General features: G+C 40.5%; 1 protein-coding gene across 1 annotated transcript; it reads right to left on the bottom strand.

Annotated features, from left to right (window-relative positions):
• Nucleotides 1-17,878: 17,878 nt before the first annotated feature.
• Nucleotides 17,879-102,912, bottom strand: SLC1A3 (solute carrier family 1 member 3). Its single transcript, XM_032772035.2, has 10 exons — nucleotides 102,744-102,912; nucleotides 100,717-100,996; nucleotides 77,464-77,601; nucleotides 39,403-39,607; nucleotides 37,551-37,593; nucleotides 28,585-28,880; nucleotides 25,669-25,902; nucleotides 25,095-25,289; nucleotides 23,829-23,963; nucleotides 17,879-20,529 (listed from the first exon to the last, which is right to left on the bottom strand). Exons 2-10 carry the CDS (start codon nucleotides 100,895-100,897, stop codon nucleotides 20,325-20,327), a joined length of 1,632 nt encoding a protein of 543 aa, XP_032627926.1. The 5' UTR covers nucleotides 100,898-100,996; nucleotides 102,744-102,912; the 3' UTR covers nucleotides 17,879-20,324.
• Between the last annotated feature and the right edge of the window lie 29,894 nt (nucleotides 102,913-132,806).

Here is a 132,806-nt window from a genome sequence, read left to right as displayed (position 1 = left end):
TGGGGTCTCAACCCAGAATTCCAATGGGCGAGGGAGACTGCGGGAACTATGGGATAGCTACGGGATAGCTACCCACAGTGTAACGCTCCAGAAATCGACGCTAGCCTGGACCATGGACGCACACCACTGAATTAATGTGCTTAGTGTGGCCGCGTGCACTCGACTTTATACAATCTGTTTTACAAAACCAGTTTATGCAAAATCGGAATAAACCCGTAGTGTAGACATACCCCTCCTCTCCGGTTCCACCTAGTTAGTTCCCTGTGAGCAGTGCAGATCTATCCATAAAAGAGATACTTGCCTGGAAAACAAACATGGATTAAAGTGCAAACTGGGCTCCCCATTATACCTGTACAATCCTATTACAGTCAACGTGGCCACACAGGTGTAACCGAGAGTAGAATTTGGCACTAATTGACATTAATCAAACATGATTAAAATAGCAATTAAATTCAATAAAATCATGAATGAATAAAACCAGGCCAGAACTGGGTCCTGAGCTGGAAATAAGACATTTTCAAGCAGGACTCATCTCATAACAAAAAGGAGGGGATTTCACAGCCCTTTAGCTGCAGAGGCAAAGATAGAGAAAGTATCCCTCCTGCAGCCCCATTCCCTCGAGATATCATATAGCAGATTAGCATAAAGCATCATATAGCAAGGAGCCAGAAATTCAGAAAGGTATCTTTGACTGAATGCATCCACTGTGTAGTCTGTGATTGCCACTGGACGCAGACTAGGTGCATGCAACACGTGCTTTTCCAGCATATTATTTTGCTGTACCATGCAGCAGAAGGAAGATAAGATTATAACAGGTCAATGAAAATATTAGTGCCAAACTCAGAATAATGTGTATCCTGAAGAGACTGCAGCATGCTCTGCTACAAACAGGTTTGCACTAAAACATGGTGAATCAACTTGATCAGCCACTAGAGGACTAAGCTCTTGCATCAGATAGTTAGGCTCTTTCATCACACTGTTCTGACAATAAGATTGGAGTCCAAGCTTGCAAACTGATGCAATAGTACTTATGGAGCTGGTAGCAAGGGAGTTAGTTAGTTATCCCTGTGTCAGAAAGGACCGAAAGGAAAATTTATAAACAAAATATCCTTTAGGCTCTGAAATAAAAAATGAAGAAGCAGACCTCCTGATATAAATCAGCTAATACTTCAAAGTAAATGTGAGCTAAAATGACAGAATTGTGCAATGTCTGCTGTCAAAATGATACACTAATTGATCTTTAAAATGAGTACAATAATATCTAGAGAGTCTGGCTGCTTTATTAAAGCATCTACACGGGAAAAGCCTGTACATGGATCTTTAGTTAAACAACAAGTGAGATACTGGAATAGGGCACAAGTTCCCATGAAAAGTTTTAGTGGGTCTGTATACTCAGAAATATCTATATGTATTTCTGTGTTCTGAATCTGGTTGAAAATGCTGGGACAAGGACTTGGGGTTAGCTATCTTGTAGGTCAGTGGTTCTCAAACTAGGGCTGCTGCTTGTTCAGGGAAAGCCCCTGGCAGGTTGGGCTGGGCCGGTTTGTTTACCTGCTGAGTCTGCAGGTTTGGCCGATCCTGGCTCCCACTGGCCGCGGTTCACTGCTCCAGGCCAATGGAGGCTGCAGGAAGCGACGCAGGCCAAGGGATGTGCTGGCCGCCCTTCCTGCAGCCCTCATTGTCTTGGAGCAGTAAACTGCGGCCAGTGGAAGCCACGATCAGCTGAACCTGCGGATGCCACAGGTAAACAAACCGGCCTGGCCCGCCAGGGGATTTCCCTGAACAAGCGACGGCCCTACTTTGAGAACCACTGTTGTAGAGATAGGGGAATGCCTTGCGAGTTAAGTTCGGGATCTAGAAACATGTTATAATTTTGTTTTATATTTAAACGTTTGTTTCCAATATTCTTACTTTCTATTACTTGAATCTCTGTTCTTTGATAATAAACATATTCTTGTTTTCACTTGATAGATAAGTACTTGTGTTAAGTAGAATGGTGTTTCTGAGCTGACTTTGATAAACCGGTGTGTAAGATTCCTTTAGGAGTAGTGAATCTGAAAGGTCTGTAAGTGTTCAGGGGAACAGGGACTGGGTACTCCAGAGGGATGCTCGGAGGACTTGGAGGTTGATGCATGCTTATCTGTAACCTGTACAGAGAGAGCAAGGCCTGCAGAGGCCTGGAAAGTAGTGCTTGTGTTGCCAGAGGCTGGTGGAATCAGGGAGCTAATCTGTAGCAGGCACAGACAAGACTTTCTCACAGTAAGGGCAGGTGGTAGGTAGCGAGGTGCCTCACAACCCTGGGTACTCCTGGGAAGTGTCACAGCCACCAAAGCTAGGGAGAGCCTGCTTGAGGCCAAGAGGCCAGCTCAAGTGACAGGGATGACCAGCAGGGAGACTGGCATCTCAGCACCAGAGGCATGAATCTGCCACCATCAAAATACTCCAGAAGATCTCAGGAAGGAGAGAGGGGTTTGTCTCCTGGGGAAAGATCAGCCCAAAGAATTGGGCCAGACTCTGTTCTCATCCACCATCTGCTTTTCAGGGGGCACCCTAATCATCTTTGCGGAGACTATCCATACCTGGAATCTCATATCTTATCTTATCCCTCCAATCATACTCAAAGTACAACACAGTGTGGGAAACGGGGGTGAAGCTGACATCTGCTGACAGTACCCTGGGTACTGTCTTGAGGGGGAGGGTGCATGATGGGGTATGCAAACCCCACACTGTCCAGGAAAGTGTTAATGAGCTGATGTAGGCTCAATCAGCCCGGCTCTGCTAAACCTGCAGTTGGTATCAGGCTTGGAGGGATGGCTTATAAAGAGAGAGTCCAGCTTCATTGGGTCTGACTGAGAAGGGGGCCATATTTCTAACTCTCACTTGTGAAGGAGGCCTGGCTGTGGCTTAGAACAACCTGAGAGGCTGCTTATTGCCATAGCCTCCCTGAGGAAAAGTAGGCCTAAGTGGGATTACAGCTTGATTTGTTACCAGTGACCTATCCGCTCATGCTGAGTAACTCTGCTGCATGGAGGTGGTACCCTGCCTGAAGGGGGCAACCCCTAGCTAAAATATCTTTTTCTTAAACCCGACCGGGGGCCTGGTGGTGGTTTGTGTTGAGCCCATAAGTGCTCACGCTCTCCTTTTGCTGACATCTGTGCAACTCCTCAGAAATTATCTTCCTTTCCCTAAGAAAAGGGAGTTGCTTCCACTGTATGTAGGGTGACCACCTTTGCTGTATTTTAAGGGACATTTGGTGCCTACTGTATTGCAACCAGTTCCCAACTGGCAGTTATTAAGAGATATTAAATCAAATGAAAATATATTTTCAAATATTAATCATGCAAAGGACAATATTATCAACTCCCAAGCACTTAAAAATCATGGATCTGATCTCAAAAAATCATGATATTTCCTTAAAAATCTTGAAGTTTTTTTAAAAAAAATAAATTATAAACGTGAGGTTCTTTTTATTGGCTTTCTGCATCTTTAGGTGCACTCTGGTCACATCTTCAAATTTTTTATTTGCAGCCATGAGGTCTAGAAACTTTTTTAAAATGAAAGCTGAGATTCTCACTTGATGCCAGGAGCTGGGACTGTATTTAAAAAAAAAGCTAATGTCACGTTCAAAAAAGCTAACAATGTTAGGAACCATTAGGAAAGGGATAGATAATAGAGTAAATATCATAATACCACTATATAAATCCATGGTATGCACCCACGTGGAGTACAGTGTGCAGTTCTGATCACCCCATCTCAACAAAGAAATATTAGAATTGGAAAAGGTACAGACAAGGGCAACAAAAATGATTAGGGGTATGAAATAGCTTCCATATGAAGAGAAATTAAAAAGAACTGGGACTGTTCACTTTGGAAAAGAGAAGACTTAAGGGGGATATGACAGAGGTCTATAAATGATGCATATTGAATTCTCAAAAAAACCCAACAACAACAAAATGCAAACCTTCTAGTGAACAGTTATGCACAGTTTATTGGCTGGAATTTTTTCACATAAACATTCACTGAACAATTCTAAACAGTGAATATATTGGTAAAAAATTCAGCCCATTCATTGACAAATGTGGAAGAGGATAAAATGCTAAATTTACTTAATAAATGATTTGGCCAGCTCCATATATTCCTTTTTCCAGTACAGATTTATGCATGTGAATAACTTTATTCACCTGGGTGGTCTCAGGGAATTCAAATAGTCTACTTATGTGAGTAAAGTTGCTCATGTGCTCAGTAGGATCAGAGCTTTAGATACTACAGTGATATGAACATTATAAATATCTCAAGTAGGCAGAGTGTGTGTGTATTCCTCAATGAAACAATGGCTATATGGGGTACCACGGAATTATTCGTGCTTTTAACAGGAATAACAGGACTGTCAAGAATATACTGTAAATAATAATAATTAATAGGTTAGGACAAACAGCTTAAATATTTTAAAAGTTGCCATTAAAATGTAACTTGATACATAATTGCACAGGTGCATTTGAGATGAATGCAGTGTGCATTCATATTTTCTGTTCCTTAGCACTCTTTTATATGCAGCTGGGGATCTTAGGAACATAGGCATTACCAGACTGGATCAGATCAGTGATCCATTTAGTTCTGTGTCTTGTCTCTGGCCGGTACCAGAGTAGGCAGCAGGGAAGAACACACCCAAAAGGAAAGTTTCTTCCAACCTTCTTCAGTTAGAGGTTGGCTTATGCTCTGAGACACAAGGATTTATACCTTTTTCCAAGTCCTTTTTGTAAATAAACCTATCTAATGTACCTATGGATGTTTTTATTATCCATATAAACATCCAGTCTTTGTTTTTAAATCTGCTGAACTTAATGATACTGTGGCAATGATTTCCACAGGCTAATTATGCATTATGGAAATGTGATGACTTTCTGTTTCATCGAATGCACCCTTGTGTTCGTATTGTCAGGGGGTAAATAGGAGTGCCCAATTTGCCTTCTCCTTACCGTTTACTGTCTATACCTGTATCACATTTCTTATTTATCTCCTTTATAAACAGTCTTTTAAATCTCTTTTCATGCCTCTAATCACTTTTGTTATCTCTCTTTGAATGTCCCTATGTCCTGTATGGGTGACCAGATACGAACACAATATTGCAGGTGATGGGATACCATTTAGCTGTTTAACAGCTTTTCACTATTTTCTCTGGCATCATCCATCTATTACTTATGTATCTTGACCTGTTTGCCTTTTTGACTGATCTGGCACATTCAGCAACCGTTTTTGGAATCCGCGATGATGCCTCTGTCTCTTTTTTGAGGTAGTTAGACACATAAAAGCCAGGAAATGCCAAGATAAAAAGTTGTACATTTTATGTGTGTTAAAATGGTATAAGATAGTATTGCTATACAAGAAAATCAGTATCCTGACTTGCTTTTAAATACGGGTTCTGTGACAATGCATCTCTTTCATCATGTCCAGACTCAGCTTTTCTTCCATGGGTGTTGAGGAGGTCTGGGGTAAATCAGTCCCACTCCAGAGGTTTAGTATTTCATATTGGTTTATTTACAGTGTTTTACAGGGTAAGCCTTAGGGGTGGCTCGAGGGCTTCTTTAAACAAAAAACAAGAAATTACATTTCCTAACTCCCACTAGAGTACTGCCTCTGCTTATGCTGGCTACCAGTCCCCAGCCATTCTCTCTAACTCATGCTGGGCCTCTCCCCAAAGAGAAATAAACACAATATTTCTCCTTACAGGGGAGAACAGCTCTTTAGCTAGAAGCAGCCTTTTCTCTCACTTCGCACAGCCCTTCTACACTTGCTTCCCATCCCTCCTCTCTTTTCTCTCTCACTGAAGAGGTTTTTAAAGGTTACAGGCTGCACTTGATTAGACACGGGTGTCCATAGTTAACTTGAAGTAACCTCTTTCAGTTCATAGGAAAAAGAGCTTTAACCATTCTAAGACTGATATATAGGCAAGTCTCATCTTACGCGGGGGTTCTGTTCCGCGGTTAGCGCGTAAAGCGAAAAACACATATAGTGAAACACTCATTGAGTTGAATGGCAGGCAGAATCACCCGCACTACAGATAGAGTTTTTATATTGTTATTTTTCTTTTTTTCCCGTTTTTGCCTACTGCGCAAAGCTGAATTCGTGCATGTTCAATGCACCTAAGATGCGACTTGCCTATACCGTTTCAACCAGCCTTCCAGAGCTGTCACGTCTGACTTTGTCACAATACAGTATGGATAGATATTATTTCACTTTTCATGTATCCAGAGCTGCTTTGGTTTTCATTCATGTGCATGTGTACCTTGTGTTTCTGTTTTGCATGGATTTGCATTCCCCTGAGTTTTAGTTTAAGTTTTTGGCTTCCTTTGAATTCTAAGTGAAATTCAGACCAAAATGCTGTTGTGCCTGAGTGGGGGGCAAAAATCTAAAAAACCACCAAGTTTCACATGGTTTCAGACTAAAACTATAAATCAACACAGGTTTATGTGAAACTCAGTGCAAGTCCAGTGTCTCCTGATTTCTAAGTTTAATTATGAAGGTTTTGCACAGAGCTGCATCCATTCACCACATCACTGAATTTCCTCACTTGATTAATCCTTATTCCCTATGTACAATTTAATGAAATCTGTAGGAAACGTTCCTATAAACCTATACTTTAAAAATGGGTAAAACCTGGAACAAAAATAATTTGATTTGTTTAAAACAGCTTTCTATTCATGTCCACTAGATGTCAGTGGAAACAAAGAATTCACACTTCGTGAGTTAGGGTGGACTTAATCCCTACCTACTGGGTTGGTGCAAGGCCTGTGAACCCTCTTAAATATAAAGAGGGAGATAAGGGCATGGTCTGCACTTAAAAGTTAGGTCAACATAACTCTAGTGCTCAGGGGTGCGTGGACCTAATTCCCGGTGTAGACATAGCTAGATAGATGGAAGAATGTTTCTGCTGAGCTAGCTCCCATTGCTTGGGGAGATGCAGTTCCTACAGTGATGGAGAAACCCTTTCTATCACTGTAGGAAATAATTGTCTATACTATACCACTACAGTGGCATAGCTATAGAGCTGTAGTTGTGCTACTGTAGCACTCACAGTATAGACCTTAAATCATTCGATTGGCTTTCTGCACAGGGATCCAATTCACTCATAAGGCACAAGTGCCACATCTCCCCCAAACACATCCAATATTTCAGTGGTCGATATGGAATTCTACTTTATTATTAATGATAATAGTAATAATTTTTATATTTGTTTTACAGGTAATCTTAGGAACCTCTATCAAAGATCAGAATCCCATTGTACCCGGTAGTGAGTCTTTCTAATCTGCACCCTATCAAATGATGCCATGTCTGAGTCAAAAAATCATGAGACTGTTTGGGCGGGGTGTGGGGGGGAAGATTTGTGGTTCTTTCTTTCTTTCCAGACTGTCCTCTAAGCCATTGGGGTTCATTTGGGTCAAATTCTGAAGCTTTTCTCTGTAACCAGGAGAGTTAGAAACCTATTTTTTTAAATGAAAACTGAGAGTCTCATGTTCACAGGACTCCAGGAGCAGAGGCTTTCAGAACATCACTAAATATTGAGAGACTTGGGATAGATCACAAGAGTTGATAACACTACAAATGATAGTGTAAAATCTTCATCACAGGGCAGAATTATTTTGTGACCATAGAAAACAGGAGGTTCAACTATATCTTGACTTACACTGGTGTCATACTTTACATGTCATACAGCCTACCCTCAGAATTTTTCACATCCTGTCACATTTATTACAAACACTTCAAAAGTATTTTGGAAAGAAATCACTGTAACAAGTCTAAATTAACAACAAAAATATCTCGTGCTTCTGGATATAAACAAGTCATGGAGACTGGTCACAGCAGGAGCTGTAAGGGAATCTCCTCCTTCCCCCACGTACAGTATTGGCTAGGTGCAGCATGAAAATGTTTCATTTTCTATTCAACCATCAGAACAGACAAGTCCTGTCCATCCCTCCAAGAGCACAGATGGCTTTATAGGCAGCAAAATCAACATGTGTTCACTGTGTACGGGCAAGAAGGAGATGAGGGGAGCCCCTGCAGCAGGTCCAAAATCCCTCTATATGTCAGAGTTTTGCTTTACAGGAGTTCATCTATATTACTATAGGATGGTTTTAGGATGGGTTAGAGCAGGCTGGTCAGGATAGCATGGAGCTAGGGCAGGCATGATCACTGAGGGATATGTTTCTACACTCACAGAAGCAGCAGTCTATCATGGAGGCTATTGCAACCCTGAGGCTGTACTATTGTCCTCAGAGAGGCTTAGAAGAAGGATTCCATTCTCCCAGTTGAACACAGAACCTTCCTGCACCAACCCTCTTTACTCAGGCTTGGTGTAGGGACTAGGAAATTAGCCACAGGTGTGATGTTGGTGAGGGACTAATGGTCTGATGTAGTGTGGGAAATGCTATGTTTCTAATCTAATTTATTCTAGGAATTCATTGAAGGGAATAGAGAGTCTATTTTCTCCTTGATACTCGAGGGACTTATATATATAACTTCTGTTAATGCAAAAGGGAGTTCTCTACATAAATCTTCCGCAGCTGTCCCCACAGCTCATGAGTGATATAATGAATGAATTAATTCCTTAGCTTTAAACACACTTGGTTGCTACCCTTTACAATTTGCAGTATATACATTATTCTGTTCGGCCAGCCAAAAGAATGCTTGTGGGTGAAATAATAGCCACTGGAGTCATTGCATGTTGATCTCTGCCTTGTAACCAGAGTATTAGCCTTTTGTAACCCACATAAGGTGAGTGGGTGCTCATGTATGTCATAGCCTTATTTGATTGTGATTGTGATGGGGTGAGCACTCTCACACCAGCCCTGAAAGGGTTAAGGAAGCTGAGAAAGGGCCAGTTAGTGAGACAGTTATACATGAGGGGTTTAGGCTGGGGAAGCAAGCCTGATTGGAAGATGGAGCTCAGCTGAGCAGGTTTTGGTATAGTATAAAGCCAGAGAGTTGGCAACAGAAATGGCTGTAGTGAAGAAGTCTGCAGCTATCGTCTGTGTATTAGAGAGGGAAAGAGGGAGCTTAGGAAAAGAATAGGACCCCAGGAGCCTGGCCCTGAGGAAAGGCAGTACCCTGAAGAGACAAGGGTAGAGAAGAGAGTTTGTGGGGAGGTGAGTAGGAAGCAGGCCAGGGAGAGAGCAGCAAGGCTGGGGACTGAGCAGCATGTTATAGGGTCCCTAGGGTTGAACCCAGGATAGTGCATGGATCTGGGTTCCTTTTCCAGCCACTTGGCATTGCCTTGACATTAGCTCCAGTGAGACTCTATAGCCTGAAGGGGAAACCACTTAGTGATCTGGGTGGAGGGCTGAGTCATGAAGAAGAAACTGCAGCTCCTAGAGTGAGAGAAGGGCTGCAGAGTGAGTGAGAGAGAGAGAGTGATACCGAGTGCAACTGCAGGAAGGGGTGTTGGCCTGGCAGAGCTAATTCCTAGAACAGTCAGAAGGTGGTGCTGCCTAATGGTGAAAACACATAACCCTGTCACAGGGGTACTCTAATCTGTAGTATCCAGAGCTTTACTGCTCAAGATCTTTATTGCCATCATGTATTTCCCCAAAATACATATAGATTCAAATCAAACTTATAGGCCTGATTTGCAATTTAGCATTCAACTTCCACAGAAGTCGATGGTAGTGCAGAGCACTCAGCACCTTGTAGGAGATAGTTTTGGTCAGAGGGTATTTAGAGATCTTAGTGTACCACTTACTTTAATATGACCCACCACTTAGTTTTCTAGGTAACTAGTTTTAGAATAATGTTTCCTTTAATTTGGCTGCATTAACAACCAAAGGTGGTAAAATCAGTTTAAAAATTGCCATAAGCACAGATTTTGTGCAAACATTTCAATTATTTTTAACGGTTCTTTTAAAATTAATATAGTTTGATGGTTTTAAAGGAGCAGTCACCACACTTTAAGTGCATATCTATGGCATGACAGAAGGGGTCGTTGAAGAACTGTTGGGAGCACATGCCTCTTTCACAGCTAGAGGGGGGTCTCTGCAGAACTGGTGAACCTGTAGCCCACAAAAACTTATGCTGAAATAAATTTGTTAGTTTCTAAGGTGCCACAAATACTCCTGTTCTTTTTGTGGATACAGACTAATACGGCTGCTACTCTGAAACCTGTCCAAATGCAGTAGTATTTCCTCAGAAACATTAAAGAGTTTTTTGTTTGCTTGAGCAGGTTTTGATGGGCTATCTACTATGGTTCAGTATCACCAGCCACAAGTGTTCAAAACTCATAAGTCAGGCCTCCAGAATCCTGAGACTTGCTTAAAAATAGTAAATTTGAGCTGTTGTTTCTTTACCTTGTGATTTCTGAGCCTTTAGCTTACACTTGAGTTATATTTTCAGGCTCTTCTTTGCAACTATAAGGGCTAGAAACTAACTTTAAAAAAAACAAACAGATTCTCATGCAGTCACTTTAGTCTGAGAGTTTGAATTACAAACACCTACTTCCATAAGAGTTGGGAGCACTGAAAGAAGAGGCAACACAGGCCTTGATCCTGTACTATGCAGTAGCCACTTTGCACCAGCACAAAGCTATAGGCAGTGGATCTAGCACTAGAACAGCTCCCCTGTCCAGGGGAATTCTCAGGTGGGCCCAAGTTTCTTTGCCACCTCTCTCCTGGCTGCCAGCATGAGGGATGCAGATGGAGAGAAGCGGTGGTGATCAGGGCCTTCTCTATGCCCTGGGGATACCTGGCTGCCTTCAGGCGCCCTTGGCAGCTGGTGGAGGCTAGAGCAGCTGTGTTTGGGGACAGAGCTGATTGAAAGGAGTCGAAGACTGAGCAAATAACATGTCTACAGCTGAAGCCAGGTAGGTGAGGGAAGCAGATTTCAGCCCCTCTGATTGCCTGCTTCCCTTTTTCCCACCTGTTGGGGTTATAAGCAGGCAGTGTTCTCCCCCACTTCCCTTCCCTCAGGAGAACGACTCTCATGAGGTGCGGGGGGAGGGCTGTGGGAGCTAGAGAGCTCAGCAGTGTAGGGCAGTACTGTTCCCTCTTCCCTCCTCTCCTGAAAGCAAAGGACTGCTCCTCCTTCCCTGCAACACTCAGCCTGGGAAGGGGGAGAAGAGGACCCTATAGCTTCAGGAATGGAGTTGAGAGTAGAGGGCAGAACTGTGTTTGTGTAGGGGGGGGCGCAACAGATGTGGTGATGTTTTCATTTCTGTGTTTTAAAAAAACAAACCTCCATTTTTTTTCAGACTACTTTAGGCACTGGGGCCCAGGACTGGGGGAATGAAAAAGGCCTTTGTACTTCTCTTCCTCAGATGCACTAAGTGGTCTTTGGCCACAGCTAAAGAACTGAATCTTAGTCTATTGATTCATTACTAATGTGAGGATTTCTGTGAAAAATCTTTAGAGTTGGTCAAGCACAAGCCTCTGCTTGTTTGCTCCTGCTCCTTGTGGAGGCAGTGTGTAATTGTTACACCTTGTTTTCAGTGTTCTGCCCCTTTCCATCTGTTAGGACTGTGCTGCCTCCCACAAACTTCTGCTTTGTGTATTTCAACCTGTTCCGGAAGAACGATGCACTGTATGCTTGCTAATGGAGACATCACCCTCGTTCAGTCTTATCTTGTTCTCTTTATATAAATAAAGTTTGTTCTGTCTAAAAGTATATGGAAACACTTGTGTTTTTAAAAGCAAAGCAAATGGTGTTTTTTCCATTCTATAGGAATAGGATTGGGCCCAGTCTCTAAAATACCAGGATTCCAAATGCAGAAAGTTTCCAGTGCTAAAATTTTCATTTAGGATCTTCAGTAACAATTGACTGACAAAAGCAAGCTTGTTTGATCATTCTAAAGTAAAACTGAGACTTTGAATGATGCTTCCATAGGTGCTGTTGCATCTCCTAGCTTGAAGTGGTTTCCATCATATACAGGGCTTACAGTTCCGCCCCCGCCCCCATACAAATTGTTCCAGCACCTCTTTCTCTGTGTATGTACATGTGTGTCCATTTTAGTTTTCTTTGAGCCTCTCTCAGAAGTGAACAAGGCCTTCAGGTGATAGTCTGAGAAACACTGAGTCAGATACTCCTGAAGAAAGATTGCATATGAGAGGTTTGCTATATGTAATAGCATTGAAAGCCAACACAGAGAAAGAAAATGTTTTTGTTTATGTTTTAACAAAACCAGAATGTGTTTCCACATAGTATATCACAACACATCCTGATCACGGGTTCTGAGAACTACACCAGAATTAATAATTAATAGTAATGCAAATTAAGTGCTCTCCCTTGATTTTGCGATATTTGAAGCTAGCACATTAAAGGGTATGCAAAGTTGTTCATTTGATTGTTTAGTTTTGCAAATGGGGGTGGAGAGAAAGGAACATGTTTACTGTAAAAATAATTGTTGCCACATGATGGCAGCAGAATCCACACTGACCAAATTTGGCTGTCATTGCTGGGAAACATTTACAGCTTTTAGCAAGCTGATTGATAAAGAGCCACAGTACATCAAAAAATGAAGCACTGGCAGCATTTGAATAGCTTTTTCTCATTGTGGGGGCTAAGTGGCACAGTGGGTTAGTGCCATAGTCTTTTTCTTCTGGAGACTTGGGCTTACATCCTGACTTAGCTCATAAATGAAAGCAAGTTGGGTGGTCTCATCCTAGTTCCCATGTGCGCATATCACAAAATCTGCCACAAAGTTTGGCACGACTGCCAGTCTCTGCTTGGGAGAGGAATAGGATTAGAATAGCCAGGGTGCCACAGCTCAAGAGCAAGGTGAACTGGCATAATTGCATGTGGAAACTTGTACAGCACCTGTTTACACTGAGCTAATGATAGGCACATTTTGTCATTGGTCCTAAGTTCATACTCAGTTTTAGAAACATTTTCATTTTGGTTTATCTTCTACGAGCCAACTCCAATGGTCTTGGGTTTGTTGTCATCCCAGTTGACATTAATACGAGTTTTATCTGAGTAAGGAATGCAGGATTTGGCTCTGTTTTCATGCATAGCAGCAAGGAACAAATTAATTTAAAATTTATTTTAAAGTGAACTTAGTTTAGCTGTTCATACATAGATAACCAATAGCACAGTCAATGGCAGGTCAGCCCACCTAAGCATCTGCACTGGAGGCACCACCTCTCTGGAGGGTTTAGAGAGTAGTCAAGCCTTGAAGTAGGTATTTATATCTCCTTCATTACCATAGTAGCTGAGTACCACACAAGCTTTAGTGTATTTATACTCACAACATCCCTGTGAGACAGGGCACTGCTATTATCCTCATTTTACAGATGGGATACTGAGCCACAGAGAGGCTAAGTGACTTGCTCAAGGTCACACAGGCAATTTGTGGTGAAGAGAATTGAACATGGGTTTACCAAGTCACACTCGAGTGGCATAACCAGTGGATCATCTTGCTTCCATGTCACAATCAACCTCTGGCTACTCAATCCAGGACATTAATTACACTAATTTGTATGTCATTAAAAAGTTATAAGTCAGACTCTGTCTTGTATGGTATTGTACAATGAAGAGTTACATATGTAATCCAGAATTTGCCATAGAAAAAATGAATGCTCTCCAGGAACAGTATTCTTCTTCCTGTCTCCATCTTACTGCATCTTCTTCTAGGACTGTTATGTCTCTCTCCGGACAGCCATAAATCAGCAGAACTTGTCATTCCTGAAGAGGATTTATGTTACCAGTGTATGAGAACGCATGCCCTTACCTAGAGATGTTCCCTGCACACTTTACAGGGTCTTTGTACATTTGTAAGTTCATATCTTTAAAGAAGGAAGAATTGCATTTTGTATCTTTCTCCAATTTCACAAAGAAACACAATATGGCCAAACTTTTTAAAATCAGAAGTAGCTCTGGTATCATGCATGTAAATTCAGAGTAACTTCATTTTTTTTGGATATCAGAGGAATTATGAGAATTAAGGGAGAATTAAGGGAGAATTAATGAATTCTGTACCATTATGTACCACAACTCCCAAATAAAAGAGCTATTGAAAAACTGTAGAATGTCAGGGCCTTTGCAGTGAACGGGACACTGTTTAACAGGTAGAGCAATTGTGTGGGTAGGATCACCAAGTGATAAACTAAACCCTTATCTTTAGTTGTGCCAATGGTGGTAGTAATGCCAGAAATAACAGGCCCTTTAATCAATCTGTAAGTATGAATATAATGGTTTATTACATAAAGTGGGAGAAATCTCACTGGTTCAGTTTACGTACATGATCGCTCTGCAAAATTTCATACAAACATTTTGCGCTTCCTAACACCTTTCAGCCAAATTGAACATATTTTACAGTCAAATTAAGTTCTACACCCCTCCATGAGGTAATTATTATTTATTACTATTAACGCTACCTATTTTACCAATGGATAAACTTCAGTAAGTACAGAGAGAGTAAGTGATTTGGACAGTGTCACGCAATGAGTCAGTGGCAGGGCTGGGAATAGAAATTGGATGATCCCAGATTCTCAATCCTTATTCTAATAGCATTCCAACAGGAAAGGCATTCCCATGAGTAATGTATCCAGAATATCTATGTGCATATGATTCCTTCATTAACAGAAAAAGTTCTTAGCAAAAAAGGGAAGAGGCACAATTATAGTTCTAGGTAGAAAATCCTCTAGTTCCCCCTCTGTTGGAATTCAGGCATGCAGTCCTCAAGGGGTCTTCTGGAGGAGTAAGCTATATTTGGGATGAATACAGTGTGCTCTACCACAGCAGTTCTGAACTTTTTTGGGCTCAGGACCATTTGTAAATGTTTATGGCCTGTTGCACCCCAGTAAATAGTCTGGGGGTGAGGGCCCAGCTGTGGTTTTGGTCAGATCCTGCCCCCCTGGAGGGGATTGGATCCTGCCTGGTACTCACCCCACAGTGATGGCTCCTGTGCTGTGGGGCTGGCTGGGCTTGGCTCTCTGCTCCAGGCATTGCAACCTCTGGGGTTGCAGCGCCACTCAGATTTGGCCCTGCCCCTCTGACTAGACCAAGTTTGTGTGGGTGGAGTTGTGACCTGGCTCATGGGGTTGCAGTGTCACTCACTCAAATCTGGCTTACTCAGACTCCCATCATCATGACAGCTGTGCCAAACCTGAGTGGTGTTGGGACCCCAGAGGTTGCAGTGCCTGGAGCAGGGAGGTGAGCCCAGTCAGCCCCGTGGGACAGGAGCTGCCACATGACCCTTTGAAACATTCTAGTGACCCAATTTTTTGTCCTGACCCACAGGTTGAGAAACCCCGCACTAACATAGTCTGAGAAACTTTGTTTTCTAGCCCCACTGCGTGTGCTTTGGTCAGCATCATTGGGTCAGATCCCTGGCCCTGCAACAGCTTCTTTGTGATGTTCCAGAGCTACAAACAGCCTCAAACTTAAGTTAGACGGCTTGCTGAGAATCCACCCTACGTAGGGGAGTACCTACATGGCACAGCAACTCTTATACCAATCTATTCCTGGCTCCTTAAGCAGGGGGTGTGACTAGGGGCATAGGCAGGGCTACATTGTTAGACAGTAATATGCTAATACCAGTGGGATCTGGGGAAAAGTTTGCAGCAGAGTATGAAAGCTGGGAAAAGTTGGGAGAGTTTGACTACGGTGTTTTTTTCACTAGCAAATCATACAGCTGCACTGGTGCAAACTTCTAGTGTACACTTGCTGCAATGGTATAAAAAGTTGCTTGCATTGGTGCAGTTTACCTCTGTCCATTGGGGACTGTTTTGAGCTGGTGTAGTTGGAGCAGCCTCGGTGCTGCTCTAACCTGTGGTGAGGCCAACACATGTGCACCAGGAGAATGAGAAAGCTGTTACCAGCTCCTTAATGCCCCCACCTCCTCTCCTGTACCAGTGGATCTCTGCACAGGAGACAACCTGAGCCACTGCATTTATTGCCACTACAAACTAGGCATCAGTGTTTGAAATGTCTGAAGCAGTTTTTCAAGTCCACATGCAAGAATTCACCTTATATCTGTTAAACAGCATGAGAGGAGTATGGATGTTGGTTTTCAGTCTTGTCTATTAGATACTCTACAGCTAATAATGTCAGATGCTATGTTACTTTTCATCAAGACTGTCTTCCCCAGAAGCAAACACAGAAGTTAAAATTTTAATTAAAATTTCAAACCCATTTTACAGCTTATCGTAGTGACAAGTGCATCTCACCATGTTAACATTCAGTGTAGCATACTAAGAAAATGAGAACAAACATCATTGTAAAAGGAAATTCTGACAATTGTGGGACTGCAAAGATAACCTACAGTAATATTCTTCTGGGTTCTGTTGGGTTTAAATTACCAAACAAAAGTCAATTGAAGGAAAACGATTTTGAGGACCTTTTATTATGGCCTACAGCTTAAGAGGTCATTGTGGAATATTTGTTTTAGGACCCAGAGGCAAGATGGGGTGGGGGAACATCAGACCCAAACAAATTTCATGGAGAAGGAGTGGTGTTCAGCCTCTCATCACTCCTAAAGAGGCATAAAGGAGGAATTATCTAAAATTTGATATCTGGGTGGAAGGACAAGAGCATCCCAAAGCCCACTCAGTGGTGTCAAAGACCCTCATCCTGCATTATTAAAGTCAATGGGAGCCTTGTTATGGACAAAGTGCAGAGTGGACTTTTTTTCTCTTTTACTCTCGCCTGTTGTAGTCATTTAGACTGTGTTAGGGATATGTTTGCAGTTTTGCGTATTAAATATTAGTTTCATTTTTTTCTTGTTAATGAGTTGTTGCTTGTTCAGTTCTGCAAATAAGTAGCTAAATTTGATCTACCCTTGACATCTGGTCATGTTTCAACCAATACATGAGAGACTAGGGAGTTTCCATTCTGCTCTAAACAGTTATAAGTTAAAAAAGTGGATGATGGAAGCTCCTTGGCTGTGGATGAATTTACCAGTTAAGAAAATGTCTTTGAAAGCCACAAGCTAGAGGTAATCTAATTAGGGAAACACTTTCCATGCACAATTCTAGTTATAGTTCTAATGACCAGTCATGTGGCATTACATCTAGAAAAACTCCCTACTTTGACCCACCAAAAGAAGTAACTATTTTTTTATTTTAGGGCATGAAAACTAAACTCAATCACTAGACAGTAGAATTGTTGAAATAAAGCTAATGCACCCATCAGTGAAAATTTAATTAAGCCACTTCTCAATTATATTGTAATTTGATGGGATTGTAAGGCAGAACTGAGTTCTAACCATCACATCATACTCTTTTTCTTCAGATTTTATTTTTCTTTGCTCAGTTGTGGTGATACCCTAATTAAACCTGTAGGCTGCAGTGGAATCAGCTCTCATTTTTGTGTTGCTGAACTGCAGGGCAGGGGAAAGCTCTGCACAAAGTTCCTAGAAGGTGGCTTCCGCATTCAAAAGTTCTGCAGTCACTACTCATCATCCCATACCTGCAAAATGATGCAGTCCCACCAATCAGTGTTTGTTTCACAGGACCAGAAACAGTGCTCAGAGTGCAGCTGCTCTGTGACTACCAATGATTGACTAAATGATTTCCCTGCATTGATATATGTAATTTACAAGTTCTATGAAAGCTCTTATTATATTGTATCTTCAGATTCAAATATCTATATGAATTTGAACCAAAATAAATTTAACTTGAATTAACATTTCTTTCTGGGTTTTTTTACATATTTTTTTCCCTTTGTCACATTTTTCTTCCTTTAATCACCTTTTCATTCTATTATTCACCTTTTATTCATGTGAGAGTTTAAGAAATGGGTATTTGAATTCTTGAGAAGTACTGATGCATTAATAAACTCCTGCTGGGTAAGAAGTACAGGATTTTCCGAAACCCTACAATACGAGTTCAGATATTTGGAATGCGTTTGAAGATTTCCCCATTACAAAAAATTTGAAAGAAATCACACAATACGAAAATAATGTAAAACTATTTTTACTGAAAATACATCTACAAAGTAATGTTTCTCAATCCACATTGGGTGCAATCAAATGCAGAGCCAATGAGAGATGGGAAATGGAATCTTTCTATAGTAATTGATTTCCATAAGAAACAAAGTTAGTAAAAAAAAAAATCACAGACTTTATGACGCAATTCATTTTTCTCAACTTGTGTCATAGAAAGACAACCATTTACATTAAGTCTTTGCAGGGTATTTCCAAATAGAGTCTCAACAAAAATTAAACTGTTACTCCAGACATTCTAAAGTTAACTTTTATAAACTCACATTGAATACAGGATCTATATAAAAATATCTCTAATTACATATCCGAAGATGCCTGTCTGCATTCTAGGTTTTCATTCTGTTAGCAAAAAAGTTCACACTTTATCACTTTCAGTCAGAGATTCATCTAGAGCTTTGAGGTGATTAAAGCACCGACTGCTGAATACTCTTGGCTAAATTCTGCTCACTTCACTCATGACTTGTTCCTGCTCACATTGACTGGGCTGCTAAAAATGAGTAGTATTTGTCACTCTTGGAAAAAGAAGCCTGCCTTGTTGCTTTAAAAATGGGAAAAGACTGCCTTCAAAAATCACACTCATATTTTCACCAGTTACATTGACATTTACACATCAATTCTTATGCTCTTCTAGAGCCAAAAGCTACAGATGTTCTTGAATGTTTGGCAAGTGGCAGTTGTGGTATGACATGGGAATGTCTCAGTTCTCTGTCTGTCTGTCTGTCTCTCTCTTTTTAGTTCAGAACAAAACCAAACATTTTCAAATAAAATAGACCACTCAACCAGTTTTGTGCTTGTGAATTCATATTCCTCAGCTACCTATCTCTAACTGCACCATAAATCTTTCCAGTTTGTCTCCTACAGTAATACAAGGAGTGGAAAAGGAAAATATGTACAAGTAATATTTTTCATAAAAGGGTTTCTTCAGGGAATAATCTTGAAATGAACAAAAAAAAGCCTTAGGATTCGGAGTGTATCTCGCCCCCCTTTTTTTCCTTTCCTTCTCTGTGACTTGAAGGAGATCTACAATATTACTCTTAAAAATCTTTTCTTATTATCTTTTTAACATTTATTAAATGTATTTGCTATTCTTCAGTTTATATATATTTTTTCCTAGTAAGTAATAGAGCACCCATTAGTTTTGCTTTCTAAAAAATTATTTTTTATATTTGAGATGCTCACAAAGATATTGGAACCTCCCAGTGGGATGAGGAGTTCTCTCACCTATGTAAAACAAGGTACATTTGGCTAATAGTTTTACTACTTAATCATGGAATGACACCAGGCTAATTGATGACAAGATTTCCATTTTTTGAAAGTGACCTCTTGGTCACAGGACTTCCAGCAGTGCAATTTTAGCAACACAAAGACAGATTTAGAGCCCCATCCAGTTAGGTTCTGAGCATCTCTTGCCAGGTATGAAGTATCTCTTGGAAAGTACTGGCCCTCTCTGCTATTTTTATTACAGATTATTTAGATTGTGAATACACTCACAGTGTGTTATGTGCCTTCTGAGCACAGATGAAGTACACCTCCCACCCCAAAGAGCATAAAATCTAGGGACTTGATTCTAAGCACGTCTCTGCATATGTGTAACATTGCTCATGTGAGTAGTGGCATTGAAGTTAAGGGGACTACTCAGGTGAGTGAAAATACACATATGTATAAGCGTGTGCTGGTCAGTGGGAGCTGAAAGTGCTAAGAACTTATCAAGAACTGGCCCTCACTGACCTTAAAGTGTCCTATTAAGATGAAATCACCTCCTCAGAAATGACATTTCAGCTCAGCTGGCAAAAGTGCTGATCGTGGGTATTTTTTTTACCTGAACATCTCTACTTTTTTTTAAAATTTAAAAGTCCTCCTTTTTATTGTCCTGCTAGTAATAGGATAAAGAAATAACATATCACCAGAAGGGAAAAAAAGCAATCCTGTTAATTTCCTTGTTTGGGTGCAGTTGTCAAGTTAAAAATGTTGATTTGTGTGCTTACTAATGTTAAGAAATGGGCAATAGGTATTTAAAAAAATAAAACCCTTTTCAGGCTGTATTATCTATTGTGACTTTCCAGCTTATAAAAACAAGATCACATTTACAGGATTGAGTAACATATACACTGGTATGTTTTTTAATGATTTAATAGACACTCTCTCTCTTCCTTTCCCCGTCTCCTCACAGTTAGCATATCTCTAGCAGGACCAGTATGATAACTCGTTAATTTTTTTTTTAAGTGGGATGCAAACACATACCTTGGTCACTGCTAATTCAGAATTTTTTTGATTAACTCTGTTCCAATGCTGTCATATGGGAGAAAGCAAGATATAAATGGACTTCTTGAAAACAAGATATAAATGGTTGTAGAAAGTATATTTCTCACACTTCTAGTGTTGGACTCATGCCTGGTCTATCCTACATCTTGGTTTCACTGTCTAATGGTTTTACGCTCTCATTTTCCTGTGAGATCAATTGGTATGGTTTTTTCATTTCATTCTCCTCTATCACAGAATTACCCATCTCAGCATCCCTGTTCTTCAGCTCATTCCGTGACAAATGTTCAACTATCCCTGCACCAATGGAGTCACCCAAGACATTTGTAGTGGTACGGAGACGGTCCCTGTGAAAAATAGTTGAGTTAGTCTTATTTTCCCCACTTGTTTAAGTGAAACATTCAGAGTCTCTGTGTTAAAATAGCTTTTGGAAATAACCATGCAATGATCCAATACTTCTATGTGTATTAATTTATCAGAAATGCTAATGGAATTATTTCATCTTTGCAGAAACTAACAATTGTACCAGAATTCTAAGTCTAATGTAGTGACCTGAGACATAATGGTACTAGCCATTTCACAGGAGGATATGATTGCTGTGTTATGAGGTGATCCGAGCAGAGTGGGCTTGTGGCAGTTCATATTTGGAGGCTTGTGAGTATGTTACAATAAGTCAGCTGTAATGACCTCCTAATATCTGAATTGACTGAATGTTGCCTTCTTAGCTGTCATTCCCAGAATGAAAATAAACTATTGTAAATAATCTAGGGTGAGATTCATGCGTGGTGCAAAGGCCCAGAACAAGGGCCTTTGTACCACTTAAGTCTCCAAAATGGCTGCGCATGGAGACTGCAGGCAAGCAGCCTGTCACTGGGTGACTAGCCCCTTTAAGGACAGATGGGCCCAGCCCTGCCTGTGACTGATCAGTAGCATCCCAGGGTATGGCTACACTTGAAATTTCAAAGCGCTGCCATGGCAGCGCTTTGAAGTGTGAGTGTGGTCGGAGCACCAGAGCTGGGAGAGAGCTCTCCCAGCACTGCACGTACTCCACATCCTCTACGGGTGTAGCATGCAGCGCTCCTAGCGCTGCCGCACTGATTACACTGAGGCTTTACAGCGCTGCATCTTGCAGTGCTCAGGGGGGTGTTTTTTCACACCCCTGAGCGCAAAAGTTGCAGCGCTGTAAAGTGCCAGTGTAGCCATACCACCAGTTGAGGTTTTTGAGGAGCTGGATGCTTGTCCATATGAAGGTCAGCAAGAGATCAGTTGAGCTGTAAGTTGGCAGGAATGCTCCTGTATGAGTCCCTGTGTTAGGAGAAACATCTGGAGTGGCTGAGATGTGAAGGAAAAGCATCTGGGAGTTGTAGTCCATAGTGGGCACAGGAAATAATTTTTGAAATTTTTGCTTAAGGTTTGGTTCAACCAATAGTCTGTTGTGACATTACTTCTTCTTGGGCTAGTGGACAGCCCAGCAGGTTACCCAGCGCTGCAGGGGTGTAAATATAACCCCTACATGCTGTAAAAGAGTTGCACAGAAGGACCCAATGGCAAAGGACTGGAGGAAGGTCCACAGAGGAGCAACTGAGACATATTTATGTAAACTTCTCCCAACACAGTCCATAGGCTGGAATAACAGCTGGAGAGGAAGAATGCACAACAATCCTGGAGCCAGACTGGAGCTGGATTTCACCTTCTCATCACATCCACCTGCCTAGACCTTAAACGTTTGGGATCTACGCACATGGTGAGTGTAAGGGACTGCGGAAGATTTTGTTACGGTTTAGCTAAGGCTGTTCGCCTTCTCAAGGACAGGTTATTAAAGGTTGCTGTATATTAGCCTATGCTGTTTGTAGCCGGTTGGAACCGCTTAGCCTGGGAAGCCCGGCGTGTTTAGAAAAGCCTGGCCCTTTGCCATAAGAGATAGCCCAGTTGTGGGAAAGCTCCCACATACCTGTGTATGAGCTGCTTTACATGCTATTAGCATAAAGTTATATTTATCAGAATTTGTTTTGCTGCCTTGGACTCGCTCCCCGCTTTGAGTTAGCAACGTGCAGAGTCCCCGTTGCGGGTGTGTTTTCTTTACCTTCATTAAAAGCCATATCACTCACTGTGTGTGTGTGTGTGTGTCTCATCCCTGCAGAGCACTTAGGCACGTAACAGTGAGAATTTCACAGAGTTTGTGATACCCTTAAAAACTGAACATTGTTGCCATAAGTAACACTACTGTTGGGGTAAAGCACATTTTTCTTTCTGGTACGCATTGAATCACAACATGAGCCATGGTGCTGTTGTATTTTCAGTCCTAGAAGTAGCACCATCCATAGGTAACCCTGTGAGGAACAGTGTAACGCACAGGGACGGGCAAATGACCCTAGTATAGAGGAACTGTTTAAACCCCCATCTATCTCATCTGAATTCCCTTGTACTCCCTCTCAATGGGCTCAAACACTTCGCTACACTTACTTTCAGCTGTTATAAGGAAATGGGGTGGTGGTAGGAACAAACAGCTAGGTGATCTCTCATCCCTGTCTGAATGTCTTCCATGGGATAACAACAGCCATTTCATCTCTCCTCTGCCTTCTCACTTTTAGCAGCATCCCCCTTTACCCTACTCAGACAAGACGCAGGACTGTGAAAAGGACATAACAGTATATAAGAATGGCCATACTCGGTCAGACCAAAGGTCCGTCTAGCCCAGTATCCTGTCGTCCAACAGTGGCCAATATCCGGTGCCCCAGAGGGAATGAACAGAAAAGGTAAACATCAAGTGATCCAAACAAATACTCTCTGAAGAGTTGGGATGGAGAAAAGGGGAAAATGGCTGCTATCCTTCCTTGACAGATATTGACATGGACTGGAGGAACACCTACCTCTTCAGTTACCCCAGCCCCACAAAGGCATCTCCAGGTAAGTGGAGCAGCCTGTCTGTCACCCTTATTTGCACTGGAAGACATGGAAAGGTTCCTGGCTTCTGCTGCTGACAGTGATGCTGTTCTATCCCTATAACCGTGCACAGAGAAATGCAGCTGGGCCTAAGGAGATTTCACAAGTACTTACAGATGTAGGAATGCTGCTCAGTGTTCTCCTCCTCTAGCACAGTGGTTCTCAACTCAGAGTCCATGGCAGCTGAAGCCTGAAGCCCTGAGCCAGCCCCCCACTCCCTTTCTCTGGCCCTTTCTCTTGGCATATTGGGAGAACCTCAGAAAGAAAATGTTGAGAGCCCCTGCTCTAGCAGACACAGAGGTGGGGAAACAAATGAGTCAGCCACATTAGCCAAATGTCTGGCCATATTCAGATGGCTGATAAGGCTAATATGCATATTATTCAGAAGACTAATTATTCAATTCACCCATCCTTAGGGAAAGCACACAAACCTTCACTAGTCTGTACAGCCAGAAGGGTTGGAATAAATCAACTCTGAACTGAACCACTGAATATTCAGACTTTGAGCCTCCTTCATGGTAGGGTAAAACTTTATTCTTCAAAGTAACCACAATTTTCAACTATTTTTAGTAAAGGAATAAGCTAACTGATCACATGACTTGCAGGTTCAGAAATTATCAGAATGTTTCTGTCCAATGTATTTTACAATATGCTATAGCCCTTTAAGGAAATAGAGCCCTATAGCTCTGTAAGAAATACTCACAAGAACCAGTCCACTGCAATGATAAGAGTGATGTCCTCTGTAGGCAAACCAACAGATGTCAACACAATGACCATAGTGACCAGTCCAGCCTGAGGAATCCCTGCAGCGCCAATACTGGCAGCTGTAGCTGTGATGCTATGCAGAGAGATGACAGTGAAGAAATAAGTCAATTTCCAAAAATAATACTCCTTATTATTTAGTAAACATTTTAAAAGTTATGAAGAAAATTACTGATTTTAGGATGAATACATGTTATAATTGTGATACCAACTAGCAGTCCCAGGGATGGAGCAGCACACCATTGTATTAGGCACTGTACAAACAAAAGAGGAAAAGACAATTGTCCCAGTTGTATAAAGGCTCTAGAGAAAAATCTGAATCAAGGTAGGCATTCGAGTGGGTAGTTTTCCTGCTGATTTTTCATACGATTTCACATTGATGGAGAAACACGTGATGCAGAGACCTAAGGGTTCTTTAAGTAGAAATGCCTATATTTGAGATGGGTCTGATCTAAATTGCCAGTCTGAACACATACAAACTTTATGAAAGTGTGGATCTGGATCCATAGTTTGGATGAATCAAGATTTAAAGCACAGCTCTAATGATAACACATCATTTATCATCCCTATGTAATACTGGAGAACTTAATCTAAAAGACAGTATCCATATAATCCATATACGTCATGGCAAATTTCATATATGTACTAGAGAGCGGATATCCAGAATCAAAATGAGTTATGAGGCTTTTGAATTTTGAAAAGCAGATTTTTCCCTTGTCTTGATTGAATATTGAACTAGGATGACTGTTTTTAAAACTAAAAATGCTTCTTACAGCACAAAGTTCATAATGAACAAAATTTGAGATGTCTCCAATTAATTTGTATTCCGTTAGCATTAATATTGTAGCATGTTACTGTGCTGATTGTTTATGGTGCATAATTCACATGCAGAGGAATCACAAATAGAAACTGACAATTAGACAACATCAGGTGCTTTGCTATGTCTCAATAACACTATTTCTGTTCCTAGCGTTCTTCATAGCAATAACTTACGCTAACATAAGTTGCAACTGGAGTATGCACTCACTGGACAGCAGAATATAAATCTACAGCTCTTAAATTCTGCATAGATACTCGAGCTATCTAAAGTAAAATACTTTTAAAATGATGGCTGTTGCTGACCTTCTTATATGCAACGAGCAGTCGTTCACATCATTGTTATTTAAAGACATCTTGAATCAAAGTATATAGATAATGGCTTCTGTACCTGATTGTGATAATCTGCCCAAAGTTCAGTTCAAAGTTGTTAACCTGTGCAATGAAAATTGCAGCCAAAGCCTCATATAAAGCAGTCCCATCCATGTTAATTGTAGCACCCACTGGGAGCACAAATCTTGTAATACGCTTGTCCACTCCATTAATGTCTTCTAGACATTTAAACGTTATGGGTAGGGTGGCAGAACTAAAACAAGAAAAAAGACAATATAGTTACATACTCATTTATATAATAATCTTCTATATAAGAGAGGAGTAGGCCTGAAATAGTGTCCAAAAGCATAAAAAATTAGTCTATGACAATGAATTTATTCAGTTATATCAGCCTATGTTGCTTATCATACCAATTATATTACAGCATAGATTTCAGGTTTAGGTATTGTTTTAAATTTTTGGACATAGTAATTACTTCATGGCAGAAAACCACCTTTTCTAATGCTTCATGTATTTGCGTAGACTAAGGCCCTCTCATTGACATCTGTTGGAAATTTGCATATGGACTGCAGGACTGGAAATATTCTGGTCAGATTTTATTTATAATTGGGACTTAAAATTTCATAGCCTACCTTGAAGATGTTCCCAAAGCTGTGATCAGTGCCTGCAGAAGTCCTCCAATAAATACCCAAGGGTTCTTACGAACAACCAGGAAGTAGAGTAGTGGTAGAACAATAATAGCATGAATGAGCAAACCAATGATAACTGTTATAGTGTACATGGCAAGCTGTCCACCAATCACACCCATATCTTCCATCTCAACAATTTTCCCAGCAATCAAGAACATGATACCAAGTGGGGCATACCTACAAAAAAGTAAGCAAATCAATATGTGCTGAACAAATAGATGTTTGTTTACAAAGTTATACTGATATAATGACCATAAACATCCTGGACCCATTTCAAGATCCTGGGCAGTGGCAAGTCAACCTAGTGGAGGCTGCAGCAGTGAAAGTGGCTGCAACACTTACGTGGCTCTGCTCGGGTCAGGGTCAGCAAAAAGGAGGTCAGGAACCGAATGCAGCCAGTCCATCTCCCAGCCATCTACAGCTGATGGACTCCTGTGGACTCCTGACTGCCCTTTAAAAGCCACTTTAAACAATTACCTGAGGACTACCCCTGTGTAGGGGAATGCCTGGGTTGTGTAGGGCTGGCATAGTGGCTCCTTTTCCACCTGCATCCTGGTTCCCAGTGCTGAAAATGGTTGGGGAAAGGGGTACAACCAGAAAGCTATTAGGTTTGGCTGATGCCAGGCTGCTTCAGGCCATAGGCAGATGGGCATAGGATAGGCAGAGCCTAGACTACTTTTATGATGGAGACTGTGCACAGGGTTGGGGCTTTGCAAAAGTAGCTTAAACCATTTTCCTCAGCTGTGCCAAATACTACTCAGACAGAGCTAAGATCGGGGTCTAGCGCTCAATACGCCAACCTGTTAGTTAAGGTATATAAAAGAGAATCTTAATTGCAGCTGGACTTTTCACAGGGTCTTATTTACAAAGTTGTTACCTGTCATTTTACTACATTCATGTAAAATAACATAACTTGATTATTACATTGATTGTAACATTACACTCAGCAGCCATCAAACCCATCTTGAAGTTTCCCAATGTAATAATTCTCATTCCATATTTTAAATTCTCAAACATTTCCAGTATAATAATAATTAATAATTAATAATGTTTAGAAATGTGATTGTAAAGGACAAAATGTTTGAAAAAATATTAGAAATTATTAGAAAAAATAAACTTCTTTACAGCTTTTCATCCATTACTTAAGGAGTTTCCATGACATTGGAGATGTATATATGTTTGTGTAAAATGATCAGCTGTAGCGTGGGGGGGAAGACGTCATTTCATAAATGAATTGTTGTATTTGGCCTCTGACTGAGAAATGTTGCATCTTAGACTTTGTAATCCCTTCTGAGCAGGGATTTCATTGATATTTATCTGTAGAATACCATATAAAAACTAACAACAATTCATAGGAGAATGAACATTTGTGAACAGCAGGACATATTAATATGCTATGCACATTGCAAAAGCAAATAGTGTTCTGAACTAATGAAAATAGCGGGCATATTGTTGATAAATGGGACATTGACATGGTACCTATCTCTCCCTCTCTATAGAGTTAGAGGGAAGGAGTGATAAGAGTTAGCGTATGATAAGAGGATCTTTATATGTCAAGCAAACTTTGTCATGGACTCTAAAGAGTATATTTACCTCTTAATGGTAATGACAATAGGAATTACTCACATACATCAAGCGATGAATATACATTAAAATATTTAGATCCTTTTCAGATTATCACTGTGCAGAACTCAATTTTAAAACATCATGTTTAGTTATAAATAGCTAAATGGATATTATATTCAGGACTGGATCCTCAGCAGCTGTAAATTGGGATAGGTCTAGTGAAGTCAATGGAGCTATACCAATTTTCGGCAGCAAAAGATTCTTAGATTCATAGATTTTTAAGGCCAGAAGAAACCATGATGACCTCACTGTACATTATGCTATGGGGGCATTATCTGGCTTGAAGGAAAAGTTGTGTGGCCCTTTTTAGGATGGAAAGGCTGCCTCCCTGGAAAGACCTCTGAGTGTGACAGTGACTGGCTGACACAGCTTCAGACCAGGTCTATCCCCCACTCCTGGTGACTGGAATTGGGGAGACTATTTAGGTCTGCACTGGTGCAGGAAAAGCCCTCTTTTTACCTGGATCAGGCAGAGCATCACCAATTCTCCCACCCACAAGAAATAATTAAATACCAAGTTTTTCATGATCTGCTGTGGCAATTATGCTAGTTGCTCCTTTCTCAGGCGTCTGGGAAGGCATTTTCCCCATATCACCAGATTGGCCAAGGCAAGGTGGGTTTTTTCACCTTCCCTACAGTGGGTTGGGGGCTTAGTTGGGGCAAACATGAAATGACAGTTAGGTTACTATGTTGCGACTCATTATGTCAATGTGGGTGGATGTCTAGTGCAGGTACTCCATAGGGAATGGATACAGTGATCACATAAAATGGATTGGTAAAGGATTTAAAGGAGATATTCTTTAAATGAAGAGAAAGGGGGCTTCAGGGCTCCTGTGACTGGCACAGCAGTGAGCCAACCCCACCTCTTGTATAGCCCCCTTAACCCACATTTGAAGGAGGGAGGTAGTGAGATCCTAGCAGCAGGTGCTGGAGACCAGGATGAGTAAGGGGTGGGGGCTTCTATCAGCTCCCCCCACAGGTATATGTGAAGGATTATGGAATTACCTGCATTGTACACTTTTATCTGCCAGGTACTCACTGACATTTAGGAATAAACTTGTGTCCTAACTAAATCACAGCCAGTCTTTCCTGTCCTCCTTCCAGCAAAGCTGAACAATCAACTTCTAATCTGACCTACAAAACACAGATCCTCAGTAGTATCCAGCACATACTGGTGCTGAATGTTCAAAACATTTTGACATAATTTAACATAGCATTTAACAGAGGCACTTACCACATGATTAGAGCTACCAATCTCATGATAGCTTCATTAAGGCTATCAAAGAAGTGTCTTAATGGCTGCCCTTGCTCCTTCATGTTCCCAATCACCAATCCGAAGCTTATTGAGAAGACCACCAGTCCCAATGCATTCACTCCATTGACGGCACCTGGAACAGGGATCACCTCCTCTTTCATTCGAGTTAGGGTTTCCATTGCCTCTGATACATTGTTTATTACGGAAGCCACCATCGATGTTTCATTGGGTGGAATTGGTACTCTAAACATTCTCTTGTCATAGTTCGTTTTGAACTTAAATAAAAGAAGAAAAGACAGAAAATGGAGTGCCTTACTACAAAAACAAACAAGTACACTCATCATTTATCACTCCTGTGATTCTAGCTGTGATTATTACTTCCCCATTTTAAAATGTCTTTTGAGTTATTAGTTTGTGTCACATTTAGGGGTAAATAAAGTTTTAGGGTGAAATTCTGGATCCCCTGAAGTAAATGGAAAACCTTGCATTGGCTCAATGGGGCCAGCATTTCATCTTTATTTTCAAGAATACATGTGCTCAGATTAATATTTCTCATAGTCATGATCAAAGCTGTATGTTTGTCAGATATATGATTTTTGTGACAAAACTGTGTCTTTTAGTTTGTGTTTTTATAATGAGTCATGATTTTTTCACTGAGTTTGGCTACTACTCAGCAAGACTTTTCCATGAATTGGCCTTTTTTGGCTCTTTATATGCTTTAAAACTATTGATTACAGATATTTCACACTTTTCTATTGGAAAAATAAATGTAAGGATAATATAAGTATCATGTATAATGACTTTTCCATTTTTAAATACTGAAATTAGGACTTTTACATATTTTTCCATGACAAAGCCAAGAATTTTTCTCTTTTAACCATTTGTTATTGATTTTCCTCTTTGTTTACAAAAGAATTCTGTCTCTTGTGACCACTATCAAGTGGACAAATCAGATTCAAGTTCTCAGCATTTTCCAAATCTTTGCTTTGAAAACAATATTCCACAATGCATTCATTTCTATTTTTCCCATGATAATTTCATATCCTGCATATTTACATCTGTACCAGAAACCAAATCACAGCCTATCCTGTCTAAACACAAGGAACCTAATTCTTATTTACATAATAGCAACCTTTACACCTTGGGTAAAATTTTTTAAAAGCACCTAAGTGACTCAGGAACTTTTTTCTCATTGCACCCAATGGTACTTAGGCATCTAAGTCACTTAGGTGATGCTGATAATTTTACCCCATTACACCTACCCACTGATAATGAGGATCAGGCCCAAGGAGCTCAGTACTATTACTAAAAGTTCAAAACTATTGCAAGACTTTGGAAGTTTTTAGGTGAAAAGAATGCACAGTTGGCATTCCTGTGACTAAGAATAGCAACCTGAGTATAGGAGAAGAAAAAAGTTCAGCTGGTCTGAGGTGTGGTTAGATTCCATACATCAGACACACAGTCTTGATTCACTGCTCAAGAGTATTTGCTTAACCATTAAAGGCATAAAGCTGGATTCAGTCCTTAACTCTCAGTGAAAGTATCATTTCTCAAATTCCATTTCAATATAGGGAAACATTTGATCATTTATTAGTTAATATTATCTTTAAGGGCATGAAATAGAGTATCAAGTTCAAGGACCTTACAGAGAGGTTCAGAACTTTTCTGCTCATTCATCCTGATGTCAGGCAATAGAACTCTGCACAGATGTAGAGCTTTTCTGCTGACTCACCCTGTTGACAGATTATGGTATCCTTTTAATGCCAAACCAGGATATTAAAGGGACTGAGTTGATAATGGGTGTCATTCCGAGGCATAGCAAACTAAACTAGGGTCTAGGGCACAGTATTAGTGCGGGGAAGAATTCTAGTTAGTCTCAGGAGAAAATATAGGCGGAGGCTTATATTTTGTTTTTGCTTTTTAGGTTGCAATAAAGGAAATCCCAAGAAGGAGGTAAGTTTGGCCTGCAGCCAGTGAGTGTATTGTGTTAGGAGCAGGGTGGGAACTCCACCTGCTTACCGGGGAAGCTTCTTCACAAAGGGAGTAAATGTAGGAGGTCTTGAAATTGATGATTGAATTGCTGAGTCAACAACATCAAACCCAGGTTGCTGTTCAACAAGTCTTGCTGCCATTTATGAAGGAGTACCAACAGCAGAAACATTTCCAGGAGCAACTGCCTTGAAGTCTCTGTGATGGACAGTGTTAGTTGGTGGCATCACCTAGTGGTTGGGGGCTAGGCCTCTGCTTGCCCCCCCTCCAATATTTCCCCTTGGCTACTGTTCTGATCCTCCAGTCAAGTCACCCATCAGTTTTATCTATCTGCAGGGTGACAGACTCCTAAGGAAGATATGGTGTCCCCAACCCTCAGGATTGGGGTGGTGGTGGGGAACCTTTAGTCTGTCTGTTGATTCCTGTGGGTGTCCAGTCCCTGCTGCAGGATTTTAAAGGTCTTCACCCTCTGTTTCCTTCCCCAAAGGACAGTTTGGAAGTGAGAATTTTCATGCCCTTCTTAACAAGTGGGATTAGTAAGGGAATCCAGGACCCCCACTCCACTAGTCTGTGGCCCAGGGTCTTGTAAGAGGCACCAATGTCCAACACCAGAACTGCCTTAAAGCTGTTTCCCCAGACCACTTCCTACCACCAACTCTCTCACCAAAGTCTTACAGTTTGCCTCAAAGTAGTGAAAGAAGAAGAGAATAATTGAACCTTCAGCCCCTCTGGGCTCAGTAGGTAGGCTCTTTCCCTCAGAGAAAAGGCTTCTGCAGCACCCTTCTTCAGGAGCTCTCAAGATAGCTCTGTCTCCCTGCCCTAAAGGGTCCCTTCTGCTCCACCTTCAGCTGGCCCATGCTTTGCAGGTGGGGCTGGGTAAGGTCACCTAGGCCCTGAGTTGCTCCTTAACCCCTTTAGTTCCAGTGTGGAGTTTATACACCGAATCACAGTCTGAGATGCAGTGCCTGAACTGCTAATAAATCCCGGCCCTTATCAGTCCAAGATGGGAACCAGAAGACAGTCACTTTTAAGTAGGCAACTACAGCATCTCAGTGGGAGGAGAGCTAGGTTATCTGTGTGGGCTCTTATGTGAAGGGAAAGGCACATGTATATATTGCGGGCTAGGTGAGGATATTTCTATGAATTATGGGGTTAAACTGAACTTTAGTAGAGTTCAGTTAGATCAAAGCAACATTTTAATATCTTACTTCCTGATACTGCAAGTCTGTATTCTTTTGACTATTTCTTCAATGGGACTACTCATGAGAGTTAAGAAAGGCATTGCAGGACTGGGGGATCAGGAAAACTAGGTTGTTATATTTTTGGCAGTAATACACCATGTCCAAGTTACCAATACATGATGGGCTAGAGATCCTCACAAGTCAATGGAGCTATGCTGATTTATACCAGCTGAGGATATGGCCCCTTCATTTCAAGGCAGAGCCTTTTTTTCCTTGATTGAATTATAGAATTTAAAAGAATGGCATTATTGGACTTTTGTAAGCTGTGGTGTTATTTCAGTAATCAATAATATATTTCAAGATGAATTTTAATTAAATTATCCTAGTATGAAAACAAACAGTATTGATTGTCTTACATACTAAAATGAATTATCACTGTATTTGGTGATACAAACCATTGAAAGCAATTGGATTTTAATTTACTGCATGACATTTAAATTAGCAACCTCATACTAGTGTAGCTGAACACTTCAGTAATTAATTTGCAAAAAAGATAGTGACATAAAATGGTTACTATTAAAATTCAGTATTTACCAACAGAGATAACACCATGGTATGTGAGACAATGCAATTAGAATATAATGTAAATTTGGTGACTCAGATACTGTGGTGTAACTTTTGGTGAAATATTTTTTAATGTTGATCATTATACCAGCTCAAACCTCCCAACCTGCCACTGCCAATGTGAAATACACCATAAGAGCAAAAATGAGGAACATAAGAAAAATGGTACCTCAGATTCGTGATTCAGCATTTCTCTTAATTTCATGCAAAAGTGTGATGCACATTTTAATCATACTAAATTATTTATGGAAGCATTAATGAATCAAGCATCTTAACAGTAGCTGCAATATATCTCAACCAGCTATTATAAGTGCAAGCAATAGCTAGCATTGTGTTGATATACTTAATGTGTCTTCTTGTATGCTTAACACTTCTGTTCTATTGTGCAGGGACTTGCAGAAAAGAATAATAGTGAATGGATGAACAGGTTCAGAAAAAAATACAGTTAGCAGGATGAACCTTGCCATTCTCTTATGTCAGACCTTCTTAATTTCCAACATTAGGTGCCGCAAATTCCATTTTGTGATACTTCAATAGGCTTCAGGTTCCACTTATTTTCAAGTGAAAACTGCCAAAATGCTGACCATTCCACAGGATCTTGTGCTGCCTTTCCTTCCCCAGGGCTGTCCAGTTCATCCTGAGCTCTCTCGCCCCTGTGACATAGCCTCAGAAAATGAAGAATTAGAACTGAATAGCAATTGCAGGTTACTAGACAGGTTGCTAATTCTTCTGGGCCATACCATAGACTCTTCAAATTTAGGGGAGGCAAAGAAATGAAGGGATCAGGGTCAGAGATAGAAGGCTGTGTCAGGGATCTATTAGAATGTCATGAGTGAGAGAGAATACGGGGATTATGAAGAGAGAAGTGTTTGAATAAATTTATCTAAGCGTCAGATAGGCACCGGAGTTATCTGGATACTTACTGGCACTGAATCATTTGGTTTCATCCACTGCTAATAGAAACCACAAAAACAATTGTCAATGTACAGTGGAGTGAAGACTTTGACACTTATCACATGGATGGACACAACTGGTGTAAAGACTCACACAATTTAGTTTAAGGCTCTTAAGCTAGCAGTGATCCGAACCTGTTACTGATGCACTGGAAGAGATCTCAGGGAGACAGGAGGTAGTAATATATGTGTTCTTCCATAGTGGGAGAAGAGAGTAACACAAAAATTCCCAGGCAATTCCCAAACATCTAGGGAAGTGTATTGCCTAGATTAGAATAGGACGTTGGTAGTGATGGCCTGAGGAAAAGCAGGGGACTAGAAGTGGTAAAACTGATTTATTGGGGTGGAAGCACTTCAACTTTCCTGGCAAAATCTATGTGTCAGCACCTTTCTTTCCAGCTTGACACACCGTGGCAGTGTGGGTCTTTGTCTCTCTCTAGTGCCTGGTCCAAATAAAAGTCCACTATAGGGGCTAGACCCCAGTTGTGGGGGCCTAACAACCCTGTGCTACTTTTTTGCTGGGAATTTATTGGCAGGGTTTTCCTAGCTCTGACAAACATCCCTCGCATGCACCCAGTGGGGACTGAGCAGGGCCTTTTTACCTTGTAGTGACACCCCCTTCCCACCAGTGGCTGCTGTTGTTGAGTGTGGAGAGACCGTCTGCTCCACCACTCTCAGTGCTCCTCTTGCTGGTGCAGCCTTTGTGGAGATTCCTCCTACCTGCCAGCAGAGAGACAGAGGGCAGGGAGAGGAGGGACCAGCGTGTTGCCTCAGGGTTTTGCTGATAGAGGATGGAGGGGGACAGAACAGGAGGTGGGGGTGTCAAAGGACTGAAAGGGAAGTGGAAGCAAGGGAAGAATGGGGAAGAATGCTCCAAGATCCTGCCTCAACAATCCCTAGGCTTCCAGGCTCTCTCTTCTCCCCCAGTAACCCACTCCAGGCTATCCCAGGGTCTCCCTCCTGCCCCCAGTCTGCCCTGACTCCTTCCACTACCTTACTACCCACAGTTACTCCTGCTCCCCCAACTCTGCTGGCTCCCTCAGTCATGCAAATAGAAAACAAGTGTCCACCTCAAGGAAACGACTCATGGTAAGGACAATATAATGTCATAAACCTCAGTACTGTAGCATACCATCAATAGCTGATATATATGAGCATGGGCTGTAGCGCATGGGAGGATGGAGTACAAAATTTGGAAATAACTGGTCTGCTCTAGCTGCTGCTTAATAGAGCTACTTTTTTAATTCAAAGGTAAAGGCTCACATTTCCAGTGCTGAAGGTCACAGATTCAAACCCCAATGATTCAAACAGAATCATTATACTTGTATGTAAGGGGAGGAGAATAAAACCTCAATATATTTCACTACATTATTTCCTGTGTGGGCTAGCAGAATAAAGAAAGAAAAGGCTGGAGTGCATATTCCGCCAATCTCTTCAAGCAAATACATTCGTTTTTGAAGGAGACAACAGAGCAGAGAACCATGCCACCGCAGAACTCACCACATAATCTTGTTTTTCAAAAGATTATCAGAACTGCTTGATTTTGATGCAGAGTTGATGGCAATTTGGATATAGAGCTGATGGCAATTGTGATTTCCATCTTTCTGCAGCCACACATCGTTGTAATCTCTTGGGAACAAAGGATTATGAAATATGTGTGTGTCATAAGGTATAATTCCCAAATCTGAACCTTAGCGTCCAAAATTTGGGTACCTGCATGAATTCCTCTAAGCTTAATTACCAGCTTAGATCTGATATGCTGCCACCAATCAAACTCTGAGTGTTTGATAAACTCTGGTCTCCCCAAAACCTTCCCTGGGGACCCCCAAGACCCAGATCCCCTGGATCTTAACACAGGGAAAGTAAACTCTTTCCCTCACTAGTGCCACTCCTAGGCTTCCCCTCCCTGGGTTCCCCTGAGAAGATCCTGTGCTTCAAACTCCATGAAACACACCGAGCAGGTTTTTTCCTCCCCCTTCCCTTCCCCAGAGGCAGTACAGATTCACGCTCCGTAAATCTAACACAAAGAGATCTCCCCTCCCTTCGTTCCTCAGCCTTAACCAGAGAAAAAATCAATCAGGACTTAAAAAAGAAATCTTTTAATAAAAAGAAAGGAAAAAGTAAAGAATTATCTCTGTAACTTCAAGATGGTAAATATACAGGGTCCTATAGCTACAGACACCAGAAAGAAACTTTTTCCCCCAGTACCAATACAAATCAAAATATTCCCAGGAACTACACATATAAAAGTTACCCAGCCAGATCCACAACTGCAAATAGAGTAAAACAATTATAATGATTAAAATCGCCTGTTCTTACTTACTATTTAAACAGAAACTTAGAGAGCCTGTAGTAATGTCTGGTCTCTCTCAGATCCCCCGAGAGAAGAACACACACCACGGACAAAGAACACACACAAAAACTTCCCTCCACCCAGGTTTAAAAGTATCTTGTCTCCTGATTGGTCTTCTGGTCAGCTGTTCCAGTTCCCTGCTTGTAACCCTTTACAGGTAGAAGAGACATTAACCCTTAACAATCTGTTTATGACAGTGTGTCAGAATTTTCAGTCTTTATGCTAATACTTAGAATGTTAGTGAACCAGACTATGCCAGTTAAATAATATCTTCTTCACAAGTCTTCTGAGAAACACACTGAAAACCTTAAAGTAAGTTTTTGAAAAGAAGGCTACAGGGCCAGGGTATTTTGATGTCTAAATACCTTTGTAAATCTCGCCCCTAATGACTTCTGCTGTGAAATGGATTAATATTTTATATTACAGATCTGATGATAAAATAATTTCTAGTTTTTAAAAATTCCATTGTATTTTATTTATCTTACTTAATTCTAAGTTCATGGTATGATTTAAACATTAATAATGCTGAAATGGACAGATTTAAAGAGATGCTTTCTCAGTAAGCACAGTCTAATGATGAAAAGGACCAGCAAGAAACAATTGTCCTTAAATATCTCCTATTTTTTCAGCTACTTCTGGCAATTCTTCTGTACTGTAAGGTAAATTGAGAAGCACAGTATGTTTGTCAACAAAACCTACAGTACATTTTTATTTGCATAACAGTTCTTGCATTGTATAGAGTGGAAATTGTACATTTAAATAAAAATTTAACTCTCTTAGTAAGGTAAAATCTCCTTGTATATACTGGGTTGAAAACAACTAGTATGAACTACTTTGCTGTTCGCTACTATCAGTCATTTAAACTGGCCTCATTCAGGTGTTTGTTCAGAACTCTTTTCCATGGTAGCTTGGAGTGTTACTGAGACTATTTAAAAGACTAGAACCCCTGAGTACTGAGCATATGAAGGTGAGACATTTTAAAGATACTGTAAGGCGTAGAGAAGCCTCAAGATACAGTTATGGCCTCAGGCACAGTTTCTGATACAGACACTAATTAATGGTGTATAGCATCAGTTAAAGATGAGAAACTATAGTATCAGAAAGAAATAACCATATTCATACTAACATACATATAGGTAAAAGGCTCACTATATTCATGTACTGCCCTCCAAAATTTTTTAGGGCAATTTAAAAATCTCATTAGTGTCTTTTGTTTTTCCCTTTTAACAGGAATGTTGGTTAGGCTAGAATACAGGTGGAGGAACACCATAAATAACAATTAAGTGGCATTCCTGCCTTATCATCAGGCAGTAAGTGAGAAATGAAAGCAATGCTTTATATTAATTTGATCTATACGCTTTGCCTTTGACGTGTGCAGAGTTGGCTTCTCTACTTCCAACTTATGTTCTTTGCAGACTTCCCATGTGATATTCCTGGATGTTTTCCAGCCTTTGTACCAATAGTACATTGATTATTCACCATCTCCTCGTCCCCCTGAGCCCAATATTGTCTTTGAAAAGAAAATTCTTCATTGATTTTCATTAAGCTTGCCTTAGGCTCATGAATCAGGGAATCTGGAGAAGTTTTAATTTTTGAACTTGCTGGCCTAAGTGGGTTTTCCCAAGTTCTCATAGCAAGTACTGCTGTACAAATGAATGAATGAATGAAAACATTCATTTTCTTTAGCTGAAAAATAACAATACATGTAAGATCCATGATTGCTGTAAGGACAAGCAAAATCATTGGCTGTTCCTTAAAAAAACATTAATAACATTTCAGTCTTTAATTTACTACATGAAAGATACCATATTGGAGTTTCAGTTAGAAATAACAGCACAGTTTTACCTGTTTAAAGCAGGCTTCCACCAAGTTTGGAGGGAACATGTTTCTGTGAAAAAGAGATAAAATGTCAGAAATATTAATCACATTCTAGCAACATATTAACCAGTAGCTCAGCTGATGGGGATAAACTGATTACTAAAGGATCACTAAGATGAAAAAATACATGTGTATATGTTTCAGTGAATAGGACCTCACTTATAGTATGACCTTATTATCTTTTCAGGACAAAATTTAAGAGGGAGGGAGTAAAGAACTGTGTTTCAAATCCTGTATAACAGGTATGGCCATGAAACAGAATGTTGGTTGGTTTGCCAAATGAACATGATTAGAAGGTCTGTACTGACTTTTTTTTGGTATAGGTATTTATTAAAATGATCTGGATACAGATTAACTTTGCTCAATATGTAATGCAGCACCACTTTTTTTCAAATGAAAACTGCTGACATTTTGACAGTCACACAATCTAGTGTATCTTATTGTGATTACTAAAAGGGAATAGTCAGTAAGTTTTCCTAATTAGAGCTGGATGAAATTCTTCAACCAAAATATTTTTTCAGCAAATGATGCAGATTCAGAGACACTTAAACATTTCACACACTCATGTCAATTTTGCCAAATTGTTTCAGTTAAAAATTTTTTTCCCCCAAAATATCAAAACATTTTGTTTTGACATTTTCAAATCAAAGTGTTTCAATTTTTAGATTTGAAATGACTTTTTGTTTTGAAGGTTCCTTTTATTTTACTTTTTTTAAATTAAAAAACATTAATGCTCAAAATTGAACAAAAATGTTTCATTTTGTTTGACCCAAAGCAAAATTTTTTTGATTGATCAGTTTGCCTAAAATTTTGAAAAAAATATTTTTCTTTTGATCCAAAACAATTTTTTTATTTTTTTTGAAATTGCCATCAAATTGAAAAAATCTGTTCATCCAGCTCTCTTTCTAATGTTTAAAGTACATTTTACATAGCGTAAAGTATTTTAGAGTAATATTTTATATGTATTACAAGTGTTTTTTCCACAATGCTGAAATTCTACAAGGAATAAATGCCAGTCTGCACCTAGCTTATCTTGAAGAATTATCTTGAGTGAAAGCCTCTTCTTACTCCATTCTGGAGACCACCTTCCTGGCAGCATGGCTCTTGGAGGCCTCCCTCCATGTCTGTGCTCTGTGACCCCCTCCGCTGGAGTTAACAAAGCATGAACTTCTTCTGAATTTCTTGGTGGTAAAGCCATTGGGTTCACATTCATTATCTGCTTCCCCACTTCCTGGCACACCCCTGTGGAACATCAGTTGGATAGAAATGGCACTGCAGAGTTTCTTTTAGCTTGGAGGAAACAGGCTACATTGCTTCTTCTCCATGCTGCTTATCTACTTTTCCCTGGTTTCTCTCTCTTCTCCATGCAAATTGAGCAAAGGTAACCATATGGCCCCAAAGCAGGGGCTGCCATGTAAAATAAGATGAATGACTAACTGAATGGATTCAGGTGGAATGAGATTCTTGTTGGAGTAGGGGGTAAAGGAGAAGAGAGGAAGTTGATGTTAGATGTTGTAGTATTGGGAGGAGGAGAGGAACATGTGGAGGCAGTAAAGCAGGTTTCTGAACACAACATTCCTTTGAATTTTAAAAGCAGTTTCTTTCCTTGCCATTTTGTTCAGCTGCTTATTTGAAAGTACTTACTGTGCTAGTTCTGTATTTTGTAACGACACTGTTGGCATCACCAGCTTCAAGTGAAGTTTGGCTAGTTTAGCTAGTCACTGTCCCAGATTTTCTATGTTAATTTTCCTTGTGATGTACATCTAAATATTGCTGCTGTTGCCATTGTTACAGAAGATGTACAATATAATAGCCATACCTGATTAAATCAAGAAAGGCATCTGCTGCTGTCACTTTCATAATTTTGCCTTCTCTGTGCATATTTTCCTTTGTACCTTTCCCAGGGTGGATGATGACCACAACGATTATACCAATAATTACAGCAATGATCGTAGTACTCATGTAGTAGACTATTGCTCGTATTCCCATTTTCCCTGATGCTTTACTATCCAGGGCAGCCGTTCCTAATAAATTTAAGCACAAGGACATTCACCTCATAAAACTGTGAGTAAAGATTGTAAACTCAGCAACCTGAGTATGGCTTTGTGAGAGGAGTTCTGATAAGTACATTTAAAATAACCCAAGTTATATTGGCCTAGTAAAACTACTCTGTTCCTCTTCACAGGTAGTGCTGCTATTGTTGCATCCCTGCCCCCCATGCTTGTTATTACATAATTGTCTGTCAGGAGGCTTAACTCTCCTCTGAATTATCTGGTGTTAGCAACTGTTGGAATCCGGATACGGAACTAGAGTGACCATTGGTTTGATCCGATGTGGCAATTCCTTTGTATCACAGAGATAATACATTGAGTTTTAGTTGACAGATTAAGCATAATCCAAAAATGCTTCATAGAAATCTGCTGCATTTAATCTGGAATGTTAGGGAAGAAATCACAGAGTACCTTCAGACAATACTGACTACCTGATGTGTTTATAGAAGTGTATGTGCATGGAATGCCTTTCTTAAAAGTTTAATACAATGACCTGGGTTTACCTCTGGCCCAAGCCATGGGAGATTCAACTAGATTAAGTGACATTAGTTTAATTCAGAAAATACTTGAGATTGTACAAATTAAACATTTGGAATCTTTTGTAGACGTCCTAAAGTTTGAGACATTAATCCTAACACTTGGTTGATCTTAGTGCAATTCTGAATTAATGTGGATACCAGGGTGCCCAATGTGGCATCTACTTAATCATTTGTTCACTAAGTTGCACAAACAGGGTCAGATTATGGTTTTCAAGTGGAGGAGCCTTTCTGTAGTAGCAGACCCAAGAGGAACTCTGGCTCCCTAAGTAAGAATTTCCCAAGGATCCTAGGAAATGCACAGTTGGGGTGGTTGATCCATCACTATTTAAACAGATACGGTTAGTGTTCCTCTTGTTACCATCTTAAGGGGTGAAACACCCTCCCAGCATGCATTTGGGATGCTAACACAGCTATTTAAAATAAGTAATAATGCTCCCACTGAAACTGTACCTACCACCTGTGGAATGATGCAAGGGATGGGCAAGGATCCCTATACTCTCTTCATCTTCTCTGTGTGGACTCACATAGTGTTGGGCACTGTCTAGCCTAGGGTATCTCCTGTTTCTGTCTGTCTGTCTTGCTAGGTTCTTACATTGATACCAATCACTATAGTATCTAAGCATTGTCTTTTCATTTATAGCTGTCTTTGAATTTATGAAGTACAGTGAAAGGCACCCATTTTGAGAACCTATCTCATAGGTAAAACATGCAACATATAAAAAGGGACTGTCATGAATATAAAGTGAACATAAATAATATGCAAACCTAAAACAAGAACCATGGCCTAGTTAAACTGATTTGTTTTTGTAAAATTTATTATACATGGTAATTGCTGTAAAATATGCACTGTTTGGAGTTACAAGGGTGTTACCCTAGATGTACACTGATGTAACTAAGCTCAAAAGAGACACCTGGGTTCCATTCCTGGCTCTGCCACAGACTTCTGGTGTTAATGTGATCATGCCACTTAGGCCTAACCTTTCATTTGCACTCCCTTTTTGTGTAAAAATTGCACCCACAAAATGATGCAGAAGGAGATTGCTATACTGACATCTTTAACTGCCTGTTTTAAACGTCTACTTCTAATGCAAGGGCAAAATTTTACAGGCACAAATTGTATTGTCAAATGGGAATCCAACCTTTGGAATATATGGCCTGTAACTCCTCTGTGCCTCAGATCATTCATCTGTAAAATGAGGTAATAATACTTGCATACGGTAGCTCACTGTGATGTTGTGAAATCTAATTCCATGTTTGTTATGTGCTTTGAGATCCTTGAATGTTATATACTAATGAGTGCAAAGTAGTAATATATTTTAAACAGGAAGTAAATCATAAAAACCCTTTTATCTTTTTTTTTCAAAGTTTCACAAAAGAACTCAAATATTCACCCTACTTTACTAATACGTCTAAACACAAATTTAGTAATTGTTGGCCCTTTCTGGTTCCATAATGAACATGTTCAATTTTTATACCAGATGGGATTTGTTAGGATTATGTTATTTTTAGTTCTTCAGCATGATAAAAAAATGTATAATTAACAAAGATAGAAAGAACATGTGAGATTAACAAAATCAAGACTAAATTTATATTCACTTTTCAAGTCAATTTGCTTATGAATTTTGAGTTTAAATGATCATATGTTCTTATTCCCCTTGTACTATATTGCTAAACAAGTAGCAATATGCTGTGTATTTTTTCCTCTGCATTTTAACTAAGATCAGATATAGTCTCTGTTATGTCCTCTGTCAGGAGACACTGTCCTGCTCTTGCCAGGTGACTTGGGGGCTAACGTTGAGTGCTCTCAACTCCCGGAGATTTTGTTGGTTTGGCCTCTTGATGCTTTTATAGGTTTTACCATCTCCTTGTACCACTGGCCAGATAGGCAGAGATGGAATGGCCACAGCTCCCAAAGTCTGTGGGAACTGGACTGCTCAGCACCTCTCTGGAGGTGATCAGCACTTTTGCAGAATCAGACCCTCTGATCCTATTTCATTGTTGGACTGGCATGGGGTAGCGTGAGGAGCTGGATTTGTTGTCTTACGTACAATATTGTACTTCTGCACTGAACAATAAGAGACCTGCAGCTCAGCTGCAGCTTGACCAGGTCAGCTGACTCTGGCTCATGGCATTTGGGCTGCTGGGCTATAAAATTGCAGTGTAGACATTTGGGCTTGGGCTGGAGCCTGAGTTCTGGAATGTTCCCCTTGCAGGTACTCAGATCCTGGGTTCCAACTCAAGCCTGAATGTCTACATTGCAATTTTATAGCCCTATAGTCCAAGCCCTGTGAACCTGAGTCAGCTGACCTAGGTCAGTCCTGGGTCTTTTATTAGTATAAACATATCCTAAGGGGCTGATCCAGAACTCAGTGAAGTCAATGGGAGTTTTTTTCCACTGGCTTCAGTGGGTTTTGGATGAGACCCTGAGTAGGTACCAGGAGTCATACTCTTTTCTTACTAAGCTGCTTTCCAACTTGGCTTCCTATTCTGCGATCACGCTGTGATGTTGCCATGTATTTCAGTTGTTCTGGTCTTGTTCCTGCTCTTCTTCAGACAAAGGATTTTCTAGTTTGAGGCAAGGAGGGACTGACTGCTCTGCCCTTGTTCTTGACCGTTAAGAGTGCTAAAATAAATATTCAAGATGGGGTGTTGAGAGCCAAATATTAACAAAGGATCATGTATAGCTATATGAGGAGGTAAGTTTCCACCTCACAGAGACTGCTCCTGGGAGGTACTGAGTATCCTCACCTCCTACTGAAGTCATTGGGATCAAAGGGCACTTAGCGCCTCACGAGGAGCTGTTGGCACTATGCAGGATTGAGCCCAAAGCTTTCAACAGCTTTCATCGTGTCAACACTAAAAAAATAATCCAAAAAAATCCAGATTTTTTAAAACAAGAAGGAATGAAAGATTTTATTTTCGTAATTATTTTTAAGGGTTGATGAGGCTTCTTAGGCTGAATGGGTCTCTGGCAAAGTCCTTAATGGAGAAGCAATAAAGTTAGCTCCGAGGCTTTTATGTGTCACAGGCCATTGTGTACACATTCTTTTCCTCCATAGAAAGCCAGCAAAAGCTCCCATTGTTCTGTGGAGATGTATGTGCTCCTTTAATCCTGCTTGCAGCTTGCTTTCCCACATGGCTGCTGGCTCTCAACTACTCTGCCATCTCATTCATCTCTGCTCCATCTTCTTCTTCTCCATATGCCCTCCCCTTCCCCATGGGCCTGGGAAACTTGCAGGCCCGCTGGTCACCATAAGCAAGACTGCCTTGCTGTTGTCAAGGCAACCGTGAGCAGAGTGCCTGTAATTTTTGTATCCATACACACACAGGCTGAATGGGAATCATGTTTGGGGGAAAAGAGGTTTCTAAGATTCAAAACAAACCCAAATTCCGCCCCCCTCTTCATATAGTCTCTGCCCCTCTTCTCCTGAAATGAGTGTTAATCAGTCATACTGTGGCTGAAATAAAGACATAACAAGCAGTTCTCCAAAGTGCTTGGGACAAAGGGCAAATCAGTACATCGCTCTCTAACAAAGGTGCTAGAGAGGAAATTGAACAAAATGTTTTGAGAACTAGGAAAGGTAGCAACAAATAGGGTAATTGAGAGAGAGTGCAAAGAGTTGTAGTTAATTATGGGCATACAGTAATTACAGACTGCATCTTACCAAAAATGATTGACTACCAGCCACTATTTTATTCCTTCCCAACCAGAGCATAGCCATACAAATTAGCCTAGGGCTGTGATATGGTGATTTTCTTGAACCCAGTTGGATTATTATTAATTATTATTAATTATTATTATTACTATTATATTTTATTTTCTTAATGATTCCAAACAGGGCTCAGTAAAGTTGTTCTGAGATGGGTGTAAGCTAATCTGTAGTTTTGTTTTGTGATAAGGTAAAGAACTAACCAGAGACTGATGATAAAATATGTGATTTTTTTGGGGCTCCTCACTAACGCCAAAAATATACTACATAGACATTTTCATCATAGCACTTAAAGTGAGTGGCTTTGGAGCTGCTGACTGCTCCAGGGTATAATCTTAAGAGGCAAGCCTTCTCCATCCAGTCCTGCAACTTTGGAATGCGCTTCCCTTTGATTAGAGTTGGGGTCAAGCTGAAAAATGGGCATCCTGATCAAATGATGGGTTTTAAACACCCCAAAGTCAGGGGTAGTGAACTTTTCAAATCTGGTTCAAGCCCACATCTACCTTTAATATGCCAGTACATCATAGTCCATCAAGGATATATTTCTGCCCTTGAGCTTTTAGCTTTTCTACATACATGAGCAGAATTTACTAAAACAGCTGAACAGAAAAGATTACACAGCTAATGGCACATTGCTGATCAGCTGCTAGAGACCAGGATCAGCAAACAGCGGGGTATTGTGAGGGAGTTTTCCAGGTGAAGGAGGAGCAACTAGATGACCCTTGGGGGTGTAGGGGAGGGAGTTTGTTGTCTATTTGTATTCTTGCTGCTTGACTGTAGTATATAGTGTGGTCTGTTTGGGGGACTGTGTGCTGAACCTAGTGACCTGCTAGCCAAAGCTAAGAGCTTCTTAACAATGCTTTGATCCCTAATCTCTTTAGGAACCATTAACCAGGAGTGGGGGCTAACTTAGGGAAAACAGGGGTTTAAAAGCCAGTTCCTAACTGACCAGCTAGGGACAGGGAGCAGCAAACAGAAGTTTTATGAGGTAGTTTAGAGAGGGAGCGAGAGAGCCAGATACACCTAACAGTCTCTAAACTTAGGCCAATAAACACTGCCTTGAAGTCTACCCCATGCCCTCCCCCCCCAAAAAACCTGCAGGAGTTAAAAATAATGCAGGCAGAAGTCCAGCAGCGGAGTGGGGGTTATTTGGTTTATTGCACTGAATGCAGCTTGTACGATTACCTGCCTTGTGAGCAGGTGGCATATGTGTTGTATTTGATGCAAGGAGAAAAGGCCCTCAGAGACCGAATATGGGCTCTTGAGAACAGAGTGGCTGAACCAGAGAAGCTAAGGAGACAGAGAGATACACAGATGAGACTTTCTGGGACACAGTAGAGCAGTCCTACCCCAGTATGACAGCCTCTGTGCCGCTGAGGAGGATGAAATCTCGGGCAAGGAAAACATCAAACTGGAGTGGAGGGAAATGATCGCATAGCTGAGACCCTCCTTTCAGATGATGTCGTGGTATTGTCTCACACTGAGGATACTTCACCAGGCGAGGGAACCCAGTTATTAGGAAGCAACAGGTAATAGTAATGGGGGATTTGACTATTAAAAATATAGATAGCTGGGTTTGTGATGACTGGGAGAGCCGCATGGTGAATTGCCTGCCATGTGCAAAGGTTGCAGATCTCTTGAGAAATCTTGACAGACTTATGTGCAGTGATGGGAAGGAGGTGGTCATAGTATATGTGGATAACATAGGTAAAGGTAGGAGAGAGGTTCTGGAGGCCAAATTCATGCTGCTAGATAAGAGATTAAGGTCCAGGACCTCCATGGTAGCATTCTCTGAAATGCTTCCAGTTCCATGCACAGGGCCAATTAGACTTGCAGAACTGTATGATCTCAATGTGTGGATGAGACAATGGTGTAGAGAGGAGGCTCTTAGGTTTATTAGGAACTATGGACACCATCCCTGGCCACCCTGGCTAATAGCCATTGATGGACCTATCTTCCATGAATATATCTAGTTCTTTTTTGAACTCTGTTATAGAAAACTCAATAATAATGGTGGATTTCAACTATCTCCATATTGACTGGATACACGTCACCTCAGGACAGGATGCAGAATAAAGTTTCTAGACATCAACAATGATTGCTTTTTGGAGCAGCTAGTCCTGGAATGCACAGGGGGACAGGGAATTCTTGATTTAGTCCTAAGTGAACCAAGGGATCTGGTCCAAGAGATGAATATCAGTAATAGCGACCATAATGTAATTAAATTAGCATTCCTTTGGGTGGGAAAATACCAAAGAAACAAACCACAGCAGCATTTAACTTCAGAAAGATGAACTACACAAAAAAGGAAAAGCTAGTTAAATGGAAATTAATAGGAACAGCCACAAGAATGAAATGCCTGCAAGCTGCATGGAAACTTTTAAAAAATATCGTAATAGAGGATCAAATTAAATGTACACCCCAAATTTAAAAAAATAGAAGAGGGCAAAAAAAAATCCACTTCTGTTAAACAGAGTAAAAGAAGCGGTTAGACACAAAAAAAATCATCCTTTAAAAATTGGAAGTCAGATCCTACTGAGGAGGGGAAAGGAGCATACACTGAGGCGAGTCAAATGTAATGGTATAATTAGGCAGATCAAAAAAGAATTTGAAGGGCAACTAGCAAAAGACTCAAAAACTAACAGATTTTTTTTTAAGTACTTGAGAATTAGGAAGCCTTTCAAACAAAGGATGATTGAGGTGCTCAAGGAGCACCGAAAGAAGATAAGGCTATTACAGAGAAGTTAAATTAATGTTTTGCTTTGGTCTTCACTGCAGAGGATGTGAGGGAGATAGCCACACTTGATCCATTCTTCTTAGATGACAAAACTGAGGAACAATCCCAGATTGAGGTGTCAGTAGAGGACGTTTTGAGGAACTCAGATATGAAATTGCAGAACTAGTACGTGTAGTATATAACCTATCACTTAAATCAGTTTCTGTACCACATGACTGGAGGATAGCCAATGTGACACCGATTTTAAATAAAAAGACTGGCGAGGCAATCCTATCAATTACGGCTGATAAGCCTAACTTCAGTATCAGGCAAATTGGTTAAAACTATACTAAAGAATAGAATTATTAGACATATAGATTCAAATGATTTATTGGAAGAGTCAACACAACTTTTGTAAAGGGAAATCATGCCCCGCCAATCCATCAGAATTTTTTGAGGTAGTTAACAAGCATGTGGAGAAGGGTGATCCTGTAGATGTAGTGTATCTGGATTTGCAGAAAGCCTTTGATAAGGTCCCTCTTAAGGCTCAAAGCAGTCCAAAGGCTCTTAAGCAAAGTAAGCAGTCATGGGATAAGAGGGAAGGTCCCTTTGTGGATTAGTATAATTGGTTAAAAGACAGGAAACAAAGGGTAGGAATAAATGGTCAGATTTCAGAATGAAGAAAGGTAAATAGTGGTGTCCCCCAGGGATCTGTATTGGGACAAGTGCTCTTCAACATATTCATAAACGATCTGGGAAAAAGGGGTAAAGTTTGCAGATGATACTAAATTACTCAAAATAGTAAGCTCTAAAGCAGACTACAGAGAGTTGGGGATCTCACAAAACTAGGTGACTGGGCAACAAAATGGCAGATAAAATTCAGTGTTGATAAATGCAAAGTAATGCACATTTGAAAACATAATCCCAACTATACGTACAAAATGATGAGGTCTAAATTAGCTGTTACCTCTTAAGAAAGAGATCTTGGAGTCATTGTGGATTGTTCTCTGAAAACATCCGGTCAATGTGCAGCAGCAGCCAAAAAGCTATCAGAAAGTTAAGAACCCTTAGGAAAGGGAAAGATTGTAAGACAGAAAATTTTGTAATGCCACTATATAAATCCTTGATATGCCCGCATCTGAATACGTCATGCAATTCTGGTCACCCCATCTTAAAATATATATTAGAAATGGAAGAGGTACAGAGAAGGGAAACAAAAATGATTGAGGTTATGAAACAGCTTCCATATGAGGAGAGATTAAAAAGATGGGGACTATTAAACTTGGAAAAGAGACGAGTAAGGGGGATATGGTAGAGGTCTATAAAATCATGAATAGTGTATAGAAAGTGAACAAGGAAGTGTTATCTACCCTTTCACGTAATACAAGAACCAGAGGTCATCTGATGAAATTAATAGGCATCAAGTTTAAAACAAATAGAAGGAAGTACTTTTTCACACAATGCACAGTCAACCTGTGCAACTCATTGCTGGGATGTAGCAGGATGGTCACCCTGCTCTGGTCCTGAAGGGCTTAAAACTTCTGTGGGAGAGGTCTGTGGCAGGGGAAAAGCTAGGCTGATTGGGGGAAGCAGCCACAGGTGGGGCCACACCCCAATCAGACCACAGCTGACCCTATAAGAGGGCTGAGAGCTAGAGACTGAGAACACACACTTTCTCTAGCTTATAAAGAGAGAAGGACCTGCCTGTCTAGGAAGCTGAGGAGGGTACCTAGGGTGGAACAGTGCTGGGGCACGGTAGAGGGAGCTGGGGAGCTCCAGCTTAGCAAAGCCTCAGGCTGCAGGCTGAGTTAAGGGCCCACAAAAGGGTATGAAGGCTGCAGAGGGGCAGCCCAGGAATAGGCAGAGGCAGCTGGTCCAGCCCCCCCTTGCCAATGATTAGTGGTTTACAGACTGCCGTCTGCCCCAGTGAGCAGGGGCTAAATGAAGACTGGCAGTAGCCACTGAGGCAAGGTAAGAATAGGGAGTTGGAGGTTCCCCTGGGAGGGGAGACCCAGAGTGAGGGGGTACTGCAGTGGGCAGGACCCCTGGGCAAAGGGAACCAGGATCTGGGAAGGACATGGGGCCAGCGGCAGGTGAGACACCAGCCCACAGACGGCGCTCTGGGCTGGAAGAGCTAATTCCCTGGATGATCAGCAGGAGGTGCTGCAATGGTGAGTCATTGCCCCATCACACAGGGATATTGTGAAGACCAAAACTATAACTGGATTAAATAAAATAATTAGATAAGTTCATTTAGGATAGGTCCATCAGTGGCTCTCAGCCAAGATGGTCAGAGATGCAAGCCCATGCTCTGGGTGTCCTTACGCCTTTGACTGCCTCGTTGTAATTGGACAACAGGGGACAGATTACTTGATAACTGTCCTGTTCTGTTCATTCCCTGTGATGCATCTGGCATTGGCCACTATCAGAATACAGGATACTGGGCTAGATGGACCATTGGTCTGGCCCAGGATGACCAGTCTTATGTTCTTATGTAGGTAGCTTCCCTACTTGAGGTTTGCCATATGATGTTAGTGAAAGCAGCATTGTGTCTTTGATATCATTACTTTTCTTCTTTAATTTGGGAATTTGGGGTAATCCTTAGCTCCTGATTTCACCTGTTAAATCACACTTTCAGGGTTTTTCTGCCTCTCTCTAACAGTACCTATTGGTGAAAATAGGAGACTTACTTCTTTGCTCTTCTACAATAAATAAATATTATCTGAGACAAAACACAGCAAAGATTTTGCCCCAAACTCTTTAAAACTTTTTGCTGCTTTAAAAAAACAAAGCTATTGTAATAACATAGTTTTGAAGTATAATTGTAAAGCACTTGATAGGATCTGTGTTTAATTTTTTAAATTATAAACTAATATCCAACTGATGAGTGGTTATAGAGCAAAGTGATTTATGTTTTCATGAATATGTAATATGGTGGATAAACAGAAAGTGATGTCTAGGAGCTATTTTAAATTAATACTAGCTCCACATTTTGGCAACAAAATTGGCAACAAGTTCTTTCCAAAATACTTTTTACATACACTTCCCATGAAGGTTTCAGCCTCAGTTTTTCAAAGCATGACATAGAAAACAGAACCTTTGTTGCTAATTATTTTCCTATTTATCTTTTTACAGACTCTTCATTATGAAGCTGTACTTGCTAGGTAAAGTGTCCTATGGTAGAACAGTGGTAATGCTAACTGTTGATTCAAGAATGTGGCCTTAATTTAGTAAGCTTTTTTTTTTAAAGTTGTCTTTCACTCCTTAAAGAAACAGTCTTAGGCTTCGTCTACTGTGCAGGGACTGTATCAGCAAAGCTGTAGCACCATAGCTATGCCAGCTTAACCCCCTAATGTAGACATAGTAGACAGTGACAGAAGGGGTTTTTCACACTTCAAGGCAACTGCTCCTATATTTCCCCTGAGTGGTCTAGCAAGGGCACCCACTCATAGGCTTCCAGCTCCCCAGAAAGGAGACATGTATGTCTCTCCCTTGTGACTGGGTTATTTCCAGGCTGCACAATTCCCTGCCTTCACTATGTTATTCACAGCACAGACAGGTTGCTGAAGGGCACCTGCTTGCTTCCTCTTCAGAAATGGGTGTGACTGCCCACAATTATAGTTACCACACAGGTCTTTCTGAGCAAGCGTACTTTAGTCTTGAGGTAAAAAGAGAAAAGATACTAAACATTAACAGAGAAAACATACCAAAAGGAATGAAAGAACCTACACACATGCTCATGCACTTACCAGAGAAATTCTCCCCCACACCTCAATTCTAAGATGGATTCTGGGAGGAGCAGTCCTTCAAATCCCCACCCCAGATGATTCCTTGTGGTTACAAGTTCATCACAGCACCCTCATAATAGGTTTAGTTTTCCCTTTATACAGTTTGGCGGCGGGGATGCGGGGGAGATCTGAAGTTGTCAGGAGCAGGTCATTAGAAGATAATACATTTTCCTTCCCAGAGGATAGCTTCTAAGGGTGGATTCAAAATGGGTCATTTGCATTCCCCACGTACTTCCTAGGAAATCCACATCACAGATACTAAGTATCAGAGGGGTAGCCGTGTTAGTCTGGATCTGTAAAAGCAGCAAAGAATCCTGTGGCACCTTATAGACTAACAGACGTTTTGGAGCATGAGCTTTCATGGGTGAATACCCACTTTGTCAGATGCATGTATCTGACGAAGTGGGTATTCACCCATGAAAGCTCATGTTCCAAAACATCTGTTAGTCTATAAGATGCCACAGGATTCTTTGCTGCTATCACAGATACTGTTCCAAAGTCTTTTGAAATTCCTAATACCCTCCAGAAATTGCATTAGTCAGTCTCTTACAGAAGGTGCATACATACAACCCTACAATAACACACACACAACTACGTGTTTATCAGCAGGAATGATAACATATAAAAGTCAGTAGGAGAACATGTCAATCTCCCTGGACATTCAATAACAGATTTAAAAGTAGCCATCCTTCAACAAAAAAACTTCAAAAACAGACCCCAAATAGAAACTGCAGAGCTACAATTAATTTGCAAATTTAAGACCATTAATTTGGGTTTGAATAGGGACTAGGCATGGCTGGTTCACTACAAAAGCAATTTTCCCTTTCTTGGTATTGACACCTCCTCATCAATTATTGGGAGTGAACCACATCCACCCTGACTGAACTGGCTCTGTCAACACTAGTTCTCCACTTGTAAGGTAACTCCTTTCTCTTCATGTGCCAGTATATTTATGCCTATATCTGTAATTTTCACTCCATGCATCTGAAGAAGTGGGTTTTTCTACCCGTGAAAGCTTATGCTCAAATAAATCTGTTAGTCTTTCAGGTGCTGCTGGACTCCTCTATGTTAATACAATATACCCCAAAAGTATTAACCCTAATTCAATAAGATTTAATTTAGTTCAGTAAAGGTTATCTGAATTCTGTATGGTTTGTTCAGGTTATTACAGGATATTGTCAGTGTCATCTAGTTTTCCTGTTGTTGTAGGAACACAACCTCTTGAGTGGCAGAAGGTAGATTGACAGAAACATTTCTCATGTTGACCTAGTTGCCTCTACACTAGGGGTTAGTTTGTCATAGGTAGAGCACTGAGGGGTGTGGATTTTTCACACTCCTAAACGCCATAGCTATGTCAGCTTAAATTTTACATGTAGACCACTCCCTCCCCCCAGATCCTTTTGAGCACTACAGGATGAATAAACTGACATCTTCAGACTATAAGAATGATTCCCACTGTGGGTGACGATGATATGTGGAATGAATAACAAGATCAGAGCAAGTATCTGCCTGGAAAAGTTCTAAAGAAAAGTCATTAGTTAGCTGAAACCAGTGGGAATTTTTGTCTGACTGTAGTCAACATGCTTGGGCTCAGAAACCCTGATCCTCAGGGGCACTGAGTGTCTCCTGGGAGGTACTGACCACCGTCCACTGCCTCTGATGCCAATGGGAGTGGAGGGTGCTGAGCACCTTGCAGGATCAGGCCCTAAATTAATACAGACTTAGACACAACTAAACTCTAGACTTAAAAAAATTAATTAATCAACATAGAAGAGATAATGCAATAGCAAAGAAGTACAACATTGTTAACATTTGCAGATACTTAATACTGTAGCTTCACGTTAACTCAGCAATGCGAAAATTAATACAGTTGATGACAACCTGAATTTCACATAAAAGATGTGTCTAAAATGCAGCATTGTGTGATGTTTTGCTGTGTGGATCTACTTCATGATGAGAGATGAAGACAGGACCCTTGAATTCAATTCCCCTTATTTTTACGTAGCTAGAAGTTTTAATAATCAGATTACATATTTTAATAGGTTTTTGCCAGCTTTATGCACACACTGGACAAGAAAAAAACCTCACGAAAAAATAGTATTAAAGTAACGTAAGTAAGTTCAATCCACACTTACATGGTTGTGACTAATTCAGCTGCTCATCTAATAACTGTGTGCAGGGTTGCCAGTGAAAACCTCACTGCATGTAAGACGAAGTTTCATTGCATGAGACAAAGAAAGAAAAGACCATAAGAAAACCATGGGAATTGACAAGGCATGGAAAAGCCCAGATGAGCAGCCGAGTAAAGTGATGTGCTCTAACATGGTCTAAGTGACTCTCTGAGACCTTTGTTAACCTTCCACCACCAAACTAAAGGGATCATAGGGATGATTCCCTGCGTATGATGGAGTGACCCCCTCTCCGGAGGCTGCTAAATCATCCCTCCCAGAGATGACTAATCCCTGATGATTGTACAAGTTGTGATAGACCCAGGCCAATTGGGTACAACAAAGTAGTAGAAGGCAGATATACTGGCCACTGGATTAGCAGTTTTCTGTTCCCTGAGTGACCAGAGCAGGGGCTGCTCCAGATTAATGAGAACACCTGATTCCAATTAACCTGCAAAGAGTCAGGTGAGTCCATTAGAGTAATGTGAACACCTGACTCTAATTAAGGCCCTTTGATACTATAAAAGGGCTCACTCCAGTCAGGCAGGGGAGAGGAAGTGCAGCTGAAGGGCTGGGTTAATAAAGACGCCATTGGTAAGGGAGCCCTAAGATAAGGGAGATGCAGGAGAGTTGTGGGGAAGTGGCCCAGAGAAATGTAGCAACTCTGGAAGTGAATGGTTGGCTGCCAACAGCTGCTACCATTAGGGTCCCTGGGCTGGAACCCAGAGTAGGAGGCGGCCCAAGTTCCACCCACAACCTGCCACTACAGAAACACCTCCTGGGAAGGGAAGACAGGCCCCTGTCAGGACAGGAGGCTAACCTGTTCTGAAATAAGCCCCCAGGGACAACAGAGACTGTGGGAGTTTTCTCACCAAACTCCTTGCTGGCTTATGATAAAAAGGGCTCAGTAGACTGTAACCCTGGCCCTAGAAAGAGAAGTGGAGGGTCGCAGTGAGCCACCGAGGCTAGCATAAACCGCCTATAAGTGCGGGACCCACAGGGACAAGGTTGGAGCTCTGCCACAAAATACTTTTGAATAATTCGTTTCAAATGCACCAGATTGCACTAAATCCCAGATACTTTTGCCAGCAATGGATACCTCTGGATATTTCTGCAAAGCGTATGCACGCATGTGCACACACCATTTCACATGACACAAGTAGGAAGAATATTTTCTTTGCTATCAAGAGGTTCAGTATTTTTTGTCTGAAAGTAAAAGTACTGCTACAGTAGCAAGTATGCCTAATATAGGCTAGTTTGCCAAGTGGTGTTTCATCCATCCCTCCTTGGTTATTGCTATGAGAAAATGTTTAAATGGATAAACATCTGAATAGATTTCCCAGTCCTCCATTCCTCCTGTCTGCAAACACTTGCACTCCTGGTTACACAGAATTTTATCATGGGAAGGAACACTTTTGCGGTAGCCTCTTAAAATATTGAGACATCAGTGACTGAATGGACACTGTAGGCACTAATAAAAATCTCAAGTGGTTTTATGCTGCTTTTTACATTTTGATACTTTTATAGCATTTAACTTTGGTGCGGTATAAAGTATCTTTTATTGTTGTTGGCCATTAACATTTAACATCGTTATTGCTTTCTTTTTAGACTGTAAATCTTATAAAACCATGTTTGGTGCCAATGCAATAAAACCACCAATTTGTCATGTAATATAGTAATTTACAATGACAGTAGTGCGTGATTTGCTTGAAAATGGTTTCGGTTTGAATATTGCAGCTTCTTAATTATTCTGTTTTCCCTGCATGAGTTGTGCATGCCTTACATAAAATAAATAAGGAACTATTTTTTGAAGTCCTTTGTTATAAGTTCATCAGGACAGAGTCTATTAATGAAGGCAGGGGAAAATTAAATAAACTCTCCAAGGTATGACAGGTATTACTAAGTAATTAATCTGAAACTAGAGTACTGTACTTCACAGTTAAATGAAAGGTATACTGTATATACAGTGCTCTCAAATGCTGCATCTCATTGTATGTAACTGATGTTCCTGTTACTGCAGGAAATTGCAGTGCAACTGTTGCAGGAATATATTGTAGTGTTCTGCAGACCATAAATGATTTACTTTGAAGTGCTGCAAGGTAACAGGAAACTTTTGGATAACCAAATGCCAAAGTAAATTTCCTGAAACCCACATCTGCCAGAGCAGGGCCCTGCTGTGGGGCTGTTTAGATACCCATTTAACTCTTCGCATTATTCCATCCTTTCCTCACAGTATTGGAATGTGCTAAACAATATGGTTTTTGAAGGGAAACTAGGGAGTAATTTATCTTCTTTATGTGTGCTAAGCAGAGCAGGAGGGAGAAGCAAGCAGGGATTCACAGCAAGCCATGAAGCAGTGATTAGTAACAGCTGACAATCTCAGACCGAGACTCTTTTTTTCTTTGGTTACTTCATTGTAATAGCAGAGTACAAAGGACTGACTGTCCCAATGCCAAGAATTAGAAACCCAGGAACACAGAAAATAGCTGCTCAAAATGTTTGTTAACAAAACACTGCTGCTACCTGTGTAGTGCAGTTCTAAAAAGCATTAAAGATAAGACTAGCATGTTCTCCTAGAAATGTGATTTTTCTGTTTAGGTTTAAAGCTTCCCATTCACTAGAACAGTGGCAAAAAATCAACCAGAGAACATTTCCTTAAGAAAAAGGATTGCCAGTTGATGGTTTGGTTGACTCTACTAATGTTAAATAAGCATGATGTAACATGGTAAATTACTTCAGTTTAATTAGAAGTAAGTTCATAGTAGTAACTGGCAAGGCAAAGCACATTAACATAATCTGAAACCCACAAAGTTTGTAGTTATAAGACAAAAATAAATATCCCAGTATCTAAAGTATGAAAAATAACCAAATGCAAAATATTGCCTTTCATTTATTCTGTAAATCATTTCCAAAAATTATGCATTGATATTCTGGAAAGATACTACTGTTCAAGAAGAGGTAGGCAACTTGCTTTCCCAGCTGTGTTAAAAATATTCCACCTGTGTTCCACAGGCTCCACTGGCTTCTAAATGCAGTTCCAGGTATTGGATTTAATCTATTAAGACTTTGATCTGGATTCTGACAAATTAAGGCCCTGTCCTTCGAAGACATATGCATGAGCTTAACTTTAAACATGCATGTAGTTCCACTGAATTTGAGTTTCAACAGCTGAACCTGAAAGTATGAAGAAAAAACTTACGTTGCAAGGAAAATTAAACACTTATGATACAACAATACAGTCTGTACATATGAAGCATGATATTCTAGGAATAGACAGTGCATATGTTATCTGACTGGATAACTCATGATGAAAATCACAAAATGTGACATATTTTGAATACAATTGTGAGTTTAACGTATTCCTAATTTAATAGTACTTACTGTATGTTTATAATATAAAAGTATATTTGCTTTTAGATCTTTATTTTGTGATACATATATTAGCATGCATTTATGTTAAATTACTTTAAAAATGAAACAAATTCAATGCTTCTCAGAAAGGTGCTGGTTGAAAGGAAACTCAGATTCTCTTTCTAAAGAAAAAATATATGGTGTACAGGTATACAAGATTTCCTATACTCTACCCTAATTTGCCTCAGCTCTGACCTGAGGGACCACTTTAGGGTTGAGAAGGTAGTTCAGTGTCTTGGTCAAGTCAGTCTTAGTCTTCTTTGCTGAATCTTCCAGCTGTAGTGATAGTTTCCTTGGTGAAGGTGCTTGTCCACTGGGAACTGGATTGACACCACTAAAACTCATTTTACATAGTTCACGGAACAGCCATAGATTGGATCTTTAGCTCAGTCATAAGTGACTTAATCAGGATTTGAACAAGGAAAGCAGGAAGGTTCTGTATATCATCAAATGCAGAGCCATTTTAAGCTAATTAATGTCAATCATGAAATTAGTTCTTAGTTACACAAAGGACAATTTTAGCATCCAAAAAGTAGACACTTCACCCAGAAGCTAAGTAATTCTGGATCTTCTATATACGATCAGATTCTGATGTCACTTATCCTGCTGTAAATCAGGCATAAATCCACAAATGATCTAATATGTGTTGATGTAACTGTGATTACAATTTGACCATAGGATTTCTACTTCCAGAGTTTAATTCTTGACACAACTAATAAAGCTCTGAGATGTCACCTTTCTTCTGTAATTTAACAATATTAAGATGACCTGAAAAAAGAAGTGTGCTCCAATTAGATTTTCTCCCAAGGATGTGTTTAATTATTGTGTAGTGAATCCTTAACCCATGTTTTCTTGTGAAAATGTCTTTATTAAATCCAAAAGCCTTGAGTCTTGGATTCTAGTAATTGCTTCTCAGAGAGGAATCAAATATAATATAAAGATTTTTAATAGTGTAATTATAGTTTCTCATCAGTACAGGATTTGTTAATATATGAACGTATGCTATACCATTCCTTGGGTTTTGTTAACTTGACCTCATGTTTATGTTATGTAAATTCTTAGGAATATATTAGTCTCCTCTTTCATTCTGTCCTCAGCCCTAGGCTTTCACGAAGTCTTGTTGCCTCTCCCTCTCTAACTTTAAAAATCCACCTCTTCCTCATCAGGCCCTCTTCTGAAACCCTGGTTTATGACCTGGTTCTCTCTCTCTTGGACATTTATAACTCTCTGATCTGGCTAACTTTCTACTCCTCAACATTCAGCAATCAGAATAAAGTTCCTTTTGTGCTGCTCTGAGCATGTCATCCTGCCCACCTGAAGTCTCTGCGCTGACTTTCTGTGATTTTTTTTAAATTCTATACAAATTCCTTATCCTTATTAAGTCTATGCACAGCTCAGCATCTGAGTACATCTCAACTCTCATATGCTGTTACCTCCTGTACTCTGCCCACTCCTTATATCATGTTATTCCCTTTGTTTCCTCCTCCCATTCTGCTTTTCAAATCTTTCTATCTTAAGAGGTCCAGCACAGAACTTGTGGCTCTAGAGGAGGGGAGGCTAAGGTGGGTTTGTGCCCTAACCTTTGTGTCCTCTTGATCCTGGGCTACTCCGGAGGCTGGAGAGGCCCCTAGCATAACTTAGACAGCTCTGGGGTCCTGAGTTACAGCAGTCTCCCTGCACTGTTCTATGGGCTGCCTGATGTAGCCCTAAGTCGACATGCCCTTCCCATCCTGGCACAGCCCTTACATCAGCCCTGACCTCAAGAGTCAGCCTTAATGGAGTCTTTCCCTTGGCTTCAGTGAGCTTTGGAACAGGTCCATAATGAAAAAGGGGAATATATCACATTTACAAATGTTCTAGATGACATGACTGTTAAAATGACTGCTGCTGCCTTGTCTGCACTAGGATACATTGTTGCCGCCAGTTGAGCTACTCCAGTAGTAGTAGTAGGCATCCTGTATCTCGAGAGACCATGGATATGTGGCCTCTGAGAGGAAAATAATGTATTCAGTTGGTTTTATGGCAACAATAGCTGTGGCTGAAGAGACCCGCTCAAGAGAGACAATCTCTGCCACGTCTGTCACATTTAAAGGTGGTGTTTTGACCCTTTGGGCTCTGCCTTCTGCAAGCTCTTTTCTCCTCTGCTAAGCTGGACAGCTTCCTCTTGTAACTCCAGAGACCTTTGTTAAGCTCTTGTTTCCAAAGGCTCTGGACTTGAGTGTGATCTTGCCAGTTAACCACATCCACATCCATTTCTTTGAGGTCTCACTTGCACACATCCTTGAAACGCAATTTTGGATGTCCTTTGGGTCTTCTTCCAGATGCCAGTTCACTGTATCCTTTGGGATGCACCCATCATTCATTTGGCACACATGCCCAAACCAGCGAAGGCATCTCTGTTTGAGGAGTGTTTGCATGCTAGATATACTGGCCCGCTTGAGCACCTCAGTATTTGGTGACACACATGAAAGCTGTTGAGCCTGTTTTCCTGATGAGAGTATACAGTCCATGACTCACTCCCATACAAAAGCGTGCTGATAACATGCATGATACACACAGATCTTTGTGTGTTCTGTCAGTTGGTTGTTTGGCCATACCCTCTTGCTCAGTTTAGATATTGTTGTGGCAGCTTTTCTGATGCGGATGTTGAGTTCCATTTTAAGTGAGAGGTTGACTATGATAGTTGACCCCAGGTATGTGAACTTGTTCATCACTTCAAGTTCATAGGTGTTGATCCTGATGGAGAGTGGTTCTTCATCTCCTTAGCACATTATGTTTAACCTTTTTTAGGGTTATGATAAGCCCGAAGTCTTGGCAGGCTTTGGAAAAACTGTCCATGAGGTTTTGAAGATGGGCTTCTGTGTGGGTTGTCACTGCTGCATCATCAGCGAAGAGGAGGTGTTAGATGAGGGCCTCCTGAGTCTTGGTTTTAGATTTCAGTCTTCAGATTGAACAGTTTTTTCCATCAGATCTTGTGTGCAAGTAGATTCTCGCAGCTGAGAAACCAAGAGCTTGTTTCAGAAGCAAGGAGAAGATCCCAAATAGAGTTGGGGCAAGTACACCCCCTTACTTGACCCTGCTACGAGTCTGGAGAGACTGAGACATTGTATTGGACTGTGTCATACATGTTTTCATGGAAAGACTGAATCATGCTTAAAAGCATGGTGGGACATCCAGTCTTTTCTAGAAGTGCAAATAGTCCACTTCTACTGACAAGGTGAAAAGCTTTTGAGAGATCGATGAAGGCTACGTAAAGGGGCTTTTTTTGAACTCTGCATTTCTCTTGTAGTTGTCTCAGCAAGAAAATCCTGTCGATAGTAGACCTTTCGGCTCTGAAGCTGCGCTGTTATTTAGGGTAGATTCTGTCTGCAGGGGCCTGAAGTCTGTTCAGCATGACTTGGGCAAAGGCTTTTCCCATGATACTAAGAAGGGAAATGCCATGATAGTTGTTACAATTGCTCCTATCACTTTTTTTTTTAATAGAGTGTCTCCCATTTCTTGTGACACTTCATCTTCTTTCTAGCACAGGTAGAACAACTCATGAAGGTGCTGCAGCAGGATAGGTTTTCTGCATTTTATGACCTCTGATGGTATGCAGTCTTTTCTTGGGGTTCTTTCCATTGGAGAGACCATCTATGGTAAGGTTAAGCTCCTTGACTGTTGGTTCATCATGAAGTTGGTTCATAACAGGCAGGCTTTCGATGGTGTCGATGTCTGCATCTGTAATGATATTTTCATGAGAGTAAAGCTCACAGTAGTGTTCTATTCAGTGATCCATCTGCTTGGTGCAGTCATTGTTTCCCCTGTTTTTGATTGCAATGTGGCTGTCTTCTTTGAAGTGGACCCAAGGTTTTCTTGATCCCAGCATATATGTTTCTGATGTTGCCTGTATCAGTTGCTACTTGGATGCTTTTGCATAAGTGCAGCCAACAGTCATTTGTGCAACGTCAAGCCATTTGTTGTACCTTGGTTCTTGCCACTCTCAATGGTTGTAAGGTTTTTTCATTTGGGTCTCTCTTGGAGTTGGTTTGGGCAGTGTGTTTGGCCTCTATGACTGGTGTCATCTCACTCGAATATGCATCAAACCAATCATTAGTATTGTTTTCCTTCTTTCCAAGAGCTGCATCTTAGATCGTGTTTTTTTTTGTTGCTCCCATTTCTGCTGGGCACTTGTGGCACAATCACTGGAATCAAGGGCTTGTTGTAGTATGTTCTTATACTGCTATGACTTTTCTTGGTCTGCTATGTTACTGATATTAATATGAGGACATCCTTTTGCTTTAGATCTGTGTATTTTCTTTGGTTTAAGTCTAACCTTGCTGCATACCAGAGAGTGGTCTTTGTTGCAATCGGCATTTTGATAACTGTGGGTAATGAGGATGCTGTTAAGGTTATTATGTCTTGTGATGATAAGATCCAGTTGATGCCAGTGGCCAGATCTGGGATATTTCCAAGACACTTTGTGTTGTGGCTTTGTCTGGAAGAATGAGTTTGTTACACAGAGGTCATAATAAGAAATTCTAGCAGTCTGATTACATTCATCTTACCAGTTCTGTGTTGACCAAGATGGTTAGTCCATGCTTCTTGATCAGCTCCCACCCTTGCATTGAAGTCCCTTAGCAGGAAAACATATTTATGTTTTGGAATCATGCTGATGGTGGTATTCAACTGGTTGTAAAACTGGTCCTTGATGTCAGAAGACGAGGAGAGTGTTGGGGGATATACAGTCACAAGGTTGACTGGGCCCTCAGATGTAAACAAGCATAGTGCCAAAATTCTCTCTGATCCATTTGTAGGTGGCTAAGTCATCCCCAGAAGTGAGTTCTTGATGGCAAATCTGACTCCATGCTCTTGTGTGTTTTCAGCAATTTTCTCCTGCCGGAAAAATATGTAGTCTTTTCCCCTGAGAGATCCAATTGATACTAGTCACATTTCTTGGAGGGATGCGATATCCACATTGAGTCATTTCAGCTCATCATTGATCACGCAGTTTTACATGCATCATTATTTCTTGGAGGTCCTCAGATAATCCAATTGTCATGATAAAAACATTCCAGCACCCTATCTTTAAGGGTTCCAGCTTTTCTTTTGCTTCATTTGCCTGGTGCATTGGTTAAAGTCCACATGTCAAGTTATAAAACTCTAAGGTTCAAGTTGACCTAGTACTCAGTGAAATGGTGTGAAATTTGAAGAAAAATGTACTATAGAGAAGACTTATGTACTTTAAAGTTTATTACCAAAGACAGTCGGATAACTAAACACTAGTTCAGTTCCCTGAGTGGCTGTTTTTAGTAGTAAATAACCAAGATGTCCTGCACCTAACTCATTTTTTCTTTTTCCCTTCCCCCGCAAGCTCACAAGTAAATTACAAATACAACCCCACGGTATTTTCAACTGATAATGATCAAATGGGATTTAGAAGAAAATTGTTTCTTATTTCAGTGGCTAGGATCCTCTGACAATGTGCCACAGTAACACTAAGGTATCACATTGTTTTAGCTGCAATTAACTCATTATTTTTCTAACAGAACTTGTATTTCAGTTATTTTGTAACTCAGTAAAGTTTATACTGTTAGCAGAACTCATTACAAAAGTGCACGCTTGACATTTCTGTGAATGGGCTTTTGTTTTCATTTTCCCCCTATTGATTGTTCTAGTGACCCTTGAACTTCAGGTCACTAATGCAGTCAAAGCCTTACATGATCAAAGACCTACATTTTTGCTTTATCTTTCTGCACATCCTTGTAGGAGGCAATGGAAAGAAATGAGACTTCCACCAGAATGCATGACAGTAGCATTCAGTGCTTTTTAATGGTATCATTCAGCTCCTTTCCAGGTCCGGATGTTGCTAAATAAGGCTGAAAAATATGTTTTGGCTTACACAGTTCATGTGGTACACAGTTGCCATGTGTGCAGGACCCAGTTAAGGCAGGGCTAAAGGATCAGTTCTAGGAGGTCTGAGGTCCTCACAAAAAGTTGGTGATTTTTGAGGAAAACAGATGAAAGAAGATATTTTTAGAATATATTATTATTAGATTCTGAAGTTATGCAGAGCATAATGCATTTCACATATTTCAAGCTGTTGAACATTAAAAAGCAATATTTATATATCCTATCTTGATTTTGAGGGCCTGATTTTCTCCCCAAATCCACCCCCCTTTGTATCACTTGAATAGTGCAAAGGGGCAGACATGGGGTACATTTAGTCAGTTTAGACCTCTCCAAATCAGTCATTTTGAGTAATTTAAGGGTTAAACTCACTGCAGTTGTTAATATGAAATAAAGTAGACTACTGGAGTAAGAACATTTTGTTAATAAAATGGCCATTCATTAAGTGAACTTTTGACCTAAACCTACTTTATTCTAGCTCTGAAAAGAGTCTCTTTTCATTGGAGTATTCCTGATACTATCAAAATATTTGCATGTACACCAGGAGTGGGTGGGTGAAATGGCCTTAATGTAATTATTGAATTTTGCTTTATTTTTGTGGTGTTTCGATAGGGGAAAGATAAGTATTGGTGCCCAATGTGATGGCATCACAGCCTTTTTTTAAACTACCACCAGTGAAAAGTGGTGATATAGATAACCAACTATTACCTCCCACTCTGCAGAAATCTGACTACTGGTTAAGTGTGACCACAGCTGTCTGCGGGATTACTATAAAATAGGGCCCTGAACCTGCAAATGTTTACTCACATGCTTCAATTTAACATGCTTGTAAGGCCTGGTCTACACTGGGGGGGGGGGGGAATTGATCTAAATTACACAATTTCAGCTACGTGAATAATGTAGCTGAAGTCTACGTACTTAGATCTATTTACCGTGGTGTCTTCACTACAGTGAGTCAACTGCTGCCGCTCCCGTCGACTCTGCCTGCGCCTCTCACTGAGCTGGAGTACAGGAGTTGACGGGAGAGCACTCGGATCGATTTATCGTGTCTAGACTATCCCTGCTGAATCGATCACTGCCACCCATCCGGACATGACCTGGGATAGTCCATAAAATAAAAAAAAAAATACAAACATATATAGTACACTATAAACAGACACCCTGTTTCGTATATCAATGAGAACAGACCTTTGAAATTATCTTTACTGTTGCTGAATTCAAGTGTCCAAAAAAAATCACTGGAACACTTTTTTCCCAGATAATTAGCATTTAGTTTGGTGACTCTTTAAGTATTTATTTAACCAGTGATCCTCCTAGAGGCTCGTATGTGGCTTTTTCATGTACCACATGCAGTTCTTGTCAAATCCACATTTGTTTGGGCTTCTTTCACTCTGCTTGAGATCAAGCAGAATAAGAAACATACTGAGCCTCCTCTTGTACTCAGTCACAATCATTTAGCTGAAGAATAACTCTACTGAAGTAAATGGGGTAATGGTGGTGCAAAACTGGCATGCTTTTTCTTCTAGCATTTGCAATGCTTGCAAAGTCACCTGATAGTACCTTCATCAGCAGAATGAAGGGCCCTTAGGCCACCATGACATCTAATCAGTTGACACTTGTTGATAACATGCAACATTGACTAATGGAGCCTGCATTGATAAAGTGGGTTTTGCACGGACCATATACATAGAGGTTAGCTGTGCATATTCCTTGGCCAGTTCGGAACCTATTCAGCAGAGTCCAAAGGTGACGTGGCAGGTCAAATCCTGGCGGTTAAATGGTTGGATCAGTGACAAGGAAACATTCCAAAGGTTTTTAGCTGACCACTTATCATGCCATAGGGTTGCTGCTGACAGATTCATGTTTGGCAGTTGAGACCACAATGGACCCCTTAATGTCAGTCATGCTCAGGGGTGACTGAAAATGTCCATGTACGGTGAGAGACCTGGATTGGCACATAACTTTTCTACCACTCTGGCTGTAGACACTCTGTGATGAATGTGTGGAGGTGCTTTGTTACTCAGAATTGGTAGCCATGGGACAGGAGTGGGGCGTGGGTGCCTTCAATAACATGCATGATCAAGTTCAATTCAACATCTACCAATTTAGTGTAAGGTGAATGATGCCACACAGGGGCACAGTCTTCCACTGAGGAACAGCACAGTGCTAGAGCTGCTATGTGAAGTGTCTATGTGCTTGCACCCCATGTTGAACTGGCTAATTTGCTGATTAGATTATTCCTGGTCCTGACTTTGGTAACAGCCTTTTTTAGATGATAGTGGAAAGTCAAAGAGCAGTCCAATGTGACACCAAGGTAGACCGGTTTTGCCTTATGTTTCAGGCATTTTCTGTTGAGGAAGATGTCTAACTCATGCTAGTATTGTGGAGGTGGATGATGCCTGAAACTGTCTTGGTCCCACTTGGTTAAAGGTGCCAACGGCTATAGTAGGTTGCCACCTTGGTCAGGTTGGCATTCAAGATGTTCTCCAATTTGGTGAAAGAGTGCCACTGGATATTGTAGCAGATGTCATCTGCATAGATAAACTTGCATGACTGAGTCAGTGGCAGGTCATTTGTGAACAGATTGAACAGATGGGCACAAGCACAGAGCATTGGGGTAAGGAATTGGATTGTGTTCTCCATGCACTTGTTCTAGCACCCATATATACATGAAAATGCCTGTCATGAAGTAGAAGTTCAACTATGTTTATCACGTATGCTGGGAGAGCTCTTGACACTTTTACCAGAAGACCAGTGTGTCATACTGTATCATAGGCCACTGTCAGATCCAAGAAAACAGCTCCTGTCTTCAAGTTCTGTTGAAACCCATTTTCTATATATGTAGTGAGGGCTAGGACTTGGTCACATACACTTTGACCCTTCTGGAAGCCAGCTTGATTGACACTGAGAATTGTCCCCACCTCTGGAGATATAAGGACTTTAAAGATGACAGACAGCAGAGAGACTGATCGGTAGCTTACCGCATTGTGTGGGGACTCGCCGAGTTTTAGAAGAGCGTTCACTTTTGACATCCTCCAGAGGCTTGGAAGCATGGGCAGCGGGTATAAGAGGCCAGGAGAGGCTCCCCAAACAGCTGGCCCACCACCTTTGGAATGCACTGCTGGTGAAAGGGAGCTCTGGCTGTAGTCTTGCCTGGGCTCTGTCCTGAGGCCCTGTTCCCACTTGTCCTCTTTCCACTCAGGGGCGGCTCTAGGCATTTTGCCGCCCCAAGCACGGCAGGCAGGCTGCCTTCGGAGGTCCCCAAGCACGCCTGCAGGAGGTCCTGGGAAGCCGCGGGACCAGCAGACCCTCAGCAGACAAGCTGCCAAAGGCAGCCTCCCTACCGCCCTCGCGGCGACTGGCAGAGCACCCCCAGTGGCTTGCCGCCCCAAGCACGCGCTTGGCGTGCTGGGTCCTGGAGCCACCCCTGTACACTGAGACCCTGCCCTCTTTGCCTCTTCCCGTCCCCACTCCACCCACATGGGGGCCTTGTAGGAGCAGGCGAAGAGGCGCATATGAATGGTGAGCGGCCGCTGACTGGCAGGCAGGCAGGAGCTTAGAGGAGGGAGCAAAGAGGGAGGGGATGAAGAGGGATGAGCAGTGGACCAAGGGACCTCAGAGGAAGGGGCCAAACAGGGCTGGGGATGGAGCATGGGTGCAGCTTTGGCAGGAGGAGGCAGAGCATGGGCAGGGCCATGTTCAGGAACACGCAGCCTCCCCAAATGGAGTCACACACCGCCCAGGCTTGGCAGGCTACCCACATTAACAACCCGTGTCAGGAATTTGGATAACCATTGATGGGCATTGGTGCCAAGATGTTTCAGAAATTCTGGCAAAATATTGTCAAATCCCTCCACCATTCTGGGGTTTGAAGTTCCTCAGTAGAATTCTTACACATAATTCTAGTCATAGCTAAAGTTATGCCCTATTCTACTCCTCCCTGCCCATTTTGGAAGTCTTTCAAATCCCAAATGCTGCTGGCCCTAGAGTACATTTCAAATCCCATCAAATCTCATCCCTTCTTCTTTTTTTTTTTTTTTTTGAAGTTCAGGTGTCCCTGACCTGATCATCTCCTTTTCTCCTTCCTTTCTTCTCCACTCATCACCAGGACACAATGATTTCTGTAATATGGCTTTCAGTGGTATATACTTTTTCTACCTTCATCAATTTTGCCACCTAAACATATTCCAGAAACTGCCCACAAGCAAATAAATTTCCAGTATTTCTTTCAATCTGCCTACAATTCTGTTTGTATTTAAAGTCAGTGCTTTGGAAGTATATGGCCACTGAGTGATGGGACAGCACCCCCACTCATGCCAGCTTGCTTTGACTGAGATCTTGGGCCGTTTGTTAATTTCCAAATATTTCAGTACTAGTGCTTTTTGGACTCCTTTTTTAATTCCCCAAAGCTTTTATCTTGCCATTTTCTACCATTGTCAAGCACCGCTCTGAGTGAAACACTTGTGACAAATTAGGGTCATCCTGGGATTTTCATTACATCATCATTAAAGTTCAGCACCCTCACACCATGCACAGTACTGCACAAGTCAAGAGGTGCATTGTAGAATTTTGGGGGTTTTGCCTGTCTCTGCTGAAGACAGATTACCAGACTTGATGCAACTATTGATCTGAACAGGTATTGCAAACCTTGTGTTCTCATGTAATTTTGCCCATGGAGTTTCATCCTTCTGACTTCTGTTTCCATCGAAATGAGGTCGAAAGGGTTGCTTATACCCAGCAGGCAGTCTAGCAGCTGAGTGTAAGAAGTCATCTTGGTAGATTTCAGCTGCTGATTGTCAACTCAAAGCTGCTGTAGAAGTGCTAGTTTGCAAAGAAATTGCTACAGAGCATGGACCCAGTCTTAGCAACCTTACTTCACATGGGTTGTTCTTAATCTGACAAATAGTCCCATTTAAACACAGATTGGGAGTGGGTCCTTTACTAACAGAAAGATTTGTATTGCCAGACTTCTACCTGGCTTCAATTTTGTGCAAATGCAGGCATTTCTCTGTGTGCACAAATGAGCATTTGGCTAGTCAGATCAAGTAGTAGAATTGTCCAGTTATGCAAACTGCATGAGTAAACGCTTGTGCACATACAGAAATGTATATGCCCCTAAAATATACAAGAGCACAAAACAGAAGCTGCCTGACAACTTGGTTTTTACAACTGTGGAATACTTGGGAATATACTGATATTGCAGAGGTGGGGTAGGTGGAAGTTAAAAGTATAAATAGCCTATGTTTGTTTTCTTAACACATTTTAAAACAATTATATTAATTTACAATGTGTTTAAAAAATGTATCTCCTCTAAGTTGGACAATTTTTGTGGAAACTGACATCTAGTGTTGTATTGGGGGAGATCTAGTGTGGCTGAATAGACTGTAGGCTTGGGTGTCTGCTATAGTCTCGGACCTTCTGTCATTGATTACTTGTGGTGTCAATGGGCTGATTAAGCTTACTTTATAAAGTAGGCAGAAAACACAAAACATATTGGGACACCCAAAGGAAGGGTTAGTTGCAGGGTCAGATCCTGCTCTTAGAGCTGGGTTAAAAACCCTGCAGAAAGCCTATGAGTTTCAGGCCCTAAGACACCACTGTAAATCTGGAGTAGATCTGGTAAAGGCATTAATTAAAATCAGAATTTGACTCATAAAGGGATTTTGTTCTGCTCTCACTCCCTTCTTAGCAATAGTGGGTCACAAGATTAGCATTAAGGGGCTTTGTGGAAAGATGTTAAAGAAGATTGGAAGAGCACCAGGATGGCATGCTAAAATACCAAAGTTAAGAGTGAAACGACGAAACAGTGAGGAGTGAGGCAGGATTCACTACTGGAATGACTGTAATTGAGACTTCTGAGGCAGCAGTTTGGCAGCTGGGGTTGCTGATGAATGAGAGTAGCGATGTAGGCAGAGGTTGAGTTTTGAAGGGCTTTGTAGGAGAGAAAATTATGTTTTGTATTCTTTGATTCCAAATGCAAGAAATCAAATTATTTGAATAATCATAAGTGTATAGATTAGCACCAAGATTCAGATGTCCAGAATACTTTCCAACCAGATACTGATAGGGGTACATATTGGGGGAGATTCTACACAACTCAGGTATTCCTACACCCTGGAAATTCTCAGCTGGCTGATCAAGTCAACTTTTTACATGAGCAGCACAGTACAAGGAGTTTTCACTGGGGTCAGAATCTGACCCAATATTTTAAATTCTAAAACCTATGACATTCCAGAAGGCTCTAAATGATGGGATTTTTGTCTTTACTCTTCCTAGATGGGACCAGTATGTAGATCATAAAACCATATTAATTTCAAAGAGATAATTCATTTCAGTAGAACTTGCAAACATTCCACATGCTGAAGCAAAATAGACAAAATAAACAGCTCTTATAATATTCTGATAAGTAAACAATTGGATTTCTCTCCCAGGCATTTTATTTCTCAGTTGACTCTGTACTTAGATATTAGAGCTTTTTAGAGCCTACAAAAGAAATGTGAGAAGTCTGTGAAACATATATCACTCTTATGACCTATTGTATAGGGCAAAATATTGTGCAGGTGTTTCTCAGTTTTCATATATGTACTATATGAGCTGGAGCAGGAATGTTAGCTTCTCTTAACCTGAGACATAGAAGGCCAGGACTGGTGCTCCAATATTTTTAAATTCCATCTCTGCTCTCAGTACCTGAACTGTTGCACATGCAGTATACAGAGCCAATGGTCTCCTCCATAAACATGCATGGAAGGAACTTTATTTCTTCATGTAAAAGGAGGAATGTTGGCTGCATGGCCCTTGATCTCCCTCCCTGAAACTCTGTGGATGCCATTCCACTGATGCTCCTGGAACTGGATATTTATGGAGTTTTGGAGCAGGCACTATTCTCTGTTCAATCTGTGGATTTATATATGGAAATCAAGGAGGGAGTTAAAATCTGTTTTAAAGCATTATTAACTGTTTTTGCTGAGACTAAGTAGACGCAGGGGCCCTTAGCAAATGTTAGCATGATTTCTCCAACGAGACTTGTTGCCAGGTGGAGAGAGAACCATCAGAGCTCTATAAAAGGGTAGAAATTCATGCAGCATAGCTCCTGTCTCCACAGATATGGGGGTAGAGGGAAGCTTCGTTGCCTTCCTTGTTTGATGGAATGATTCCAAGAAAACTTCACAAGGTGAACATCCTGGAGTTTTCTGCCTCCTCTAGCAAGGATGTTACCGCTTAGGGAGGGGGGAATCTGTTCCTTTATGTTATCATGTCCATGTGTTAGAAAAGGATATTTATGACTATCAGAATTATTAAAAAATTACTAGAGGACTATCACAGGGCACCTCCATCATGACCTGGTGAACCACACTTCCTAGCCAGTTCAGGTAGTTTCACAGTTACAAGCACACACACTGAGGTTTTTTTTCTTACACACTAACACGGTACAATGCAGATTTACAGCAAGGGTAGGTTTCCCTGCAGCCCTCACGCCTCAGCCCTCGCTCATTCTCTGAGCCTCCTTCTCAGCTACCCCTTGCTTCCTGTTTCATCCATTTATATTCTCTCAATTACCTTGTTAGCTCAGTGATTGCCACCCAAGTGCTTTCAATCCCCCAACAGAAAGCCTATAATTAATTCCAGCTGGGCCTGCAGCCTTCTTCAGACTTCAGCAATGTCAGTGTCAAGGTGCTGCTGATAGTGCCCTGTTACACACCTCCCCTTCTTTCACTGAGGCCTTTTCTTGCCTCTGAAAGAGGTCTTCTTCACTGCTCATGCATTTCCCTCTCTTTGGGGTTGGGATTCTACTCAGTGTCAGTGTCCTTTGGGGATAGCCTTTCATGGACTACCGGTGAGGGTCTCCTGCCTTCCATCCACAAAAAGTACACTTTGACAATGGAGATTATCCCTACAGCTCTGCCTCAGCCCATAGGTCATCACACCAGTCACATCCCCCAAATCTTTGTTCCAGTTTACTTGGCTCTGGGTTTATATCTATCCACATGGACTGTTCCTGTAGGGCCATCATTTTTGGGATCCCTCTCTTCCCCTGCCTTATCTTTCCCCTGGTTTGGGAATGCCAGAGTAGGTTGGCCCACCAAGCCTTCCTTGTCAGGAACCCAACCCCCCTCAATTCAGCTTGTTCTTCGGGGGCGGGGGGAAGGTCAGCTGAGCCTCCACCCTCTTTGGCTTCTAGGTGTCACTGCTTTGTCACCTTGGCTTCACTGTCCTCACATTTTTCTCATCTCCCCCAAGTCCTCCAGTGTATCACCTCTTTCTGAGCCTGTTTTCTTATGTCTAGGGTTATCACACACTGGACCTGGAGGACTCCTGAAGGGTGTACGCTCATAGGCTTTTCATGCTGACCCACCAGTTGGGGTCTCTTCTCCCACTTTCTACCCTTTCTACATAAGAGGAATAGGGTCCAATCAGTTCCTAGCGTTACTGCGTAAGGTAATGACTTTACTATCCCTACTCATTGTCATCTAAACTTCCCTGCCACTTCCAAGGGGATAAAGGCCATGGGATAAATGCTCTTTTCCCCATGTATACAATAGATCATTACCATTGCCCCCACCTGTGCCACTGCTGTCTTACCAGGGCACTCCATACAAGGGAACATGCTGCCGCTGAATCAACACCACCCCTTGTCGTTCTTCTGCTGACTTTGATAGAAATCGTTCTTATCCCAAGTCCCATTTTTACACCTGTCCACTCTCAGAACCTATAGTCCATGTAGGGACAGTCACTCTTTGTGTCCTTTGCCCCCACACTGGTAGCAGACTACTGCGCGGGCATCTGAGGCACCATTGCTTGCTCCCCGCATTCCCTGCTTGTGTTTCGCTGTATGAGATTCTTCCGCCTTCCTTTCCCCACCTTTGGTCATTGGAGTACACAGCCCTTTTTGCGGAAAATCCACTTCCATAAACTCTTCTGTTAATGTCACCTCTGCCTCTAATGATTCAGGCTGATGCCTGAACCCAAACCCTTGTCTTCTCAAGGAGGTTCTGTATAAGCTGCTCCAAAATAATGGAGTCAATTAGGGCCTCAGTGTCCTGTCTATCCAGCTGCAACCACCAAGTGGCCCCCGCTGACAATTTCTGCACAAAGGCCCTGAGACATATCCTGCTGTTCCATCTGGCTGTCCTGAATTTTTGGTGGTATTTCTCAGCTGACAGGCCAATCCTGTTCAAAATAGCAGCCTTCAGTGTATCATAGTCTTTGGCCTGGAATTCGCTCAGGGCCACATAGGCTTCCTGAGCCTCACTGGACAAATGAGAAGCTAGCCAAAGTGCCCATATACCCTTGTCCACTCTGGCGCTAGTAGCTACCCACTCAAAGGTTAATAAAAAGGCATTGGGGCCATAATCACCATTCAGTCTCCAGTCCCCTGCAGGAGCAGTTGCTGTACCTCAGCTGCTCCTTGATGAATTCTTGCAACATTCGCAGTTGCTCTGCCTGCCAACTCAGAAGTGCTTGCCTCTCCTCCTGCTGGGTCTGCTGCATCTCCTTTTATTGTTCCACTAGCCAGTGCAGTATCTTGTCCATGGTGCCTGGATCTCCTTCCTTCGTGCAGGTCCCCTCAGCAGGCTTACAGCAGGGGTAGGCTTCCCTATAGCCCTCAGCCCAGGCTGACCCTCTGAGCCTCCTTCTGAGCTGCCTCTTGCTTCCTGTTTCTTCCACTTATATTCTGCCAGTTAGGTGACTGCCATCTAGGTGCTCACAATCCCCCAACAGAAAGTGCATAATTGCCTCCAACTGGGCCTGCAGCTTTCTTTAGGCAATGTCAGTGATTAGGGTGCTGCTGATAGTGCCCAGGACAGGTATCATCCATAGGACCTACTGGAGTGGAGTTTAATCCAGTTACACTTTATAGGCATATTTATTGCCTGATGCCAAAGGTAATGTTATCAAAACTAAATTAATACATATGATACATGATTGTCTAATGGCTCCTTTCTAGAATAATGCCTTTAGACAAATGGAATTAATAAAAGAAACCAATTTGGACAGAGATGCAGCAGACCTAGTACTAAGATACACCAGGACAAATTCTCTGTCATAAATAGGTATAACTCCATTGATGTCCATGGAGTTTTGTTTGTTTACACGAGCACAGAAAATAGCCCATCAACTTTAGATAATTTGAGTAAAGCAAAATGAGAGCTCCTGAGCATCATGAAATTATAACAATAAACTGCAAAACCAAAACCACACCACATACTGATATATGAATTGTTGTCTACTGTACAGAGTGAAATGTGAATGCTTCCTTTTTTTTACTTGAATAATATGAACATGTAATCTTATGTGCCAAACCATTTGAGAGCATTCTACCTGTTTGCTCATCACATTTGTTCAGGTATTCAATTTGTTTTGGAATTTGGGTACTGCTAACAGCAATCAAGATGATTTATGTATACTTGTGTAACCTTTCCATACCCAATCTTCTACACTGCATTGTTACATAAGTATCTTTGGGTTAAGAGAATTCAACAGCATTTGGAGAGACATTTTGATCTTGTGGAGAGGGCAGTGGGACTGGGAATCAGGAGATTTGGTTCTATTTTCAGTTTTGCCATTGACTTGCTGTGTAACATCAGGCAGTCTCTTCACCTCTCTGTACGTCTGTTACCACTCCACCTTTGTTTGTCTTATGTACTTAGATGGTAAGTTCTTTCGGGGCAGGACTGGCCTTCAGTACTTGTTTGTGCAATGCCTAGCACGATGAGGCCCAGGTTTTGGTTGGAGCCCCTAAGCTCTACTATAACATAAACAATAAATAATACTAAGTGTTAGTGAAAGTTTGTGAAGGGTTAGGCATGCCGTTTAAATCTACAAGTGTCATTCCTTCTTTAGATAGTCATATTGCTATTGCATGTCTCCTGGTGTCTGGACACTAGGGTGACCAGATAGCAAGTGTGAAAAATTGGGACAGGGAATTGGGGATAATAGGCGCCTATATAAGACAAAGCCCTGAATATTAGGACTGTCTCTATAAAATCGGGACACCTGGTTACCTTACTAGGCCCACTCTTTGCCACCCATGTGTCCAGGATAGGATACTTCAACATGGGAGGAAAGGGAAATCTATGAAGAAGATGCTTGGAAGCCCATGGTAGCAGAGGACCAGTTCCCAAAATACTATTTGTGATCTTGCCTTGAAGTTACCAAACAGCCAAAGAGTCGTAACCTGGTTTGTCTTGATTGCTTTTTGTTGGCTATTCTTTCACAGTTGAAGAAAGGAAAAACAAAGTTTGTACATGTTCATTTTGTCTAGTTCTTTCCTCATGCTGTGATTTTGTGGGGGAAATAGAAGAGAGGTCAAGATACACTTAAAGTGTTTTGGGGGGGGTGAGGAATGGAAGGAGACTGTTCTGACCATCACAATCCACAATTTGGAAATGCTTGTTAGCAGAGCCTTTATATGTAATTATAAGAAACAGTATGTGGCTCATTAAGGGCAAATGACTGCAGTGAAACCATACTTCACTATGACACCATTGCACATTGAATAATTGTGTCTCTGTTTGAAATACTCAGACAAATCTTGTAGGGCAAAGTTTAAAGCTTGATATTTCAATGTTTGCATTTTAATTGCATGGTGATCCTGATGTAATGTCTTAAATGTTGGTACATAATCCTCAAAAAGTAATGCAAGACTAATGAACCTTGCAAAGTATATGGTCAATAAAATTGCTTCTAATAAATCTATATATGCTTATTTCTATTAAATATTATAATAGCCAAAGAACAGAAGGCTCTGAATTGTTTCTTTTGGAAAAAGACCAAAACAATCTCAGGATGTGAATGTGCACCCAATATGTTGTCTTCAACCTTTGAAGTTTATTCTCCCATAAGCTTACATGATTAACTTTCAGAATTATATATCAACAGAAGATTAGAACCCTTCACTTTCTGAATTCATCTATTACCTGTGTAATAGCCAGCAACTATTGCATAATTATGACTTAGTTTTACACTCTTGTAACTTCTTCCACACCTAAGTAATCCTCAACAAAATTAAACAGCCCCAATCTATTCTAGAGTGTATATGGGCAAATAGGTCACCACATACACCTTCTGGGATTGTCCACACATCCAAATATTTCGGTCACATAGAGATAAAAGCTTGCAGAAACCCAGAGCATTATGTTCTGTGAGACCCTCTCCCAAATCTACAAAGAACAAAGGTATACATTCAAAATATTAACAATAACAGCTTCGATTATATGGTACCAAGACTGGTTTGAAAAGCATTAGGCTTTTAGCTAGTGAGTTACTTATAATACACAATCTGGATTTAATTAAAAATTACATCATACTATAGCTAGAAAGATGATAATCTGTCATTTATAAATTAAATACTTACTGCATACTTACCTGAGTATAACTTGGCACCAAACCCCCATGTGTATATGTTTATAAAACCTCTATGCCAACAATTTGCAGAACTATCAGTTTAGATAATGTTGCACCAAATATCTATGTTTATAGTTATTTGTAACAATAGAGCACCAAGTAGTATCACTGTGAAAGTTTAAATCAGTGGTTCTCAATCCAGGGACTGCATGCGGCCCAGTCAGCACACAGCTGCAGCCTATTTGACATTGTCAGAGCCATACAGGTAGTATATATATTGCGTGGATGCAGCCTAGATAACACATAGAGAGCTGCATATGTGGCTCACAATGGTAAATAGGTTGAGAACCACTGGTTTAAATTGATAAAAATTGAAAAAATGTGTAAAAATAAACATTGATATTCTCCAATGAAATTATAAAAAATTAATTGTGCCAAGTCTACATATAAGCACTTCCTTGGAGAATAAAATCTTTCCCTTGCGGCCTGTATTCTGCTCTTCTCCCGAGCCTGGTTGAGGTACAGTGGAGTTTTTATATTAAATTAATTATAATTATATTATTTATTACATATTTCATTTATATTCAAAGTGTAGAGCATGGATTAGCCCTACCTCACAGGAGGGCTGTGAGGATAAACATATTGAGGCACTCAGCTCCTATAGTGATAGTGACCGTATAAGTACTTTAGATGAGTGGATAGCTTGTCAGTTTTAGCCAAAACCTTTAAATATGGTAATATTAATGCCTCTCATGAAAAGGAGAAGACTAAAAAAAAAGTACAAAGCTCAGAGAAGTGTAACAGAAAAAATATCAGCCATGAAGATCTATAAAACTAGGAGTTGCTCATATCAGGTGATGTAAGGTTTTTTCAGAAGACGCTGGGCTGAGGACCCGTTTAAAGACTGTTGTTTCACAAAAGCCTCTACAGAGGCCATGGACGTTGTGCAGAGCAGGCTCTATCAGTCTGTCGTTTTTACTTTTTTATTTACACATTTGAAAATAAGACATTGGAAGAAATCCCATGTAGTGATTTGCAAATGTCTTGCCCTGCTGTTCCAGCTCCAACTAGAGTCACTCTCATGCACCCAGCAGGGATGTAGGGACACGGGGACTGAGCAGGGTTTTTATTCCTGCAGTGATTCATCCAAGTCACTGGGGATGGCAGTGGTGTTAACACTGAGGGCAGAGGGAGATTGACTCTCCTCTTCTGCTTTCAGTGCCTTTCCATGCTGGTGCACAACCAGCTTGGTGCTGATGGGGAGAAGAAGATGGGAGGAGGCGACAGGGAGGTGAAAGGACCAGAGTTTGAGGGGCAACGGAAGAATGGAGGGCAGGTTGGGAAGAAAGGGAGTCAAAGGAAACAGTTCTGTTCCCTAGGGAGATGTACAGCTCAGTTTCTAGTTTCACTTTGGGTTAGACTTTCCACATCTGTATAAGCTACATACATAGAAACAAACTCCTCTACTTCACTAAAGTTTGTCAAAATAAATACTATCCTAACAGTACATTAGTAATCTAGTTTTTCATTAATAGCTGATATATATGAATATTGTCTCCTGGGAATTATTTCAGAAAAATAAAAGGAGGGCAAAGTTGTGTCCGCATCCGTACCTCTACCTCCCTGCTCAAGCTGTGGCTCATTGTAGGGAGTTAGCAAAATATTCCCATCCTGGAGGGCGTCTCATTGATGGCCGTTCCATGGCAGGGATTGGGGCCTGGGTCCCTCTGCTCAGCTCCAGGCCAGGCCACCGCTGCTGTTTCCTGTCCGGCTAATGGGGACAGTGGGGTGATGCTGACATCATGGAGATTTGGCCTCTGGTCCAGCCTGTCCCACAGCAGCTCTCACGGGCCTGCGGGGGAGACATCACTGTGCCAGCTGGTGAGGAGCTATGCAAAGTCAGGAAGGGGGGCCACTCCGCCTTTGCCCCATGGCAAAAAGCACCCATAATTCTCTAGCACTTGTGAAGGTGGAGTCTGTGCTCATTTGCTTTCAGAAAAGTTGATCCTCATGGTAAAAAGTTTAAGAACCACTAGAGAGCACAGGGCAGGGAGCACAGGGCAGGGTAGGGAGGATCAAGTTGGTCAGTTACCTACCCTGTGTGAGAGAGGTGTATGGGAGTGTGTGTTTGTTACCTCTCCCGTGTGAATCTTAAAGATAAGAAGGTAAATAAAAAGAATCCATCTGTGTAGTATTTCTTTTTAATAAGGTATCAATCAACTTGATGTTAATTTGAACATTTGTACTGCATTGCCATTGAACTCGCTTGAATATGAGTAATTTTACCAGATGTCCCGTATTTAGCATAGGGAAATACGGTCACTCTGTGTATGGATCTTATACCAATAAAGCTAGTGTGGCCTAGTGCTTAGCTCATAAAATGGAGTCATATGTTCTGGGTTCTATTCCTAGCTGTGCAACTGAGTTGTGGTGTAAATCTGGAAAACTTAAACCTCTCTATTCCCCAGTTTCTCGTTCTGTTAAATAGGGATAACAATACTTTCCTGCCTCACAGGTGTGTTGTGAGCCTTAATTAATTAATGTTCATCCTTGTAAGAAAGTCACTAGAAAAGGACAACACATTATTTATTTTTATTATTCTCCTCCTCATCCGCAACTTCATCATCACTAGCTTAACTTGCTCCTGGTATTAGTCAATAATGAGATCTTGAGGCTTAGAAGAGCCTATTGGGTGGAAAAGGGAAACCAGAAAAGAGGGAGAAGTTCCACAAGTGGTGGAATGGAGGTTGAAGTCTCTTGCACAACAGATACATATTTTCCTGGCCTCCATCCTGCCACTGAACAGACTGGAAGTAGACAAGTATGTGACAGAGGAGTGGCAGAGGTACCTGCCCCAGCTCAGCACAGAGTAATTTAAATCTCCAGTGAGTCTTGGAACAACAGTGGAATACAGACTATTCTCTTACCCTTGATGACAGTAGGACATTGTGGAAGACAGTTTCTGGGTAGGATGTAAGGGCAAGGAAGAAGAGTACAGCCAACTGCAACTTTATAGTAGATATGTTGTTTTGTGTAGTTACAATTACTTTGGCATTTGAAAAATCCAGTTTTTTGGATCATTTGGCTGTTTTTTGAGTGTGGATCTACTTTTTTGTGAGCAATGCCTCGTTGTAGGTTAGTATAATTTGTTGAATAGCTTTGCAATGCCATGTCTGTCTAGATTATGGAGTACACATTCTTTTATCTTTAACATTCATGGAGAGGAGAGAAAACTTTTTAAAAAGTTGATTAGGCTTTTATACCTGTAACTAAACTGGATACGATGAGTGGTAGGACCAACATCTGCAACATTCTCATCAGTAGTTCTCCTGGAAAGGAAAAGTACTTGACTTCCCGGTAGCTCATTTTGTATTGTCGGAGAGAAAATCCAAGGATTGTGCCTGAAGGAAACAAAAAGCACGACTTACTTTTCTAGCTTAAGCACTAGTAACATAATATGAACATAAATGTGTGTGCAGTAGTTGCCATTAGGTGTCTCAGTGGAACATACAGTGTTTTTATGGACCAGATTCTCATATCCTTACTCACATTGAGTAGTCCCATTGAGGTCAATGGAAATTGCTTCTGAACATGAGTAAGAGCATAAGAAGGTGGTTTATTGTTTGCACTATAATTTTATTTATTTATTGGATTATAGAAAAGATTTTTCAGTCATTAGGTGCCCAGTTAATGCTCCAGGTCCTTTTATAATATTAAAATATACAATTTCAAATAAAAACCAGTAATGCACTGGTCATATAGCCTGGGGAGAGAAGGAATCTGTGAGTTACCAGGTCACAAAGCAAGTTATAGAGCGAGCACATTGCTCTGTGGATGGAGCTGTCCTTAAATTCTACTTCAATATGATTGTGATTGTTCTCTTCAGAGGCAATGTGTAGGGAGGGGCATGTGCGGGTCAAGCGCTCCCTCAGATTAGCCTGCTGGAGGTGGGGAGGAAGAGGTCTCAGTCGTTCTCTCTCTGTACTTCTCTCCCTGGCACATTTGGCCACATTCCCCTGGCAGCTGCATGTGGGGTGGGATGGAGCTGCTTCTGCCTGAGAGAATCTGGCTGGGAGGCAGCGGCAGCCCGCTCCCTACCCGGGCTCATCTGACAGGGACAAGGGACAAGCATGCTGGGGCATGGGGGGGGGAAGGGTGGCTCCAGCTTGCTCGGCCCCTGTCCCCTGACAGCAAGGCCCAGCCGGGAGGTGGGTCCCCGCTGCCTCCCAGCCATGCTCTCTCAGGCAGAAGCAGCTCCATATCCTGCTCCCTGCCCAGCTGCCAGGGAGAGTGGCCAAATGTGCTGGGGGAAGCGCAGGGAGAGAAGGACAGAGCCCTCTCTCCCGCAAGTAACGTGGAGGGGGGGAGAACATGGCGGACTGGGCGGGGCTCAGGGTGGTGGGGGGTGTCACTGGACAGAGGAGACACATGGGGCTGTTATGTGTCCTCCCCTTTAGATTCTGTGCCCCCCCCCCCCCAGTATAGAGAGGCATCGGTTGTCTATGGTTCTCTTCTTTGTATGGGAAACACAATTCTTGTGCATAAAGAATCCATTGGAGTAATGTATATGGACACTTCATTTCTGCACTTCATAAGCACTATGCTGAATAATAAGCAAGTAGAATAGACAGGCTTCTTACTTAGGCTCTGATCCTGTAATTATCTTCAGATGGATGCATCCTGTTGCCCCACTGAAATCAATAAGGATCTGTGAGTATGTCAGGATCCAGACCTTATACTGTGTTATAAGGGCTACATTTTTCTGGTCCAGTCAGGCCTTTTTTGCACATAGTGGAGAACTGGGGCCTTACTATGTGTCTGGTTCAGTGGATAGTTCTGTGAATATTATCTGAATGTGAAAGCAAGTTACTGCAGCTCCTGAAACTTGAGATGCCAAGAATTTCTGCAGATTTTTCTGGTTTATTCAATATGCTGTTTAGTAAATCACTATATGTCAATCGTAGAATATCAGGGTTGGAAGGGATCTCAGAAAGTCATCTAGTCCAACCCCCTGCTGGAAGCAGGACCAATCCCCAGACAGATTTTTGCCCCAGATCCCTAAGTGGCCTGCTCAAGGATTGAACTCACAACCCTGAGTTTAGCAGGCCAATGCTCAAACCACTGAGCTATCCCTCCCTCCTTGAATGTCATATTACAGTGGTTGCCTAGCATTCTATAGTGGAAGGAATCAGAACTTCTGAGATGCAGAGAATGATCTAGAGGGCTGAGCTCTAATCTTTGCTTTGCAAATGACATCATGTATGGTTGGGGCAAGTCATTTAACCTCGCTGGATCTCAGTTTTCCCTCTTGTAAAACTGGTATAATGATACATAATGTACCTGCCTCAAAGAGGTGTTTTGAAGATTAATTATGGTCAGATAATGTTATCAGCAGTGCAGGAAAGGATTTAAAAGAATAATTCCGTCCAGTGCAGGAGTCACTAGTTGAAATTTTATGGACTGTGCTGTGTAGGTCAGACCAGGATGATCATAACAATCCCATCTGACCTTAAAATTTATGAAAAATAAAAAAGATATTTAACATGACTTTAGTAGAGATTTTAAATATTTAAATACCACATTTTATATCCTTGCTATAGAACATATTTACAATTTTTTTAAGTGACTGATGAGTCTGAAAAAGATATGGCAAATTTTCTTAACTTGTTTCAATTCAGTCTGTAGTGCTAGCTTTTAAAAGTCTTAAACAATGAGACAAATCAGCTTATTGATGTAGTGGACCTTTAAAGATAAAGTACAGCGATAAGATTATCTATCAAAATAAATCAGGAAGCAGGGCCTGATCTAATGTCGCTGTGAAGCAGGGTGCTTAACATCTCTTAGCAGTTGCTAGTACCCTGCAGGATCAGGCTTGAAGAGGCTGAATGCTGGAGCTGGCCTTTTTCAGCAAGAGTTTCAGGTTTCCGATTCAGTCTGAACATTGTACTGAAACAAAGCCTCACGTTAAATGTTCCCACAACCTGTTGCACAGGTTTTTCCTCTCTATAAGTAAAGAGCAAGCAATCTATGATATCAGAAGCCCAACTTTCTGAATGGTAAAATAGTGCACCACTTCTGCACTGTAGTGGAGAACCATTTTGTAACAATCTTTTGGCTTCTTCAAGACAAAAATCAATACTGTTTTTTAAAGTCAGTGAGTGGAATTTTAAAAGATAACTGTGGTACTGCAACAAAACCAGAGCCTTGGTTGAATTGTACAGTTATTCTTGTAAACAGAAAGAACTGAGGTTGGGAATAATCAGAGACTGGTTTTAGGATGTACCCATCACAGATGCAGCTGAGTTCCTGGAAAACTCCCAGCTTGTGGGACAGTCCCAATGGTGGAGTCTTTTGTTGTCTTTCATGCATCGATTGACATTTTACTAACGAACTCACAATAGACAGTGCTAAAAGTGCAGAGGACAGTGTGATCTCTGTTGGCCAACTGTGAGAAAACACCCAGCTGCTAGAACTTCTTCCTTTATTTGACTAGAATGTGGGGATGGAGGGAATTTTGATGTTGTGCTCCAATTTCCCCTGGGACACATGAGGAAGGATAAATTTGAAGAAAGGAGATACAAGGTGAAAACTTAGTTGGGAGAGGAGAAAAGAGAGGAAATCTGCCATGAAGAACGTGGGGCTTCCAAAATCCTAGACCCAGCCTTGGGAATATTTTATTGCAGATTTTTTAGTGATTATATTCAAATGAGATTCAGCATGTTTAAACACAATGGACAAAATGGTCCAAACCATTATTATTAGAATTATTATTCATAGAAAGAAGAAATTAATAAGGCTGGCAATGGCATACGGATGAAAGTGGGTAAATAAGTTAGATGTGATCTTATAATACATATGGCATAAAAAAAAAGGCAAATGTGCTTTGGGATTGTTTATACTGAGCCATGATATTATAGGACAGGGAGAAGCATGACTCTGGTGAAACTAAAATTGGAATATTGCATTCAATTCTAGACACTTTCGCACCAAGAAGATGTAACAAATTTAGAGTGCCCATTTCTCCCTATTCATATCTTAGAAACTATACCTGTTTCTCTAATGGCTAGGAAACATGATAATTGTCTATAATTATTGGAAAGGTATAAACATCAGGTGGAGAGTAATTTAGTATGCTATAACTAAACTTTCTGCAAGAAGGGAGACCAAAATTAATACATTTTAACTAATTTTTGAGAATAATTTATTTATGAAGATGATTCTTATTCTTTTTCCTTTGAGTAATAGTGAATATAAATGATGTATTTTTCTATGTGGGCATAACAAAAGGTGTCTTTTGAGATTCTACAAGAGGAATCTAAGCACCAGCAGTTTATTTTGAAAGATAAAATATGCTTCATCTTGTAAAATAAATTTTAAAATGAACATAAAAATCCTTTTATCGAGCACATAAAGAACTTCTTAATCCAGTCTATACTACAATGTGGGCTTGGTCTTGAAATGGTAGAAAACTGTTCCAGGACCTGGCTCATTGTTTTGTATAGATGGAATAGATGGCAGGCCACACACCTTCAAATAGGATTTAGTTTCTACATCAATAGAACCATCTGGTCACAGTTAGAAAATTAGCGGTGGACTCTAATCCAGAACTAAGCACTTCTGAATTCTAGGGAAATTTTAAATCTAATCTCCTCTCTAGTGATGATTTTTTTCCTGAGCTCATCACCTTGATATCTGAACTTTGTGGCTGGATCTTTCACTAAGTCTTGTAGCTTCAACAGATTTCTTCCCCTGAAATAACTGAAATATTGAAACTAGAACAGAAATTCTCAAAGATAAAAAGACAAACAATTTTGAAATGAACAATAACAGGAACTCTGTTTTGTAAAACCATTGAGTTTCCAGTTTTTAAAACTAATCATGTATCCCTAACTTGTTTCTCTATTTCAGAAGCATGCAGTTATGGACATAAAGGACTGCAGATTTATTTACAGAGCATATTTCTTAAATAAACTTTATTTGCAGAATATTTCAGAACAAAATATATAAAAATAAATTATTTTTATTGTTGACATGATCAAAAGCCAGACATAGCTGTTTCAAACTCAAAACATCAACATGTATTCCACAAGAAAATTACTAGACCGTGCTTCCATTACAAGGTACAAGATCCGAATTTTCCTTACTAGTGCAAACAGAAGACATCAAAACCTGTCACCTAACTGAGACAGAAGTTCTTACTCTTCCACTAGGTAAAAATAACGCACCAAACTGAGGGTAGCTATTAATGCTGATTCAGCACCAGTCCTGCACCAATACTGGGAATAATGTTCTGTTTTCAATAAGACATAATGAATAACTAGATGCCACTGATTTACATAGGTAGCAATGGAACCTGCCAGGTCAGATCTGAGCACTTGTCCAGTACTTTGTTCCTCACAGTGACCAGACACAGTTGCTTCTGAGGATGGTGCAAGCTCTCAATTTGAAACATATATGGAATGCAATAAGCTTCTTTCTCACTCTAAAAAGTTAGTGGTTGGCTTATGCCCTGAAGCTTGAGAGTTTATATCTTTTATATGACTGTGTATGTTCCCATAATCCATATAAAAGTGTAATTTTTTGAATCCCACTAACCTCATGGATCTAATGATATCTTGTAGCAGTAAGCTCTATACGCAGATTATGTATTTCATAAAAAGTGTTTCTATTAATAATTTTAACGTGTCTTTCATTTTTATTGAATATTCTCTTGTTCTTTTGTAAGGAGCACTTGGTTTACTCTCTCAACACCCACTAGGAGCATTTGATTATTTTCCCTACACCTTTTATTATACCTCTACCCTGTCCTTCTTACTCATTTCCTCTCTGAACTGCACACTAGTGTTTGAAAATCTCCATGCCTCTAAATAATTTTTATAGACCTTTTCTATACATATTTCTGTGACCTGAGCAAAGCTTTCACGTTAGCTGTCCACATTCACCGCTAGACCTTTTCCCTTGGGGCTTACACTGAATTTAGAATTAGCAATGAGTAGTTCACATTATTCTTTCCAATTACTTTGCATTTGTCAGCAGCTAAATTTCATATGCCACCATATTGTCCATTCACCAAGATTTTTTAAGTCTTTTTGAAATCCTCACAGTTTTCTCTAGGTCTGTCTATCTGATATATTGTAGTTCACTCCCTTTTCCAGAGCATTAAAAAGTATAGTAAACAACACCAGTCCCAGTACAAGATGTTGCAGCACCCTGCTGTTTAATCTGTTACTTTACTGAAAACTGACCAATTATTTGTACTCAAAGGCTTTTGAAAGTTCAGATGAATCATATGTGCTATTTCCTCTCTTTTAGCATGTGTGAGGTTTTCTAGTTGATTTTTCTTTACTAAAGCCATGCTAGTTTGTCCCTGTCCTGTCATGTTCGTAGTCTGGGAGTACAGTGAGTATAATCTCATTCCATGGGCAAGTATTAACAGAAGGGTAAGGGAGGTGTCATTTGATTTGTAAGCATCTACAGAATCATAATTTCAATGGTGTCACTGTCTAGGGCATGGCAGGGAGGACTTGCTGCCTCCCTCTACCCTGCACCTCTGGCTCCCAGCTCCAGGTCCTCCAGTTCATAGAAATTTTGATAATACAGTAATTGGAAATGGGTTGAATTCGGTATCATTTGAAAGCCCTTTCTCGTATGAACACAGTAGTACCAAACGTGACAAACCTAAAACAATTATGTAGATATATATTTGAAAAAATATTTAAAAATCAACTTTTTAAAATTGTACTTTAACAGAGAGTTGCATTGCTTACTTAAAGAAAAAAAAGATCTGTGGTAATCCCGGAGAAGTAAGTCTTGACAAGTAGGACTGAGAACATTTATTCATGAACATCATCATCAGTGTCATCTCTGTCTAGTGCATCACTGCTAGACACATTGTCACACTAATCCTTGTCTGTGCTACACTCACACAGGTCCATACAAGGTAAACATTTGCTGCATGGAGAGCATTGGGATTTGATTAGCTGTAGGATTGATTCGGAAGCACGTGGTATTTCACACATAACTGGTGTCATTGTTCCATCTTCCAAGACCCATCCATGCTTGATAGGGGAGGATAGTTTTGGATGAACTCGATAATCCTGGAGCCATTCCATTGCTTGATAACTTGCCCCCTTGAAGCAGATATGAATGCATCCCTTGTTGGTGGCAATTTTGCTGAGTGAACTCAGCGATCAGTGGAACTAGCAGGTATGACTGGCAGGATGTACACAGGACATTTGCTCTGGTACCTCATAGAGTGCTGAATTAAAGGCTGACCAGTTTGGAATGTATCTTTCTCCTGAAATGGTTTGATATGGTATGTCCTAGGAGTCTAGATCATTTGAGGGTACATTTTCTGTCTCTTCAGCTGAAGCCATACTCAATTATTTTTAACCTCTGGAGTGCATCCCAGTTTTGCACAATAACCAAGTGAGGTCAAAGATAGCAAATATAGAAAACTCTATTACAGTCAATTTAACTGCTGCTTCATTGAAAACTGGACTTCTTGGCTTCAGATGTCTTGGACCTTGGTAGGATAGTGAGTCATTAAGTCAGGAAGCTCCTTCAAGGAATGGTTCTTTGTTGGTCCAGATAGCACTTGAGGTTGAGACTGATTCCCATTAATATACTCCTGACCATAACAGTAGCATAAAGAGTACCATTGCCATCAGCTGTATCTTCAAGGAAGTCTTAAGTTATCGACAGCATAAAATATAAACTTACCCTTGATGAGGTCTGGGAGAATGGACAACCCTTTATTCAGTACCATGCAGCAAAGAACTTTGTTTGCAACTGAAATCTCCTGGTAGAATGCTTTGTTACAGTCTATGGAGAAGCCAATGCTGTGCATATGTAACATTGATCTCTCTCTCTCCCCACCCTCCCCCTTGTTAAACCAATAGCGACTTGTCATGGTAGACTACACATATGCTCCGCAGTTATGTATGTATTGGAAACCTGCCTTGCATTGAAGCACTTATATATATGTGTATATAAGGCTTTCTGATAAAATGGCAGCCTTCTTCTCCACTTGCTTATTTTCCTTCTCATTGGTGCTGACGTCACTGCAATCACCATGCACCACTTAAAGAAGTAGTACATGTCATATGGTATTATTTTTCAGGTTTGGCATCGGCTTTGGATCCCTGAAACTCCCACATACTGCAGGACAAAAAGCTTTTCCACAAAAATTTAGCAGCTGAAACAGTCTTCATGTTACTGTTGACATTGGTGCTTTCTTCCACTTTTGATAGAGCCACATCTTTTGTAGCTTTTAAGGATATGCATTGTGATTCAATTCTGCAGATAGGATTGCTAAAAAGTACATCAATATCCCACAGTTCATCTTCAATAAATGCTCTAAGAGCCTTTCTTGTAAGCATTTGTTTGTCTTTAATGCTATTCAAAGCACATACTTTTCTGTACTTAGCTTCTGCATCAGCTATTGACACTTCTTCCCCATCCATTTCAACCTTTGCAAAGCAGTTAATGAATTCCAGCTGTGGTGCAGTAGAAAAATGGACATCGGTTTCTGTTGCTTTTTACCTATTGACACAACCTATTACATACATTCTTGGTGTAGGATTCAGTGTGATACACAATGTCATATGTGTGGGCATCTTTTGGGTCAATGCACCCACTTAACTTTACTTTCCATGCAATGTTCAGGAAAGCTTTACAACCTCATTCCTTATGAACCCATCCTAAGGACCTCCTATATGCTTCCCAAGATACACAGACAAGAGGACCCAGGCAGACCCATCACATCTGGCCACAGTACTCTTACTGAAGGAATATCAGGAGTCCTAAAAACCATCCACAAACCACTCTCTGCACAAAGGCCCAGCTTCCTCCAGGACACAACTGATTTCCTCCAGAAACTCCAACATTAACAGCCTCCCTCAGAACACCATCCTTGCCATCATGGATGTCACCTCACCATGGATGTCACCAACATGCCTCACTATGATGGCATTGCTGCCTGCCTCAAATATTTACAAGATAATGGACAATCTTCAGACCTCTGCCCCAAACACATTGACAAACTCATCCATTTCATCTTTACCCATACAAATTTTACATTCAACAACAAACCATGGGAACAACCCTGGGTACTAGGATAGTTCCCCAGTATGCCAAATACCACCTCCCCCAACCTTGCTAAGCTCATCATCAGAAGCTAGTTCCCCACAGACCAGAACACACCAACTCAAAATGGAACCAGACACTGCCAGAACAATGAATGTAAAATTTGTAGATCTGTTTCCGCTGCTATGATAGCCAACGCCCCCCACAACACACCTTTCGAGGTCCATGGGTCCTACACATGCCTATCACCACATGTGGTATAGCTCATCCTGTCCACTAAATAGCCCAGTAACAACTAGATGTGTGAAACAAGATGATTGCTATACTCTCAGATGAACTCCTCTCAGTCCTTATCCTCAAAGGAAACCTGTGCAACCCCTTCAAAAGATGAGTCTGGGAGCTTAAATTCATAACTTTGGTAGATACTAAAAATCCTGATCTGAACAGATTTATGACTTATTACAACAACCTATGACCCACTTAAATCCTCCCCCTAGCTTCCCCCCCCACACTTTTCTCCCTTGTGACTGGAGAAGTGTTAATGGGCTACTTCATCTTGAATGGTTCCTTGCATTAACTACTTATGCTAAAGAATCTATTCCATCTTGTATTTAGTTGTGACTTTCTCTGAGTACCTTTCCTAGACCTGAAGAAGAGTTCTGTGTAAGCTCAAAAGCTTGTGTCTCTCACCAACAGAAGTTTGTCCAATAAAAGATATTACCTTATTCACCTTGTTCCCGGGACCAACATGGCTACAACAACACTGCATATAAAGACTTTGATTAATTTACCCTTTTTATTTCCATCTTACGTGTTATCTGCCCTAGTTTATGTTCCTTTCTATTGGCTTCATATAGCTTTGATTTTGTCATCTAAAATGACCTCCTGTACCTTGCCATTTAACCCCATTAATATTTTTCTTGCCTTCTTGTTTCCTTTGTTATTTAGGGGTAAGCATACTTTCTGTGACTCCATTGATATACTTAAGTAAATGCCATGACAAACCTATGGATTTTAATATACTCTTTACTTTAGGGTCTTTTTGACTAGATGCTTACCTCCAGATGAACTTGATCATATTCTCGTCAGTACTGCTCAGTAGTTATTTCTTAAAGTAGTAGTTACTACTTAAACCAACTCTAGTTTTAGTCTTAAAGTCTCTAGTCTTAAACCAACTCTTACTCTTCTTACTTCTTAAAGCAACTCTAGTTTTACTTAGGATTCAGTTGAGTGTAGTCTTGCTCTTGTGTGCATGAGAACTAATTGTTCCATCACGCAATCATTTAAATTGTCGAGAAATTGATTCTCTAAACCTTGTTCCACTGTGACATATGACCACTTTATATGTGGGTATGAAATCATCCATTATTACTGCTTCATTATGCCTCTTTGATTTTCCTTAACAATGTGTGCTCAGTGGGAGAGATTCTAATCCCATTTTCAGCCCCTTCATTTCAGGTAAAAGGGGTGAAATAGCCTAAACAGGTTCTAAAAGTCCTTATTCTAGCCAGGGGAGAATTCTCTTGATTCAGGAGGATGCTGTCTTCCTTCTACAAGCTGTCTTCTGGAAGCTCTCGAGTATGAGGCATGCCAGGGATTGTCAGGGGTAGGGCTGTAGCACATAGTGTTTCTGGGCTGCACTGATGCCTATAGGCGGCCAGGGACATACTGCAGTAATTCACACAAGCCCCAAGGACTAAGTTGAGTTGGGGTTTATGTCAGACCCAGAATTGGGAGAGTGTTAAGATAGCTTAAAGCCACTTTAATTCCCGTTCTCTTAGGTTAAAAGATCTGTGAGTTTTCTTTTAAAGATGCAGCACAGAATATTACCCAATATATTTTTCTTGGTAGTATAATCCTCCTAATTTCTCTGGGTGAAGTCCCTTACCAGTTGGGGGCTTGATAGAAGTGGCTCCCAGCACTTCTTACAGAGCAGACACTGGGGGAATTGAAACAGGGACTGCTTGCTTCCCCCTCTGCTTGAGAGACAGAAACAGCTTGGGGCCAAACTAGCCACCCTATAGCCAAGCCAGGCACCAAACTGCAGGCCCCAGATAGCCTGCACATGGCTAGGACTGCCCCACCTGTGAGCTGAGCACAAGCAGGAACAGTTTGCGTGGATAGAACTAGCTGCAAAGTGACAAGTTACAGTAGTTGGAGGGAAGCAACCCAAGGGTTGCTCAGTGCAGCAGAAAGTAAGATGCTGTTTTTCTCTTTCAACCAGGGGACCTGAGACTGACCCAAAGCCCAAGGCTCTGCAGGGAAGAAACTGAATCCTCTCACTCCACTGTGCCTGCCACCCAAGCCTGCTGTTTCCCCTGAACTAGAAACCAGGGATGGCCAAGGCTTGTGGCGACCAAGGACCTCTCTTCCAGAAGGAAGAGCTGGGACACCACCAGTAGGGTGATCAGACAGCAAGTGTGAAAAATCAGGACAGCGGGTTGGGGGTAATAGGAGCCTATATAAGAAAAAGACCCCAAAATCAGGACTGTCCCTATAAAATCTGGACATCTGGTCAACCTAACCACTAGTTTTAGCTCTCATTGATCTCCAACTCCACCAACCAACTATGGCCTATGGGGAGACTATGCGGGCATTTTTTTTATTTTTACTTAGTTTGTGGGCATCTAGTGTTTATTGCTGTGGGATTGGTTGGTTACTCATTTGTATGACATCCTTACTTCCCTTTCTTGTTCCTTTCCCCTTTACTAACCACTACATGTGAACATGTCTCATCTGAGATCAAGAGCATGTCTCATCTTCTGCAGATTCCTCCATGATGAGGGCATAAAAATCATTAGAGATTCAGGTTCCAAAAAATGAAACTATCTGGTGGGACATCAGCTATCACAGATATGAGCTTTAATTCCTGATTTGATCAGAGACTCTTTCCACAGTAAATAAACCAAAACCGAAAGAAAAAAATCACCCCCCCAACACTTCTACTCTTAACACTGTTTGACCTCCTGCATTTCTGTGCTCCCAAAATCACCTGGATGCTTTCTTATAACATATAAGTATATTTGAAATCTTCCCTAATATCAAATGGATGATCTCAAATTATCAAAATATCATTCTGTCTATTCCTGGATCTGTGGCTCTGAGGCAGCCCTGCCATATGGACTGCCTAAGACTCTCAGGCTTACTGATGATTCAGGCTGCCAGCTGGCCTGGGAGTCTGGAAGCCCTAGTGTCTTTAGTCCAGGGCAGCCCACATGTCAAGGTTTCCCTAGAGCCACAGACACTGGGAGCTCCAGGCAGCTGCTGAGTGAAACTATCAAGGACATCTATTTCACTCAGTGGCTGTCAGGGTCCTTGGGAGCAAATTTAGTTTCAGAAACAACACGTCCGGGTGTTTTTAAAACAAAATATTTTTGGAATTTTGGTTTTAATGAAATTTTAAAATAGCAAAATTTCCTGTGAACCTGAACTCATGTTTTGGCCAATTCTATTTGTATTGGGTGATATTGCAAGTGCCATGATAAAGCTAATTACTTGCAAGCTGCAACTATAAACATTTTAAAAACAATCACTGTCAACCCTTCACTACCTTCAGATGTTCCTTATTTACTGAGTTGTGCTGTACATTATGGTTTACTCTCAGAACTCTCATCCACCTCACTCTCCTTACTGTTTGGCTCTAGTACTACTTTTATGGTACCCTATATACCTGGGACTTGTATACTCTTTTGCTTCTAAGCGACCAAATGCTTTCTCTGTCAGTCTTCAAGTTTCTCTTTAAAACTCTCTTCTTCCATGAATCCTTCTTACATTGGTTTCTCACCAATGATTTTTCCTTTACTTGAACTACAAGGAAAGAGGGTCATGTAGCTAAAACATAGGATTGGGAATCATCAGATGTGGCTTCCATTCCTGGAACTGTCACTGATTTCTTGTGAGTCACATGACTTCTTTGTATCTCAGTTTCCTCATATGCAAAATAGGGATAATAATGCTGTAACTACTGTACCTAGCCAGTACACTTGTGTGGAGAAAGGTAATTCCATTTCACAGAAAAAACAACGAGGAGTACTTGTGGCACCTTAGAGACTAACAAAGTTATTTGGGCATAAGCTTTTGTGGGCTAAAACCCACTTCATCAGATGTATTCTTCGTTGTTTTTGCTGATACAGACTAACACAGCTACCATTCTGAAACCTGTCTCCATGCACAGGAGATTTCAATATTTTGAAATTTGATTTTGTTCCAATTAGGAATGAAAACCAAAAAACTCTAAAATCTCTGTGTAAAGGAAAGTCTTGGAGTCTGTGTCTCCAGGGCAGTCCACCTGGCTGGCTTCCTTAGAACTGCAGACCCTAGAAGACCTGGGGTTCCTGACTCAGGGGCAGTTCACTTGTCTGGCTTCTTCTGAGCTATGGATCCTGGGACTCTAACTCTGGAGCAGGTTTTCTGTCTGGCTGCCCCAAGGCTGTGGACCCTGGAAGCCCTGAGACTGGGAAGCAAGCTGGCAGGAAACCAGACGTTTCACAAGTTGCCTGGCAGGCAGAGTTCCATTGGAACTTTGTTGAAATAGAATAATCTACACAGGATGTTTCGATTTTGATGAACTGAATAATTCTGTCAGAACTCTCAGGGCTGCTATGAAACATAATTCATTAATATGCATTGACATCCTCAGATGGAAGTTATTTAGAAGTGCAGAATAATACTGTCCTATTTTTAAAATCTGTTTTGAAGTAGAGGGACAGTTTTTAATGTCAGTTATGCTGATGTAAATCCTAAATAATTCTACTGAGGTCACTGGAATTACACCAGATCACTAGTGGTGTAAGTAAGCTCAGAATCTGGCTCATGGATTATATCTCATTATATGTGTTACAAAGTTTCATGTACAATTAAGGTGCTGTTAGCCACTTTGTAAAAATTATAATAATAACTATAATTATCTTGACATACTTTTCTGTCTGGATATCACTCCTGCTGCATTCTCTTGAGAAGTGCTCATATTTTTGTTCCCTAAAATAATGGCTTCCAACAGATAAGTTATTCTCTCTTAAGCAGAATGAAATACTGATTTTAATATACTGGTCAGTTTACAGAGTTTCTTTATTAATTTTATATTTCTCTCTTTTCCAGTTCTCCCTGGATTGGAAGTTGACATATTCTATAACGGCTTATGATTCTTTCCCATTTACTGTACAACAGTTTCAAAACTACATCCATTATAATCTTTCCTTTATATTGGTGAGGCATCCAGAGGCCACAGTTAGGATCCAGGTCTCATAGAACCAGGCATTGTATGAACACCCAGGAACATACTTTGTCCTTTCCCTAAAGAGTTAACAATCTAATTTAAGAGATAGTCTTATGTAAGATTTTACAGTGTCTTGTATTTGTGTTTAAAATATCCCACATCAGTTTGTGTTCATACATTTACAACATATCCATAACTACAAGTAGGAGTCCTTCCCACAAAAGATATACATTTTTTGGTTCTGTCTTATACCTGTTTTACCTAATCAGTACATCTTAGTTTTGACTTCTTGGATGTACAGTTGTGCATGATACTTTGTGGAAAGTGCCCACTTTCATAAAATCATAGCCAGAAGAAACCTTGAGAAGTCACAAAATCTTGCACCTGTCACTCAGACGGACTAAGTAAACCTAGACCATCCCTGACAGGTGTTTGCCCTTAAAGGCCTCCAGTGATGTGGATTTTATAATCTCTCTTCAACGCCTATTCTGGAGTTTAACTACCCTTTTATACTTAGAATTTTTTTCCTAATACCTAACCTAAATCTCCCTTACTGCAGATTAAGCCCTTTATTTCTTGTCTTGTCTTCAGTGGACACGGAGAACAACTGATTACTGTCTTCTTTATAAGAGCCTTTAATATATTGGAAGACTGTGATCAGGTTCCCTTCAGCTGTCTTGTCTCAAGACTAAACATGACCAGCTTTTTCAATCTTTCCTCATAGGTCAGGTTTTCTAAACCTTTTATAATTTTGATTGTTCTCATCTGGATTCTCTCTAGTTTCTCTGCATCTTAAAGTATGGTACCCAGAACTGGATTAGGTACTCCAGCTGAGCGCCTCACTGCTTCCAAATAGAGTGAGACACTTACCTACCATGTCTTTCATATGACGTTTCTCAACAAACCTCAGAATTGTATTTGCCTTTTTTACAACTGTATCATATTGTTGACTCTCATTCAATTTGTGATCCACTCTAATATCTGGATCCTTTTCAGTAGTATTACCACTTAGCTAATTATGCCTCACTTTGTAGCTGTGGATTTGATTTTTTCCTTCCTAAATGTAGTACTTTGCACTTGTCTTTATTGAATTTAATCTTGTTGATTTCAGACGAATTTCCAATTTGTCAAGATTATTTTGAATTCTATTTCTGTCCTCCAAAGTGCTACTAATCTCATATCTGCAAATTTTATAAGAACAATCTTCATCCCAGGTTCAAATCTTTAATAAAAATATTATAACATTGTATGGTACTGGAACTAGGAGAGACCTGTGTGGGATCCCACTAGATACATTCTCCCAGTTTGACAACTGGTAACTACTTTTGAATATGGTCTGTGAACCAGTTTTTCACCCACTTTATAGTAATTTAAACCACATTTCCCTATTTTTCTTATGAGAATGTCAAGAGAGACTGTGTCAAAAGCCTTACTAAAATCAAGATATATCACGTTTACAGCTTCCCCTAATTCATGAGGCCAGTAACTCTGTTAAATAAGGAAATTTAGATTGGTCCTTGACAAATCCATGTTGGCTATAACTTATAACCTTATTATCATCTAGGTGCCTATAAAATGATTGTTTAATAATTTATGCCAGTATCTTTCTAGATATCAAAGTTAGATGACCAGTCTCTAGGTCCTCTTTGTTCCACTTTTTAAAGATCAGTACTATGTTTGCCCTTCTCCAATCCTCAGTTATCTCAAAGATAATTGCTAGGAGTTCCAATATTGCTTTAGCTTCATATCAGACTTCATATGACATAATGTTTCATATCCTATTCTAACTCCTATCATTCATTCCCTCTAACCTATTGGGAGAGAGTCATAGGTACCATGTCATAATCCCATTTATAAATAATATGCTCATTATTTTCATTAGTTCCTGAAACTGTTTGCTCTTGCAATGTGCATAGCATTTTAACATCCAGAATACATGATCTCTGTAGAGACCTATCATAACTCCTGATTCCTGCAATGACCACCCATTAATGTATGAAATCTAGTACTTGAGTAGTCTAATTGTGTAATTGAGGTCTCTGTCACAGTGCTAAACAAATGTTTGTTGAATCAAACTCTGCTTGTGCCAAAAGTATTTTATGCCTGTAAACACTAGGGGGTAAAGATGTTTCATTTCATGCAACATAGACTCTTGTGAGGCACATTGTCAAAGGAGTTTTGAAAATCCAGTTCAATTATATTTCCAAGTTCTCTTTTATCCAACATTTCTTGACACACACAAATAATCTGAGTAGGTTAGAGCAAGGATTTCCCATCACAAAAGTCAGGCAGGCTGGCTTGTCCCTAATTATATCATGCTTATTTAAGTGTTTTTATAATTTTTAATGATCATTGCAATCATATCTCCTGGTATTGAAGTAAGACTTTCTTATCTGTAATTCACAAGATCACCTCTAGCAACTTATTAAAAGATAGGTAGGTTCCTGTACAACACTTGCAATTCCCTAGCTCTCTGGTATACTAGCTGATTTTTAATACGTTGCATATATTTGCTAAGCCACTTCATTCTTAAATTTCTTAACAATTCTTGGATGAATACTGTCCAGTATTACTGAGAGAACAGTCTGTTTTATGTATTGATTTGTTACAGAACTTCTGTTAACACTTCAGCCTCAGAGTCTCTCATCTGTATCTTCCCAACATTCTCTTTGGTGCTCAACCTCTTGAAGGATCATACCTCTAGGAAGGGTGGTCCATGAATCATGATCCTGTAATCCTGTTGCATACAGGATTAATGAATGTATATTCACATCACCTGCAGATATGGCATCTGCAAATAAATCTCCTGGTCTGTTAAACATTTTTCAGAAAGGGCTACAACTCACTCACCCTAAAGACTACACTAATGGCAAAAAAAAGGCTAAGTGAAAATAATTGTAAGAAACACCAAAATCTGTGCACTAGACAGTGTTATCTGTGAGTTGCCTTTTCGGTACTTCCAATAATATCTGATTAAATAGAGTCTTGATAGACTGATACCCAGACAGGTGTGTGGCATTTTTTGTTTCGTTTGTAAAGTTGGTCCTCATGAAATTGAGAAACGGCTATAATGAACTAGACGCAGTTAGGGGTATAAGTAGACACATGTAACCTTCTCTGTTTACAGTATTTCACCTAAGGCAGATCAACCAGGGTGCACAACACACCTCTTCTTCAATCTTACACCTTTCTTGAACAAACATTGTGTCAGTTCTGCCAATTTGCAAAGAAATGTGGAAGCAATGCCAATATCTGGTAAGAATAAGTATAGGACCATCTGACTGATTTCTATTTATGACCTAGAACCCATCCCAAAGGCCAATCTCCCGATTTGTAAAAACAAACAAACAAACAAGAAAACGCATAGAAAACACACCTACTTATTCTATACATGAAGGTTTAATATTAATTGTTTGAACTATCTATCTCCAATTCCCTTTGTCTCTTCTTCTACTTACAACTATCACCTCTTCCTTTCCCCAAATCGCCTCTTTCAAAAAATTCCTCAAAATGCAATTATTTTGGATGTCTTTTTACTCTTCGTTAGCTATTACTGGCTGTCACTCAGCCTACCTTATGTAGCCAAGAATATACTAGATAGTCACAGAAATCTAACAATTTTCTTGATTTATACTAAAATCTTTAAAACCAGGAGCCCTTTATTTACTTTCCAAAATACTTTTCCTCACAACTCATCTGTAAACATAATAGTGACATATAAAATGTTACTTAATCTGCCATATCCTGGTGTCTTTGGAATTACCCTGAAATACAGTTTAAATATTAACCTGGAATCTAAAGGATTATATCATGTTAAGGAAATGATAGTGAAAATTTTGGCCTGAAAGATGAAAGTTTCAGAAATTTGTAAGCAACTGAATCATAGATTAGAAAGGGTCAGACAACCTTAACAATAGTTTTTACAATACCTGCAGCTAAAACAATGTTTTTAATCCCCTTTAGGCATATGCTAGGTGTCATGCAAATATACAGCCCATAAAATGACCTTCAGACAAAGTTCAGGTCACCCATTCTATCTATTGTAACATATTTTTTTCATAGAGCCTTTGCCCTGTCCTGTTATCTTTTTACATAGAGAATTGAAATCATAGTTAAAGCCATACAAACATCTTTAATGCTATGCTCATGCCAACTTCTCACATTCCATTCAACACAGCCTTCAAATCTAGTCTGTAAGAAGTAGTCTTAAATCAGTTTTAAACAGCTCAGAGTGAGTTTTTAGAAGGTCTCTGACATCTATTTAGAAAAAGTTATGATATTAGTACAATTTGTATGTAGAGTGCAGTAAATGTATACTTTCTGCACACAGATTTTATGACTGCTCCAAAATGTTATTTTTCAGCACTATTCTACCCTATGATAATTCCAGAGTTTGGAGCATAGGAAGTTTGTACATATAGTTATTTATTTAAAAGAACTTCTACCTAGGTTGATCTGTACATTTCGATTCCCACATTGACCAAGTATGTGATTTCTCTCTACTGTATGTGGCTTTAAATAAAATAATAGTCATTTGAATTTTTGGATGCTGTTTAGTTTCAAACTATGAGTGTGTAAGAACTGTAAAATCAAAAGTATGATAGTATTGTAAGAAGTAACTGATAAAGAAAACTTGGTACATTTGAACTTCCAGGTTTTGTTCTGTTGTAAGAAAATTAAAGTGATCTTTTATATTTTTTCCCCATAGTGATTTTTTTTCAATCTTAACTCCAATTTCAGTGTTTGTCTGGGAATATGCTTGAGGCATTTTTGAAAAGTTTGGAATTATTCAGTGAGAGGAGTCAGTGAGGAGCTTGTGAACTGTGCAGGTTCTTATGTGTCTCTGTCCCTTTTGCTCGCTCCCAGGTGAACCCTCTGTGCCCTATGTGATGTGCTCATGCCTGCTCACCTAAAACCATACCTTAGTAGCCTGATGTCTTGGTCCCATGTGAATTTTAAGCTCCCTACCTCAGGCACTGTGGCCATGTGCACTTACAAAGTGTATACTGAGGTCATGTGCATCTTACATGGGGAAAATTATACCCCTCTTCTCGGGCTACAGAGGGCCCTTGAGCAGCAGCATAGGAGCAGTTTCACCACACCAGGGAGGTAAAATGTGGGTACACCATGCACATCACCTGTGTGGCTCAGAGTTCTATGCTTTTGTGGCATGAGGCAGGAGGATGTTCTGCTGTGCACGTGCTCTGATCCTTCACCTATTCCAGCCATTAGGCTCAATTAGCAGTAACAAAGCAGCACCGCTTTAACTCTATGGACTGGTGAATGGATTCTTTCCCTTTCCACCATGGAGTGTCCCAGTGCACAGCTAGATTAGTTAGACTGGGCTGTGAAAAGATTTTAGCTAGAGAGTTCATTAGGGTCGCGATCACCTCACAAAATATGCAGGAACTATTGCTTATCTTATATACCCCCCATTCTCCTTTAGCACCACTGGACCTCTCAGTTTTAGTAGTGCTCCTCTATGACTAGCATCACAAGAGTTCTACTCATAAACTCGAAGTGACTTGAGCTTTTCCCTTGGGTAGCCACCAAACTCCACTGGAGTTCCTGTGGAGTTTCAGAGTTCTTCTGGAAAAAATCTGGACTCCTGTGGAGTTTTGGAAACTGGGTGGTGGGCAGCAGGAATCAGGAGAGACTATACAAGGAGGGAAGCATGGGGGAATGGAACAGCCATTGAGATTATGCCAAAGTTTTTGGTGAACATTTCAAAGTCTGTAAGACCTCCTGTGAACTTTCCAAAAGTCATCAGGACCTGCAGCACACCTTAGAAGTGCTACTGGTCATTTTGTCATACTCAATTCACTAGTGAACAACTCCCCAAATATGCCTTTCTCCAGCTCAGAATTGGTACTGTATCCTAGAACTTGCCAAGATTCACTGAAAAGTTCATTTAAAGTTTCTAGACAACTCATTTTGCAGACAAAAGAACTTACAGAAGTTTTCAAAACTTTAGAATGACCTATTTTTTTCGACATCATATTTCTCAAAGATAGCTTGTTTGAAATCAGCTCCAATTTTATAAAACTATAATAATAGTAATAATGAGCCACAGACCAAACATGCAAAATTTGACATCAAAAGGAACTTTCTTGAAGGTTTCAGAAAAGGTGCCAAAACCAGGAATATTATAGACGTTAGTCTCAGCTTTAGCTCTGGAGAAACTTCTGACATCTCCATATCAATAGTATTATTTTTTTACTTTAATTGTTTTTATTGCAGCAGCCAAGGAAGCCTTTTATCTTTACCCTAGCAATTGATTCTGTGCTTTTCCCTCAAAGATAATTGGCATTTTGCATTGCCTTCTCTCATCTTTCAGGCTTTGCAATAGCATGTATACACCCATCCTTTTTCATCAGTTCTGTTCATTCTCTTCAATTTTCATTGCAGTAGCACCTGAAGTTAGAGGTAATAGATACACTTTCCCTTATCTTGTGAGGATCACGATGCTATTTCTCTGTGCACTATGCTCTTGCTTATAGGTGAGTGCTACGTAATGTCAGTTAAGTCAACAAAATATATGTGCACAAATCAGATAAATGTATATCCATTTTCTATGAGCAAATATGTATCTATGCATTCATAACAATTGTTATATGAACTCAGATGCCCATTTGAAACTATGGTCCTGTAATTGTGGGCTAAGACCTATGATCCTACAAACTTAATCTCTACCAGAATTAGTCCTGCTTAACAAATGAAGTGGGAAGCGCCATATTAAACCTGCTTTCTCACCTTGACAAAATGGTCAGCAGGAAAGTGTTGGTATGTAACGTTTGATTTTACTATTAGTGAATTCAGTCCTTTTGAAAGTTGCTGTACTGACAGCCCTGGAAACTAAAGCCCTTGGTTTATGTATCTAATTGTTAGAGCTTGGGCTGTTAGCAATGAAAGCTTCCTCAAATGTGCCCTGCCTGCTACCTCTTGGTGATGTTTCAACCCTGCCATGGCACAAAAACACAGTTCAGTTTTCATGTTCATTCAAACTCTGGTCCTTTTACTGCGATAGCCAACAAGGTTGTCAATTCATGCTAACGATGATTAGTTTTGTGATGTGGACTACTCTCCACTAGGAACTAGACCATGCCCACCATCTGGTTTTATGTAGATTGCAAAACAACTGAGAGATGGTAACAAAATTTAGTCATTACCAACCTGATGCAGAGTGACAATTTAGAGGTGTTCATACTCTTAAGCCATCCAGTTCCCTATTAATATATATTTCTACCTCAGCATACCAGTAACAGAAGGTCTACTTATTTAGAAGAAGTTGCTCTTTTATTGAGAGCCATAGATATGCCTCCCCTTTATTTGTGCATATATTGTAAGTTTACACATCATTTTACAAACATAGGCAAATTCTGCTCTCCACTCCACTAGTGTATCTAAAGTAACGCTTCTGAAGCTGCTGGAGTGAGAGGTACTCCAGATATACCACTGTATGAGTAGTCAGAATTTGTCACAATGGCCTTTTCTACCGTGGGAATTTTCCACAGTTCTAGCATCACTGCTGCTCCACTAGTGTTAGCAATGGTGGATGCACTTGTGAACATGAGAGCCTATATTAGTGTTCCATCATTGCTAGTGCTGGGGGAACTACACCAGTGCTAGAAGAATTGCTAGGGCCTCATTGTAGACTTAGTGATATACCTTTCTGTGAGCAGATTAGTCTAAGAATTAGATTGCTTTTGAATTAGATCATATTTTTAACTTCAGATCCTATAATGCACCTTCCTCAGTGGACAACCAGTTAAAATACTTTGTTTTATGTTACTGATATTAATTATTTTTTTGTTGACTGTGGCAAATTCTTACTTAGGAATCAAAACTCTGTTAACCAATTACTCTTGATAAAAAGTGAAAAGGTGCTATTTCTGTTGGATATAAAGTAGGTACTGTATTTGGCCCCCAGACTGCATTTTCTGTTAGCAAAAGACCACCAATAAAATGGAAATTCTTACAAATAATCCTACAGATATGAGAAACAGTAAAAGCATCAATGATGTCTGATTCCTAAGGAAGCTTAGGAAATGAAACAATCAAATCTACATAAGAAAGCATCATTACAGCAGTTTCTAAAGGTATTAATGGGACTGCTCACCCAAGCAGGATTTGGCCTCATTTGTAAACTCTAAAATTTGGCATGTGGCTGAGTGGATTAATATGTTAGGCTTGAAATTAATCTGATCATAATTTTTTTTATTACAGAATCAAAATCTACTTGCTCCACAAAAGAAGGAATTGTTTTATTCAGTGCAAAATGATATTGTTTAGATAGCGAAATTCTAGTTAATAAAAATAACAATTATGAATAATAAAATATTTCTGTATAGAACACTTATTGGTGAAAATTCATTGTCTTCAGATAAAAAATCAATCTTTTATGTAGCTAAAAATATTTTAAAAGATTTTTAAATTTTGATACATTCTAAATCCAGCAGTGCTCATTTCGCGGGCCAGACCCCCTCCGATTGAAATCAATGGAAGCTGAAAAGTTTGAGCATGCTATTTGATCTACTGAATTTCCACCATGTATAGAAACAATGTCTGATTAGTCACCATCCTGCAGTCCTTGAGCAGGTAGAACTCTTATTGCCTCTCAGACTCTATCTGAAAGATGCAAGCGTAAGAATAAGAGTAATTGAGAAAGCATGACCTTAGATTTAGGTTCGTGTTTTATTTTATATTCATCAAGGGAAAGCACAAAAGGTTTAGACTCTGGGTTCTGATCTCTGATATTTGGCTTTTCTGAGAAGCAAATGACCCTATAATTAATATTGGGGACTTCTGTCTCTCATTTCAACATGTTAATTGCATGGGTTAGTGGAAAGTGACATTGAGGCATTGTATTGCAACTGCTTTTTGGCAGAAACAGATTTTGTTTGATTGTTCAGTCCTTTTGATTCTGTTATAGTAGGGTTGATCCTTAAACAGAGGAATTAATAAAACAGCTGAATTAATGTCCTTTACCAAAATGATTCACCTCTTTGAATACTAGAATAACTAAAATTATACTTTCTCCAAAACTTCAACATAGAGTTTCATAGCCAAAAATGCTCCAAGCCAGCAAGTTATTATCAGTGGAGAAGAATTTGGGATCTCTTTCAGAATGCTAATTGCTGAGGCCAAATGACATTTTCTAAGGCTGTCAAATGCAATGGAGAAACAGAATATCCCTATTGATCAAATTACTCACCAACAATGACAGCAGTGACGGTGAGGAGCACAAAGGCATTCCTTACTAGGTAACCTTTAACATCATCCTTAGTTATGCTCTGCATCTTCTTTTTTGCCAGGAGTGTACGTTTCCGTACTCCTTGCTGAAAGCGCTCCATCCTACTTCCAGATCTTGGATCTTCTCCGTTACTTTTAGTCATCTATATTTTGAAATATGATTTCTTCTTTTATAATTTACTGCTGTTAAAATCTCCCCAGAAAGACAGAAGACCTTCTTCCTTGGGAAGTGCAGGAGGAAGCTAGAAGACAAGATATGTCAAATGTCACAATAAGTTAAACTTCAGAGGAATGATTAGTCATATCTACACATGCAGGCAAATACTCATCATATAACAAGCAGATTTGGATTATTTAGATTAATTAATTGATTGCAGTATGTGGTAAATAAGTGCAACAGTTGGTGGAACCCTGATTGAAAGTACAGATTTTGTTCAGATCTGTATTTCTGCATCTGCAGGGAACGGGCCTGATTCTTCTTTCACATTGGTGTAAATGAGGAGTAACTTCACTGCAGTCAATGGAGTTACAGTACTATAAAATGGATGTCACAGGAGAATCAGCTGCTGTATATCTATAACTATTGATCAAGCTTCATTTTCATGTATTTAGCAGGCACATATTTATCTGTACAGAATCTGCCTATCCCACCTTTCAATGAAACTTCTGATAAATATCTTTTTTAAATCATAGCATTCAGAATATTATGTATTTCAGATGTTTCTAGATAATTTTAATGCTTTGTCCTTCATTGATTTCTCTCCTGTTATATTGCAAAACACAGCAGGAATAGTTTCTCTTTACTTACTACTCAGGAGGTATGTCTTTGATAGTAACATTCCTCTTTGAAGTGTGTAAGCTACTCTGAACACATCTGTACATCAGAATATGTAACCCAGTTAGCTTGTTTCTTCATGTTTGTTACAAGTTCACACTACAGATAATGCTTTGCATTGATATGATCTGATAAAAATCACACTACAGATTTGCCTTTAAGATTTTTTTTAAAAGTTTTCTTTAAAAGAGTTGGGACATGTTTGCAAGATAATCTACTTTTCATTTCAAACACGCTGTAATTTTTTTGACTGCTTGAAATTAATTTATTCTGTAATTAAATCTGCACAAAACTATTTTGCAAAGTGAGAATCTGCTTTTCCATAATGTTGGATAGCAGGCATAAATGTGTTATCTATTCTAGTATTTCTCTAGCAGGGTCACAAATTCATGAATGGATATAGCTGGCTGCACCACTGAAATCCATTCTCAATTATATAGGTCATTTATATCTTTCTGCCTTGCTACATCTATTGCCTAATTAGTTTTGCAGAAAGCATTTAGAAAGTTCAGGTTTTGGAAGAAGGATGTTTGAAGGGGCTAATCATGTTGTTTAAAAAGGTAAGAAAATGTTTTTGATGGGATTTGGTCTTGCTTTTGGAGTTAATATATGTTTAAAACTAATATGTTAATATACTGTTCTCCCTGCATTTTAACACATTGTAATATGGTTTTTTAACAAGATTGTCTATACATACACGTATCCCATTTCCCCCTTTCCTGTCTTCCCCTCTCTCCTTTTGTTTAACAAATGTCTATTTTAAATTGGGAAAAGCTATAATATTTAATTAGTCTTTTCTTAATTGGCTGCAGAGCGGGGGAAAAGTTCTTAGGCTGAACTAAATGTATTGTGTATGGTATTTTTGATCATGGAGGCATGACTGCTGTGTGTTTGAAAGATTTTTCTTCAGAAAATTAGTTTGCAGTATTTTATAATAAGCTTATAGATTCACCCAGCCCCCTTCTCCCTCCAGGACCAGTTAACACAATATCAACACAATATCACCCCAATCTGCTCTTTATAAGTAAGATTAAAATCAAGAAAGAACATTCAGTATACCCCCCAAAGTATCATCATATCAAATGACCTAGAAAAGTATTTTACAAAAGAAGAGAATGAAAAACAAAAAACACCAATAAAGAAAACAAGCTCACCTTTTCAGATTCTGCAATGTTCCCAGTACAAAAGCCAAGCAACAAGGTAAATTTCCCTTGTAGGGACAATAGAAATGGAAAAATTCAGTGAGCAGGAGAAGTAGAAGACTGACAATATGCATGTGCTCTGGATACAACTTACTATCACTGCAACTTAAGAAAAGGGGAGGAGACTATTAATCCAACTCTGGAAAAAAAATAAACACAACTGAAGGAGGAAAAAAAGGCTGAGCTTCTGGAATATTGATTAGTCTTGGCACAGTAAAAACAGGGTTGCTTTCTTTGTTTTTTCCCTTTAGACCACTTTCACGCTTTGTCAGTTCAGCTTCATTAGAAATGCAAAATCAGGACTCAGGAAGAATTGAAGAATGACACACAACACAGAAGGCTGGAAGTCTTTGTGATTAGAGATTCCAAACCAGGAGTCCGTAAAAATTAAACATAATTATATAACATTATTCCACTACTTTTTCAAAAAAAATGGTGAAATATCTGAGGATGTTATTCTACTATAAGAAGTGTTTTGACTGGTGGTTCCAAAGTGTTTTCTAATTCTTAATGACAGTTATTTAAGGAAGCATCTTTCTGTAAGGTGGGAAACAGTGTTCCAGTTACTCCTCAGAAATGTAAAGCTATCAAGAATCGATCAAAATATGATCAGATCTAGTTTTTTGTAATTTTCTTGTTACTCAAAAAGCAAGACGAAACTTGCCTGTAGCTCAGTAATTTAAACTCTTTTAGAGTCAACACAGTTCAGAAAAGATTGTCTCAACAGCACAGTGTGACTAATAAAGGAAAACAGCCAGTTTTTCCTAAAAAATAAGTGGCCTTTTTGCATTTAAAAACTTGCACCATTGGAAGAATATTTTGCAATAAATAAAAAGCAGCATCTTTTACCTTTTCAGAATATGAATTTTGATTTTAAATGCTGGTTGAGTAAATGACAGGTGCCAGGTGATAAATCATGTTGTTTAAATACTGGGGGCTTACTTTTTAGCATATCTTTCATAAGATTCCTGAGCGGTGACTCCCTATTGAGAATTACAAATGAAAAATGTTAAGTATACTAGGTACTAGGTGCTAATATTATTATTACTAGTTCAGAGGACAGGACTTTCAGTTAATAAGCTTTCTGTAAAAAGAAAAAATATTAAATGTCACAATCATCATACAAACTAGTCATAATAAGGATAAACTTTGAGAATAAATTTGATAGGATTAGAATTATTTGCCAAAAATCACCCCAGTGTTTCTGGTTTCTTATTTAGGGAGTAAATTGATATTCACCATGTGCCTGGTTTCAGCTGTATTCTAAATAAAATGAAGACTATCTAAAAAGATCTCTTTAAGAACCAGATAGAGTTGATGGATAATTACTATCTACTCTGCTTAACAATGTTGCCTTTAGACACAAAGAATATTGGATTAAAGAACAACGTCTGTAGTTAATTTAGGTCCAAATTCTGAGTAAAAACTGAAGAATCTGGTACTTGGATATGAAGTACCAATGAAGACAGGACATATCAAAAACCATATGGGAGAACAAGTTCTCATGAGATTTCCATACAATTTTTCTGATATAAAATAATTTGAGTAAGGCTTTGATAGGCCACTCATGAGTGCATCTAAACCTCCAGAACTTTTGAGATTCACCCAGCATTAGCATACATTTGCCTAGAGGTAAGAATGGTTAAAATCCATATTTCAGCTGGGATCAATGCACTCATCTGTGTTACATATATGATTATTATTATTATTATTAATCATCATCCAAAAAATGGTCATATTGAATTTTACTATGTATTACTTAATTTCCACCTCTTACATTTTCTACAGCTGTATTGGCTTGGTTGCTGTTTAATAGTTTGATATATCTACAGAGAGATATAACAAAACTTCACATTTATATTGACTCTCTCATAACATTGCTTCACAAAGGCACTCAGATACTGATGGGTGCCAGTAAAACCCTACATAACTAAAGCAATAAGTATTATCTTTGTTTTAGAGCTAGAGAAATTGAGGCATAAAGAAGTTAATATAATTTGGTAAAGATCATACAGTGAGTTAGTGGCATAGATTACCGGTCTCTTAATTCACATTCTCCTACTCTAGCCACAAGGCACACTTCTTTCTCTTTCTTATATTCTCTTTGTTGATTAACTTCAGTCTAACATTATCATGTTTAAGTACCTTTCCCCAGAAACAATAAAAACCTCTAGCACTACTGGAACCATATGTTGAATTTAAAATACTAAACTTTGAGACAACTCAATGTTCATTTTCTCATTAGGTTTTAATTCATTTCCTTTCACAAGCAAATACTACACATTCTCACAATATCTACAAGTAGTTAAATGAAGAAATACTTGCAAATCACTTGATTTGGTACCTGATCCTCTCTCACTGAACTCAATGGGAGCTTTACCATTGATTTCAATGAGGACAGGATCAAATCCTTATTTGGGAAGTTCCACAGAAAGCTTGCCAGCCTCCAAGGGAAAAATCAAACAAGCAGATCACTAAGGCCCACAGGTCAGCTAAAAGGTCAAATCTCAGTTTCAGGCTACATGGCAAAAGCATTTAAAAACTGCATCATAAAAAATACCATTCTGTTGATTGATAGGATAAATAGGAACCCTTAGGCAGGAATTTAAAGTATAGCAAGTACTGTTAAGAAAATAAATTGCTGTTACATTTGCAACATTACAGTCTATAATCACTTGTTCATTTTATTAAATTAGATAGTATATAAGGCAATTTTTAATTGAAAACATTATATATGCATTCATCCAATTCATAGGCAGTTCAAAATGAGTTCAATTTTGATGTTTGTTTTCTTTACTCAGCGTTAAATATCCAATGGGACAGAATGGGACAGAATGGTTTTTGATATGTCCTGTCTTCATTGGATACCAAAGATCCAGTGGGACAGAATGCACTTAGCACTCATCCATAGGCCTCAGACAACTTTAGAAACGTGTAAGTATCATTATGCCCTACTGTACTGGTAGAGAAACTGAGGTGCAGAAAGTTTACATCACCTGCCCAAGGTGACATAGTGAGTAAATGGCAGAGCTAGGAGACAGATGAAGGCCTCTAGCTTTCCAGTCTCATACTCCATCCACTAAATCATCGTCCCTCCCATGCTGTGAAAATAGTTTCTCTTATGATATTTTAGCAGTTTTGCTTCCAGTCTAGCTGAATTAATGTAAAGGGTAGGATTTTTGTCAAGGTTTGGTTTGGCTGAAAAATTTAGGGCTGCTTTTTTTTTCTTTTATTACAAACCAGTTCACCCATCTCTGCTTATCACAGTGGATTCTAATGTATCTGATTTTTGGTTGACCAGATGTGAAAAATGTACAGTACTGGTGATTAAAGGCCAAATTCTGGTCTGGTTATAGCCAATGACAAAATTCTTATTAAAGCCAGTGGGACGTGAAGATGACTCTTTACTCCACTTATTCATATGTGCTCTGCATACCTCTAAGAATATATTAGCAAAGATCTCCTAATTCTTTATAATGATTGATTCTTTGTCTGAACAAATCCTTCAGTGCTGCTTTTCTAAATATTGCCAAGGAAAGAATGAAACAAGGAATACAACTTAAATTCATACAGGAAAAAAAACAGGCTAAGCTTACTATACAACCACTCTGGGCTTTCTTTCCTAGATAGGAGGTTCGGTATGATCATATTTGAAAATGTAAGGTGTCCCCTAACAAGGTATAAGTACATACGGATAAAACTATATGAAGTTTACTTAAACTATCCCATGTCTTATAATTGAACACACATGATTTCAGGGAAAGTTGAGTTATGGACAAGTGCCAGTCTTGTTTCACATAAGAATTGCTTTAATTTTCTAGATAGAGAGGAAGCCATAAAAGCTGATATTTGCCAGCTTTTCCCCACACAGTTATTGCAGCTATCTCCCCAATAGCTCAGATACTGCTATGTGGTAAGTATTGGCAAATGCTAACTCTTTTTAATGTCAATTGCATGTCAGGTTATTTTAGAGCTCCAATTCTGACATGCAGTAGACATGCCTGCATCTCTCTGTGGCTCTTGCCAGGTACACGTTTTTACAGGAATGTGTGGCCATTGCCATTCCCTGCAGGAGTGGTTTCAAACCCTGTCCTGTGCTTATTACTTAGCTTGTATGTGGTAAAAGGAAATCCAATATTTTCCTCAATACTGTACAGTTATAAATAACAAATTAGTAGTTGTAGCATTTTGATGGATGTTTATCAACACCAATGCAAAATTACATTATCAGACTGCCTCTCCTTTCACCAAACGTATGAATGTGTTTGAAATCCAGCATTTCCCCTTCCATTCAAATCGTCATGAAGGGCTTGATTAGGGTGGCCAATCTGAGCCTGAGAAGGAGCCAGAATTTACCAATGTACATTGCCAAAGAGCCACAGTAATATGTCAGCAGCCCACCATCAGCTCCCCCACCATGTTCTCAGTGCCTCTCACCCACCAGCAGTCCGCCCCTTCTATCAGTGCCTCCCACTCCCTCTCCCACCTCCCAATCAGCTGTGGTGTGCAGGAGGCTCTGGAGGGGGAGGGTGGAGGAGTGAAGGCACTGCAGGCTCAGGGGAGGAGGCAGGAGGGAGTGGAGTAGGGGCAGAGCCTGTGGCAGAGCCAGAGTTTGAGCAGTGAGCAGCCCCCGGCACACTGGAAAGTTGGCACCTGTAGCTCCAGCCCCAGAGTCGTTTATACAAGGAGCTGCATATTAACTTCTGAAGAGCCGCTTGTGGCTCCCAAGCCACAGGTTGTCCACCCCTGGGATAGATTGTGCCCTGTTTGTCAATGTGAGGGAGCAAGGATCTTTTAAGACAGTGGTTCTCAAACTAGGGCTGCTGCTTTTTCAGAGAAAGCCCCTGGTGGGCCGGGCCGGTTTGTTTATCTGCCATGTCTGCAGGTTCGGCCGATCGCGGCTCTCACTGGCCGCGGTTTGCTGCTCCAGGCCGCGCAGGATGCAGGAAGCAGCACAGGCAGAGGGACATACTGGCCACCCTTCCTGCAGCCCCCATTGGCCTGGAGCAGCGAACTGCGGCCAGTGGGAGCCACGATCGGCCGAACCTGCAGACACGGCAGGTAAACAAATCGGCTTGGCCCGCCAGGGGCTTTCTCTGAACAAGCGGCGACCCTAGTTTGAGAATCACTGCTTTAAGATACTGCAGCATGTTCCTGTGGTGCTATAGTCTGCACTATGAGCCAGTGTGAAATGGGGGGATGGGGCCCTCATTCAGTTCTGATCTGAACAATTTTATTTGTAAAACAAAAGGAAGTTTCCTTCCAATAGAAGGTACTCTTATCAGCTCCTGTGAGAGAGAGCACCGATTCAGCAGTTTATCAAGTACATGGAATAACTCTGGTGCTCAAGATTTTGCAGATGCTGTGAGGAGGCAAAAAACCTGTTCTTTGCTAAGCCACGGCAAAAGATCTTCATTTCATAATTGGTCATCAGTGTGAAACCTCCTCTACTGGCAACTTCAGCCATCTCTTTTCACTTCATCTGTTGCAAATAGTCGATAAGCCAATGTGATTTATGATGGGGAAGTTGTGGAAGAGAATGCCAAGGGGCCACTCTATTGATGATAGAGTATAAAAGATTATTATAAAATCCTACTGAGCCACCCGAAGTGTGATTTTTGGAAGCACATCTTCTCTGATATTAGGCAAAACAGTTGCTGTCTGATCTGCAGGACTCATATTTTCAGTGATTTGTTTCTAAATTTGTATTTATTTTCGAATTACAGTGGTGGCCGTTCCCCTGCATTACTGTGTTTCTGCTGACTGTAGCCAGCATATAAATCCTCTGATTTTGTTTTTACTTCTTTTCTCTAAAAAACATTTCATTTTAATTAGAGAACATGTACAAGCTTTTTGCCCTGAATATAAGTTGTAACTTTATACTGAGATTTCTGACAGCTTGTTTCCTTTAAATATAACGAGACAGATCACCACCTCCTAGGATATGTGGGAGAAAAACGTAATAGATTTACACAGGTAGAAAATACAGTTGTGGCTTCCCCCCTCCCAAAGCATTACATCAAGGGTGTGTGTGTGTGTGTGTGTGTATACACAATGTACAATGAGGTAGTTTGCCCCATAGAACAAGCTGGGGGTTTGGCCTCCACATATTAGGGATCTACTGGAGGACTCCACAACGGCTGTTGAAGATTTTGGTTCCAAGCTGCCTTGCAATGTCTCCACCACAGCTTCTGGCAACATTCTGCCTCTTAATGGGGTTCCTAAGCAGCTTCAGGACTAATTATGGAAAGAGGGGATGGGAGGGACTGCACTGAAGCCAGAATCCTGCAATCACCTCTCTGTCATGTCACTTACTCCCCATTCTGTTTCCCCTCACTTGTTTTCTTAAGCTTCTCTCCAATCAATTCTAACCTTAACCAGTTTGTGAATTAACTAAACTACTGAGAGTCCCCAGGAAAAGTTATGCCTGGGAAATACACGCTGCAGTGCCTGCTGTACCCTTCCAGGTCAGTGCTGGCCAACGTGGCAAGGCAACAGAGCCAAAGTTCCACTCTTGCCCCCCAGGGAGACCAGTGCTACTGGTGGAGCCAGCATAGCTCAGTGCATGTATTCCTTTGCTACCTCATAGAAGGCCTCTGTGCAAAGGCACAAGGCTTCTCACCCCCTTTACTGTGGGTGAGAACACCTGCTTGGGGATGTGCTAACTTCTCTGCAGATTCCTCACAGGATTAGTAGGGAACAATGTGCATTTCCTGGATCCTGCTGCTCACCCTCCCACCTCGAATATCCCTCCACCCATGGGATACAAAGAGACAGGAGGCATATCTTGCTGTGGAGATAGTGGGTGACTTCTCTTTCACGAACAGAAATATCACCGGGCATATTCTGGCCCATACAATGATCACGGTCACTCTGGCTCCTTCTCCCTTGCTCTTCCCCTCTGTTTTCTAGACATCCTGCCCCCACAAAAGCAGGACAGACAAACGAGAGGCATGATTAAAGGAAATTATTTCTAAAATGGACTCATTCCAACAGCATCTCTGTATGAAGCCTATATTGTGTATACACTCTCATTTATGCATCTGCATTTTACCTATAATTAAATGACTTTGTCTAAACTAAATGAATTCTGGGTAGTTTTTATATTAGCAAATAAAATACAAATACAAAGAACACCACTCATTTAAGTGAAGCTCAATTAAGGAAACTCTTTTATGTGGAGCATTATGTTAATGTGAACTTTTTCATACGTTTACTGTTATAGAATCATAATTATAGCAATCAAGACCACATAGAAATCTTTTGAAAAAATAATTATAATTTAAGACACACAGCTCAAAGTGCTGTTATAATAACGACTATTATAGCAACTGTTTAGCATTTGGACTTTTGGCAGGAGGGCTATGCATTGTTTATTGTGATAAAGAAACAAGCTCTGGGGAAATATGCAAATTTTTTAGCAAGGGGAAAATGCAGTTTCAAGTTTAGAAAACTGAATGGCAAAAAGTATTTTGTGTTACTGTCTGTGTATATAATCAATCCATAATGACTGAGATGATTTCAAGTCATTATGTTCTGCTAGTTGGTCTCTGTTTCGTGTAACACAGGAGAGAACTCAAAATGCCATTCTGCTTCAGAGTATCCTTGGCATCTGCCATTCATGCTATGTGGTAGTCATCCTTTTTTTCCCTCTGAAAGCCTCTCCTCTGCTGGGGCCTGATCCAATGCCCATGGAAGACAGTGGGAGTCTTTTCATTGACATAAAAGGGCATTGGGTCAGGTCTTTACTGCCCACTACCCTTTCTCCATCTCAAAAGATGGTCAGAGGGCAGCCTTCAGACCCTATATGAAAATTAGGCTGGCTAATAGGCTGTAGCTACATAGTACAGTGGCCCACTCTTTTCAGTGGAAAGCTGACATGTCACTTATGTGAAATGTGGTTTCAGCTTGCTCAGCTGGGTGGCACTAGGTTCTTTCTTTCAGTACTCATGTCAAGTGTCAGAGGTGACGTGAGTATTGATGGAACAGATAAACCGTATTTTAGAAAAATTACAGATCTTCAGAGTGTTTGTATATTTAAAATTTTGCTTAGAGGGCAACCATATCAACAACTGTGACAGCTACATTGTATATTATTTAAATTCATTCACTACTAAACAAAGCATTATTGATATGTTATAAACACAATTGTAGAAATGAATAAAACCATTCTAGACCAGACAATAATTTTACTCCAGACCAGACAATAACCTACCTAGAAATGAAAATCAAACCCTGAACAGTACCAGGTCCTACCCAAAAATTTACTACAGCCAGCAACAGATGTGACTGACTGTCTCACACAGATCAGCAGAGAAGCAGCCATTGGTTATGCTTCTGTGTGAAGCACATAGAGCAGCAGAGATCAAATTGTTTTTTATTTACTTTATGTATTAATTAGATGTTATTTCTGCCCTATAATCTATAAATGGTTTCCATATGTTCTTGTGCTGACATACAACCCTTATCATAGTTGCTCTGAAGTTGTATACAAGTTTGCACAGAGCAAAAACTTACGGGATCAAGGCCTGGATGTTTGTCTGACTTTTTTGTTCTCATTTCCCACGTAGGCCTTAAATTGTACTACTAGTTAAATCTGTCAGAAATGTGCATAATCTGCTTGGTGAGCAGCATGAGTGATATTTTTTCTAAAGCACATCCAAGTCCAAGTCTCACAGTTTCGGTAGGTAACTGTCTTGTAACACATGGCTTTAAAAATAAAGTTTTCGTCTGATCTTTCTGTAAAGCTGAAAAAAAGCCATATTAAATATTTATAAACTTCAAAAAGATCCTTAGTACATTGCGTGGTATCTGATACCCAAAATATGTGGTGGGGATCATATTGCCATATGCTGCTCCTCCTCTATTTGTGTACTGTGATCAGATTTTCAATGTGGAAAATCCCTTCCCTCTCCTAAGTTAGCCACCCTATTCCCTTAGCTAAATGCCCACTGTATTGCTTTCATTTTCCCACTTGCTCATTTTCCCTCACTTACATCTGTTCTGTATTTCACTCATCCTCTCTCCCACACAGTTGTCCAGTCACTCATATGTGCACTCACTGATCTGCTCTTTCACCCTTTTATCCATTCCATCCTTCCTGCTGCCTCTCTCACTTCTGTTGCTTTCCCTCTCGCAAGTAGGTCTCTCACACTTCCTCCTACACTCTTTTCTTCAATGGAGCCACAACTCCTCACTCCCTCCTGTCAGCCTGGTACAGTGATCTCCTTCTCCCAAGTGCACCCATTGACTATAGTTCCATCTCCACCTCTTTGTTCCCCCATTGTTTTCTCTTAGCTCCATTTTGGAGGGGGACAGACTTCACTTTCATTGAAATGCAACAAGAGTTTTACCACTGACTTCAGGAGAAGATTTCAGGCTTTTTAACCTGTTCTCCACTGATCTTTGCTCATTCTTGCTCCTTGACACCCTGACTTCCAGTCATATCTTATTTTGTGCTCCTTCTGGATGTATCCTTTGTCCAGAGATGCTGGAACAATTTGTCTAGTGGGGGTGCTGAGAGCCATTGTACCAAACTGTAAACCCTGTATATGATTGAAACCACTTCAAACCAGGGGGGTGCAGCAGCACCTCCAGTACCTCTAGTTCTAACACCTATGCCTGTGTCATTCTGGTTTTTGTTCCTTCATTTTTCCCTTCTCCCTCTATGTCTCCATGTCTCTGTCCCTCTTCCTTCTTCTTTTCCTGGCATCCTCTGTTCTGTCTTTAAAGCCTCCCCCTTTCTCTCTCTCTCTTCTCTGTCCTCTGTTTTACCCTCTTCACCGGTGTCTAGAAATTCCAGACTAAGGCAGGGAGAAGAGGAGGGCTGGAGCAGTACTGGGCCAAAGAGGCCCTGTTGCTCAGGCAGTGCTGAGCATGTTTCTGGGAGAAGACCATGGTAAAGGGAGCTTCAGCAGCCCCAGAGGGAGAAAGAGGCCATTTTCTGGAGGAGAATTTCTCTGCAGCAAGAGAAGAGGATGCTTCTACTGAGGGGATCTGACTGTGAGTCTCCCCCCAACCTCCCACAAATGGATACCCTCCAACAGGGAGGGAAAGCCATCGCAAGGGCTTGACAAGGCTGCAGGTGTCATCCCTAGACTATGGGCTTTGGAAGTAGACTCTCAGGTCATGTCTACACTTACAAGCTTACTGTGGCACAGCTGTACTGATACAGCTGTGCCGCTATAAGAGCACCTACGTAGCTGCATTATTCCCACAGGAGAGAGCATTCCTGGCGACATAATAAAACCAGGTCAATGAGCAGTGGTAGCTGTGTCTTCAGGAGAGCATCTCCTATCAACATAGTGCTGTGCACATGAGCACTTATGCTGGCAAACCTTGTAGTTCAGGGATGAGTTTTTTCACACCCCAAATGGCAAAAGTTTTGCCAACATGAGTGCTAGTGTAGACATGGCCTAAGTCTGCTGTGACCATGCCCTAAGCTGAGATGCAGTGGTAGTAGGAAGTGGCCATGCGGAAGGTGAGCAAGCAAGTAGGCTGGCCAAATTTTGGCCAATGCACACTGCTTCAGTTTCAGGGCCATGGACTGAAACCTGGTGGAGAGGGAGAGCCCAGGCCTCTCTACCCACCCTGGGGCTATGCCTCTGGCCCCAAGGAAGGGTTACAGTCAAAGAGGCCAATGTGGCTAAGGACTCATCCAGTGGGCAGGGACACCTTGAACTAACAGAGAGGCCGGAGTTGGAGGCCCAGGACAATAAGTCTACTGAGCATCCAAAGTACTCCGCTACCGACTGATAGGACTGGAGTCAGAGGCCCAGACAGTAGGACTGCTGGCCGGCTAAATCACCTTGTGACAAACTGATAGAGAGACTGGAGTCAGAGGCCCAGATCACTAGGCCTGCTGATTGAACAAACCATCCGACAACACCCATTCTCACCAGGGTCTGGATATAAAGTTGAAAATTCTACTCTTGCTGAGCTATGGGCGTGGAGTCCTTGCTACTCTATTCCTGCTGCCGCTTGTATCACTTAGCTGCAACCAGCAAGAGATGTGACTGACTCCCTCTGCCACACAGATCAGTGGAGAAGCAGCCATTGGTTATGCTTGTGTGTGAAGCACATAGAGCAGAATAATGGGAATAGTGGAGGTAGGTGGAAATCCCCTGGGATGATCAAACATGCCTGCAATATATTGAAACTGAAACAATTTCCCATTTTCAGTAAACTAGCAAGGGACACAAGGTCGGTCCTTCAAAGCAGGGACATCCCGTTAGCCTACAAACAGAGTATAAAAAAATCATCATTTTAATTGATTTATTAAACTCAAATGACCTCAAGAGCAAACAGCCAGATATCTTGCAAAACAAACATTTAAAGGCTGATATAAGGCCAAAAAAGTTAATTCATTTAAAATGCCACTTTGTGCAAGTCTTTCACATAACTCTACAAAATGCCTGTATTTCTTCCAGTTGTGTCTACCACCTACCATTAACTTCAAAATAGTGATGTATTGGGTGTCTTACTTAGCTGCTCTGTGAATGGCCCCATTCAGCATTGCTCCTGACTCATTCCTCATGCAGGCAGAGCTCCCACTAAAGACAATGGGAGTTCAACACTCCTGACCCACTCTTTACTCAGGCAGAACTCCCGTTGTCTTCACCAGGAGCTTTACTTGCATAAGGAGTGAGTCAGAAGTGCTGAATAGGGGCCTGAGTCAGCTGTGTCTTGATTTCCATTTCCTGATGATGATTCATTTAGCCTCTAAAATCACTATAGAAACCCTTTTTGTGCCATTAACTTGCACTTTCAATTCATTCCATGATCTTGAAACACATCGTCTGGGACAGGGCTTTATACTGGGTGTGTAATGTGATTAAGGCATGATCCCACAAGGGGGCTGCATGCTTCCTGAGAAGTGTTGGGTGCTCTCAGCTCCCAGTAACTTCAGTGCAAGTTGAGACCACTCAACACATTGCAGGCTCAGGTCCCTAATAAATTATCACAGACAAAACTCCAACAATTCCAAAACTCATGGTAGGAGAATCAAATGAGAGCTGTATACCATGAATTTATTAATATCGTCAGCATTGTTCATGTGGCCTTCAAACAGCTTTAAACAAGATTCCAGGGGCTTCGTATCACTATGAGCTATTAAAGTTGTATATAAAATTTTAATTAAAAACTGAAAAAATAACTATTTATAATAACACATTTAGAAAAATTAAAGATAAAATATTATCTGTACAGTTATTTAAACTAGCTTCAGTCATGATGACATCTGTGCAGGCCCCCTGACGGTAATTCCGGGCCCCAGGGCAGAACAGTCAATGGGTCCCCTTGAAAGGGATGGCTGAGGTTCACGACACTACTTTTTATCCTATTGATAACACATTAGAACCCAATATACGTAAGTTGTGGCTATACTTGATGCAGTTCAGATTTTTTTCCAGTTACAGCATCAGTATTAAACAAATCATGAGCCTACATATAAAATGTAGAATTTGTTATTTTGAATTGAATTAAATAAAAACATTATAGAAGAAATTGGAGAGAGTCTAGCGCAGGGCAATGAAAATGATTAGGGGCTGGGGCACATGACTTGGGAGGAGAGGCTAAGGGAAGTGGGCTTATTTAGTCTGCAGAAGAAAAGAATGAGGTGGGGTTTGATAGCAGCCTTCAACTACCTGGTATGAAATTATTTCTTTATAGGATATGAAGGATCGCATACAGTACATATGCTATGGAAGAGGAAGTTGAAATAAAATATTCAATACAAATGTTCATTGCTAGGAAAATATTGGACTTTATCTGATCTTCAGAGGAAAAATCATTTGTATGCATGTGTGGAATGTGGGGCTTTGGTCTCTGTCCAAAGTTACAATCTTATTGATAGTGATATATTGAACTGCCTGAAAACATCATAGCCAAAGATGCCTTCCTGAATATTGCGAGATATTTTTTTAAGATACAAATATGTGAAGTGACAATGGCATTCACTGAATTTGTGTGTGCGGTGCTGCGCCTGCATTGGCTGGTGCCCAGCGAGCTGGTGGCTGCGCTGCTGGGCATGCTCTTCTGGCATAGCCAGGGCTTACACATGCCTGCCCGGCTGCCTTCGCCACTGCTGGTACCACCCCGCACGCACGTAGGAGCCCTGCAATCCACCCAGGCAATTTAAAAGGGGCACCGTTACCACTCCTCATGCGTCTAGGAGCCCTGCAGCCCGCAATTTAAAAGAGCTCTGGGCAATTGCCCCCTTTTCTCCCCACATCAGCAGGCCTGCATCTGTGTACAGAATGAAGGTAGACTATGGCTCAGTTTCTGTTAAAATATTAGTCTATTATTTTCCTTTCCTGATTCTTTTGCTGATTCATGTACATGGGGCCTGATCTTTTCCTGCCCTGAAGCCTATGTAGTCATTTGGACTAGTGTAAAGTGTAAAATGCTAATACTCTAATATGGTAGTGTTTTACACCCACTCCGCATTGGTGTATAGTGACTAGACAAGGTATAGCTCAATGCTGAATTGGGCCCATAAACCTGAATAACATTAGTGGATATTCTACATGTAAATGGAGTTATATTTGTACTTGCACATATGCTGTGCACTACAGAACAAACCACCAAATAACTATGAACCGTTCAATTTTATTTTAGTTTATGTGTATCAATAGAAATATACGGCCACATTTATTGTGGCACAGTACTATTAAATGGCATTCAATTCCAGTGAAAGGCACCAAAAGCCTTCAGTTGCTTTAACCTAAATCAGTGCACCATTGTGGTATAGGGTAAAACTCTGTGGCTATGAGCTGTTTTATTGAAAAGTGGAAGGGAAATAGCCCTTTGTTTGTGATTGTTTATTGCCCAGCATGTGGCGTCTGCAGTCAGGAGTCAATTCCATGACTACTTAGTTGAAGATGGGCATGAAGGAGACTTTATGGGGTGACCGTGTACTGTACAGGCCATGCTTAATTAGTATGGGAGCTATAGAACAGGGGGAACTATAGAATCTGTGTCCAGAAGCATCAGTAAAGCCTCCCACTTTATAGTCATTACAAATTCTATTGATTTCAATTAGAGCTGGATCAGGGCCTTTGATATTAGTTGGACATTAAATACTCTCCAATCTCTTATCAGATTATAACTACTTTTTTCCTGTGGTACACCAAAAACAAAAAAAGAGGTTGGAAAATTGTATCTAGCTTCAGACAACACAAAAGAAGTATAAATTGATGGATCAGGCCTGTCTGTCCCTTTGGCAGATTGAGCAGAGAGTGGCTGTCTGGGTTTGGTGATTAAACTTCATCATAGAAATCATCTGGAAGCTGAAAGAGTTACATTTGTGGTGATGGAGACCATATAACTGGACTGAACCCAAAATGAATATAAAATATTCTCTAGTAGAAGCAACTAAGAGGTTTGTTTTTTTTTCCCCTCTGCACAGGTGAAATTTACTGAACCATTTCCCTCTGAACTGATACTTGATGTAAGTAACAATTTCTACCATTGCACTTTTCAGAAGTATGGAGTAGGTTCCAACCTTCAAATTTTCCCTTTTAGTGTGGCTACAGAGCTTACAATAATTCAGACTTGCTGTTTGAAGACCTTTTCAGTTTCCTCTTGATTTTTTTTTTTAATTACTAAACTGTTTTCCCAGAGGAGGTCTGCTACTTTGGTCTTCCAAGCAGTGTTTGAACAATTCACTGTTCTATTCAGTTTCTATCTGAGTGCTCCAGATAAGAGCTCTAGAGAAGGGAACATATTCACTTCCCGCAGTAGGGTATCGGAACATTATAATAACCTCTCCCACAGTTCCAAAATCTCAGAGCTATTCACTTCATACAGGCACCTTTAACACAGTACAATAAAGGGGATATTCAAAATCTCCATGCATTACTTCCCACTGAGAGTGCAGAGCTCAGGATGCACAGCAGTCTTCAAAAAGCAAGAACAATTCTATTATAATCTTCTGTTTTTTATAGCACACTTCTGTCCAAACTCAGCAGGACAGCTGTGCAAATAAAAATGTTTTCAAGACATTTTATGTTTGTTTGATTCTCTTGACACACACATGCTCACTGTACATAAACACAAATGTGTGTGAAAATTCATGTATAGTGTACACACAAGACAAGCTGTTGACTTCAATATAACTATGCTGGTTCATTCCAGCTGATGGTCCAGACCATGTTCTCTGTAAACTTTATTGTGTATTACAGTATTTGGAGTGTAGAAAATTGATCAACTATAATTGTTAACTTTGTAAGTTTTTCTTTTATTTTTATATCCTTTCATATAAGAATATTTTCTACCATTTGACAATTATAATACATGATAAATTTATTCTAAAATAAAAACTGAAGATGCAGTTTGTGGCACCACGGTGTCTTTTTTTTCTTTAACAGGACATTATGTACCCTTTATATTACTAAACAATTTTTTGTCAGTAAAACCATCTATAGAGAGAGTTAACTACACATTGTCCTTTATAGAATATTCTTGAAGAAAGATATCCGATTGCTTGCTTGATTGAATTAACCAGTTCAGATAAAAAAACAGTAACCTGAACTTGAACGGAATATTTCATCATGATGGAAAATGTTAACTATTTCCCTCCCAAACATGCTTCTACAATTCCTTCTTTCAAGTGGCACCAGAAATAAAAAAAAGGGAAATTAGAAAGGTTTATTTCTGCAGTCTTTTTATGTCAGCTACTGCAAGGAAATTTTTCAGAGAAGATGCTTCTGATGATATCTGCAGCTTAGTTTTTAGAACAAAGAGGTTCAGAAGAGTATCTAAACCTCGGAACTTTGTTCACCCATCACTAATTATTACACACACCTGAAATTTGGGGTCAAATTCTCTGAATTACACGAGTGTTACCTTGTTGACATCACTCTGCCTGAATGTTCCGTCTGCTGCCTTGCAACTTCCCTTTGTTCACAAATACGGTAATAAGTAAAATCATCTTGAAATGAATGTACAGTGACCTCCTATAATAAACACGAGATTGTAGTCTTCCTGAAAAATCGGTACTTTGTTCTCAAAGCTGTCCTTCTCCTGGCACAATACTCATTACAGTGGCACACATGGATTCCTTGTGACTGAAAAGTGAAATATAGACTCTCAGAGCTTATGCAAAACTTGGTGGTTCCAACTCAAATGAGGTTCAAATAACTTTTTGTTCTAGTGCTCTAAGCTTTGGTTTTAAATAAATGTGAAATCTCAAATCAAATTGAGAAGAAACTACAGAATTTTGAATGGCTTAGAATCTAAGCCTTGCACAAGTGGGAAGAGAGGAGGCACATGTGAAACTTGGATTTAGGTTCATCCAAAACATGAAAGTGGGCCAATCTGGTTAGCCCAATAACTCTAGTAAGCTAGTTTTTTGGTGTCCTTTCCAAAAATGCAAAAGTATTTTAGATTAGTGAATCAATTTTGTGATTTCCCAAACTCTTTTAAATAATTACAGCTGTGAAAAGAAACGCTGTTTCTTGACTAAAATATATCATTAGAGCAGTGTTATTGGTTGAAATTCTATCCCCAAGTTGCAAACTTTCCATAATAAGCGTGAGTTTGAAAATTGTGTAACCTTCTCCATGTCAGGAAGTTGGTAATTGAAAAGGCGAGTGGTGATATGCCTGAAGTGAGAGCACCAAAGAGCTGATTCCAAACCCCAGAAGAGGATGGCTGCCTTTTGACAAGAAGGACTCATACTCTGGGGTGAGTTACTTTTCATTATTATTTATTATTATTTTATTAATTTATTTAATCATAGTACAATATAGTAGGAAAATAAGAATAAAAAAGCAAAGGAAAGTAATATATTCTTCAATAATTTTTCCCATTGTATAAATTTTTACTTAATAAGTATTCTCAGTGACTAATGACAAAGATCATTTTATTCAGAGCATATGCACTTGAGTAATAAATGCTGTATGCCTCATTGGCAAAATATACTCTTGCCTCTACTTATTTTTCATTCAGTACTTAGTTTACAGAGGGTGAAGAGTTGGCACAGTAGGAGTCTGTGGTTTCCCTCCCGTTAGACACAGTGCTGTATGATACAGGCGGCTTCATAGGGAGCTTCTCTCAGGCCTTGCCAGTAACCTTGACACCTTGACCAGAGAGGACTACTTTCTTCATGGGTGAGAAGTAATTCAATCCCCATGCTAGTTCTGTCTGAGCCTAGGGTGATGAGCCGTCTAGAAAATACCAGTTATATTTGCATAGTGGTGTGGTAATTGTGCACAGAACTGTGTATTTATGAGTCAGATACTCAAAGAGAGCTCAGCATGATCTCTGCAGTTTTCTTATATGTACAAAACTTCAAATTTGAATGTGCAAATTGCATTGTCTGCCATCTCATTGCCTAAGCGGTATATACAAGTCTGTGCACACCATTGCGAGATATCGTGTGACAGATACGGCAATTTCCTGCAATATCTTTGGGAGATCTTACTGTGTTAAGTTTATGTATCATTATGTATCATTTATGTATTGCTTTTACTATATGAGGTCATTGTACAATTCAATGGTTCTCAAACTTTTGTACTGGTGACCTCTTTCACACAGCAAGCCTCCCCTTATAAATTGAAAACACATTTTTTTTATATTTAACACTATTATAAATGCTGGAGGTGAAGTGGAGTTTGGAGGTGGAGGCTCATGACCTCCATATAATAACTTTGCAATGCCTTGAGAGGCCAAGACCCCCAGTTTGAGAACCTCTGTTGTACATTCATTTCAAGAATACTTAGCATGGGACAAAGCAGGGAGGTGCTTAAGGGAGAAACCGATAGGTAGGCGAGAAAAACAGGGACTGCTGGCAAAGCAAAGGTAGAGTCAACATCATGATAGGCTACTAGATCAACTAGGTTATGAAGGACCTTAAAGACATAGACAAGAATCTTGTATTTGATTGGGAGGTGATGGAGTGCTAATATAGGGACTTTTGAGGTTGACGTGGTCAGAATGAGAAGCCAAGATGATAATTTTAAACACAGCATTCTGAATAGACTTGAGGGGAACAAGGAGGTCGTAGTAAAGGCCAGAAAAGATGAGGTTACAGTTGTCAAGATAAGAAATTCTGAGGGTTTGGAAGAGAGTTTTGTTTGTGTGGACAAGGTGACTTACTATTTAGAAAAGCTGGACATGCACAAGTCCATGGTTCCAGATCTAATGCATCCAAGGGTACTGAGGGAGTTGGCTGATGTGATTCCAGAGACACTGGCCATTATCTTTGAAAATTTGTGGTGATTGGGGGAGGTCCCGGAAGACTAGAAAAAGGCAAATATAGCGTCCATATTTTAAAAAGGGAAGGACAAGAACCTAGGGAACTACAGACCGGTCAGCCTCCCTTCAGTCCCCGGCAAAATCATGGAGCAGGTCCTCAAGGAGGAGATGAAGGTGATCAGGAACAGTCAGCATGGATTCACCAAGAGCAAGTCATACCTAACTAACCTGATTGCCTTCTATGATGAGATAACTGGCTCTGTGGATATGGGGAAGTGGTGGATGTGATATATCTTGACTTTAGCAAAGCTTTTGATACCGTCTCCCACAGCATTCTTGCCAGCAAGTTAAAGAACTATGGATTGGATGAATGGACCATGAGGTAGATAGAAAGCTGGCTAGATTGTCGGGCTCAATGGATAGTGATCAATGGCTCGATGTCTAGTTGGCAGCCAGTATCAAGTGGAGTGCCCCGGGGTTGGTCCTGGGGCCAATTTTGTTCAACATCTTTATTAATGATCCGGATGATGGGATGAATTGCACCCTCAGCAAGTTTGCAGATGACACTAAGCTGTGGGGAGAGGTAGGTAAGCTGGAGGGTAGGGAAGGATCCAGAGTGACCTAGACAGATTGGAGGATTGGGCAAAAAGAAATCTGATGAGGTTCAGCAAGGACAAGTGCAGAATCCTGCACTTAGGAAGGAAGAATGCCATGCACCGCTACAGGCTGGGGACTGACTGGCTAAGCAGCAGTTCTGCAGAAAAGGACCTGGGGATTACAGTGGACAAGAAGCTGGATATGAGTCAGCAGTGTGCCCTTCTTGTCAAGAAGGCCAACAGCATTTTGGGCTATATTAGTAGGAGCATTGCCAGCAGATTGAGTGAGGTGATTATTTCCCTCTATTCAGCACTGGTCAGGCCACACCTGGAGTATTGCATCCAGTTTTGGTCCCCCCACTACAGAAGGGATGTGGACAAATTGGAGAGAGTCCAGCAAAAGGCAACAAAAATGATTAGGAGACTGGGGCACATTCCTTACAAGAAGATGCTGAGGGAAATGGGGTTATTTAGTCTGCAGAAGAGAAGAGTGAGGGGGGGATTTGATAGCAGCCTTCCACTACCTGAACGGGGGGTTCCAAAGAGGATGGAGCTAGGATGTTCTCAATGGTGGCAGATGACAGAACAAGAAGCAATGGTCTCAAGTTGCAGTGGGGGCTGGTCTAGGTTGGATATTAGGAAACACTATTTCACTAGGAGAGTGAAGAAGCACTGGAATGGATTACCTAGAGAGGTGGCGGCATCTCCATCCTTAGAGGTTTTTAAGGTCCACCTTGTCAAAGCCCTGGCTGGGATGATTTAGTTGGGGTTGGTCCTACTTTGAGCAGGGTGTTGGACTAGATGACCTCCTGAGGTCTCTTCCAACTCTAATCTTCTATAATTCTGTGTGCAGTACTGGGGAGTAGCCAGTGGTCATGGTACTTGTAGGTACCTGTGACATACAGAAATGTGGGAGAGAGGTCCTGGAGGCCAAATTTAGGCTGCTAGGTAAGAGATTAAGGTCCAGAACCTCCGTGGTAGCATTCTCTGAAACACTTACAGTTCCATATGCAGGGCCAGTTAGGCAGCACTGCAGAGTCTCAATGTGTGGGTGAGATGATGGTGCAGGGAGGAGGGTTTTAGGTTTATTAGGAATTGAAGAATCTTTTGGGAAAGGAGAAGCATATACAGGAAGGATGAGTTGCACCTAAACCAAAATAGAAACAGGTTGGCGGAATGTAAAATTAAAAAGGTCATAGAGGAGTTTTTAGACATAGGGCTGGAGGAAAGCTGACAGGGACATCCCATGGGGAGGATCTATGAATAGGGATTCTTTATATTCTAGTAAAGAGGAGAGTATGGAAATTGATAAAGTACAGGTAGGAATTGAAGAGAAACAGTCAAATGAAAAAGAGTCCCATTCAAGTATATCACATGAAGGCAGACAACTAAAGAGTGACAAATTTTATAAGTGCTTATATACAAATGCTAGAAGTCTAAATACTAAGATGGGTGAACTTGAGTGCCTGGTATTAAATGAGGATATTGATATAATAGGCATCACAGACACTTGGTGGAATGTTCCATTGTAACTACAGGATACAAAATATATAGGAATGACAGGGTAGGTCATGCTGGTGGGGGAATGGCACTATATGTGAAAGAAAGCATAAAGTCAAATATAGTAAAAATGTTAAATGAATCAAATTATACTAGGTAAACTTTATGAATAGAAATTCCATGCTTGAATAATAATATAGCAGTAGACTGGGCTGGCTTTAACAAGTGCGAGGCCTGGTTCATACTCACCTGGCGGTGCTCCGGGTCTTCAGCGGCACTTCAGCAGCGGGTCCTTCACTCACTCCGGGTCTTCCGCAACCCTCAAGGACCCGCCACCGAAATGCCTGGAGCAAGTGAAGGGTCTGCCGCCGAAATGCCGCCGAAGACCCCTGGAGCGGGGCCCGATTCAGGGGAATTGGGCAAATCGGCCTAAACCAGCCCTAGCAGTAGAAATATACTTCTGGCCACCTGCTGAGGATTGTGAAATTCTCGGGGATATTAGAGAGACTATAAAAATAGAAAACATAATAATAATAATGGAGGATTTCAGCTATCCCATACTGACTGGGTACCTTGCACCTCAGGATGGGATTCAGACATAAACTTTCTAGACACAATTAATGATTGCTTCTTGGAGCAGCTAGTCCTGAAACTCACGAGAGGAGAGGCAATTTCTGATTTAGTCTTAAGTGGAGCACAGAATCTGGTTCAAGAGGTGAACATAGCTGAACTGCTTGGCAATAGTGACCATAACGTAATTATGTTTAACATCCTTGTCTGGGTGAAAATACCAAAGAAGCCCACCACAGTAGAATTTAACGTCTAAAAGGGGAACTACACAAAAATGAGGAAGCTAGTTAAACAGAAGTTAAAAGGAACAGTCACAAGAGTGAAATGCTTTCAGGCTGTATGGTATCTTTTAAAAAACACCATAATAGAAGCTCAAATTAAATTGTATATCCCAAATTAAAAGAAGAAAAGGCTCCCTTCCCTACAAAAGGTCATCATGGCTAAACAGCAGAGTAAAAGGAGGCGTCTAGAGACAAAAAGGCATCTTTTAAAAATTGGAAGTCATATCCTTCTGAGGAAAATAAAAAGGAGCACAAACTCTGGCAAGTCAAGTGTAAAAGTATAATTAGCCAGACCAAACAAGAATCTGAAGAGCAACTAGCAAAAGACACAAAAACCAAGGGCTTGTCTACACTGGCAATTTACAGTGCTGCAACTTTCTCACTTGGAGTGTGAAAAAACAGCCCCATGAGCACTGGAAGTTTCAGTGCTGTAATGTGCCAGTATAGACAGTGCACCAGTGCTGGGAGCTATGCCCCTTGCGGAAGTGGTTTTTTGTAGAGCGCTGGGAGAGCTCTCTCTCTCAGCACTGTGCCATGACTTCAAAAGCCAAGTTAAAGCACTGTCGTGGCAGCGCTTTAATGTTGCCAGTGAAAATGTGCCCTAACAGCAACATGTTTTTAAGTACACCAGAACCAGGAAGTCTGCCAAACCATCAGTAGGGACAGTAGATGATTGAAGAGCTAAAGGAGCACTCAAGGATGACAAGGCCATTGCAGAGAAGCTAAATGAATTCTTTGCATCTTTCTTCACTACTGAAGATGTGAGGGAGATTCCCACGCCTGAACCATTCTTTTTAGGTAACAAATCTGAGGAACTGTCCCATATTGAGGAGTCAATAGAAGAGGTTTTGGAACAAATTGATAAATGAAACTGTAATAAGTCACCAGGATCAGCTGGTATTCACCTAAGTGTTCTGTAGGAACTCAAATATGAAATTGCAGAACTGCTAACTGTGGTATGTAACCTATCACTTAAATCACCTTCTGTACCAGGTGACTGGGGGATAGCTAATGCTACACCAATTTTTAAAAAAGCCTCCACAGCTGATCATGGCAGTTACAGACCAGTAAGCCTAACTACAGCAGAAGGCAAATTGATTGAAACTATAGTAAAGAACAGAATTATCAGGCACATAGATGAACATCATTTGTTGGGAAAGCATCCATATGGCTTTTGTAAAGGGAAAACATGCCTTACCAATCTGTTAGATTTCTTTGAGGGAATCAACAAACATGTGGATAAGGTTGATCCAGTTGATATAGTGTAGCTGGACTTGCAGAAAGCCTTTGACATAGTCCCTCACCAAAGGTTCTTAAACAAAGTAAGCAGTCATGAGATAAGAGAGTAAGTCCTCTCCTGGATCAGTAACTGCTTAAAAGATAGGAAACAAAAGGTAGGAATAAATTGTTGGTCTTCAGAATGGAGAGAGGTAAACATCAGTGTCCCCAAGAGATCTGCACTGTTCAACATATTTATAAATGATCTGTAAAAAGGGGTAAACAGTAAAGTGGCAAAGTTTGCAAACAATACAAAATTATGCAAGCTCATAGCAGAATGTGAGGAGTTCCAAAGGGAGCTGACTAAACTGGGTGACTGGGCAACAAAATGGCAGATAAAATTAAATGCAAAGTAATGCACATTGGAAAACATAATTCCAACTATACATACAAAATTATGGATTCTAAATTAGCTATTACCACTCAAGACATAGATCTTGAAGTCGTAGTGGATAGTTCTCAGAAAACATCCACTCGGTGTGCAGTGACAGTTAAAAGAGATAATAGAATGTTAGGAACCATTAGAAAAGGTACTCCCACACTTTTAATACTGTGTGCTGTTCTGGTCACCCCATCTCAAAAAGATTTATTAGAAATGGAAAAGGTACAGAGAAGGGCAACAAAAATGATTAGGCATATGGCACAGCTTCCATATGAGGAAAGCTTAAAAGGACGAGGACTATTCAATCTGGAAAAGAGGCAACGAAGGGGGATATGATTGAGGCCTATAAAATCATGACTGATGTGGAGAAAGTGAATAAGGAAGTGCTATTTACCCTTTCACATAATATGCAAACTAGGGGTCACCTAATGAAACAAACAAAAGAATATACTACTTATACAATGCACAATCAACCTGAGGAACTTATTTCCAGGGGATGTTGTGAAGGCCAAAAGTATAACTGGATTAAAAAAAGAATTTAGATAAATTTATGGAAGATAGGTCCATCTATGGCTATTAACCAAGATGGTCAGGGATGTGGCTTCATGCTGTGGGCGTCCCTGAACCTCTGACCGCCAGAAGCTGGAATTGGATGACAGCGGATGGATCAATTGAGAATTTCTCCCATTTCTGTTCATTCCCTGTGAAGCATCTGGCATTGGCCACTGTTGGAAGACAGGATACTGGGCTAGATTGACCATTGGTCTGACCCAATATGGCCATTCTTATGTTCTTGTGACAAGGAAAAGACTGTATTTTAGAGATACAATGTAGAAAAATCAGCAAGACTTAGAAATGGCTTGAATGAGTGCCCAGTGAAAGAGTCAAATCAAGTATGATGCCTAGTTTATGTGCTTCAATGACTGAGAAAAGTGTGGTGGTGTCCATAGTGATACAGAAAGCAAGAAGAGGGGAAGGCCTGAGGGAAAAATCCAAATCTCGGTTTTGTCTATATTGTATTTAAGATGACAACTGGGCATCCAAGAAGAAATATCAAAAAGATAGGCCAGGATACTAGACTGGATGAAAGGAGACAGTATTAGCGGAGAGGTAGATTTGAGAATCACCTGCATAAAGGGGATAAGAGCACCTACACAGATAGTGTAGGGGGAGAAAAGAGGAAGGCCAAGAATGGAGCTTTGAGGGACACTCACAGAAAAGATGGGAGAAGGATAATTGTGATAATCAGGGTCCAGATACCCCAAGGGAAAAACAGAGGGTCTAAACTTCCAAACAGACAGTTAAGCCAATTGCGTACTGTGTTATTATACAATAAAATACATCAAGTAAGGTATTTTATGAAAGCTTGTAATGTTTTGAACTTGATAGTCATTATGACGTGTACAGAGCACGGTTATGATTTTATGTAATTGTGCATATAGAAAAAAATGCTCATAAACTTCAGATCCGGCTCACAGCAGAGTGGTGAGCAGTCAGGCAGGGAGGAACATCTCCCGAGCCAGTTGTTTACATGAAATGGGCTTCAGGAACTACCCGTTGTCCAGTCCAGAAACAGAGTAGTGAACCATTAGAGTTAATGTCAAGACATTGAAAAGAACATCCTGGCTCCAAGCATAAAGTCATGAGGGAATTTTCCCATTCTGAATAATCATGAGTCATCATGGACTGAGAGAGGGGAATAAAAGGAAAAAAGCCTTTTAAAAGCATTTTTAGGACTGAGGTTTTTATCCAGAAACAGTCTCTAGGCTGGAGGCTGTCCATGAATGTTGGCTCCCTTCTATAGCTAGGAGGTACATAAGAACATAAAAACAGCCATACTGGGTCAGACCAAAGGTCCGTCTAGCCCAGTCTCTTGTCTTTTGACAGTGGCCAATGCCAGGTGCCCCAGAGGGAATGAACAGAACAGGTAATCATCAAGTGATCCATCCCTTCTCGCCCATTCCCAGTTTCTGACAAACAGAAACTAGAGACACCATCCCTGTCCATGCTGGCTAATAGCCATTGATGGAGCTATCCTCCATGAACTTTAGTTCTTTTTTGAACCCCGTTATAGTCTTGGCTTTCATAACATCATCTGGCAAGGAGTTCCACAGGTTGACTGTGCGTTGTGTGAAGAAATACTTCCTTTTGTTTGTTTTAAATCCGCTGCCTAGTAATTTCATTTGGTGAACCCTAGTTCTTGTGTTATGAGAAGGAGTAAATAACACTTCCTTATTTACTTTCTCCACACCAGTCATGATTTTATAGAACACTATCATACCCCACCTTAGTTGTCTCTCTTCCGAGCTGAAAAGTTCCAGTCTTATTAATCTTTCCTCATATGGCAGCTGTTCCAAACCCTTAATAATTTTTGTTGCCCTTTTCTGAACCTTTTGCAATTCCAATATATTTTTTTGAGATGAGCTGACCGCATTTGCACACAGTGTTCTGTATCTCGATTTTCTTTATTTTAGACCAGAAAATGTGTTTTTAGTGATATAATTAGAGATACAGGTTGCATCCTTAAAAAACTAAAAGGCTTATCCAAAGATTATAGTTGTTGGATTAAGGTAGACTGGAGTTATCCCTACTGAAAGATGAACTTCTAAACCTCTTTGATGGTATAGTACCAAGAGGAATGCTGATGAGGCAATAGGCAGTGGCCATATAAGCACCTCTGACAGCGTCTCACTCAGAAAGCTGAGGAAGTTAGATCAAAGTAAGATAAATGTGTCTCAGCTCATTCAATGCCCCAAGATTATGTAGTGCACACCTGTATATTCCAGGAGGAGGTGCAAAGCAGTAGCGCTTCAGTGAGCACAACCTGGCTACCATAGCAGAACACTGACTGGTGCTTTTCAGCATGCCTGTGGACTGGTGGGGACTTAACAGAAACAGGACATCAGTAAACAACTGGATTGTTCTGCAGAAGCAAATCTTTATCAACATTAATCAAAATTACTTATTATAAGAAAAATAAGACGGAGACCTGCCTTCTGACATGCTCACCAGCAGCTATTCTCATAGCTCTCACCCAAACATCTGTGTAAGGGCAAAGTGAAGCTGGAGTTATCCTTTTCTAAGTTGAGTTAGAAGGTGCTGGTTGTACTACAGTATGTGCTATATACATCCAAAGACACCTTTGAATTCAACAGGGGATGTGAGGGAGCTATAATAGGACACTGACTTTGTGTCCTCTTGAAAGGACCCTGCACATTAATATATCCCTGGAGTGAAAAGATTTGGATTGTCAAGGTCTTGCTTATGCTAATGATACATAAAATCCTTGAAAATCTAAGATCAGAGTAGTAAGTGATTGTTGCTTCTGCAGAGCTCTTCCAAAGTGGATGGAGTTGGTGGATCTGTCCTTGCTGTTGATGTCTTCACTGCACTACACTGATTTCCGCACAGGCGCAGAGCCTTCTTGTTTCCATGATACCCTTCCTAAGTATGTCTGCCTGCAGTTGTCTTTGGGGCTGAGTTTAAGGTGCTCACATGTAGCAGTGATGACTGCACATGAATACCTAGGTATACAAACTGTGCTGACCTATCTGGTCAGTGCATCTTTGACCAGTTCGTCTTCCCGTTTCTAACCAGCTCTTTTTTTCCGGGTTATTTTTTCCTTGGCTCTTCTCTTGGCAGAACAACTGCTTCTCTCTGGGCCACTGGGTCCAGACTTAATTTATTTATTGTTGTTGCTAACTTTTGTAGCACAGCCAGTTACATGGGGATGGGTGTTATATAACAATTACAGTAAATAAATAAAGGCCCTATTTTTAAGGTTCTTGCTGTCTGGAGGGAAGGCTGTGGTCATGGAGAAAGGAGCTTGTTACACAAAAATGCTCTTTCTGATCTTAACTGGGGCAAATGGCTAAAGAATAGGAGGGGTATTTTGGACATGTTGGTTGGGAGCTGTATGTAAAATTAAATAGGTAATCAGGTAATTTAGGGACAATGGTAAAATTGTCAAAAGTTTTTGTTGTAAAATGTTTGATGCATGATATTGCCTTTTATGCCAAGTATGTCACTGGCACTCACGGTTAAATTCCTCCTCAATATTTCTCATGTTGTCTTCTCTTCCCGCAAACTATTTATTTTTTCTTATCTTCTTTAATAACTGGATTCATGTATAGTATGTATTGTTTCTCTGAGAGAAAGGAAAGACACAGGCAGTTTGGAGAACATCTTTAATTCTGAGCTGTGAAACAAGAAAGAAACTTATTACTTTTGTATGTTTGAACATTGAATAAGAGAGCACTCCAGTCTAGCCCTTACCTTTAAGCATCTCAAGAGAACAGGAGGTTTTTTTTGCCTGACCTCATCACCCAGAGTGTCAATCCATTTACAGTTTCACTGCTATCAGAGATAGCATATTTTGACAGATGTCAGGATTATGGGCATTACTATAGTTTTCTCACTAGAAGGTGATCATACAAAAGCTGAGAAAGGCAGTAAGTAGGAGCAGTGCTTTATGCATAATCCCTTGGAGATAGCTTGAAATCTGTATCAGGAATCAGAAGAACCATTTTTGGGTGTGTTTCTTTTTTAAGTTGACCTGGAGGTCTAATTGTGGGTTTGTGCACTGCTATGAAGAAGGAGACAGATTCAATTTCCATTTCCACTCCCATGTCCTGTTATGGCAAAAGGACTCCATGAGATGTCAAAACATCGTATTTAGCCCCAACGAGAGTATATAAGAGGACTGAAAGCCTCACATTGCTCCATAGTCCTTCTGGAAAGTTGAAGAATGATATAAAAAGCAGCCCAATGCAGTTAGAATAATGCTGGTCATGATATAGAACCACCTATATGGTGTTGGTGCAAGGAGGAATGGAGATGTTTATATGGCTGCTTCTTCATTGTAAATGTTAAGTGCAGTTTCCACCATACACAATTCAGCACACAAACCAAAACCAAGATAAATCTGTTGGGCACTCAATAGTTGAAGAAAAACATGATTAAGTTTGGTCAGAAGGGGTCTTGTGATAACAAGGAGATTTGTTTACAGATATTCAAAGTATATAGTGAAACTTGTTTTAAGAGTTCACCCAGAATATTCGCTCCTGAGAAAAGATTAGCCTTTAACTAAAGATTGTTATGACCCTCAGACTTCTATTGCCCACTGTCATAGGGTACATTGTCTCTCATTAGACCCAACCAACTCACTACATCCAACATCCTGTTGTCACTGTATTTATCAAAAAGGTACCATGTAAGGTATCATAAAATCCAATACCTTGCTGGTTATTAATATCATTGTAAAATGCAGGTATGAATGTTATAAGTGAAGATATGAATTCCCTCTGTATGATGTTACTAGAGTGTGTCTAAGACAAGACAGCCTAGCCTAGGTAAAGGTGATAAACAGGTCTGCCCAGGACAAAGGAATGTGAGTTTACTTCAGTTTACATAATAGCAGTAAACAAAGCCATCAGGCTAAACCAGCAGAAGTTATCCTGATCCTAAACTCAAGACACTGAGAATTAACATGGCTCCTGTACTCCAGAGAGACACAAGAGACTGAATACTGAGAAAGCCTTGCTAACTTGTAAGACAAAAACAACATCTTTGGGAATATAAGAAACAGAGAGAGACTCCATCTTTATCTTTCACCTAGGAAGACAAGGAAACTGGCACCTTGTACTTCTGTGGAAGGTCCTGACTGAAAGAAGGTCAGACATGACTGGAAAGAAGAAAGATTGGCAGGAAATCTTCCTTGAACAAAGACTATAGTTTATAAGTTAAGTCTTAGCCATTAGATAGACGTGCTGGTCACCACTTCCCGCAGCTCCCATTGGCCAGGAATACGAACCGTGGCCACTGGGAACTGCAGGGGACTGTGACTGCGGATGGTCAACATCCGCAAAATGTCTCGTGGCCTGCAATCAACTCACCTTAATGGCCCACGGGCTGCAAGTTGCCTGCCACTGTTCTAGAGTATACCATATGGGTGTGTCACACACTGTATGAAACTGCATAGTCTTAAGGATGGTGAGGCCATCAGGAATAAGATTGTTTCTGTTTCCTTTGGAGGAAAAAGTGTATTTATGAAATAATTCACAAAGTCCTAGTTTTCTTGCATTTTTAAATGTCCACCTTAATGTGGAATTACTTTGTGTGTATCATGTGGTGAACATTCCAGCATTGTTTCACTAGTCCTGTGCAACATAAACACAATCTGGATGTGCCAGGAACATCTAAACAAAATTCAAGCTATTTACATTTTTTGTTAAAACATAACATCAATTTCTGTACTTGGACCACTGAATGCTATTTTTCAAAGCCCATTTACAATAGCATACAGCTAAGGCTCAATCCTGAGCCCAAAACCAAACCAAAGAAAAATACTTTTCTATAAAGATGGAATTTTAACCCCTAATTTGGAAGCAAGGCAAAGATGGAGCACATGCATAATTGGGCCACATCCAAATACTAATAGACATTTGAGATGGGGGGTGGAGTGGCTTGAGAGTAATAGATACAACTACTGCTTCTGTGCTATGCAGGTTTTGTGCCATTTGGCCTCATACCAGTCATTGACCCACTGACCATGCCTCTGAAAACCAACATCCCCGACTCCACAGAGAGTCATGAATGTCTCAGTGGTGTACATGTGGCTATGGAGAGTCCTTGCACAAGGCATCTACTACTTTTGAAATTCCATATACTCACACATACAACTTTTAAGGTGCAAGAGGCCTTTACATGCCTGTGTGAGGCATTTCAAGACTAGGTCTTCTATAAATTAAGTTCCTGATTGGAAAAATAATTCATATATTTCAATGTCTTTGGAACAAAGCCTATATATTCCTGATCAGGACTCTGGAACTACAACAAAAAATGATTCATTTTCCTTCCTGCAAGAATTTGTCCTGGGTTTTGGTATGCAATACATCCTGGGACAGGACTTTATGAATCTGGGGGTACGTCTACACTACAGGATTATTCCGATTTTACATAAACCGGTTTTATACAACAGATTGTATAAAGTCGAGTGCACATGGCCACGCTAAGCACATTAATTCGGTGGTGTGTATCCATGGTCTGAGGCTAGCGTCGATTTCTGGAGTGTTGCACTGTGGGTAGCTATTCCGTAGCTATCCCATAGTTCCCGCAGTCTCCCCCACCCATTGGAATTCTGGGTTGAGAACCCAGTGCCTGATGGGGCAAAAATCATTGTCGCAGGTGGTTCTGGGTAAATGTCGTCACT

This window comes from Chelonoidis abingdonii, chromosome 6, assembly GCF_003597395.2.
Source record: "Chelonoidis abingdonii isolate Lonesome George chromosome 6, CheloAbing_2.0, whole genome shotgun sequence".
In the NCBI taxonomy this organism is placed as follows: domain Eukaryota; kingdom Metazoa; phylum Chordata; order Testudines; family Testudinidae; genus Chelonoidis; species Chelonoidis abingdonii.
The sequence above is the reverse complement of the archived record's forward strand: the minus strand, read 5'-3'. Positions and strand labels throughout refer to the sequence as shown.

Coding starts and splice junctions, on each gene's coding strand:
- SLC1A3 (XM_032772035.2), bottom strand. CDS start 100,897: ATGACTAAAAGTAACGGAGAAGATCCAAGATCTGGAAGTAGGATGGAG. Junction 23,964..25,094: donor GGGCAGATTATCACAATCAG/GTACAGAAGCCA, acceptor CTCTCTGCATAG/CATCACAGCTACAGCTGCCA. Junction 20,530..23,828: donor ATTGCAGTGGACTGGTTCTT/GTGAGTATTTCT, acceptor TATTTTTCACAG/GGACCGTCTCCGTACCACTA.